Source organism: Rhinolophus sinicus, chromosome 5 (assembly GCF_057876585.1).
Source record: "Rhinolophus sinicus isolate RSI-liver-muscle chromosome 5, RSI-T2T, whole genome shotgun sequence".
NCBI lineage: Eukaryota > Metazoa > Chordata > Mammalia > Chiroptera > Rhinolophidae > Rhinolophus > Rhinolophus sinicus.
The window spans coordinates 94,789,246-94,932,107 of NC_142505.1; the positions used below are offsets into that span (position 1 = coordinate 94,789,246).

The 142,862-nt window shown below is 46.2% G+C and overlaps 4 protein-coding genes across 11 annotated transcripts in view; 2 read left to right on the top strand and 2 right to left on the bottom strand.

Annotated features, from left to right (window-relative positions):
• Window positions 1–2,477: 2,477 nt before the first annotated feature.
• Window positions 2,478–113,003, top strand: CYFIP2 (cytoplasmic FMR1 interacting protein 2). 6 transcript variants are annotated; one of them, XM_088798760.1, is made up of 32 exons: window positions 2,478–2,613; window positions 18,180–18,314; window positions 19,810–19,899; window positions 25,567–25,644; window positions 27,134–27,235; window positions 30,684–30,865; window positions 32,642–32,738; window positions 33,962–34,090; window positions 36,391–36,495; window positions 38,574–38,665; window positions 40,286–40,403; window positions 42,818–42,937; window positions 43,482–43,607; window positions 46,501–46,667; window positions 47,441–47,588; window positions 49,798–49,872; window positions 50,805–50,958; window positions 51,879–52,035; window positions 52,533–52,629; window positions 54,684–54,760; window positions 56,947–57,055; window positions 58,898–59,017; window positions 63,565–63,764; window positions 65,384–65,471; window positions 77,841–77,984; window positions 79,293–79,383; window positions 80,489–80,619; window positions 100,758–100,830; window positions 101,293–101,387; window positions 105,945–106,183; window positions 107,710–107,857; window positions 110,053–113,003. In XM_088798760.1, the coding sequence occupies exons 2-32, from the start codon at window positions 18,198–18,200 to the stop codon at window positions 110,218–110,220; spliced, it is 3,837 nt and encodes a 1,278-aa protein (XP_088654886.1). In that variant the 5' UTR covers window positions 2,478–2,613; window positions 18,180–18,197; the 3' UTR covers window positions 110,221–113,003. The 6 variants fall into 6 exon arrangements, with proteins under 6 accessions (XP_088654886.1, XP_019595854.3, XP_019595890.3 ...); XM_019740295.3 differs by having other exon boundaries at window positions 2,481–2,613; window positions 18,175–18,314; XM_088798757.1 differs by lacking the exon at window positions 2,478–2,613 and adding an exon at window positions 2,744–3,024 and having other exon boundaries at window positions 18,175–18,314.
• FNDC9 (fibronectin type III domain containing 9) lies at window positions 66,080–70,311 on the bottom strand. The gene is made up of 3 exons (XM_074313847.2): window positions 70,178–70,311; window positions 67,513–68,188; window positions 66,080–66,211 (listed from the first exon to the last, which is right to left on the bottom strand). The coding sequence occupies exon 2, from the start codon at window positions 68,179–68,181 to the stop codon at window positions 67,516–67,518; it is 666 nt and encodes a 221-aa protein (XP_074169948.1). The 5' UTR covers window positions 68,182–68,188; window positions 70,178–70,311; the 3' UTR covers window positions 66,080–66,211; window positions 67,513–67,515.
• A 13,445-nt stretch (window positions 113,004–126,448) lies between the features above and the next one.
• Window positions 126,449–140,959, top strand: NIPAL4 (NIPA like domain containing 4). The gene is made up of 6 exons (XM_019740353.3): window positions 126,449–126,798; window positions 129,808–130,047; window positions 132,514–132,570; window positions 133,548–133,638; window positions 135,982–136,142; window positions 136,852–140,959. The coding sequence occupies exons 1-6, from the start codon at window positions 126,762–126,764 to the stop codon at window positions 137,478–137,480; spliced, it is 1,215 nt and encodes a 404-aa protein (XP_019595912.3). The 5' UTR covers window positions 126,449–126,761; the 3' UTR covers window positions 137,481–140,959.
• A 56-nt stretch (window positions 140,960–141,015) lies between these two features.
• ADAM19 (ADAM metallopeptidase domain 19) overlaps window positions 141,016–142,862 on the bottom strand; it is a 77,131-nt gene continuing 75,284 nt past the window's right edge. For all 3 annotated transcript variants that reach the window (XM_019740367.3, XM_074313848.2, XM_074313849.2), the window contains one exon: window positions 141,016–142,862. This exon is cut by the window's right edge and continues 1,721 nt beyond it. The gene's annotated coding sequence lies outside the window, so the exon portion shown is untranslated.

The window sequence follows — 142,862 nt, forward strand, 5'->3', positions numbered from 1 at the left end:
TTGTGTGTCCAACATCTGACCTTCCAGGGAGACCAGTTCTCTAGAAGTTGTGGGAAATGAGCCAAGTGAGGGGAAGAATGCATTTCTAAATGGCCCAGGATGGAGCAGCTGTGTTTCAACAGCAAAACCGTCCTCAATATCTCATCTATAAAATAACAGGCTACTTGTACTCATGCTGTCATGGTGGGATGCAGGCAAAGATGTCACCAATGACACCATAGCATAACAAGTGGTACATAGAGGAAGCCCAGGGACCTTTAGACGGCTACCCCAAAGCTACCCTAGACATGGAGGGATCTTGGAGGAAGTGATATCTAAGCGGATACCAGAAGGATGGAGAGATGTTCGGCAGCAAACTGGGGAAAGTGTGGAAGGGGGAGGGAAAGGAGGTCAGATCATTCCAAGCCACAAAGTCCAGCTTGTGCAAAGGCCACATGCAACAGAGAACACAGCAAGTTTGGGAAACTATCAGATTCCTTTTAGCTGAGGCATAGCAAGCTTGTTCATAGGGGAGGGAGACACCAGGTCATGAAGGCCCTCGTAGGCTACGGTCAGAAGTTGGGGCTCCATCCTAGAGCCTGGGGAGCTAGTGAAGTGCTTTAAGCATGGCAAGGGCATGTCCTTTGTTTTAACTCTAGCGATTTTCTACATTCAAAATTACCTTGGAGTGCATCCAACCTACTTCACTGTATAGAAGGGGAAACAGGGAGGTGAAGTGACTTGCCTAAGAACATTTAATTGCAAAACTAGGACCAAAAGGCAAGCCTCTGGATTTCCAACACAGTGGTTTCAAAAAGATCACATTGCTTCCCCTTATAAGCAAATACAATTCAGGGGTTAGAGAATTATTTTTGCCTCAGATACAACCAAATACATAGGGTAATCATGTGTTTTGTTTCTAAGCAATTGTTCCTAAAAGGTGAAAAGACAGGGAAGGAACTTCAGGGAGGAATATATTTTCCAGAAATCTACAACATTCCAAACAATATTCCATTTAGAATGAAAATCCATTCTTTCATTGTTACATCTTTGTAATCACTGGCACTCAGAATCCCAAGGATCACAGTGGAAAATGAAAAAAAAAAAATTTAAAAGAAAGAAACCGCAGTTCTTTTTTAAATGCCGTCTTCCACAAACACCCCCACAGCTTTCTCACATGTCATCAGGGACAGAAATATATATATACATACATATATATATATATATATATATATATATATATATATATATATATATATATATGCTATCCTTTCTAAAACAGCAATTTAAATTAGATTTAAATTAGAATGAGTAATCTGAACAACAAACCACATAGGATCATGATTTCTGAGTACTTGGGAAATGGTGTGAGATCAGTGAGGGCAAAGACTGCCTCAGCTCTGTGGAGACACTTGAGTAATACAGCTCTTCTATAAATAGCCCCCGATAGGAAGAGCTGAGTGTTAAGGATACATTTATGGGCCCTCAGCAAACATTTACGAATAGTTCTCTTTGAACAGGACTTTATTGTTTCAATCTGTATACACCTAAACTGTCTCACGTGCTTTCAAATTATTTACCCTGTAAGGCAGGTATGGCTCCTGACAGCTATGGTGGCGTCTCAGGAACAGAGTGAAGGGAGTTGCTTCAAGGTTAGGATTTGGTGGTCTTACTTCAGCCTGGTCTGAAGATCCATCAGACTGCATGCACGTCGGTGAGAACCATTTGTTGGGAGAGTCCTAAATGGCAGATTACACCTTGAAGAAAGAGCCTGTTCTCTTACTTAGCTCCTCCCTGGGCTTTGCCAGCAATTACTTCCTGTCACCATATATTTTCCTTTTTGTCCATTAGGCACTTCTCCCTGAATGAAGTTGAAGTATGTCCCTGCTTATGATTCGGCTTTAAGGGACTGAACAGGAGTGCCAGAGGTTATTCTTGAGCTGAGGAGAGCAGACTCAGTTGTTAGAAAGACGGTCCCTCTCCCCAACCCCCAGGTTTACCTCGTTCCTTCCCTTCACAAGACTTCTCTCAGCTGTAACTGGACATTTGCTAGGTTAATTTATGCGTGCCCTGTGTCTCCTGGTAGGTGAAAAGCTCCAAAAGGGCAGGGACCCTGTCTTTTGTACACCAGTGCACACCCAGCTCCTGGCACGGTACTTGGAATAAAATAGGTGCTGGATAAACGTTAGGTAGATAAAAGAGCACTTGGAACTACTGTGCCATCAATGAGATCCGAATGGAGCCCAAAGCTGCGGCCCTCCCTTGCTGCAGGTGTGGTTCCCAGGCATGCGGGCCTAGGAACCAGTCCTCACTCCTTTCTCCATCCCCAGAGCAGGGCGGCTGGCAGGACTGGGGCGGGAGCCCGAGGGGCAGGTCTGGGATGCGCCGGCCGCGGTGAGGGGCGCACCCGGAGCCCCTCGCCGCAGCCATTTCCTGCTCTTTGTGTGACAGCCGCGACGGGGAAGAGGCCGGGCACCAGGGGCGGAGGCGGAGCTGCAGCGGGCGGAGGGGCGGGACCGAGGGCGGGGCCGAGCGCAGCGGCCGGTGGAGCGGAGCCGGGCAGAGCATCCTGTGCCCCGCCGCGGGGCCCCGCGGTATCCTCAGGCGGCTCCATCGGACCTGCCGCAGACCCAGGTAAGCGGCGGTCGCGGGCCTTGGGGCCCGCGCGGGGACTGGGATGCTGCTGGAGACGGTGATGGAGCCCTGAGGATGCGCGAGGTGCCGGCACCCCTTCTTCTAGCCTACGGGGGGCGCTCGGCGCAGCGCCACCGCTAGCGCGGCCTGAGGGCCCCCGGAAGCCCCGGTTGCTGGGCTCCAGGCCCCGCGCGGTCCCCTTTTCCCTCCCGCCTACCCTGGGCCCCGGGGCGCGGACCCCCTGCAGGGACGCGCCGACTCTAGGAGGGGCACCGGCACGACGGCCGCAGCGGCAGCAGGTGCGCGGCCTGGGCGGGAGCCGCCGGCCGGAGAGGGAGCGGCACTGATCCAGGGTACCGGAGACACCTGCAGCGGCCGCGAGCCTGGCGGTGGCGACATCCCGGCGCCCAGGTACAGCAGAGCGCCAGCCTCCGCCTCTGCCGCCGCGGCCACCATCACCTCCCCCAGGGCTAGCAAGAGCCGCCTGGGCCCGCCTGGCAGCCACCTTAGGCACCCAGCGCCCTGCGGTGAACCTGAGATGGGTGGGGCGAGGGGCGAAGCGGCGATGTTTGGGGGTGGAGGCCTTAATGAGAGAGAAGGCTCGTCTGACCCGCTTTGAAGCCTTCTGGCCTAAGCTTGCAGCGCTCTCCTCGGGGATGGCTGGGGGCGGGGAAGGACGAGGGGGAGGGGGATGAGTGGGCTTGCCTGCTGGGGAAAAGCTTGGCTTTTCTTGAGATCTGAAGAATCAGGACGATGCTTACCTGTCTGTGGTGGCTTCAGCTTTTCAGGACAGCCCTCCCCCTGGATGAGTGCACACCGCCTATGTGAAAAGCAAGAGAAGGGGGTGCTTTCTGTTTAGGAGTGGGGGCGGGAAGCATGGTCTGATTAAGAGAACCTATACAGAGAACCTCGTAGAGTAGGACACAGTCTGCCCAGGTGCCCTCCCCAGCCCAGGGATTCTGACTTTGACCTCTGCTCGCCTAGTTTCCCTGGCACAGCAGAAACACTCACCAAGGGCTGATGGCCATCAACTCCCCTTCCAGCCAGGCCAGGAAGGGGACAAGGATCTTTACCTGCCAGTTCCTGGGTGCTTGTGCTGGCATGGAATGGACAGGGAGATTGGGGCCGTCCTGCGGGCATGAGGGGCAAATCGGGACAGTGCTGGTTCCCACACTCCCCTTTCCAAAAACCTCCTGCCTGTGTCCCCTTAGGGTAGGTCTTACCTTCCTCTTGGGCACAGGCCTTATTGGAAGATTTTGGCAGATCACAGATGTTTGAGGGCAAAAATCCAGGTCCACATCCCTGGGCAGCTTGTTTTCTCCAGCATTAGCCTTTTCTGTTACCTTCCCTGAGGCCTCCTACCTCCACTTCCACACAGTGCCCTGTGCTTCCCATTCTCCTTGTTCTCCAGAAAGGAGCCAGTGACCATATTTATCCTCAGGAGCGAAATACAAAAGAATTTCCCATTCCACGCAGAGCAGGTGCTTTGATGTCCTTTGACCAGAAAGGAAACAGAAGCTGAGAGACATTTTAATGGGAAACAAAGCTTTAGGTCAAATACTTGATACCTCTAATGGTGGAATTTCAAGCAGTGAACTGGAAGTCGGAATGGGGAGCTGGGTAGCAATTTTGTGGAACAGCTCCCTGCAATGACAATATCTCGCAGCTGTCAGCTCTGTTTGTTGCAAAGGCAGCTTTGGCCCCGAGGGCAAAAATATCCTCCGAGTATGTATGTGTAACTGGTCATCGGTTACGGTCACTACAAAGCATTGTTGAGCACCCAATGTCCACATGGGGGAGGTGAAAGTTTCCTATAGAGAATTACTTGTTGGCACTGGCTGCCATCTGCCAGGATAGTTACTAGGCCACAAGAAGAGTGTGTTGTTACTTACAAAGCCAGGGCCTCTGGCTGCTTATGCACAATGAGCCTCTGGCTGCGGGCATTAGCTCTGGGTTCACTAAGCTTCTTTATTATATTTCCTGGCCAGTTCTGACTGGTTCTGTAAGCACCCAAGCCTGCCTTGTTCAGTCCCTGCTGGAAATGGAAAAGGAAAAACTTGTTTTAGGCATGAGGCCAAGAGTGGGGTATAAAATCCAATAGGATTGAAGAGTTTTCCTCAAGTCAGGCTGGCCCAGAGAAGGAAGTAGACATGAATTTCAAAACTGGGAAAGGTCCCAGAAGAACATCACATGTCCCTTCTGATAAACTGTGCCCTCTCTGGGCATGCTGTGGGCCTCCACTGCTGTCATTGACCAGAGAGTGGGATTAGGTGATGAATAAGCAGATTAACATTGGGAACAGCGCTCCTGGAAAACGTGCAGAGCTCTAGTCTCCACATTTGAGGGTTTCTTTTGGCCTCTGTCGGCCCCTGGGTTCCACCATGAGCTTCACAAAATGGCCTTGTATAGCCATTTGGCCTGCATGTGGCCACCATAACAATGAGACTGTTTCTTTACTGGCAAGTATTAATTATTCTCTTATAGTTGACGAAACCAGACCTCAGTCACCTCAGTGGAGCCTTTGTAAATGGCCTTTGGTCTCGTTGTTCTAAGGAGCAAAGCCATGTCTGAAGTCCAGAGGATGGGCCCCGCATTAGTGATAGAGGCCGGGCACGAGGGTGGAACATGCTGCTGCCTTCCCACGAGGGTGGGAAGGTGACAGGCCAGCAGCGGTGGGGAAGGAGCTGGTATTTCACTGGATGCTCTTATTAAATGAGGGATGCATGAAAGTGCTCAGTAGAGCATCTACTATTACACTTATATATTGTTAAATGTGTAAATGACATAATCATTTACAACGTGGCTCATGGGTGTAGTTAACCCACAGCTCTTACCAACCCCTCCACCTCCAGAGCCTTCCTGGGTTTTGCTTTTCCCAGGGGAGTTGGTCTCTGTTGGACCAGGAAACCCAGCCTCAGGTTTACCTGCAAAAGGTAGCCAAAGGAAAGAGTGATAAGACGGTGTCTGTAAGGGCTTCAGGTAGGAAGAGGTCTTGAGTAGCACGCTGAGGGTGGGTATAACGTGAGTAGGCAGAGACAAGGCAGAAAGAATACTCTGAGCAGAAGCGCAGAGCTGGTTCTCACATTTCAACACACAGAGGTCAGGAAGGACCTCTTTCTCTGCATGCATTCAGCCTTTTGCAACCAACCAAGAACATAAAGGGCATGTGTCGTTTCCCAGGCAGACAGAACAGTGCAGTGGACTTAGGACACAGGATGTATCCCTGACTTGCTGTGTTCCTTTAAATCAGCCACGATCTCTCTGCCTTTAAAAATTGGGCAATGGGAAGAGCCTGCCCAGTTTGTTACTTACCTGTCACCACAGGAGCCCGTGGATGAGATAATGTCTGCAAATTCCACTCTGAGAAGAAAAGGCCATAGAAAGAGAAAAGACAAGGAGGTTCCTGAATGTGTGGTTCTTTTGGATGGCTACCCTCCATTCCTAAAGGAACAATTTATTAATTATATATTGTGTGTCAATTTGAGAAGACAAATCTGTGGCCTCTCTGTTTCATTGCACCCATGGGAAACTGAAAGTCACCTTGTGATTCGCAGATTCTGTCAAAGTCCCTGGATGGCCTGGTCTGTAAAAAGGCACGTCAGATTTCAGTCAGTGGTGTGGACGCCTCCCAGGAGGCAAAGAGTTTGGATATTGGTTTCCTAGCCATGGCTGTTATGCCAAAGGCTGTGTGTGATGTGCTTCAAAGGAGACCCATTCAGGCCACACTGCTTGGACCCTGGCAACAGAATAGAAAACACATGGGGTGCAACTTCTTAAAATTATTTTTGAGCTTGAAATTATTTTGAGCTTGGGATTCAGGCAGAATTTCTTGCAGGGATCATTCTGGCTGAGTGTCGTTTTTATAGACTCACAGCAACTCAGAAGCAGTGCAAGAAAAGAGGAAAGTAAACATGGCCTCCTGGAAAGTAGCCTGAGAAAAACCCAATGATGACTTCATCAATAGGCCTTTTGATTTTGTGTTTGCGTCATCGTTAGGCCATGTAAGAGCAGTGGTTCTCAGACTTTAATCTCTTTGAGGAACGGAGCTGAGTTTAGTATATCCATGTTGTATGGTCCCTGCCTTCTAAACAAGGCAGGAGATGAGGTCCTCCGCAGAAATTAAAGGTAATGTGCTGGTTGGGAAAGTTCAAGAGACTTCCGGAGGTTTGGAGCAGCTGCCTCTGTGGGTGGAATGAGAAATCAACTGGGGATGAATGAAAGGATTGTCTTAACTTCACTGAAGGTCCAGCCGAGATCAAGGAGGATCTGCAGGACTGACCCTCATAGAAGACACTCAATAACTCAGTGTTAAGTGAAGGGATACCTGAGAACGATTTTCGATTTGTGCTTTTAAAATGTGATGCCTTAAGACCGATTTTGGCAAGTATCACTCATGAGCCAAGAATTCAAAACTAGGAGTCAGTCATCAGCCTCCAACTATGTGATGGGAAAGAGAAATGAGGCTCTGCTTTTTGAGGTTTGAGGTGGAAACTTGATGACAGAAGAATTTTCTAAAGCGATCTCTTCAGATTCTCATAGTAATAAGACTTACTTAGATATGGTGTCTTAGAGGACCGTGATATTTTAAATTTTGTATGATTATTTTTAACCAGAAGACATGAATTTTGGCCAGGGGCTCATGCATTCAACAAATCATTCATGAAGTGTTAAGCTAGGTATGTGCCCAGCTCTATGCTGGTTGCTATGGGTCAGACCACATTCCCCCCCTTCAAAAAAATGACTATCTCTGTCATTCTTGGTGATCCAAAGAATTAATAAAATATAAAGCAGTTTATAATGCAGTAGGAAATTATGGACTTTAGACAGTGAGTGCTATAGGAATCCAGAGAAATGAAGGTTGTGGTGGAGTTTGGCTGGTCACACCTTCATGGAGGAGGCCTACCTTGAATTAGGCCTTGATGATGGCCCAGGGTGGGATTTGAGAAGGGGAGAGAACAGCCCACTAGGGAGTGGAGAGACTTTGAGCAAAGGCACAAAGCAAGAATGTCCATGGGCAGGTTTTGGCACCCGAAACACCCTGGCCACAGTGGCTCGTCCATGGCAGGAAGTGAGGTCTTTGTGGAAGCCCTATGGCTGGAGGGTCCCATTATAGTCAGTCATTTGCTTTCAAGTTGGAAGGGCCTCGAGAGGCTCAAGTCTAGTGATTCCTACCTAGTTACTTTTGGTTTTGCTTTTTTAAAAAAAAAAATTTTAGTGCTTATGATGGACAGTGTTGACATGCTCCACCTATCACCCCCACACCCATCCCCTCCCCAATTCTACCCCATTTTTCTCCTTCTCAAGGAAAGAGGTGAACAGTGGTATCGTGGGAGGACTTTGAGCCCTCCCTCACACATAATAAAAAGCACCTTGTTTGCAAACCTCACTACTTACACCGTTTTTCGTACAAGTTGCCACAGCAACCTTCACCTTGGGAGTTTTGACATCATGGCTGAGAACCACTACCAGGCCGACCTCCATATTTTACAGACAGGGATATTGCCCTGCGTGAAAATGTGATTTCAGGACCCAAGTCAGTCTTCAGACTGAGCCCCATTCGAGTTGCAATTTCACATCGGTGAAGCTGAGATCTGTGTGCCCCGATCCGGTGGCCAAACCTGAAGCCTCACACTTTGTTGCCACAGCAGGTGCAGTGGTTTCCCTTTCTGAGTTTCAGCAGGTGCCTCTGAGAGGCAGCTCCTCTCCCCAGATACAAGTCATGTTGGTGTCCTTCATGTGATGGCCTGTCACATGCTCCAGCGGGAGCAAATCATCCAGCTGCCTTCGGTGGTATGACCTTCCCACCCAACAGGATGGTGTCTGCCTGGTCGGGTGGAGTGATCCACAGAAAGGCTGCCTCAACCCTGACAAGTCAGGAAGCAGCTGAGTAAAATGGCAAATGCAGTGGCAAGCCCTTTAGCCGCACCAGAATCTTTTTCTTTGCTGTAAACAAAGAGGAGGGTAGGCCTTCTCCAGAGGCCCAAGTCCAGGCTGATTTGGCCTTCTCTGCTCTGACCTCAGGTCCCCTGTGTGGAGAGAAGCTGCAGGTGACAGAGCCTTTGGTCCCAGAAGGCCCACAGTGAGGGACTTACATGGCAAAGATTGCCTAGAAACAGTGCTAGGGGCTGGCCAGATACCTGAACTGCAAGTAAGAAGGCCTTGGGTTGTCTTTTAGAGTAAATTTTAAATTTTTGATGAAAGCAATACATACACCTGCTTTAAAAAGACAAATAGTATTAAAAGACAATGAAAAACAACCAACAACCATCCAGTACCCACCTCCCCCAGAGGCTGCAGCTTTTAACTCTGTTTTTTCCAGTAGTTGCTTCCAGATCTCTAAATGATAAGCTTATGCAGCTGTTTCTTGATTTATCTATTCTCTGCATTGTCTATTTACTTCCTGCTGTGATGGATGAAGATTTCACTTTCTTACACCATCCCCCACCCTCCCCTGCCCCCATCGCCCAATATAGTAAGAGTTCTATTTTAACCAAAATCGTGTTTAAAGTGTCTACATTATTAAGATGTGTAAATGATCATGCGACAGCCAAGTAATGTCCTTTGATTATATTTCCTTTCTTACATGGCTTTTTGTTTTATCACAGGATTAGAATTCTCTCTCTCTCTCTCTCAATCTCTCTCTCTCATATTCCTCATTTTCTTTTGCAGCTCTGTCATATCTGTTATTGTATTGGGTCCTCTTGTCTTCCCAGGAAGTTGCAGTGTTAGCCCCAGCTCTGCCTGTAACTGGCCAGGTGACCATGTACAAGTCTTTCCCATCTTTCAGCCTCAATGTCCTCATAGTATAAAGAGAGCTCAGGTAGGAGGGGAGCCAGAGATCCATCTTGTTCTCATTCTCAACCTCAAAGCCCATCACCCTACCTCAGAGGGTTTAGCCTGAGGAGCCTCCTGGGTGGGGCAGCCCCAGGCCCTGACAGAGGGCAGCACAACAAAAGCAAGCAGGGGAGGGGCCTGGTTTGGGCCCTGCCCCCTGGTGGTCCCGCCCACCCTGCCGCCTAAGGGGACTGGCCCATGGAGTTAATATGAGTGTATATGTGGCTCTCTTTTTCTCTCCTGCTTTCCCCTGTTGATTTTTATTCAACAGTCTCTGCTTTTAGGGGCAGCATCAAACTCCCCAAGCTCCTCCTATTCCAGCTTCTAGCTCTCTTTGTACCACTTCTGCTTATGTTATACCCAAAGTTTACCAAAAGTCATCATACAAATACTAACGTGCTTTGGTAGTGGCTTTATTGAGATATAGTTCACTGTATTATACAATTCACCCGTTTAAAGCATACAGCTCAGTAATTTTCAGTATTCACAGAGTTGTACAACCATCCTCATGATCAGTTTTATAGCATTTTCATCACCCCAGAAAGAAACCTCGTGCCCGTCAGCAGCACCACCTATTTCCTCCCATCCCCACCCCGAGATTAGGCAACCACTCATCTACTTGATGTCTCTATAGATTTGCCTATTCTGGACATTTCCTAAAAAAGCATATTGCGCTTCTTTCATTTAGCATACGATTTTCAAAGTTCATCCATGCCATAGCATACGTGCATACTTCATTCCTTTTTGTGACTGAATAATATTCCATTGTATGGATAGACCATATTTTATTTATGGTAACTCTATGTTTAAAAATCTGAGAAACGGACACACTGTTTTCCAAAGTTATTGTACCATTTTATATTCCTACCAGCAGTGTATTGGGGGAGGGGGGTCTAATTTCACATCCTCACCAATACTTGTTATTATCTGTCTTATTTCTAATTATAGGGGGAAAGCATGCAGTCTTTCACCATGAAGTGTAATGCTGGCTGTGGGGTTTCTTTGTATCTGCCCTTTTTCAGGTTGAGGAAGTTCCCCTCCTATTTCTTGAATGTTGTTATCATGAAAGAGGGTGAGATTTTGTCCAGTGCTTTTTTTTTTTTTTTTTTTTTACATGTACTGAGATGCTCCTGGGGGGCTGGTCCTTTATTCCATGGATACGGCTTATCACATTCATTGATTTTTCACATGTTAATGTTACACCACTTTTACATTCCTGGGATGAATCTCACTTGGTCATGGTATATAATCCTTTTTATATGTTGTTGGATTTGGTTTTGTGGGGGAACTAATTTTTATTGATCACTTTCTACCTACCAAGCTGTTTACATGGATTAACTCATTTCGTTTTCAAAGTCTATGAGGTAGGAACTATTATGATTCCTCACATCAAAGATGAGGAAAATGAGGCGCTGAAACATTATGTCACCTTCCCAAGGTCACACAGCCAGGAAGTGGCAGAGCCAGGATTCGAATCCTAGTTTACCACCACACTAAACCACCGCTCATTAACATACTCGTATTAATGGTGGGTATGAGATGATTTTCAGATGGTACCCAGACCTATGTTTGTTTTCACTGTTTTTATTTTATTTTTTTTATAGTTTTCTTCTGTTTATGGCAACCAGTACTGGTTCTCTGTTAGTGATGGTGATCTAAAGCTTCCTTCTACCATATATGTACAAAGTAAAAGCAAAAAGTCTATTTAGAAAACCTATTAAGTAAATAATTGTACAGGAAGTTTATGGATGTGACTGCGTATTCCATGTTGATTTAGTTTGTATTATTAATAGTGACGGAGAAGGAATGAGAAAACTAGAAGTGAAGACACAGCCAACTTCAGGTCCTCTCGTTTCTCCTATGTCGTTAGGGGACTCGGGGGCATCGGGACATTCTTTCATCCACTACTTCCTCTGTGCCTAATCTGTCCTCGGCACTCTGCTAAGTTCTCTGACGTATTCAGTGATGGGTAAAGTGTGGTCCCTGACCTCACGGAGCTTATACACGTATGCATTATTCTACCGTAGGAAGGGCATCTGTGTTTTATCTCATGGGCAAACTCAGATTGATTGCTAGTGGCCTCCTGGAGTTCTGTATTTCACAAGAAGGATTTTGAGGCTGCCTGTGGACTCATTGAGAAATAAACACATTAACGATTAGCAACGTTTGCCCTGGCCTGGGAAGAGGAAGTAGCAGTACTTGCGACCCTTCTGAGGCAGAAAGTGTCAGAAGAGAGGTAGTGCTGAAATACCTAGGAGTGGAATTGCTGGGTCATATGGTAACTCTGTTTTATAACTTGAGGAACTACAAAACTGTTTTCTAAAGTGGCTGTGCTATTTTGCATTCCTAGCAGGAATGTATGAGAGTTCCAGTTTCACGTCCTCACCAACACTGCTAATAATCCCAGGGAGTTCCAAGGCAGGTGCAATCGTGTCACAGAGGGGAGGGACCTTGAAGGATGAGTGAAATCGGGACATACAGTGATAGAGGAAAGAGATTTTATGTCATAGATAACTGTTTATAGAATATGGAAGCTGTTTACATGCTCAAATGTTAAATATTTGAACCATTTTGATGAAGTTCTTTCTAAAATATGAGCAGTTTTCTTGCTATTTATATTCCTTCATCTCCTCTCCCATTTTTAAAAACATAGTATCTTGGACATAGCACCGCTTTTCTCGATGACTTGGGTTCATTGGTGATCCACTCATTGAACATAGAGTTCAGTTTAGCTGTAAATGTGTGCTTAGCACTGTGCTGGGAGCTGGGTGTGAATTAGGCACTGTGCCTGCACTCCAGGAGTTTATTGTTTAGGTCAGAAGAGAAAACATGGTAAATTGTATAATGAAGTTTTACAGATGCCATGAAAGAAGGAGCACACTGGGAGAAGGTAGAATCAGCTAAGGAAGAGGGAGTCAGAAAGCCTTCTTCAGGAGGTAAGCAGTCCCTTACGTCTCTCCCAGCTCTAGAATCATTCTGGCAACATATGAAGTATTTTGAGTTCTGTTGTGAACCGTGATACCGGTGAGATGTCTACAGGCTCTTGCATTGTGTAGAGCTATTGGTCGTACCCTCCATGGCTCAGACGCCTATGCCTGTATGGTTCCTCCCTCCACCTCGTATAGCTCTGTCTCTGTACGTGCCACCGTGAGGCTTGCTCCTGTCACCATCCAGGCTGCTTCTAACCTGTGGCCTTATTTTACAGATTGGCACAGGTGCTACTTGACAGGTGGCTTCAGGTGGCTCCTGTGGGGTTTGGAGCCACAGGGTCTGACCTTTGGATGAGTAGGGTGTTCCTGCAAAACGTTTCACTGGCAGCCTGTTTGGAATAAGCTACATGGTCCATTTGGATGCACTCTATGGAAGTCTTCTAAGATTCACACAAGTGACTATGTCCCTGCGTGGCCCCCGCACCTGTGAAGAAGTTCTGACGTGTAAAAGGGTCTCAGCTGCAGGGGACCACTATGACCTGTGGAGCCATCTTCTGTCATGGCAAATTCGAATCCCCACACAGTCTCCAGACACACCCCGCTTATACCCACGGTGGGAAAGCTGGTCACACTGTGAATTACTTCTTGGTATTTTTCCCTGCTCAAATGCTGCTTTAAAAAAAAATTTTAAGGGGGACTATCTAAGCCTCCCTTTTAAAATATTTATATTAATTGACATCTTTTATTGTATATGTAAATATACCTATATTTTAAATTTTATTCTTTTTACTTATTTTAGTTGCTTTCTAGCTGGAGAGATTTACCGACAGGGAACATATTTCCTGGCCTGTGGATGTGCATATTAGGTTGGTGCAAAAGTAATTGCAGTTGAAAAGATTAAAAATAATTGCAAAAACTGCAATTACTTTTGCACCACCCTAATAAAACCCAAAGGTGACAGTTACCTGATCTTTCTAGCTTGGCGTAGTCTTGTTCTTCTTGAGGAAGGAAAAAGCAGCCAAACTGGAGGGGGGAAAAAAGGAATGTGCTTCGTACCTTTCAAAATGATACAAAAGTAGGTGTGGTCTTGAAAAAAGGGAATAGAACTGGGAGTAAAGATATCCCCTTTCTGCTGGAGCTCAGCCACTAGCTGACCGTGTGACCTTGAATGGAAATTTTCACTTCTCAGTCACAGTGTGCCCTCCTTAGAAAGACAGCAAAAATAACACCTGACCTCTCAAACTTGCAGGGTAGTTGTGATTGAGGAAGTCAGTATGCAAGATCTATAAAGCTGAGCTATCAGAGTGATAATAGAAATGCTTCCTTTTGGGTAGAAGTATCATTACAATGTTTAATTCATCCATTCACTCTGTTAAAAAGAGGCCACCCGACTGGCTAACATTTCCTCGAGTGCTTACTCTGTGCCTGCTCCTGGGCTAAGCACTCCATATGCCACACTGTCATAAGTCTCAGAATAAATCACTGAGGGTAAGGGAGTATTATCATCCCTTTACAGCTAAGGAAACTGAGGCTCAGAGAGGTTCAGTACTATGTTTATTACAGTTGTATAACTAGTAAAGTGGCAGATGACGGATTTGAGCCCCATGGCTCAAGCTTAACCACTATCCTTAGCCTAGTGTTCCACCTCAGGAAAAATACCTTTCTTCATTTTACTTGCAGAATGTCAAACAGAAAACAATGCAGATCTCTTGCTTCCAGAGTAGCAGGGTTTAACCTGTGGGTAGTCAGAACCTGCATTCCCAAAGCCAGGTTCCTCCCATCCTGCATTTGTGCGGCCCACCTCCTTTTGCTCAGGATCTATCAGTCATCTCAGCCAAGGGCACTTCTCAGAAGCAAATTGCCTATAAGCTCAGTGTTATTCCTTGTCTCTGTGAAACCTGGCCACACCGAGTTTGAGTTTGTTGTGAAGACACTGAACTTAAATATGCCCTGAGTGCCCCACACTGAGAGGTTGCAGGTGTGTCTGGTAAATGATGCTCCCATAACACTGTTCATTTTTTAATGTTTTATTAATTTCTCTTCTAAAATGACCAAATGGCCATATGTTCATAGACTGAATTAAAGAATTCATTTGGAAGGTTGCATAAAAGACAGGACATTTAGGCCAGAAAATAACTGATTTTCATGTATACCTTTGTTAAAATTTCCCGTACGTTTTTTCTTTCCAATTGGTGGGGAGTTGGCAGTGACTTCCAGCACTTGAGTTAAAAATGTCTCATTTCTTCCTCCTTTAGGCAGTGAGTTATGTACAAACAAACATAGAAATCCATTAGAGAAGCTATATTTACAAGGAGAAAAGAAAGGTTGCATTGATAGAAATAAAGATTCCTAATTTACTGACTTTGTAGGCTGTTCAGTTATTGATACTCTTCAAGTGAAGTTCAGGGGTATTATTGTGTTAAAGGGGAAACCTTAAGGGTTATTCTAGTAAATTAGTATTTTGATGTCTGTAAAGCCCAGAAGAAACCCATGTTATAGGAGACAGGAGAAGGGAAAGGTCATGACAAGTGGGAGTCAGAGAAGATAAAGGGAAGATATATTAGAACTGGGAATGTATACACTAAGCTGGGGGTTTCCTGGAAAATTTCAAATATATATAAAATTATATAGAAAAAATATGATAAATCTCTGTGTAAGCATCTCACAGCATTAACAACTATAAACTCATGGCTGGCTTTGTTCCATTTCTCACTATTCACCCATCTAGTATCATTTGGAAGCAAACACCTATATCCTTTTATCCATATTTTAGTAGGTATTTCTAGAAGCTAAGGAATCTTTTAGAACAACACCAATATCATCACAATAAAAAATAATAACACTGTTTCCTTAATATTATCAAATATCCAATCAGTATTCTATTTTCCAATTTTCTTGTAAATGTTATAATTTTATTTTTATGGTGGTTTGTTTGGAATAGGATCTAAATAAGGTCTTATAAGCTTTCCTTTCCACCTCTTTTTTCTCCTTGCAATTTATTTGTTGAAAGCACTGAGTTGTTTGTCCAGCAGAGTTTCCCATAGATTGCATTTTACTGATGGCATCACTGTGGCATATTTTAAGTGTGTTCTTCTGTATTTCCTGTCAATTGGTATCAACGCTTGAGTAGATTGAAGTTTTTTTGTTTTGGGTCCATCTTTCTTCATAGAAAAGTGTGTTTTTCCATCAGGAGGCACATAATGTCTGATTGTCTTTCATTATTGATGTTAGCAGCAGTTGATCAGTACCTTCGTCCATTTGTTCATTGGGGGTTGGAAAAGAGGGATATTTTAATTCTGTCACTATTTCTGGGAGGTAAAAAAACGGGAGAGACAGAAACACCTCTCTTCTGCAATTTGGTTTTCCACTGTTGCAATTTGTATAGGAAAGACAGGTTAAGTGTTCTCTTGTTTCCTTTGTTTATTGTTTTTCAACATAAAAGTTGGTTCACAGGCATGCTCCAACAGTAACAAAGTAATAAAAACCAAGTTTCTATTAGGTATCTTTATGCTTTCATGGATTTAAACATATTTGATATTGTTTCAAGTCCTTTGAGTTACGCTAAGTGGTGTTCACTTTGCCCCATGTTTGGCCAATGGGAGTTGCCTCAAGTTGGCTCCTGGGTCCCTTTGATAAATAGCTGCTTCTAGGCCTTTTATGTAGGACAAACCTTGGTTCCAACCACAGCTCCATCACTTGCCAGCCCTTGACCTTGTGAAATTACTTAAATTCTAAGCTTCTTTTTGTGCATCTGTAAATGGGAATAATCATAGTAGTACCTACCTTTATAGAGTTGATACAAGATTACAATAGTCAAGTATTTGGCAGAGTGTCTCCCAAAGAGCAAGGGCTAAAACAAAGTTTAGGTTTATTATTGTTATTATTTGAATTAACGAGGAGAGTTATTAGGGCTTTGGAACTTGTACAGCATTATGTGCCATAAAAATCATTAACCCCTCCTGCACAAGGGACTTATTAGTGTAAGAAAGAGGGCAGTCTTGTCTGTGCTTTGGCAAATGGTTTTGCTGTAGAAGCGAATGGCACACTTAGAATTCAGGGGTGAGAAGAGAGAAGAGGAAGAAGCATAAGTGTGGGGAGGGCCTGAAACTACCCAGGGAGGCCAGGTGCCTGCAGAGGGCACAAGGGGAAGTCACTTCTGAGCTGCCTGTGTCCTCATTGGATGTGGCTTTGGCTGTTGCCATGGTGCATGACAGGGAGGTGTGTTAACCCAGTGAAGTGTGAATCACGATTAACTGTTCAGCTCCATCTGCCCTCTCAGCTGTAGGCCTCAGGGAGACACCAGGGTAGGGACTGCATGCCGTTAGCTACACTCCAGCTGTTTCAGCCCTTTTTAGCCCCTGGACCCAGTTCTCCTGTCCGGGGTCCTTCTCCCATGTGCCCTGACATATTTCCTAGTGGGCCAGGCACATTCTCCTCCAGCACTCAGTACTCTTAGTAGAACCCTCAAGTGTGTTTCACCTGCTATGACTGGGGGTGGGGAAGGAAGGGGTCTCCTGTAGCACCACCCTGGGCCTTCTCTTTGTTTCCTTATTAAAATATGCCAAAGGGTTAGCTTATTGCTAATCTTACAAAGCTCAGGTTTTAGATTTTTGTTCACCTAGTGTACTGTTTTGGTTTGCTTTGTTTTTGCTTCATTTCTGCTTTGGTAATTATCAATCCCTATATTCTCATCTCTTTGGGTTGATTTTTATTCTTTCTTTAGATTTTGAATGGAAAATTTGGTTCATTTAGTTCCACTTCCTTATTTCCTACTAAATGCCTCTAAGACATTTATTCATGTGCCCTTTCAGTTCTAAATATTGTATCATTTCTATTTGAATTCCTCTTTAGCTATGAATAACCTAGAAGTGTGTTTTTATACATTTTCATAGGTGTGAGGGTTGGGGGGGCGGCTATTATCTGCATCATTGAGTTATGATTTTATTGCACTGTAATCAGTGAATGTGACTTCTAGGTCATATTTGAGGGAAGTCGGTGGCCTCAGTCATGATCAGTTTTTACCAACATTTCATGTATGTTTGAAAAAAAATGAGTATCAGAAAAACTGTTTGCTAAGTTAGGTAACTGCTGTTCAGGGCCGCTTCAATTTCACGGCCTGGCAAGGTTCTCATCGAAGCCACTGCCTTCTGCCAGCTTCCCAGACACAAAAAAAATGTCCATTTGGGGCTGATTTGTTCATTGTGGCACACAAAACACAGCCAGGCCATGGAAGATGATGGCTCTTCCTTTTTGCAAATAAGATGACTTTTGCTGGAGTCCGAATTATCTTAGTCCCAGCTGAATCAGCTTGTAAAACCTAGGCTCTGCTTTCAAGTGGCTGTTGCAGTCATGGATATTTGTGCTATGCAGTAATTTAAGAATGGAACTGGTAAATGTTTTCATGAAGAACAAAAGTTGGGGGCTGACCATGGCCTGTGTCTTAGCATCAGGCATTACTTGAAGTCCTTTGCTCTTGGTCACTGCGGTTGTGTGGGCATTGCATCACTTCTTTGTGTCTTCATTAGCTATGTGGCTATGATACGTCTACCATACTGATCACAGAGGGTTGTGGTGAGGCTCAGCTGAGATAACAGACATAAAATGTACTTTATAAACTGGAAAGAGATCTTCAAATATCAGGGGCCGGTTGAAGGCACCTTGTGAAATAGTAGCAAGTATGGTCTAAATGCATGTTAACTCCCTTTATTCTCTGGAAGGAGCCTGAACAGGGTGAAACTGAGAGCAATGCTTGGAGGCCCCCGAAATTCTTCATTGTCCTTCCCTTCCTTTCCCGCAGAGTAGAATACAGAAACTGCAGCCATGACCACCCACGTGACCCTGGAAGATGCCCTGTCCAACGTGGACCTCTTGGAAGAGCTGCCCCTCCCTGACCAGCAGCCATGCATCGAGCCTCCACCTTCCTCTATCATGTACCAGGTAAATTCTCCCAGGGCACTGGGAGGCTTGGGAGCTCTGGAGATCCCCTAAGAGGGTTTGCCCTGAAGGCAGAGGAAAAAGGGAGGTCTGCCTGTAGAAGGTGAAAGGCCGTGCGCTGATGGAATCCCTGGTGCACTGGTGGAACAGAGTGTAAGGAATAGATTAGCTGGTAAATGTACACCCGAGCTATTTCTCCTCCCTGGGGAAGGCTTGTTGATCTGCTCTGACCCCAAATACCTTCCCGGCTGTTCTTGCTGCAGCACCAACCAAGGCTTTGGCAGCTTTGACCTCATGAATTAAATATTGCAATTTAGAAACCCCTAGAGCTTGTCTGGGTAATTACTTTTCCTTCATGTATGTGAGAAGAGCTCTTCAACTCCCCAGAGCAGCTAATGGCTCAGGGAAGCTGGTCACAGTTGTTTGCTTTTGCCTAAGAGAGGTGAGCTTGTGATAAACCATGATCAGATTGCTCAAAACCTCGATGCCACCAGGGCACACATGGGGACAGCATCGATGCAGCCGGAGTCTGCCTTGCAAACAGCCCATGGTCTGCAGACAAGTATGCCACGTTAAGAAAGAATAGTCTTAATTTGAAATCCTTGGCTATATCTGTCTGACCTTTTGAAAGTTCTTGGACTGCTAAATGAAACTAAATATAAATGCATAATATATTTTCAATTTTATTCAGTGGTCAGATTTATGAAGCACATGCCCAAAGGTTCAACTCAAACTTGGTTCATTCACATTTTGTAACACAGATTAAATTTTTAACTATATAATTTTTTTTTTATTATAAGCAATACAGAAAAGTATAGCAAATAAAAATTTCCCTGTAACTATGTCTATATGTAGACACACACACCCATTTTTTTATTTTACCACATATATGTATATATTTTTAATACACCCAAAGGGAATCATACTATATACATTGCTCTATGATTTGGCTTTTTTAACTTAAAATTCGTTACGGATATTTTCCCCTGAAAATGCTGCCACATTATTTTTAATCACCACGGAGTATATATAAGTCCAAGAGTATAGATATACTATTATTTATTTAGCCTTTCACTATGAATGGACATTTGTATGATCTCCAGTTTTTTCTATAACAAAAAAAATGCTGCATTTGTTATCCTTGTATGTATGTGTCTCCACCCTCACGTGAGTATTTTTGCAACTGCTGGATGAAAGCAATGCACACCTTAAGTTTAACAGGTACTTAGGCTTGTATAGTGTAAGCATTTACTTCTGGGGGTCGGCTGGGTACATCTGGGAACTACCAATGAGCAGGGGGTACGGGCCATGTCTGTAGACGGCTCCTGCCCGGTGTGGTCCAGCGTGAGATTCTTGGAAGTAGATGAGAGGGCACTGTGTACATAGCTTTCCACAGAGAACTTGTGGCATTTGTAGGCAGCAATTTGCTTCCTGGGCACCCAGCCACCTGGGACCTGTTTTCTAACAACCAAATGTTCCTGTCCTCTGATTCCCACAGGCTAACTTTGACACAAACTTCGAGGACAGGAATGCATTTGTCACAGGCATTGCAAGGTACATTGAGCAGGCGACGGTCCACTCCAGCATGGTAAGTCTCTGTGACCCTACCTGGGCAGGAGGGGCTGTGGGCAACTTCTCACACCAGGGGCCTGTGCTCAGCTATTCCAAGAAGACCTGCCTCAAGTCAGATCTGTCCCCCTTAAGCCCATTCTCAAGCCTGCCACAGCCCCTCTCAGTGCCTAGGGCCATACTGTCCCCATGTCTTCCAGCTTTGCAAATCCTACTCACCTTTAGGGCCCAACACCATCCCCACTGTTCACTTCCCTGAGCTTCTATAGCCTTCTGAGTTAACACGTCATTAGATCCTGCCTTGTCTTGTACTTTATAGATGACTGGCTTTGTGGAATTTTATCTCTTGTAAAGCAAAAGATTTCTCAGGAAAGGGGTGGTAGCTTTGGAATAGTATGCTGACTCGAGGAAGCGGGTGGCATAAATCATTCACAAGCGGGACCAGCTGTTTTATGGATCAGGTGTCTGACCGCTCTGTGAGGGATCACCCCTTCCCTCCTGGGCTTTCTTTGATTTTATTCTCATGCAGCCCTGAAATTTGAAGAATTCCAGATTCCTCTTTCACAGGCTCTGTGGACCTTTCTCACTGTATCGGTTATATTCTAAAACCTTGTCTTACCATACCGTGCCCATTCAGTAAATAGTGTGTACCTAGTACCTACAGAGACTGCTAAATGCTGGGGAGGGCTATGCAAGGACAAGTAGGGGCCAGTCTTGATTCTCAACAAGTCAAGTGGGAAACAGACAAGCTTCCCTTTTATTGAACACTTTCTGTGAAGATATTTTAAATGCATTGTCTCAATTAATCCTCACCTCAACCCTGTGAGGTAGGTTCTATTACAATACCCATTTCACAGATGGGGAAAACTGAAGCCCAGAAAAGTTAAGTAAATTACTCAGGATCCTGCAGCTGACAAGTGACAGAGCTAAACCCTGGTCTGTCTGACTACAAAACCTGTGCTCCAGACAACTCTTTGCAGACAAAAATGCATGAAATGCAAGGCAAATGATATGGTAAAAGTTTCAAGTTCTGTGTTTTTGAAGGGGCCTTGAGAGGGGTTAGAGAAAGCTTAATGAAGGAAATGGCTTTTGAGTAGGGCCTTGTATACTATATATAATGTTACAGTGTGTGTGTGCGTGTGTGTGTGTACACACACACACATTATAACCGTATATATGGCACTTTAAAATGTATAAGGTATTCTCATATACGATATCATTGGAGCCTTATAACAGTCCTACGACTTGCAAAGAGGTCATTATGCCCGTTTTTAGGGATGAGAAAACTGAAACCTAGAGAAGTTAATAAGCCAGTTGCTCGTGATCACACTGCTGGTAAGTCACAGGGTTGAACATGGAATCCAGGACTTGTGCTTCCCAGGCCTGGCCTCTCTCCACTGCACTCTTCCATCCCACACAGTTAGAACTGCATCTGTCAGGGATGAGATGGCACATGCTTACCCCTGGTGGAACCAGCATGAGCAAAGGCACAGAGGCAAAACTTTGCAGAGACTGCCTGGGTTTGGACTGTGAGGTACATACAAGGAAATTCCTGTGGTACTTATGGAAAATCAGATAACAGTCAGTGCATAGAGGGTCTATTCACTTGATAGCAAAATGCCCCAGACGGGGTAGCTTAAATAACAGACATGTATTTTCTCACAGTTCTGGAGACTAGAAGTCCCATATCAAGCCGAGCTGGTTTCTCCTGAGTCCTCTCCCCTCGCCTTGCTGCCAGCCACCTTCTCACTGTGTCCTCACGTCACCTTTCCTCTGTGTGCCCACACATGTAGAGCATCTCTTTTTGTGTCCGAATTTCCTCTTCTTAAAAGGAGACCAGTCCGATTGGATGAGGGCCCATCGTACTGTCCTCATTTTAACTTCACCACCTCTTTAAAGGCTCTGTCTCCCCATGTAGGTGCTAGGGGTTAGGCTTGAACATGACTTTGGGGGGGCTGGACACAATTCAGCCCATAACAGAGGGCTTTAGTTCATTTAATCAAGAATCAAAAGCAACGGAAAATGTTCATCCGTGAGAGAAATGTGAACACAACCCTGCTTGGGGAATACGGTTCATTTGTTAGTTACGTGCGGAATGAATTGGGAGGCAAATGAGTCAGTTGAGATAAAGTTATCAACATTGGCGGCATTAAGGGCCAAATAAGGGCAATGGCATGAGGGATGGCTGAGGATACGGAGAGGAGAGACAGTGGGGGTTAAGGTTACCTGGCTTGACAATCAGCTGGGCGCTGAAGCGGAGAGAATGGCGCTACGCTGATGGCAGTTGCCTAGAAGTACCAAGTCAGGGGCCCCAAAAGGCAGGTCAGGAGGAGGGTCCAGTTTAGAGGGGGATTGTATGAGTTTTCTATTGTTGCTGTAACAGGTTACCACAAACTTAGTGGCCTCAAACAACACAGATATGTTTGCTTACAGTTCTTTTTGCCAGAAGTCCGACATGGGTCTTACGGGGTTAAAATCAAGGTGTTGGCCGAGCTGTGTTCCTTTTGGGAAGACTCTAGAGGAGAATGTGTTTCCTGGCTTTTCCAAGCTTCTAGAGGCTGTCCACACTCCTTGGCTCAGCCCCCTTCCAGCCAGCAATCACAGCACTCCAATCTCTGCTTCCGTCCTCACGTCTCTTCTCTGGCTCTCCTGTCTCCTTCTGTCAGTTTTTAGGACCTTTGTCATTACCTTGGGTCCACCAGCTAATTGAGGATAACCTCTCCGTCACAAGGTTCCTAACTTAATTACATCTGCAAAGTCCCTTTTGCCATGTAAGGTATTATGTTCACAGGTTCTGCAGACTAGGGTACGGATATCTTTGTGGAGCCATTGTTCTGCCCAAACAGGGATGGTGATGATAGGGTTTTAGACGGGTCAAAGAATAGGGTATCCTGTTGACATTCATGGATAATGCCAGAACCTCACTTCACTCAGCAACTCCCACCTTGTATCTTGCTAAATCTTTCTCTAGAGTAGTTTATGAGCAGCAAAGTATCTTCATTAGATGTTCACCTTCTTGTGTTTCTCCTGCCCACACTTGGGCAGGACAGCCAGAGAAAAGAGGAGGAGGAGAAAGTGTAGACAACGTCCTTGACCAGCTATGGGGCACAGTTGAGGATTCTTTGCTCGGGGTGAGATGGGGGCAGAGTGTCCAGAGGAAGTGCTAAGAGATCTGGTCTGTCACTACCCGCCCTGAAATTTGAGCTGAACTCACATTGGGTTTAAGTCACGGACTCACAGAATCTTACAAACGTAAAGGACCTGAGGGACCCTTAGTCCTGCTGCGGTCAACCTGGGCTGTATTTTGGAGTCACCTGGAGGGCATTAAAAAATACTGATGCCTGGGTCCCCTCCCAGGGATAATGATTTAGTTCTAGAGGGACGTGGCCTGGGCATGGCCAGTTTTCAAAGTTCTCCACGTGATGCAGTCAGGGTTGAGAACCAGTGATTTCGGCCAATTCTTTACCCCCATATGTGAAAATCATGACATTTTCAAGGTGAAAAGTCTCCTGTGGTCCCACCAATGGCTCTTTCCCCCACACCATCCTGACCGCTATATTCCAGGAATAATTATACAACAAATCTGGCTGATGGTCAACGTAATTGTCCATAGGGGAGAATCCATGTCATTGTTGTTTGCTGCCCTGTTCTGAGTAGCGCAGAGCCTGAGACCCATGAGTGGCCAGTAACACATTCATTGCATGAATGAGTTGGAATATTCACACCTCCCGGTGGGCAGTTCGGGTGTCATCAAGTACACACGTTCCCTATGTTAATGTCACTTCCCTTTTTTGGCATGTGTTCTGAAGCAATGGCAGCAGGAGACCCACAAGCTTGGTCCTGGTTCTCTGCTGTCTCAAGGACAACTTGTTACTGATTTTAAAAATACTGACTGAAAGTGTGACTCGTCAGTGATAGTTGCTGTTGCAAGCAAAGCTATAAAAAGTCATAAACTCCAAATTAAATCTGTTCTTGTACTAGGAAGATATTATGAAATAGATATGTTATGTGGGATAAAAAAATAAATCAGTGAAGGTTCATTTTTGTAGCAATACAAATATTGACAATAGAGGTGGTCTTGCTATATTCTTTTTTTATTGTTCTTTTTGAGAGATCCTTCATAGGACATAAAATTTACCATTTAAGGTGTACAATTTAGTGGGTGTTTGTTTTTTTTAAAACATATTTGCGATGTTAGACCGCCATCACCACTGTCTAATTTCCATCACCACAAAAAGAGACCCGAAACCCATTAGTGGTCACTTCCAATTCCTCCCTCTTCCCATCCCCAGGAAAACACTAATCTATTATACTGTCTCTCTCTATGGATTCGTTGACACTGAACATTTCATCTAAATGAATCCTACAAAATGTGGGCTTTTGTATCTGGCTCCTTTCACTCAGCATCATGTTTTCAAAGTTCATCCATGTGGTAGCGTGTGTCAGCACTTCCTTTTATAGAGGATTACTATTCCATTGTATGGCTGCACCACATTTTATTTATCCATTCCTCAGTTGATGGACATTTGGGTTGTTTCCACTTTTTGGCTATTAGAACAGTAACTGCTATGAACAAGTGTGTAAGTTTCTTTGTGGACCCATGTTTTCATTTCTCTTGGGCATATACCTAGGAGTGGAATTTCTGGGTCATTCGGTAACTCTGTGTTTAATTTTTTGAGACACTGCCAGACTATCTTTTCCTAGTAATAGTCTTAACTCCCTTTATACAGATGACCTAGTCTGTGGGAGTGTGCACTTGTGCGTGCATGTGTGTGTGCTAGGTTGTGTGTGTGTGTGTGTGTTTGTATTCGTATTCCATTTAATTCTCAAAATTATCTGAGGTTGTTATTGTCATTGTCACTAAATGGAGAATCTTAGGTTCAGTTATTTCCTGAAGGCCAAAGGGCCAAGGAAGTGATGAAGCTGAGATTTGAGCCCAGATATTTGGACCCTGAATTTAGGGCTCTTTCCATAGTCACTCTTACTAGGTGAGGTGAGTGAGTCATCATCGTATTTTTCAGATTTATTTTTCATGCTGTTGTTGGTTTTGCCACCTACTCTGTATTATTTTTTAAAAATTGATCTTAATCATTTGCCTACTTATAAAATAGTAACATGGGCGTTTATAGAAAGTGCAAACGTTATAATACCGTATAATAGGAGAAGTGACAGTTCCTGTTTATCCAGCCCCACAGAGAGCTTGCTCGTCAGCGTTTGGTGCGTATTCCACCAAAACATTTTTCAATACAGAGTAATAGACTGTCATAATTATTACTCTTTGTTTGTTTTTTTAAAATCTATCTGCTGTACATACTGTTTTACTACTTGCTTACTTTCTTGCTAACTGTATATCTGGGACAGCTTTTGCTGTTGGAACAAATAGATCTGCCCCCTTTCTAAGGTGGCCATCTAGCTTTGAAAAACGGTGGCCTGCTCACCCAGAGCGCTCCTGGGTGTCTGATGGGTAATATCGGCCAGTGCTTCTCAAACTGAGTCACCGGGAATGTTATGGAAACGCAGGTTTTGATCCCCTGTGCCCGGGAAGGGGCCCGAGACTGTATTTCTTATAAGCCCCCCAGGTGATGTGGTCCACCCACCACACGGAGTGGTGAGGATTTGGGGGGCTGTTGAGAAGCTCTGTAGCACTGCCTCAGTTTCTCCCTGATGAGCGCGTTTTGCTTTTCAGAATGAAATGCTGGAGGAAGGGCACGAGTATGCAGTCATGCTGTACACCTGGCGCAGCTGTTCCCGGGCCATCCCCCAGGTGAGACCGTCCTGCCGCGATGGGGGCGCTACCACCCTCCACTTCACCCCCATCCTTAAAGCTGAGTTCCACGTGGCAGGGGCGTGCTGAAGACATTCCGAGAGCTTCTCGTAAAACTGAACCCTACTTAAAAACTATTTGTTCAATGTATTTTATTTTGAAAGCGATATATGCTGACTATATAACACCCACACCATTGCCAAAAGGTACAAAGTAAAAATTAAGAGGTCTCCACCTCCTCACCCACCACCCACACCCACCTCCCAACAGAGCGTGATCACTACAGAGGCTTTGGACGTTTTGCTGCCTTTTAGTCTGGATCTTTCTCCTTGACGATCATGAACATCCCTGATTATTATTCCGTAAATTATTCTCATTTACAGAAGCCTGTTGTTTGCTTACATTACTCTGCCACTTGCTTTTTTACCCTTTGTGCTTTATTCCTGACGTTTGTTCGTGTTGACACGTACAGATATCGTATTACCATCATTATCATCATCATCTAATTTGTGAATCCCACTTTAACAAAATCAAAAAGGCACAGACGTGTAAAGAGAGAAACCGTTCCTCTCCCTTACTCTAGTCCTAGCCCCCAGAAGTAACAAATTATGAACAGTCTGGTTTGCACTGTTTTCAGATTTTCTATGCCTGCTTTATATATGGACACAAGAACATACACATTGTTTTGTTTAACAAAAATGGGGTTAAATTGCACTTACTGTCCTGCAACTGTTTTCATCTGTTCATTTACGGTAGCAATCTCTCCATGTCAGTTTGCATATATCTATCTCATTCCCTCTAACAATGATGTAACGGTATTGAATGAATGCGTCCTAGTGTATCCATTTAATCTGTGACTGGTGGGTATAGCTTGTTGCTATTATTTTAAGAATTGCTAAAAACAGTGTGAAGAATGTTTTTATGCTTACCCTTCGCTCACCTGTTAGTTTTGGTTGCCCTGTTAGTAGTCTTGGATATGCATACTGTGAAAACATCTGCCACTCAATTCTGGTGCTTTGAAAACCACTGGGCAGAGAAAATGGGTTTCTTGATGGGCCCAAGTATGGCCAAAGGGCTTTGCCCCCAAGTGCATCCAGAACCATGGACAGAACATTGTTCTCTGCTTAGAATCTGACAGGGCCCCTCTGGAATCGGAGTGGGGCAAAGGCTGAAGGAGGGAGACATTGCAGATCAGCACAGATGTGTATACAGCTCCTGGTCAGAGCACAGAGCAGATTGAAGGGGAGGAGGGTTCTGTTCTTGGGCCCAACTGGTTTCTTTCCTGCTGCCGATGTGTAGGAAGCAGTTCTGCCCCCAGACAGACTTGTCAGACCGGGCTGCCCAGCCTCCTCTCATTCGGGTACCACATCATTCATCATCCTAGATGAGGTGCATTCGAGAGTGAAAAGGGACCCTATGAATAAGGCAGCAGATGTGATCCAGCACTGCCGAGGCAAATCGGGATGTCTGAAACCCCTTCTCTCCACAGGTGAAATGCAATGAGCAGCCTAACCGAGTGGAGATCTATGAGAAGACAGTGGAGGTGCTGGAGCCAGAGGTTACCAAGCTCATGAAGTTCATGTACTTTCAGGTGAGGGGGTCAGGGCAGGGCAGGAACCAGAGACCTGAGAAGGCCCCCATTCTTCTAGACACCGAGGTCTGGATTTCTGCACCATGTTTATTCATTTGGCAAATACTTTGTGAGTGCCCCTGACACACCCCTGAGTGAGCAAGACAGACCATCCCCCCTCTGTCCCTGCAATTTCCATCCTAGTGAGCATTTGAGTATGTTCTGGGTAGGAGGAGAGACTGACAATAAACCAAATACAATCATTTTCAGGGCATAATGTGTGCTGAGAGTAAAATAAAATTTTAAAAATCTCTCAGATTGGAGGGTGTCTGCCACCTGGGTGCAGCTTTAGGGACGGCCTCTCAGGAGGTGGCATTTGAACTGAGGTCTGTGTGATGAGAAAGGCTGACATGTGATGACCAGGCAGAAAAGGGTTTCAGGCAGAAGGAACTGCAAAGGTAAAATCCGTGAAGGCTGAAGGAGGATGACATGTTTAAGAAACAGAACTGAGCCAAGGAGGCCACAGGGCGGGAAGAGGGGGTGAAAAAAGGTGACTCTGGAGAGATAGCCACGGACCCCCTCATAAAAGACACTCACTGCAGGCTATGAAGTAGGACGTGAAAAATGAAAAGAATTACGTGGATTTTATTCAAGCACCATAGAAGCCGCTGGAGGTTTAGTGACACGATCTGATTTGAGGTTTTATAACATCTGGCTGCTGTGTGGGAAATGGACGGGAGACAGGGGCAGTACAGATGGGGGGGCGGGCCGGGAGAGGGGTCATGACAGCAGGGAGACCAGTTGGGATGCCAGGAAGAGTGATCGTTTAAAGGAGGAAAAGAGAAAAGACAGCGAAGGGCTTCCATGAATGGATGATAAGTGGGCAAGCTGGTTACACAGAAATGACAAAGGAAAAGCAATGCAAACAGGTTGATCATTATGCTTGTGTTGGAAGCTTGTTCAGGAATGCAGTCTGACCACTTTAGGACCAGAGTGTGCCCCAGGGTGGGAGTCGTGCCACACATTCTGCCCTCCATATGCTCCACTGGAACTTCCTAAATAGACTGCCAGGCCCTGGCCAAATGTCCACCCCGCGCCCAGCTCTGCGCTGGCCCCTGGGAGCGGGAGATGGAATGTCTGGAGAAAGTGCCAATGCGTGCCACCCAGGGCAGGCACACCGGCTTCAGAGGCAGAAACACCCATGGTTCTGTTGTAACGAAGTACCTGCAAGTTATGTAACATCTGTGACACCTTCAGTTTTCTCTCCTTGGAAATGATGTCCATTTCACAGGTTTGTGGTGAGGATAACTGAGGTCTATTTGTAAAGAGCCAGGTAGAGCCCTAGTTACAGAGTAGGCTTAACACATCAAAGCTGCCGTGATTAGTGTCATGGACCTGCCTACCAGGAGCCTAAAATCTCTTTGGGAAGGCAGGTCCAAGCGAGAAAAACTATCCAGAAGCCAATCAAGTGCTAAGCTGAGGGCCTCCTGGAGAGGAGGGAGGATGTGGACTAATACAGAACTCCGCTGTCCAGCACGGGCCATTAGCCCCATGTGGCTATTTACATTGATTAAAATGAAATGAAATTTAAAATTCAGTTCCTGCGTGCACTAGCCGTTGTCTGTGCTCAGTAGCCCCATGTGATCAGTAGCTCTCATATTGAACGGTGCAAATATTGGACATTTCCATCATCGCAGAAAGCTTTACTGGACTTAGACTCTGGAAGGAGAAAGTGTGGCCTGGTCTGGTCTTTGAAGGAGAGCAATGACTGGTGGGTCGCGTGTCCCAGGCCGGTGGATTGGTGCTCACGGATAAGGCGTAGTTTCTCCCTCCTCCTCACCTCCTCATCCTCTGTCTGTCTCTCTCTGGGTTACTGCGTTAGCCTCCTTTTTGTTGTTGTGGTTCAACTGCTTTTTTTGGTAACAGAGTTATGAGTTATAATTCACACACCATACAATTCATCCATTTGAAGGGGACAATTCAGTGGTTTTTAGGATATTCACAGTTTTGCATTCATACAACAGTCAATTTTAGAGCATTGTCATCACCCCATAAAGAAACTCCATGCACTTTAGCTGCCCCCCCACTTTGTACTACCCATCTGTTCCCCCAGCAGCTCCAACCACTAATTTACTTCTTATCTTTACGGATTTGCCTGTGCTGGGCATTTTATAGAAATAAAGTCACACATATTATGTGGCCTTTTGTGACTGGCTCATTTCACTTAACACAAGTGTTTTCAAGGTTTATCCATGTTGTAGCACGTATCTGAATTTCATTCTTTTTGTGACTGAATACTAATCCATTCTGTGGCTATACCACATTGTATTTATTAGTTGATGGACATTTAGGTTGTATCCACCTTTGGTCTGTTATGAACAATGCTGCTATGGATATTCATGGAGAAATTTTTATGTGGACATGTTTTCATTCCCCTTAACTCTTCTCCCTACTTCTACCTTCGGCCCCTGCAGTCTGTTTTCACCACAGCAGCCACCATGACCCTTTTAAAAATATAATTCAGACTATGTTATCCTGTTTCAAACCACCCCACCCCACCCTTCTCCTGAACTCTCTCAGTGGGGAGGCCTGAGCCCTGACAAAGGCCTGAAAGAGCCAGGAGCCATGAGCCCTCTCTGCCCCTGTCTCCAGCCCCTTCGCTGTACTCACTGCTCGTCAGCCACTGGCTTCTTTCCCATCCCTTGAACATGCAGGCACACTCCTGCCTCAGGGCCTTTGCACTGGCAGTTCACACTGTCCAGAATGTACTTCCCTCAATTATCCTGTCTTTCTCTTTCTCTTCCTTCAAACTCTTTTCCTAAACGTCACCACTTCTTGATGATTTCTTCTCTGATCTTACTAAAAATATACAGGTCTTCCTGCCCTCCCTGGCCCCTTCCCCTGCTTTCTTTTTCTCCATAGCACACATCACATTCTAATATAGAGAATTTATTTTGTTTTCTGTTTTCCCTCACTAGAATATAAGTAGCTTAGGACAGAGATTTTTTGTTTGTTTGTTTGTTTGTTTGTTTCATTCCCTGCTTTTACTCCAGTGCCTAGAATGGTACCTGGCACATAGTAGATACTCAATAAATACTATTTATTGGATGAATGAACCTCTTTCTCTGAATGTCTCTCTCTTGGTCTCTACCCTCTTGCTGTGTGGTGCCTGACACTACACTAGGTGCTGGAACATAAGAAATGAGTAACATACAATGTTTCTCAGCAGAGGCTTGGTAAGTGAATTTGTTGGTTTGACTCACTTGGGGGAAGTTCCAGGCTTCCCCTCTAGAAATCGGCTTTGGATTTAGGGACTCCTCTGACAAAGACCTGACAGATTGGCCTTTCTCTAAATGCCCAGGCTCCGACCAGGGCCCCAGGGGAGCCTTGACCTTGCTCCCCACCTGAGAGTGCAGGGAGCTACCCCACTGGGCTGCCGCACGCTTACTCACTGCCCCTCTGCCTGCAGCGTAAGGCCATTGAACGGTTCTGCAATGAGGTGAAGCGGCTGTGCCACGCCGAGCGGAGGAAGGACTTTGTCTCGGAGGCCTACCTGCTGACCCTGGGCAAGTTCATCAACATGTTCGCCGTCCTGGACGAACTGAAGAACATGAAGTGCAGCGTCAAGAACGACCACTCCGCCTACAAGAGGTCAGGCACCCTCCCCCACGCCCCTCTTCCTCGGGAGCCAGCCGAGGGGAGAAAGAGGATGGGGACCTTCTAACAGGTTCCTTCTCCAAAACCCAGTTAGCCACTCCCAAAGCACGCAGGGGTTGGGCCTCTGTCTGTCTTTGCGGTTGGAGGAGTAAGATGCAGAGCTGGGTCTTTGGAAAATGGTCTGGGCAGGGTTTTCTGTCTCGAGACAGAATTAAATCCCTGTTTCCCGGACCCGTGGAGCAGCAGCATTTTCTGTTGTCCTGTGCAGTGTGGGACTAGTGAGACAATCATAAAATGGTCCCATTAGTCATTTCTGCAAGAATCACAAAGCCAATTCCAGAAAGCAGGCACTGGATTGGCTCCCAGAACTGGGAAGTCCCAGTGTACCTGGATCCAGCGACTGAGATGATACTGGTCTGGTTCCCTTTACCTCTCAGCTCACCTTTCCTCAGTATCAGCTCATTCTCAGGCAGGCTCATGCCCTGCGGTGGCCTCCAGCAGCTTTCACCCTCCCTTCAGTGTAGCCACTCCAGGTTCAGAGGAAGGAAAGGACACTTCTTCTTGCAAATGCTTTTGCCAAAGTCCCAGGAAGGGTTGTCGTTGCTCCAGCCTTGTCATGTGCTAACCCCTCCATTAGTCACTGTGGTGGGTGGAAACTCGACTGAACACGTCTTACTTGTGAGTTTAGTTGGAGGTCAGTATCAGCTCATAAGAAAGAAAGACTGAGAGTGGGGCCAGAGGTCGTTCCTCTCCAGAAATTAGGGTATAGCCACTCCTAAGTGGAGCCTCAGGGGAGGGCAGTCAAAAGCAACAGATTTCCTGTGTTGTCTGGACACATCTCTGGGGAAGGATTTTCTGTGTCACTGATAAAAGGGCCCCTCCTTGAACCACAGCAGAGTATCTGGAAGGCTCCAAAATAACTGGAAGAAGCAAACAACAGACTGATTCTCAAAATTGTATCCCCCTGAGTAAAGTATGAAGCCTGGGGGTGCCCAGCAGGCAGAGCCCCATCTCAAGCCTGACTCAGAAATGGCACCTTTCACAAAGATTTCATAGACAGCTCATCATGTCAGATCTTTCCCAATTTCTCCCCAGTTTACCCAACTCTTTCCATTGTGGTCACAACCGACATGCTTTGTGGACCGGCTAAGGGTCATGAACAAGGCAGGTGTCTGATCGGTTGTCATAGTCATGACACAGGCTGCACCACCACCAGATTAGGCTGGAAAGGTCTGGGCTGCCGCAGTTTTCTCCCTTCAAGTCCTGCTTGTGTCCCCACGCCCACTGTGCCTTTACCTGTAATCCTGTTAGCGTAAATAGACTCGTTTTCCGTGCAATGCTTTGCTTTAGAAACACTGAGGTTTTCCAGTAAAGAACAAAATACACAACAACAAAAAAAGCATTCTGTCTGGGGTGTTTTCTCCATGTGCAGTTTCACCGGAGGTCACTGTGAGAGAGGCCCAAGGATGCTCATTTCACTTTGTCTTAACCACCTGTGTCTGGTTGATAGGATGCTAGCTGCCCTTGAACTTGCAGTTTGAGCTTCAGTACATGGTTGCCTCTTCATTTCAGGCACCCTTATCACAAGGGTCTGAACAGCTCCAAATGCAATGAACATCCTCTCCTTTGATGTTTGGGTCACCCGTGTCAGTCAGAGCTCATGAACCTTGGGGACAGTGTAATTCTGGGTTAGGTGGGAGCGGCAGCCCATGAGGCCTGGTTTAGGCTGGTTGTGCTTGAGCAATGCTCTCAGCAACACCTGTATTTCAGGGCAGCACAGTTCCTGAGGAAGATGGCAGACCCCCAGTCTATCCAGGAGTCGCAGAACCTTTCCATGTTTCTGGCCAACCACAACAGGATCACCCAGGTGATGGGAAACTCTCTGTCAGTCTGGCCTGGTGTCGCGGGACACAGGCAGGTGGACCAAGAGAAGAGGAGCTCAATCTAGATCTAACGTCCCCGCTGTCCTACTCAAGAATTAAGCTGCAGACTTAAGTCACCCCTCCCAACTACAGACGACCCTTTCACCCTCTCCACATTTTGTTCCCTGAAAGCCTTCTCAGCCAGTATTCTGCCCCAGCATTAGCATAGGTTGAGAGCATGGGTTCTGGAGTCAGATGGCCTTGTTTTCTAATCCTGAACCCTCCACTGACCCTTTGAGACCTTGGGCAAGGTCTAGGCCTCAGTTTCCTCGTCTGTAAAATGGGGCTGTTATTTTGAGAATATTATGAGACTCCATCTCATAGGAAATAAATGAGATACTATATAAAAAGCCCTAAGTACACAGAGCCTGACAAATGGCAAGCGCATAAGAAGATGTAGTTACTACTGCCCCTTAGTTGTGGCTCTCACGCTCTGTCTGACTTAACGTAACCTGTCTTGCTCATTTGTCAGTTGAACCTAAACAGGCACCAGCAAGAAGGTCAGCAGGACCCAGGCTGAGAGGGGCCCTCCATCTTCGAAGGGTTTTCAGGCTCAGATCGCTCTCAAAGATGCTGCTGGTTTCCTGCGTCCTTCCTGCTCTTTGTTAAATACAAAAGGCTGCCAGCTTTGAGGCTCTGGGTTTCTTTCCTGTGACGCAGCCCTAGGTTGTCAGTGAAATGTACCAGCAGTGCCCTGGATACCCATCAGGGGCCTAGTTTATCCCTTTGGAGTGAAAGGGACTGAGGTGGAGACCTCAGACTCTTCTCTTATGGGAAGCGTTCTGTACCGTTGTTTCCTGCCAGGAGGGAGATGCTTGCTGGCCCAACTCCCTTCCACTGGGCTGGGTCTTCCCACCATCTTCTGAGGAGACATAATGGCTAAGTCCACACCCTCAGAACTAAGCTGAGATTACTGTAAACCTGTTGCTATAAAGCTTGAAAACACTTTCTAACCATCAGAACTGCCAGGAAATCAAGTGCAGGGCCCCAAGGGGAGGGAGTTCCCTGCCATGGGCAAGTGCAGGAGTTCACACTGGCTAGCGTGGGATCACTGAGAAGATGCAGGCTCCCTGCCCCCTGGTGGTCAGAGTCTGCGTCTGTCTCGCTGCCCAGCTGTGGGCCTTCCCTGGTGGTGAGGCTAACCAGAGTGGGGGGCGCTGCTCTTTAGTGTCTTCATCAGCAACTGGAAGTGATCCCAGGCTACGAGGAGCTGCTGGCTGACATTGTCAACATCTGCGTGGATTACTATGAGAACAAGATGTATCTGACCCCCAGTGAGAAGCACATGCTCCTCAAGGTACAACGCCCACGGTCACACAGCCCGGGGCCTGGGCTGGCCCTCTCACCTCCTTATTTAACATCATTTTTAAAAAACAATGTTTATTTTTCTTACTTAAACACTGATACAGATTTTACTGCACGTAATGTGTTGTAGCCTGTTTTGTTTTGTTTCTTCCCCTTTCATATGTCATAGACATCTCTCCAGATGTTGTTCAGGATATTTCTGCAGTGTAATTTTTAATGGCTGCCAAGTATTCCATTGTATGGGGACATTGTTATTTAACAAATGTCCTATCGTTGGAGATTTGTTTGCTAAACTGCATCGAACACTTCTGCAGCACAGCCTTTGTATACATACTCTTGTCAAGTCAAACTTCCTGGGAGAGAAGTTGCCAACTCGAAAGCAAGGCAAAATCTTTAAGCTTTTGTTCTGTTTTGCCAAAATGGTCACATTTGTTTCATTAGTTTACAAGTTTCATTTTTAACTTATCAAGTAATGTTAATTATTGTAGAAAATCTGTAATATACAGGAAAGCACAAAAATTTTAATCTTTCAGAATCTTTCCATCCTGATACAATACGATTAGCATTTTGATGTATTTCCTTCTCATATTTTCTATGCTTATATATTTTTCAACATACGCAGTATACATAAATTGTGTGTGTGTGTGACTTTTATCCCATTTCATTAAATGTATTGGAATATTATGCAGCTGTTAAATAATGTCATATGGGTAAGCTTTCAGTGTTTAAGCCGTTATTCTATTGTTAGCTGCTTAGGATGTTTCTAATTTCTCTCTGACAGCCGTAGCACTGAAATGAACGACCTTCTCCATATTCTTTATACACACTGCATAGCCCCTTTTGATTCTTTCTTCCCCAGAACCTCACCTTTCAAAGTTCTCCTGGTGGTTTTACTTTTTTCTCCTCTCTTCCACGTCACTCTTGCTATTCTGAACCCAGCCCTGTTGGTGTTCCCTTCCTTACATTTCCATATCACCTCAATGGAGTTTACAGGGCATTGTGGTTTTGTGACTTGTTCGCAGTGGCTTCCTCTGCACAATCAGAAATCCAGAGAAGTCACCCAAAGTCCAGCAGCCTCTCCCCCACAGTGATATGCCTGGACTCTCCAGAATTGCTGCTTCCACAACAAGGTTTCCAATTTCCAGTCCACCAAACATTCTTAGATGCTGCCATCAAGTTCTCAGGCCCTCCTTTTCTGTCACCTGTTTTTAATCCTTAGATCCCTCAGCTTCTCAACCCTCTTCCCTCTCAATGCTCTACCACTTCAATCTGGCCCCAGCACTATTTTGCTGTTGCTTCTCCACAGTTGTGTTCATTGAACACAGTTGCCACCAGAGGGAGCCGTTGACCCTTAACAGAAAAGTCTGGCGCACCCACTGCAGAATCACAAAATGCAACTAATGGAGAAATGACCTTAACAGGCCTCTAGTCCATTCCCTTATGTGTCAGATGTGACTTACCCATGGTCACATAGCAACTGTGAGCCAAGAGAGGCTGCTTTCAATCTAGTTGTTGAGGCCCCCTTTAGGCTCCTTGTATGTTTGACAAAAGGAGCAAAGCAAGCCAGCGTTCAGGAGACTGTTAAATGGACTGGAATATCCAGAATTAGCCTGTCGACCTGCTTATTAGGGATTGTCAGGCAAGAAATGAATTCTTTTTATAAAGGAAAGCCTCCAATGGCTCTTCCCAAATCATTACATTATTATTGTTTCCTTGGGGAAAGAGGTGAATAGATTTACATTCATTCAACATTCAGCAAGTATTCATCAAGCGCCTGTGATGTACTGGACCTCAGGGATACACCACTCAGTCCTTTTTCTCAAAAAGGATCTAAATGCGTAAATGACGCTGTTGTCAGGTCCAGGTTCAAATCCTGTCTCTGCAGCTTACTAGCTGTGTGACATTGGCACACTGGCTAACCTCTCTGCGTCTTCAATTCCTCATCTATAGAATAAGGTTATTGTGTAGAACTGGACTTATGAGGCTGTTGTGAGAATTAAGGATAATTCCTGTTAAAGCCCTAAGCCCTAGTAAGGACTCAGGAAGGGGCTGCCACAATATACTAAAGGGCCGTCTGTATTTCTTGATAGAAATCAAATTTCTGGTTGCAGTTAGACCTCTGTGTCCTTTCTTTATGTGAAGACACATGGGTTTTTATGTTAGAATGTATGGCTACTGGCTGTGTGTTTGTGTCACATGTACAGACCTACTTTTTTTTTTTTTTTTTTTGGTGTTTTGAAATTTTTTCAACGGATGTGACCAGCTTCTGTGCTCTGCCCTTTCTCACTTCAGGTAATGGGTTTTGGTCTCTACCTGATGGATGGCAATGTCAGTAACATTTACAAACTGGATGCCAAGAAGAGAATCAACCTCAGCAAAATCGATAAATTCTTTAAGGTCAGCACCTAGGGTTGGGGCTGGGCCAAGGCTGAGGGCTGGCTGGTCTCTCGGGAAAGGAATGAAACCAGCCAGCAAGCAATGGGTCTTGCTGATTGAGCTGAAGCGCTAAAGACTCAGGAGAAGGAGAATAGACTGGCAGGGCCTCCAGCGACCCTTGGTATTGGAATGTACACTGGAGAAGGCAGCCCCATGAAAGGCAGGCGTGCTCTTGAGTCTCAAGATTCAGCTGGGATTTGGCTGGGAGGCCTTACGATTCTTTTGGCATACTTTTCCTGAAACCCCTTGCCCTCTAAAGAAAGATAGGCAACCCAGAAGACAGCACCGACTTCAATTTTCAGTATAAATCAGAGCTCACAGAAGCAGAAGGATTAAAGACTGGATTTTAAATTGATTGACATTTACAAAATCACCTCCTTTCACCTGGCCCATCAGAAGCCACCTCGCCTGGCCCCCGCCTCTGAGCAGAATGCCTCCATCGTACACTCAGTCCGTTCCAGTGCCCCAGAGATGTCATCTTCTGGCCCCAAATCTTGAAAACTAAAATGGTGCAGTTAAGTTAAGCCTTTGAGGTTTTTGCCAAGGGATTTCCTACTTTGGATTTGAATTCCATGTTAGTTGATTCTAACATTGGGCACTGCAGGCATGGAGTAGAACCTAGGAAGTCAGACATGGAAAAGCCAAGTTTAACATTTAAAGCAGACACCCTCGAAGGTATGAGTTGGGAGACAGCAGACTGGGCCTGAGTCTCACTGACTCTTCAAGGTTAAGGGGAAATAAGTCACCAAAAGGCATCCTGTGGCGTGGCTTCTTTCTGAGGCTGGAACTTTCACTTTTCTTTGGAGCTGCCCCAAGTGAAAACAGGGCTCATCTCAGAAGACCCTTGCAAAATCTACTTCTGCCTTCATCAGCATGATGAGATGGGGTGGTTTTAGTCTGGCCCTGCCACTTAATAGCTAGATGACCTTGGGAAAGTCACGAAACCTCTCTGAAACTGAGTTTCCCCAGTTCATAGGAATGCTAAGGGTATCTACTTTATAGGTTCCCTCGAGGGTTCAGTGGGATCACACAGGTAAGTCAGACCCCTGGGTTATAATTCTGGCTTCTTCCTTGACTTCTAGCTAGTTTGACTTAGTGACTTACGCTGTCTAAACTTCAGTTCTTCATCTGTGAAATGGGGATGGTAATAGTATTGACCTTCCAGGGTTATTGTATGGATTGAGATACTATTTTTTGTTTGTTTGTTTGAAAGACTTTTTAAGGGAAGTTGTAGGTTCACAGCAAAATTGAGCAGGAAGTACAAAGATTTCCTGTATAACCCCCGGCCCCTGCCCCCAGGCACAGCCTCCCCCGTTATCAACATCCCCCAGCGGAGAGGTGCACTTGTTATAACTGATGAACCCACACTGATACGTCATTGTCACCCAAAGTCCATAGTCTACATTACATGAGGGACCACTTCTGGTGGTGTACATTCTGTGGGGTTGGAAAATGGAGAATGACATGTGTCCACCACTATGGTATCATACAGAGGAGTTTCACTGCCCTAAACATCCTCTGGTTTTGAGGTGCTTCACACAGTGCCCAGTGCCTCAGAGGCGGACAGTCAGTGCCAGCCTCCCCTCCATTGGTCCTGGTTTTCAGATGGGCCTTGTCTGCCCTCTGGTGTTGGGTGTTATGATTTTAGTTACTTCACACTGTGGAGTTGTTTTAGGAACGCCATACTCAGCTAGCAGCGTCCAGGCCCCCACTCCTAGTCCAGACTTCCAAGCAGCAAGGCTCCTCTAATCCGACAAAGGGTCCTTCCCTGGGAGGCCAGCCACCTGCTCCTCATCTTTTATCCGTTCTGCCTTCTGGAGGACGTTGGACATGTCACTTTGCCTCTTGGGGCTCAGTTATTAGAACATAGGGTTGGCTGGAGGCAGGGGACTGGAATGCTGGTTGGGGCTCTTTTGGGTTCCAGGGTCACCCAGAAGCATGATCGGAAGCAGGGACGAAGCGTCAGCCCGGAGGCCCGCGGAGGCTGCCTCCCAGCTTCCGCCTCTGTGTCTCACGCGCGGTGTTTGCTTCCTTTGCAGCAGCTGCAGGTGGTACCCCTTTTCGGCGACATGCAGATAGAGCTGGCCAGATACATTAAGACCAGTGCTCACTATGAAGAGAACAAGTCCAAGTGAGTGCCTGCCGTAATGTCTCTCGGCTCCCGCGAGCAGGCCCAGCCCGGGCAGGGTGCTGAGGGGCCACTTCAGCCCCTCCGCCCTCCCCAGAGCCCTGGGCAGGTGGATTCCAGAGCGGAGCAGCGGAGCGTGCTCTGAGCCCTTTTGTATCTTCCCTTTGCTGCCAGGGTTCAAAAGTGCTCAGAGCATAGCGTCGCCCCCTCTCTGTCCCAGCCGTGAGCCACGCTGCACAGAGTGGGACAGCAGGAGTCCTCCATCCTTGAGAAGGGGGAAGAATGGCTGGCCCTCAGTGGTCAGGTGGAGTGAGATGGCATCATTCTTTCTCACCCTGATTCTCTCCTCAGGTTTTCTGTCCGTGCAATAAGTATATCATGGAGTATATGGTTTGGACAGTTCCAACCGCGAAGTGGGTTGGCAGCGTCACCTTAGGTCATTTTGTAAGCCACCATCCTAGGGAATCCATGATAAGATCTGGGGTGTCAGTGCCTCATGGGAGTTGGGGGACATCTGGCTACAGCCTTTATGTCTGGAGTTGTTAGGAGGTTTCTTCTGGCTGCATCTCTCCTAAAGCTGAGTGACTTTGACCTTACCATATGGGGAGGGGCCACCCATCCTCTAGTCAGAGATGAAGCCTTAAAAACGTGTAAACAATGTCCTTGAACTCCACCATCCTTGAGCCCCTGTGACTGAATCTCACCAAGGAAGGCTGGTTTAGTCGCTAAGTAACCCAGGGGCTGCCAGTCGATGGAGAGGTTTTCCAAGAAAACCATGGAGTCGAGCTCATTTCCTCACGTTTTCTGCATGAATTCTCAACCACCTGGTGTGGGCAGGGTGGGGTATTAGGTTTGAGTGATCGTGACCCCGTCCCTACACAGATAACTCCAAATCAAACCAGTGCCAAAGGACGAACATGGGGAAGGCTTTCTGAGTATTCTCATGAGGGCCACGTCCAGGCTCCTTTTGAAATAGTCAGTTCTTGCCAAAACATTTACGTGCCTTGTTTGGTGGCCATACTTTTAGTCTGTCTCAGGTCATGATATGTTTCAAATGATATACTTCAAAAAACGTTGAGGAAGGAGGAAGGGGTAAGAAGAGGGATGGAAAGAAAGTGAGCCGGTAATGCCCCTTAGAATGACCATGGCGTCCCTCACCAAGGATGGCTTCCGTGCTGCCAGATCACTTGTAAAAGAGGTACAGTCCCTTTAGGTTTCCCCAGTCCCTCCCGAAAGGCCCCTCCAAAGCCAGCTTCAACCACAGAATGTCAGTGAGCTCAGTCAGTAGACAGCTTTGCTTTGCTCAGATTCCAGCCCTTTGTAGCCCTCGTGAGGCTGCTGATCCCTCCTCACTCATATAACTGGTAAGTACCATGGACACTGGGCATCTGGAAAAGCCTGTGAGTGGGTCTTAGAGGAGGAGGAAGGGCTGTTCCATCAGCCTGCGGTCCCCACAGCATGGGATGAGCAGACTGTCTTGCTGGTGGTTGGGTTACCTCTTGGTTCTACCCAGGGGAGCAGCCACCTTGGCTGGGCACCAGGAGCAACAAGTGAGTGGAAGGAGCCTGTCCCAGCAGGTGCCCAAGACCAGGACCCGCTCCAACCCTGTGATTTTCTGCCCAGGTGGACGTGCACCCAGAGCAGCATCAGCCCCCAGTACAACATCTGCGAGCAGATGGTGCAGATCCGGGATGACCACATCCGCTTCATCTCTGAACTTGCTCGCTACAGCAACAGTGAGGTGAGCACGCTCCGGCTGCTGGGATGGAGGCCCGTGTGGGCCCAGAGTGAGAAGGGGTAAGGACCAGCCAGGAAAGAAACCACCACGGGGATAGCAGAGAGCAACAGTGAGGTGGGGGAGGACTATACATGGCAGAATGGCCAGGAGCAGAACTGGGTTTGATTCTGGTTCTGCTGCTGACCACCACAAATTATTCAGCAGCTCTGTGCCTCATTTTCCTCCTCTGCAAAAGGAGGGGTAAACGTATCTGGAAAGGTTCATTGAGAGGATGGATTAAGCAATGTGATGCATATTGGTGCCTAGCAGGTAATAATAGACTAGTGGTAGTAATTGGTAGAATGCACACGATCCGAACCATCTCCACCCTTGATAGCAAGAGAAACAGACTTCTGAACACATATGCCCATAAGACCATCAAATTATTTAAAATTGCACAGTAATGAATGATCATTGAACAAGTCAGAAAATACAATTAGAGACAGAATAAGTGCGCACACCTCAGAAAAAATACGGATATGCAAAAGGAAGGAAAATCAGTCACATAAAATCCTACCACCCAGAACCAACTGTGATTAATATTTGGGTGTATATGTCTTTCTGGATCTCTTCTCATATAAAGCCTTTGAATAAACACATGCGTTGGTTTACTAACACAGGTCTTCTGATTTGCATTCCTTTGTTACCTGGCACTCCTGGATGACTGCACTATCCCATGTGTGCTCACTGGTTCCACCATGTGGCTGGCGGCCGTAGTGCACATGCTTTTCAAACCCAAACTCAGAAAATGCCTTTGATCAAAGGGCAGCATATTTGAAATGAGGACAGTCAGACACATGCAGGAGGTGTGGTCTTTAGACCCGTGGACAAGGACCAGAGTCCAGCCCAAACCTTTGGCTTTCTTAACCAGATGTGCCAATTGACTGAACTACAGCTATGGGAATCATTTAAGGCCTCCTTCATTCCTTGTCAAGTTTTGGTGAGGTTTAAGAACAAGTCTGGCACACGGTTATTTTTTAAATTATACACGTTATACATGTGTATTTACAGACAGGTCTTGTTAGTCACAGTAGTTATGTTCTACAAAGTGGCCATGAACACTGAATTAGCGAATAGCAAACCATTGCTCCTGGGGGCAATACATAGTTAGGTTCCTATGACCTCTGGTCACAACACTTTCTTCATCTCATCAATGCAGAACCTTGTTTTATGTGCTTTTCTGGCCAAAGACACCTTATGTAATACACCAGGGGTGCCAAAAAAATGTGTACACATTTTAAGAAAGGAAAAAAACTATAAAAATTTGTAATACTCAATATGCACTGATGAAAGAAATACAAGCCACGTTTGACATCTGCAATGACAAGAGGTGCTCAAAGAGGTTACCATCAATGTCCAGACACTTCTGATTATGGCCAACTACTGCTGGAGCAACGTTGACCAAAGTGTCCACTTGTATACATTTTTTTGGCACCCCTGGTATATATTGTTGATTCAGTAACATGGAATGCAACAGCCAACAACACTCTAACTCCTGCCTGAACAAAGCTTACCTAAAACATGTGTGTTCTCCTTAAGGCCCATTGTGGCCTTCTTGCACTTAGGAACCCTGCATAGCACTTCAGTGCCAGGCTTGGGGCCATATTAAATAGTGAAATCACCAGTAAAAAGTACAAAAATGTGAAAAATGTGGCACTAAATAAGCCACAAAGAGGGCCCTTGTTTACAGTATGAAAGCTGAAGCGAGAAGGCAGAGCACCGGCTGACTTAATCTCAGCTGGGAACATGACCTAAATTTTTCGTCGCTCTGCCTGTGTCTACAAATGACCACGAAGGTGCTGCGACTATTGATTTTGAGTAGGCGAATTCACAAATGAGGAAGAGTCGCTCTGTGTGTATGTGTGTGTGTGCACATATGTATATATACACATGTATTATGTCTGTGCATGTGCATATGCATACATAAATATTATATTTCATTGTGGACTATCACACATTCAAATACATGTTTGTCTTCACCATGTCTAATGAATGAGTTGTGAAATCAAGGTATTCAGAGTCAAGTTGCTTTGTGACACACATTGGTTCATGTATATAGTTGATATCTCTAGGTAGGTAAGTGTTCCTGAGTCTATAATACGCATTTCCTCTTGTAAATGGCACTCAAAAAGTTGGAAGTCGCTGCTCTGAGATATACCAGGATGGTTGTAAATCGGGCGCTGGTGTCACACTGCCTGAGTTTGAACCCTCAGCTGTTTTACAAGCCATGCAGACTTCAGTGAGGCCCTTACTTGTCCAAGCCTTGGTTTCTCTGTCGAGGGGGGTGAATAATAGCAGCTCTCTTGTAGTGTTTTTTGAGGGAATCAGTGAAATAAAGTATAAAAGTGACAGTGAGGGTGACGGCCGATGCTCCCCAGGTGGTGACAGGCTCCGGGCTAGATAGCCAGAAGTCGGATGAGGAATACCGCGAGCTCTTTGACCTGGCGCTGCGGGGCCTGCAGCTTTTATCCAAGTGGAGCGCCCACGTCATGGAGGTGGTAGGTGTCCCGGGGCAGAGGCCTGCCCCTCCCCCACCTCCTTCGCACCCACTTTCGTTCACTTGGAATCTGTCTACCTCTGCCTCTCCTGGGACTCTTTAAAACAGCTTTATGGAGATATAATTCACATACAAGACCATTCATCCATTTTTTAAAAATGTAGATTCATCGGTTTTCAATATTTTTATAGAGTTGTACAACCACAGTCAAATTTAGAACGTTTTTATCACCTCAGAAAGAATCCACATGATCACCTCCCATTATCTGTCTCCTGCCTTCCTCTTGCTTCCCCTCCCCCCTTCCCTAAGCATTCTACTTCCTGGCTCTATACGTTTCCCAATTCTGGATGTTTCCTCTCAGGAGAATCCTATCACATGTGGTCTTTGGTGGAGGGCTTCTTTTACTCTGTATGTTTTCAAGGTCTGTCCACATTGTAGCACGAATCAGTACTTCATTCCCTTTCGTGGCTAGTCTTCCATTGCGTGGACACGCCTGCTTTTGTCTATGCATTCCTCCTCTGAGGGACTGTTCCCACTCTCCCCAGTACTCCTGGAAGCTGGTTCACCCCACCGACAAGTTCTGCAACAAAGACTGCCCTGGCACGGCTGAGGAGTACGAGAGGGCCACGCGCTACAACTACACCAGCGAGGAGAAGTTTGCCTTCGTCGAGGTGGGTGCTGGCCCCCGAGGCTGCTGCTCAGGGTCCCTCGAGGTGGTTCCGAGCAAGACGGCAGCCTGGGTCTGCCTCGTGGGCATCTGCTTCCCTGTCCCCTCTCCTCCCTGTCAAGGTACTTAGGACCGATTAGAAACCCGTTCTGTTCTCACAAATTCAAAGGAAAGTGTTCACTCCACTAGAAACATGGGGAAAAGGAAACCAACAGAAGAAACAGAGAACAACAAGTGGCAAAAGAGATAAGAAAAATACCCCAAGTGATGAGTGCTCAGAGAGAACTACAGATTGAACCTAAGATGAGATAGAGTGTTGACCAGGCAGGGTGGTGAGGACTTAGAAGATTAGCAATGCCTGTTACTGGCTGAAGTGTGGGAGATAGACCTTCTCAGATCCTGTGAGTGGCCCATTTCCATTTTATCAGGGCAATCTTATCATGTGTTTTAAAGTTTTTAATGTGCGTAAACTTTGACCCAGAAGTTCATCTGGGAATATATCCCAGGGAAATAAGCCAACTGTGCAGAGGCATTTACATGGACATTTATCACAGTACTGTTTATAGTCCCAAAATATGTGAAACAACTGAAATGTCCTTTCATGTGGGACCGTGTGAAATAAATGAAGGCACAGCTTATATTACTGAATACTATGCAGCCAGTAAAATGGAGGTACTGACGGGGAAAGATACGCACTGTATGCTGTTAAGTTAAAAAACAGGTTAAAGAACAACATGTAAAATGATCCCATTTATACCCAAATTAATATACTTTTGCATATTTGCTCAAAAATGAAGAACGTAAATATTTATATTTATATATTGACAACCATTAACAGTGGGAATTTCTGGAGGGGAGACTCTTCCTGCTTTATAAACTTCAGATTTGTTTTTTGTTATTGTGGTTGGTTAGTTTGATTAGAAAAAGATATTTCAATTTTGGGGGGGAAGGAACTCCTTCATACTAAGTTTTGAGTGACAGCTACCTCTTTCATGACCATCTGAAGCCTAGAAGTCAGAGACCTGGATTCTAGCCCTGAGCCCAACGTCACTTCTTTTCTGTAAGTCTCAGCTTCCTGCTCTGTAAAACGGAGCTGATAATCTCTACCCACTTCCATCCCAGGGTTGCTGAGAATCAGCCACAGTCAAAGGAGATTAGTGACGTCCAGGAGCTGTGAAAACTGTAAAGGGTCAGACACATATAAGGGGTTCGAGTGGTTCTTTAGCAGATCTCCAGGCTGCACTTTGAAGGACTGAGGCTCGGGTGTAGTTTCAGGCGGGAGACCAGTTGTAATCACACTTGGCACTGTGCTGAGTGCTGCCCTGACCTCCTGGCACTTTCCCTGCTAACAGTCAGCCCGGAAGACCGTCTCCCCATCCTCATCACGTGGAAGAGGACGTCCTCTGCAAGCGTAATTAACATGAGACTTACAGTCAGAGGGGACAGGCAACTTTGTAAGACTGTTCACTCCCTCTTTCCTTAACAGAAGGAGGACACGCGCACTGTAGGTAATTTAGAAAATGCACCTCCCAACTGACTCCTACCCTCACCTCATGAAATCATCCAAAGACAACCACCAGTAACATGTCGCTCTATTTCCGTCTAGTCCTTTACGTGGAGAGGTTTAATATTTGTTATTTTATTAGTAAGACACTTAAAATTTTTTTAGAGAAAAATAGTTCCATACAGCATTTAACAATAAAACACGGCAAAAGCAGTAACCTGCGCCATCACGCTCCTCCACACTCTGTGTTCTTATAACCAAGTAACTATTGGTCATTGGTGAGTCACATGGCCCAATGTGAACACGTTTCTCTCCTTGTACAACTTTTGTTTTTCCTAGAGCTACCAATTGTGAGAATTCCATATGTAGCCTAGATACCAGTACATACAGGCTAGTACAGGGGGAGGGAGTTGAACACGTCATGATGGGTGTGATAAATGTGGTGGCTGTCAGGAGGCTGATGGGGCACATGATTTCCCCTCTGAATTCTGAACCAATCTAGGAATTAGCACTTGAGGCTGATGGGGGTCGGGGGGTGGGGGGGTGTCAAAAGATCAGGTTTATTGCTGGTAAAGCTGGACCAGAGAATGTGGCTTCCACCCAAGGCCACACCAGACTTCCTATTTCTCCCCCATCCCGTTAAACCTGTCCCCTGGGAAAAAGGCAAAGCAGCTGCAGAAATGCTTGCCTCCCTTCCTCGGGAGGAGGAGGGGATGCTGAAGAGAAGACAGGAACCCAGAGGAGAGGGCACACACCCTGTAGAGAGACAGATCCCAAGAGAGAGTGCCAAGGTCAGACTGTCCTCCTCACCGACACTTGTCTCTTCACCTCTGCAGACAGACAAGTGAGTTAAGCGCTAGGGAGGACGCAACGAGAGGGGCAGAGGCTTTCCCCCCAAGACTCCTACAGGAACCTGATTTTATGGACTCAAGCAGCAACTGGCCAAATGATTTCAAAAGCAAAGATGGTGTAACTTCTTTTAAAATGTTTATGGTAAAATGTTGTGTTTGGTTTGGTCTGTGGGTGCATGCTCTGTGGAGAGGCCTGCAGAAGTCAGAATGGTACTCAAAATGTGGTCCATGGACCAGCTGCCATCTGTCACCAGTCAGCAGTAAGACAGGGAGCTGGTACCAGAATGAAAAATAAGCTGCATCATGAAGCTCGCTCGCTGTCCCATTTAGCTGCCATCTTCGCTTTGTAGCAGACTTTCTTGATGTAGGAGGCAGAGTGGTGATTTCCATCCTGGCACACGGATCTTACCTCGCTCTGAACGGGCACTTTGAGTAGCACTGCCTGGCCTCGTGCTTTTGGACGTCTCACACAGCACACTCCCTGTGACGTGGTGAAGGGTGCTGAGGCACGGTGAGCCTGACCTTGATCTGTGCCTGGCCAGGTGATCGCCATGATCAAAGGCCTGCAGGTGCTCATGGGCAGGATGGAGAGCGTCTTCAACCAAGCCATCAGGAACACCATCTACGCGGCCCTGCAGGACTTTGCCCAGGTGACACTGCGGGAGCCCCTGAGGCAGGCGGTGAGGAAAAAGAAGAATGTCCTTATCAGGTGGGTGTTTGGATGGCCCTGTTCAGGGGCACATCAAAAATGAGGGATGTGAGGTGCCGGCCACAGAGGAAGTTTCCTGCTCAGTCAGCTTCCAGGGCAGCCTCTGAACACACACAGACCCTTCCAGCAAGTTCCAGCAAGTTTTAGGAGGCCTTCTTAGGAGATTGGGCATTTGAGATGAATGCCTCCTCAGTCTCTGGGTTTGAGGCCCATTTCCATCACTGTCTAGCTGTATGAACTCAGTCAAGTTGCTTCCCTTCTCTGCACCTTACTCTACCTCACTTGTATAATATGGAGGATAATGGTCCCTACTTCATAGGCTGTTATAATGATGAAATGAGATGATGCGTGTGTATACCTAAGCACACAGCAGCATGGAGTACGTTTGCAAGAAATATAAGCTATTATTAAAACTTTAAATATACAGAGATCTAATTGGACTAATGAGACTCTCCTATAACCAAAAAAGAAAGAAAAATAGCCGTCCTGCCTCACTCAGCTTCTCTCCCACTGCGCAGGCTCAGAGCTGAGTTCTCGTAGCCAGTGGGCATCACAATCACCTGGGGTACTTGAAAAGTGCACACTTCGAGACTGCACCTCAAATCTCTTAAACCAGCATCTCTGGGGGTGGGGTCCAGGGTGAACATATTTCACAGGTACCTCAGGAATTCTAAGGCAAGCAGTCCTGGGATACCACAGACTCCACAAGTAGGCTTGCAGTGTTTGCCTCCTTCTAGTAAAACCTGGTCTGAGCCTCCGTTCTTCCTTCCCAGTGTCCTGCAGGCAATTCGGAAAACTATCTGTGACTGGGAGGGGGGCCGAGAGCCCCCCAATGACCCGTGCTTGAGAGGGGAGAAAGATCCCAAAGGTGGATTTGACATCAAGGTGCCCCGGCGTGCCGTGGGGCCCTCCAGCACGCAGGTAAGCGGCTCCAGGCACAGGCCAGCTCTGCTGACTCAGAGGCCAGCCAGGCCATGGTAGGTCGTCCTGGCTGGGCCATGGGGCAGTGGGTTTGGGGTCCTCAGGCAGGAGGGACAAGGTCCAGCAGCTGCTCTAGTCTTATTCCGCCATCTTGTTTTGATATAGGGGGGAGGACCACTGGCTTAAGATTCAGGAGACCTGGATTCTAGTCCTACATACCTGTGTGGCCTCGGGTATATTACATAATCTCTTTGTGCCTCAGTTGTCTAATCTGGCAAATGGGGGTAATACCAGGACTGGAAGGAGGACTTTAAAGTGGAATCTATATGCATCTATCCTGTCCCTCTTTAATGAACCTTGGCCCCTTCCCCTGCAGTGACATCCTAGCTTGGGAATTCACAAGTTCTATATCTAACTTGCTGTGTGATCTTGGGAAAGTACCTTAACCTCTCTGAGCACTGATTATCTTCTCCATTCAATGATAACTTTGGATGAGATTATGTTACTGACCAAATACCCCTTTTATTATTCCACACATCCCCTGAAAAGCACACATATTGAAAGCCCTTGACCCCTTAGAGAAAGTCTAGTAATCAGAGATATTCAGAGTTGTCAACCAGAGCTTCTGAACAACAGAGTTGCCTGTGGCTAATCCAAAGCAATTGTAAAATTACAGGGGAAAAGTAAAAGTAAAGAATGTAGGCATTTTAGTTGAATCTTTGCCATCTACTTATGGATAGTCCCTGGTGGGCTTTTGAGGTAGTGGGAAAAAACATATGGATCCACTGCAGCTTTTAAAGGTCTGCCAGGCCTCGGACGCCCCAGGCTGGGAACTCCTACTTCACATGACCTTTAAGCCTCTCTCCGCTCTGAAATCCTGAGTCCATGAGTCATCTGAGATGAACCATCTGAGGCCTACCCCTGACCCTTCCCACTGTGTGTGTGTGTGTCTGTGTCTGGGCAGGGGTGCAGGGAGGGGACAGGGGTGAGAAGTGTTCTCAGCACTGTCATCGTCACTTCCCTAGGCTTTACAGCCCGCAGGCCAGTTTGCACTAATCTTGCCTGCTGGTTGTGGAACATCCCCAGGAAGCCTCTACAAACAGTTCTGTGTAATGTTAAGGGCCAGAGACCTTTCCAGCCCCAGAGGGGCTGAGCAGGGCTTTCGGGTATTTCTGTGAATCCTGAGACATGAGTGAGGGAGAGCCAGACAAGGCAAAAGGGAAACTGGAAAGCAGGAGGATAAGAAAGGATGACCAGCATGCAGAGAGAGAGAGAGAGAAGGGTGGGGAGAGGAGAGGAAGAAGTATTTATACAGACAACTGAGAGAGAAATGTCACCAACAGTGAGGCCCCATCACCACCAGTGAGTCACGTTAGGTGGCACAGATGCATTTAAGAGGCTCCTAGACAGAGCTGGGAAAGCCCTTAGAGACAAACTAGTCCCAGTCCCCTCCCCCTATTTTACAGATGGGGAAACTGAGGTCCAGAGAGGGGAAGTGACTTGTCCAAGCCACAAGGTGAGTCACAGGTTGAGGTGGAACAAGAACCAGGTCTCCTGACTCCCACCCCAGGGCTCTATTAAGGTCTTCAGAGCACAGTAGACATGGGTGTCTAGCATAGCTCGGGTGTTGACTGTTCTGTGAATCAAATGCTCTGTTCAATAAAAGTAGGTGGGAAAAGAGTTCCCCCTCTTGTGAATGAATTGGATTTTCACATAGTTAGAATTTGATGGAATCAGTCATCACCCACATGGATAGGTCTCGAAGAAGTCTTTCTTTGAGGACTCCAAAGGCCATCATTTGAACAGTGCTTCTCGATTCTTAGGGCTGATAGACATGCCCCCTGACAGGGTTGCAGAGGGCGGACTGTCTGATAAACCGGCAACCACGGTAGTTCCTTTATCAGGAAGGGAAGTGCTATGGTAGGGACAGCATGCCACTCCTTCTGTGGCCATGCTGCCCCGCCCAGTGCCAGGCACATGATGGGTGAGGTCCTAGAGAAGGCCCAGGAGCAGCGAGGACGGACATGGTGGCAGAGGGAGGTTGGCTCATCTCAGAGGTGGTCGGCAAGTGGCCCCTAGCAGTCGTGGCGGCTTTCCCACCGTATACAATACCTCTTGCTTTTCTCTCTCTCTCTCTTTTCTCTCTCTCCCTCTTCCCTGTCTCTCCTGCCCTCCCGTTCCCTCCTCCTCTCTCCTATCTATGTCTTAGGCCTGCCAGTGGTCCCCGCGGGCTTTGTTTCACCCCACTGGTGGCACACAGGGCCGAAGAGGCTGCCGACCCCTGGTATCACACCGCCTGGCTGGGCTGGTTTGGGTGCACTTCTCCAGGAGGCAGCAGGAATGGACTAGCCTGGCTCCTCAAGGCCCCTTCCAGCCCTAAGATTCAAAGACAAATGATGTGGAAAGATCTAGATTAGCACTTGTACCCTTTGCACTTAAGGCCCTCTGTAAGTGGGAGTTAATTGTCTAGTAGGCCTCCTGTGTAAGTACCAATCTACACCCACATTCCCCCCAGCATTTGGGCAGGCTGTACAATGCAGCTGGTGCCAACAGAGGGTGAAATGCCTCAGCAATGGATTCGAAATGCTGAGAATCATACACTTGAGATGGTGGGGGACTTTTCCGGATCATATCCTATTTCAGAGTTTCTCAGAATGTTAGAGCTGAAAGGGACTGGTTTGAGAAAGCATCTGGTGGAACCCCCTCGTGTTAGCAGATAAGAAAACTGAGGCCCAGAGTGGGACTTTGTTGCCCAAGGTCACACAGCAAGTCAACGGCAGTGCCTGGCCTTGAAAACCCAGTCTTTTGACTCTCAGTCCTGTGCTCCACCCATGGTGCCATCATGATCGTCCAGGAAAGCAGAGAGTGACTCCAGGGTGACGTGGAATGAGGTTCTCCTCTGATGCCCACACCCTTGGCTGAGCAGAGCAGGCAGGAACCTGGGCTTTGAACCACCTGGTATTACCAGGTCCACCTACCCAGGGATGCCACAGGCCCCGGGCAGTACTGCTTTCCCGGGCTGGCTAGACTCCCTCTTGAAAGTTGACACGTTCCAAATTCATTTCTCCAACCCGAAACTGGTGCTTCCTTAAGACAAAACTTTTTAAGGGCAGGCATCTGCAGAAAAAAAGAAAAATATAATTGCAGCACGAAGCATCCTTTCCCCCGGGATGGAGTGCCAGCCCCTGACTGTCCCACTTTATTTTCTTTTTCAAGCTGTACATGGTACGGACCATGCTCGAATCGCTCATCGCAGACAAGAGCGGCTCCAAGAAGACCCTGCGGAGCAGCCTCGATGGCCCCATCGTCCTCGCCATCGAGGACTTCCACAAGCAGTCCTTCTTCTTCACACACCTGCTCAACATCAGCGGTGAGCCGCAGGGCCTGGGCAGAGAATGGGGCCCGAGCCAGTAAGGCTGTCAGGCCAGAAGCTGCAAAGAGACATGATTGTTGGTCCAAAGGGCCACATTTTGTCACCAAGGGAAAAAAAACGCACACTTTCTGGTGGACTCTGGGAGCTAGGAAAGGCCAGGCTCAATCCAGCTCTTCTGACGTAGCTGGAAATATCTGTCTGGTGGACATCTGTGGCTAATTTGTCATGGAGTCCTTAGTAGAGGGGGTCAAAAACAGTAGTACACACGCAGACATAGCTGGGTCCTAGCTCTGCCTTTGGATTCTCAGCAGCAGCGGATCAGTGCTCGTTGCTCCTAGCAAAGGAGGCTCCTGGGCTGCACCCCGACCCTGTGTCCCCCACTCCTCTCCTGGTATGATGCAGGCCCAGGTACAGCAGGGCAGAGAGGAGGCAGAGCAGCGCCCCAGGGTCATGAGAGTGGTTGAAGAGCCATCTTAACCAATGCTCCAAAGTTCTCCGTAGAGAGCAGCCTAGGAAGGGCCCTCGAGGTCTCTGAGCAGTCAGGGGCCCAGAATGACCACGTATAAGCAGCCACAGAGCTGCCGTCCAGTTAAAAGCAGGCACCTGGAGACCTGCCTTGACACTATTTGTATAGCAAGCACACTTTGACGCTTAGATTGCTTGTTTTTGGGATGGCTTTGTGGGGGGGTTCACTGTCTCTGAAGCTTAATGAACACTGTCTTCTAACTAGATGTTAGCCTGGCCTGTAAGTCCAAGAGAGTAGGCTCTACTGAACGATCGAGTCCTACTTGTGAGGACCTGTTGTGGACCTAGCACAGTCCTAAGCATGACAATAAAAATGAGTAACAACTGTAAGATCTAAGATCTTTCCGTGCTCCCTCTGTGTAACCCAAGGCTCTTTCCCTCATGCTTTTCAGAAGCCCTGCAGCAGTGCTGCGACCTCTCCCAGCTCTGGTTCCGAGAATTCTTCCTGGAGTTAACCATGGGCCGGAGAATCCAGTTCCCTATTGAGATGTCCATGCCCTGGATTCTAACGGACCACATCCTGGAAACCAAAGAACCTTCCATGATGGAGTAAGAGACAGGATTGGGTGCAGGTGGAGGGTAGTTTGCCAGGGAGCTCCGTTCTTCTAGAACTTTCCAGATGACGCATTGTGCCTGGCCAAGGATCAGGTCACACCGATTTGACTCCGCCTTGCAGATTGGTTTAGAAGCTCACCAGCCCATCTCCCCTTCCTATGCTTTGTCCGTCTCCTAACAGCCATGCCGGGACAATGACCATCTCTGGGGATCAAGGATCTAATATCTTTAACTACCACCGATTTCTTTTAGTCCCAGATGACTTTTTTCAGCTTTGGGTTTATTAGCATCACAGACTTTTGATTTCCATGGGCAGACTGTAAAATAAGTCATTCCCAGGTGGAGGCTGGGAGGCTGAAAGGTTCTCCTTTCCTGTGTATGAACTTGCTTGTCTTATCACCCACCACACCCTATGTCCCAAGCAGGTATAAATCGGCCTGCGCTCAGAGAGATGATTAGTAAGCTGCTGGCCGTTGTCTTTCCCTCCTCAGGTACGTCCTCTACCCGTTGGATCTGTACAATGACAGCGCCTACTATGCTCTGACCAAGTTTAAAAAGCAGTTCCTGTACGATGAGATCGAAGCCGAGGCAAGTGACGTGCTTCTCCTTTTGTTCCCGTAATCGTGTTCCGAGAGGCTGGGCTTCGCACAGCATTAGCTGTCGGCACAAAGTGGGGTGTCTTAGTCCATTCAAGCTGCAAAAGCAAAATACCAGAGACTTATAAACACCAGATATTTATTTCTCACTGTTCTAGAGGCTGGAAGTGCAGCGTGGTCAGTGAGAGCCCTCTTCTGGGTCACACACTTCTCAGGGGGTCCTCACATGGTGGAAGGGGCGAGGGAGCTCTCAGGGGTCTCTTCTAAGGGTCTCTCTGGGGTCACTAACCCCATTCATGAGGTCCACCTCCATGACCTCATCACCGCCAAAGACCCCACTTCCTAATACCATCAACGTTTGGGGGTTCGGATCTCAACATATGAATGTGGGGAGACCATCGCATGGGGGATCCAAGACGTGTTCTGGAGAGTGACCTTTATAAACCTCACGATCATCAAAAAGGACCAAGAGCAGGGGGATGGTCTTTCTTAATTTTCTAATGGGTCTTTTATGGTTCGATGACTAGGCTACTAGTAACAACAGTAATACCACCCATCAATTATTATATATTCACCATTTGCCAGGCACAGTGCTAAGTCCTATATAAACATTTTAAACACTCTTTACAACAATTTTAAGGATGGCTACTATCTATTTTACTTTAAAATCTGAGTGGTCAAGTGTCATTACCCCAATGTCACACAGCTTACAGAGTTTCTGTCTAGTCCTGGTAGGACTGAAATAGCCATCCTCTCTACTATTAAGCTGCTTAATAAACAGTCACTCAGTGGCTTTATTTCTGTAATGGTCAGGATATGCTAGGTTATGCTGCAATAACAAACAACCCTAAATTCTTAGTAGCTTAAAACCGAAGGTTTATTTCTCCATTATGGGTTGGCTGGGGGCTCTGTTCCATGGAGTTCCTGGGACCCATGCGGAGCATTCACTAGTTGCCATGGCAGGGGGAAAGGTTAGGGTAAATCACACTCTGATACTTAAAGCGTCCACCTGAAACTACCTACAGGGTAGTTCACCCTCAGAGATGAACCCCGGGAAAGAGCACGGAGGGCCTGGAAAGGGCTGTGTTCTTTGGGCAAAGATACTCAAAGCTGGTTCTAGAAGACGAGCATGGGGTATGAGTGGGCACCCCCACCTGAACCCTGCAGCCTCTTTGCCTGGAGGAGGCCCAGTGTCCTTGAAGTTCAAAGTCCAGGGCAGAGGTTACCTGCATACGAGGATAGCACTTATATGCCACTGTGTTTTTGTGCTCAGAATAATATCTGGGGTGTAAAATAAAAGACATGAAAGCTCTTCGCATAAAGAGTAATTCTTGGTGGAGCTGAGAATTTGGTGAGAAAGGCATCCAAGATCAACCACCTAAATACAATGTGTTTCCTTTGAAGTTAAACAGCAAACCTGCTTCTACCGCAGCTCCATCTCTTCACAGCCCCACCCTTGGTCATTTCCTGCTCTTGCCATGTTGGAGGATTGGGGTTTGATTGTCTGTGTCTGATGTGAACTTTCTTTTCACCCAAGTGTCACAGTCTGTCACCAGTGTGATGAAACACTGAAATGGCAAGACAGTTCTTTAAAAGCCAGAGATTTTTAAGCAAAATATTTTTAAAAGTTTTAAAATTTCTAATGACTGTCACTTCTTTATTTGCAAAGCAAGGCAAAGGAACATGAAAGGAAAAGACAAGAAAGTTTAGCATGAGAGGTGGTTGGGGGAAGCTGATATGGGTAATTTCAGGACCTGGAGACCTATCTGTTGCGTTCCCCCTGGGCAGGTCCCTTGTAACAGCGAGAAGGGGACCAGTGGACCAGTGGTTTTTGCCTTCTCTGTGCCTCACTGAGAACCTTGAGAGCAAGGGACCAGACTTCCCAAACGTTCTTGGCCGTAGAATCTTCTTTTTTTTCTTCTTTGAAGCGTCTTCCCCACAACACACTTTGGGCAGTCCTACCCGACTGCCCTTTTTGAGTTGCCTAAGTTTCTGTGATAAAGCTGGACAGACCATTGGTGACATTTCCTGCTTCCTCTTCACCAGGTGAACCTGTGTTTTGATCAGTTTGTCTACAAGCTGGCAGACCAGATCTTTGCTTACTACAAAGCCATGGCCGGCAGGTATGAGAGCACAAGTTTTCTGTTACAAAGCCTTCCTTCTTTAGCACCTAAGGAAGTTTGGTGATTCCATGAGCCTGGACTTAATGTTAGAATGTAGGAGAAAGGAAAATAGACAGGTACGATGCTGGACCTCCTGGGGCTTAGAGTCCAGGGGGGAAGACAGACATTAATAAAAACTGATGAATGCACCATGACAAGGGAGGTTACGTACTACCTATAAAGGAAAAGTGCATGGGAATATGGGAATATATGACAGTTAAACCTGAACTAGTCTTTGGAGTGGGGAACTGGAAAGGCTATCCTGAGAAAGTAACATTTGAGTTCGTCTCTGAAGTTGATAGGAGTTAAGTAAAACTAGGTGAAAGATGGGACAGGAAATTATAGGCAAAAGGCACGACTTTTGCCAAGTCCCTGTGGCAAAAGTATAATAATAATAGCGTGCCAAATACCCTATGATGTCATTTATATGTGGATCTGAGAAACAAAACACGAAGAAACAGAACAGAAACAGATTCATAGACACAGAGGAAAAAACCTGATAGTTGCTAGCGGGGAGGGGGTGGGGGTTGGAAAGGGTTTAAGTTTTAATAAGAGGTATAAACTTCCAGTTATAAAATAAGTCAGCCAGAGATATAGTGCACAGCATAGGGAATATAGTCAATAATATCATAATAACTTGGTACAATGATAGGTAATTACTAGACTTACCATGATGATCATTTCATTAGGGACATAAATATCAAATAACTATGATGGACACCTGAAACTAATATATTGTATGTATTAGTTGAAAAGTTCAATAATGATACTAATAATAACAGGCCTACCTCTTAGGACTGCTGAGAGGATGAACGTGATTAGTACATATAAATGTCTCATTCGTAGATGGTAAGAGGCGGTAGGCTTCCTGACAAAGCTAGAGAGAAGCTGGAAGAATTAGAGAAAGCACAGGAGGGAAAGAACGATCTATATCTGTGGTGTCCATTAGAAATATAATGCAATTATAAATGTAAGCCGTAAATGTACTTCTTAAAATTGTAGTCATATTTTAAAAAGGAAAAATAAGCAGGTAAAATTAATTTTCATAGGATATTTTAAGGTAATCCAGTATATCTAAAAATACTATAACGTCAACATGTAAGAATTGAAAATTATTAAAGAGATGGTCTTCATTTTTTTCTAAGTCTCCCAAATCGAGAATGTATTTCATACTCACAGTACATCTCAGCTTGGACCCACCATGTTTCAGTTGGTGCTCCGTCGACTTGTGTGGCTGGTGGCTGCTATCTATTACTGGAGAATGTAGATTTTTAGATCACGTCACTTTCCTGCTGAAAAACTTTTAATGACTTCCAATTACGTCTAGAAATCATCTCAGCTCTTTACTGTGGCTTATGTAGCCCTACATAATCTGGCCCCAGGCTCACTTTATAAACTCATTTTTGCATCATGATCTCCAGCATGCCCTGCCCTGTATCCATATTGGGTAAACATGCCAAGCTAATTGTGCCTGAGAGAGTTCTTCCCCCAGGTCTTTCCATTTTTAGCATTTAGGTCTCTGTCCAAAACCTCTCTAGAGCACTAACACCAAATGGTCCTCTTTGATTATTTTTGGAGCACTTTTACTCTGCAATCTGTGCCTCAGTGTGAAAGATAATGATGGTACACCTAATTCATAGGGTGGTTTTGAGATTAAAAATGATGACGCATTTTGTGTGCATGTGTGTTGTGTGTGTGGGTACACCTGATAATAAATACTCTGCAGATATTTACTATTTGATGTTATTTTATTTCTCTGCTTATTTCTTTAGTATTAGTCTCCCTTCACTAGAATAGAGGCTCCATGAGGACAGGAACTTTGTATCCCTACTAGTTAAAATGTTTCCTATTGGAAACTTTTGCGGTTTTTTTGTAAATGAATAAAAGAGGAGAGCAGATCAACTTCTCTATTGCCTGTCTTTAACTTAGAAATTTTGTTTCACATGGTGAGCTCTTGTTGAAAAGAAATTTGAAGAACTTTGCTCTCAAACATAAAAGAAAAATTGTATATATATATATTCAAAATACATAAGACAGTGTTTCATGGGTAGATCCTGTGGTCTCTTTTCGACCATGGGTGTGGCTGGGCAATTGCAAACCATTCACTGTCGTGTTTGCTGGTCTTATTTAACCTTTATCCCTTCCAGTGTCTTGTTGGATAAACGTTTTAGAGCCGAATGTAAGAACTATGGAGTCATCATTCCGTACCCGCCGTCCAACCGCTATGAAACGCTGCTGAAACAGAGACATGTCCAGGTAATGGTGAAAGAATGCCACAGTGGAACGGGCGGGCGAGACTAACTCTGAAGTTAGCAGAGAAATCAGAAACCAGGACTGCATACTGTCTGCCCTGCCTATTGCCCCATGTGGACTTCTGAGTGTGGGTGTAAAAGCCTCAGAATCTTACAACAATAAAAAGGCATCAGGCTTCTCACCCCACCTGCAGCTCACGTCTGGCAAGCAGTGGCCACCAGCGCCTTTGTCTTCCCATCATAAACTGCAGCCCGCTTCCTCCAGAGGGGACTGCCACTCAGAAATGGGTCAATGTGTCCCTGAGCAGGGCTCGAATGCTGACCTAAGTGAAGGAGAGCTGTGGGCCTTTCAAATGGAGCATGTCAGCCTACCCCCAGCATAGGAATTATGATTTGTTTCTGTGGAGGTGGTTTCTGTTAACCTTTTACCCCAGATGTAGAGGAAATGCTGCCAGGAGCTCAGAAACATCCCTGCTTAAAAATGTTAACGTGAGCTAGGCAGACAGAGTGAGAGACGCTCCAGCAGCCTTTGCACCCGACTCCTAAGCTCTGTTGTCAGCCATGCGGTGGTGAAATGGCTTCTATGCGGTGACCTCTGCGTGCTTATGATGTGGTCCATGGTGTTGGTGGAGACAATGCGGGTGAAGAAGGGCAGAGCCTCCACTGAGGAGAGGAAAGGGGTTACCTCGGAAACCCTGGACGTTCCCATTGCTATGAGAAATCCAAGGGAAATGGAGACTCGTAAGAACATTTTCATCTCGACCAACAGCAGGAGCTCAGTGCTTTTCTTTCGGCCTCTCAGAAAATTCTGTCTATCAGTTACCAATGCAGCCGGAATTAGCCACAGGATATTAAATGCTGAGGACTTTATATGTGCACGAGATAGCTATAAGGGGCCTTAGTCAGTGGTAGAAAATTTACCCAAAAAGGCAAGTAGAAAAAAATGAAACAGTTAAGAATAATCGTTGGGCATCTAGCAAAGTGCAGTGCACACAGTAGGTGCTCAATAAATGTTTGTTGCTTGTTGCTGCCTATGTAGCGTCCATGATAATGCACATGTGTACCCCAGTGGAAATTATTGTAAGCTGTGTTTTCCATCCTGTAACCAGTGCTTCATCCTCCTGCCTTTAAATGCATCCCCATAAAGGCACACAGTAGGACCTTGCTGGGGGGGGGGGGCTGCGGTTTCCATGGGACTTGACTTGGGGCACAGGACAGAGGCAGGAAGAACTTCAGGACTAAATTTAGGATGTCAGCATTGCCCGGGATGCCAGAGCCTGTCCTGAGCCTCTTCCTATAGTCTGAATGAATCGTTTTTTCCCCTCAAAGTTTTACATTCCAAAACCACAGGAAAGTAGAAAGAATAATACAGTGAACACATGTGTACTCTACAAATTCATGATTATGAATTTTACCACATTTGCTGTACTTTCCCTTTTTTATGCATATCTTTTTTCTCTTACAAATACAATAAATATAATATAAATGTATTTTAGTATACATAAATAATATATAAACATATAAATAATATATTAAAATGTATATTTTTAAAATACATACTTTTTTTCTTAGCCTTTTGAGAGTAAGTTGCAGGCATCATGACACTTCCCCCCCGAATACTTCCGCATGTATCTCCCAAGAACAGGGACATTCTCTCATAATCAAAATAGAATTGTCCTACTTAGGAAATTTAACAATATTGTTTTCTACAGAGAGTCCCCATTTGTCCCAGTAATGGCCTTTTCTACTTTTAATCCAATTTCTTATAAGTGCATTACATTTAGTTGTCATGTGTCTCTGCAAACCTTAAGTAACTCTCCTCTCTCTCTCTCTCTGTTCCATGCAGCTCTTGGGTAGGTCAATTGACTTGAACAGACTCATTACCCAGCGCATCTCTGCTGCCATGTATAAATCCTTGGACCAGGCTATCAGCCGCTTTGAGAGTGAGGACCTGACCTCCATTGTGGTAAGAGACTGGGGGCCTGTGGGAGTTCCAATCTGGGATTCCTCTGATAGGAGCCTCGCTGGGGGTTGTTGTGAGACTAGTACTGTGCCAGTTAAAGAGAAGCAGTGAGTCTCTTTCCTATTGGAATGGAACAGGACAATAAGGATCTTGAAATCTCTAGAGATGGCCAACCTTGGGGCACAGCTGCCTGTCCTTTAGGAGTCTACAGATCCGAGCTAGAGGTGAATGGTTCTGTGAAGCTAGGGAAGCATGAGTGTGCAGTTGTACAGGCCCAGAAGGGCTGCGTGCTTGGTTTAATGCTCGGCAGTCGCCATCTTGACATTCTTAATAATTCTTTAGCAAGGTGCCCTGCATTTTCAGTTTGCACCGGGACCTGCCAATTGTAGAGTTGACCCTAATGCACAATCACAGAACAGGTGTGCTCCCTTCTCCTATTAAACAGCAACTTGAACTTTTCTCTGATAATTCTCTCTCTCTAAGAATTAGAATCAACTTGATTGATCAGTCTTTAAGTAAATCAAAGGAAGACTTTAATACTTTCAAAAGCAGATGAGTAGAAGGAATAAGGGAAATAGAAAATTGCCGTTAGATCACCACAGTAATAATTGTTGCTGGCAAGATCCAGCAGTGGGTGCTACAATTAATTAGTGGGCAGAACTTTGAGAAGAATATATTATGATCCCTCTTATTAGGAGATTCTTCGAGTAGCTGAATTCGTAGAGACAGAAAGTGGAGTGGTGATTGCGGAGGAATTGAGAGTTAGTATTTAATGGATACAGAGTTTCTCCTGAGGAAGATTAAATTCTGGAGATAGAATGTAGTGATAGTTGCACAACTAAATGAAAGTATTTAATGCCACAGAACTGTGCATTTTAAAATGGTAAATTTTATGTTATGTATATTTTCCCGCAATGAAAAATTACTAAAAAAATACTTTGAGGAGAAGCAAGATAGTTGCATAGTCTCAAACAATCTTCTTCAAGATATTTATTAACTCCAAAGGGAAGAATACCGTGTTTCCCTGAAAATAAGACCTAGCCGGACAATCAGCTCTACTACGTCTATTGGAGCAAAAATTAACATAAGACCCGGTATTATGTTATATTATGTTATATTATATTATATTATATTATATTATATTATATTATATTATATTACATTATACCCGGTCTTGTATCTCCTGATATGTATTCTTCTGTGGCATTCTTGCCGAAATACATAATCTCAATCTAATTATGAGAAAATAGCATATAAACCCAAATCAAATGACATTAAAAACAACAACAACAACAAAAAAGTGAACAATACTTTTCAGAAAGCATCCAGATCATGAAAGACAAAGAAAGACTAAGAACTGTTAGAGATTGGAAAAGACTAGCAGACATGACAACTAAATGCAATGGGGGATCCTGGATTGAAAGTGAGGACAGAAAAAAGGACTTTTGTGGAAAAACTGGTGAAATTCTAATAAGGTCTGCCATTTAGTTAATAATATTGTACCACTGTTAATTTCCTACTTTTGATAATTGTTCTGTGGTTATGTAAGATGCTTACATTGGTTAAAGTGCGTCAACGATGTGCAGGAACTCTGCTGTTTTCACTTTTTTGTAAGTCTAAAATTATTTCAAAATAAAAAAGTTTTAAGTAGACAAAGTATTAAAAAAAAAAAAAAAGTCATGAAGAACTAGGTCTTTAGAGTCAGAAATACCTGAAAGGCCCAGTCCTGGCCCTGCCACTTACTAGCAAATTATCTTCTATAAGCCTATTTTCCCATCTACACAATGAAGGAAATATTAGAATTCACCACAGAGTGTTGTTGTAAAGATGAAATGAGATTACTGTCTGGAAAGAGCTTTGCATAGTTCCTTGCACTTAATAAATAATAGCTTATGGAAAAAAAAAGATGAGAGGAACATGGAAATTGGGGGCTGCAATGAAACCTTCCCAGGGTGAATTTTCAGCAATATTTAGTAAGAAGACTTGAATCAACTGCCCCCCCTGAAACCTGGGTCACTTACTTTAAGAGACTGTAATATAACAAATGTTCTTCTGGGAGATCTAATTTTGTAAAAAAAATTTCTCTGTTTATGCCAAAATGTGAGCAGTGACGATTGTCTAAGTGGTGGGATTTTTGTTTTCATCTTTTTTGTTTGTTTGTTTATCTGTATCTTCTAGTTTTCCAATAATGAATGAACATATCTTACAGAATAAACAGTTTTGAGGCGTGCATGGGTGTCCATGACCCCTCCCCACCCACCCCTTGAAAGGCACTGAATGTTCTCTTAGCTGAGAACAAAATCAAAACAAGCAGTGAAAGCCCTTCTCAGGTGAGGACAAGAGCCCTCCAGGAGAGTAACCACTTCCTGTGGAGCCTGTTGGAGAGGGCTCACTCCTGTGGGGTCAGGAGGCTCCCACTGACCTTGGCTGAGAAGCAAACCAAGGAATGTGCTCCCCTCAGCCCTTCCCTCCACCTTAGCAATGCCATTCTGAGATGAGATGGGGAGGCCGCTTGATGCTGAGTGGGGAGGGTTGCAGAGATTTCTTGTCAGTCAGCCTCCTCTGGCCCAGCTGAGCAAATGCTCGTAGATTCTCTGAGAGATGTGGTGCTCAGATTGGGAGCTGGCAGCCTGCAGGCTGTGTTTTGTGTAGGCTGAAGAGTGTATTTGAAATTTTGAGCCAACATTTAACATGTGGAAGAATTTGAGTAAAACGACAGAAGCTCTGGCAGCAGCAGACCAGCCTTCCCAAATGGCAACAGTTGCCTAGAAATGGCAAGACGTCCCCATCAGCTGAGCTGTGCTCTCTTTGGTTTGCTGCAAGCCCCACTGGCACCTCATTCACTGTCTGACCTCCCAGGCCTCTCTGTACCTGAGTGTGAGAGCCTGATCTTCTCGCCTACCTGAGGCCACAGAGCTGGGTAACAGTCGCGTGTGGCTGACACTCCGGTTTTCTGGTTGCCTTTGAAGAGCTCTTTGCACTGCTTCACAGAAGTTGCCCACGTGGGTTTTTTATTTCCCCAGTAAACCCACTTTACTGTAGAATGCTGATATGCTTTCAGAAGGCACCTGAACCCCTCACAGGGCCTTTCAAACCCTCTGCACCTGGATGCACTGAGCCCTGCCTCCCACAGGCAAGAGCCCTCCTGATGGGAAGGCCAGAAGAACACAGCTGATGGGAAAGCACAGTGTGGGTTACGTAACAAAGAAACACCCCTGTCCTGGTGTTTCTTTGGCAGGAGACATGGACCTGCATTTCCAGCAGCCCCTAGATCAGCAGAATTGAGAACACTGTCCTTCCGTCTCCGTTATGAGCACTCACATGCGTTCGGGAGACTGCTAAAAGCGCACAGAACAGAAATTGTTCCCTGCTTTCTCGTCTGCAGTTATCTTCCCGGTAACAGGGCGACTCGGTGATCTTATAAATAAACTCATTAGCGTGTATTCCTTTTATTACTATTATTTTTCTTTTTTTTTTTTTTTTTTACCGATCCTAAGTGAATGGGAACAAAGATAGGGTCCAACTCTCTCGCCTCCCAGAGACCAAAGCAGAGAGCTGATTCTGTATTTCTGTCCTTCATTTACTTTATGGTGCGCGATGACTGGAAGATTATTCTTCCAGCTGCCATTCCAGAACGGAAATCCAGATTTTGACCTTCTTTTGACAACTGGCAGGATCTGCCATCACTAAGCCCCCTCCCAAAGTGGCAACAATCAGATGGAGTTAATAGCAGCCCTGCCTCCTTTCTCTGGGTAAGGGCTCTCCAGTGTGCCACAGACTACCCAGCCCCAGGACGCCCTCCTGCCCAGCATGGCTCACTTACCTAACCCAGCTGGCCCCTGCAGCCACTTAAGTCTGCAAGCTTCGACCCAGTTCTATGCATACCCCCAATGTAAAGCCTTAGAATCTGAATTTCAGAGCAGCAAAGCTCCAAGATTGGAAGCATGACCTGGGGCCTCTACCGAACCACACTCTGGACCCCAACCAGGGTTAGGGGACCTGTGGCTGATGAGAACAAAATTGAATTCCTGTTGTGGGGCTGCTTCCTATGACTGTGGACAGCTGAGCTGCTTGGCACATATTAGGTTGAACCACACAAAGTTACTAATATTCGATGGCGTTTAACCTAAAATATTAGTAGTCTCATGTGGTCTTATGGTCGCTTTCTGCAGGGCAGAGATACAGCCCCTGGTGATAGCCAGTCAGAACTTTGTTTTGCTTAATTGTGGCACTGAGGGACAAGCTTTTTCTCACAATGTGGAAACTGGAAAGCAAGGAGGCTTTCTACCCAAAGGGGTGCAGACAGGACATGTGCGCATGGTCAGTGGTCCCCTTCCTGGGGCAGGCATGCCACATGTCACCTTTCCCTCCTCAGAAGAAGGGAACATTGTCACCTGCCACTGTGGGGGTCCCAGTCCCCATGTCGGCGGTTAGTTAGGAGGTGGTCTGCGGGGCTCCCTCCTGCATGACAGGCATCGGTCAGATGAAGCGGCACACACCTGCGAGGTATGTGTGAGTCCCCAGCAGCCGTGGGTTCTCTGTCTGACCAGGAGCTGGAGTGGCTGCTCGAGATCAACCGGCTCACGCACCGGCTGCTGTGTAAGCACATGACCCTGGACAGCTTCGACGCCATGTTCCGGGAAGCCAACCACAATGTGTCGGCCCCTTATGGCCGCATCACCCTGCACGTCTTCTGGGAGCTGAACTTTGACTTCCTCCCCAACTACTGCTATAATGGGTCCACCAACCGGTAAGGGAGTCCCTGTGCAGAAGGGGCTGGGGCGGGTGGCGCAGGGAGCAGCCAGCTGCCTCCTCCAAACTAGGACCAGCATGGGTGTCAGTTTGTTCCTGCAACAGGCATCTCACAGAGCCCCACCTGGGTGCAGGCTCTGCACTGGAGGTGGGGATGCCAAGGGGAGTCCGCAGACACCTTCCTGCCTCTTGGAACCTTCAGGCTAGAGGAGGACGCAGGTGATCAAACAGCTGCACAATAAATGTCCTGTTATGAGCAGTGAACTTGGAGATGGGAAGAAAGCCTACAGAGCCGTGAGAGAGAGCACAGCACCACTTGATCCAGTCCGGGAAGTGATTCAAACCTCAAGAGAGGCGTCGTCCTCTGAGGAAGAATGCTTGAAGGATGAGTAGGAATAAATAGAGCAAAAAGGCAGGAGAAGAGTATTCTAGGCACAGTTTCAAAGGAGCTAAGAGTCTGGTGAGGGTGGAGCAGATGGGATGGGGAATGGTGCCACGAAAGATAGGACAGGACGCAGGAGGAAGTGGAACCTGCTCCACAGGCCTGTTAGGATCGAGCATTTATGAACCTTGGAAGAGTTCAAGGAAGGGAAGTGACATGAGCAGATGGTACTTTTATGAGGACATCCACGTGTGGGAGCACATGCATGCAAACAGGCACACATGTGCAGAGTATATACATGCATGACAAAGTGGAACATGTCTCCTGCAAGGTGCACACAGCTCTGGGCCAGGCACCAAGTTAGAAACAAGATCTAATTCCTTACCCCCACAGAGGTTTAAAACCTGATGGAAGAGGTGAGATATATTCACATGCAAAACAAATGCATAAAGATGAACAAAAACATATGTGTTTGCAGGTCCTTCAGTATCCTCAGAGCTGTTATTAAATAAGTGTGTATTGAATGAATGGAAGGGCCTGGGAAGAATTTACAAATGCACCTGAATCCACACACTTAGCAAGATGTACCTCCCATTCTCTATAGAGATTTGGGAATTTGAATCCTCTTGCACACAAGTTCACAAAACCCTGGCCCACAAGCCACATCTTATCCCCAACTGTTTTTGTATGGCCTGTGAGCTAAGAATCGTATTGATATTTTTTAGGTTGAGGGGGAAATCCAAAGAAGAATTATAATTTGGTGACAACTGGAAATTATTCGAAATTCATAAAGTTTTATTGGAACTCAGCCACGCTCATTTGTCTACTATTGCTTATGGGTGCTTTCATGCTACCAGCAGAAGCTGAGTAATTGTGACAGAGACCATCTGGCTGGCAAGGATGAAAATATTTGCTATGTGGGCCTTTGCAGAAAGAGTTTACTGAAATCTGCTCTTGAGAAAGCAAACGGGTTGGGGAGAGACGTGGAGCCCTGGAGAAGGCCCTTTTCAGAGCCAGTCTACTCTTACTTTCTTGCCTACTGACCTTCTGAGTAGCCACAAACCCTGAGTCAGGCTTGTGGATCTGGATTACAGTTGTGTGTCAGAGGAGTTTATAGGCAACCGCTTAAGAAACAGTGTTGTGCACCTGGTCAGGAAGGGTTCTCACTATATTGTGTCTCCTGAAGAAGAATATTAGGACCCAGTTAACTCCTGTCCCATCTCTTCTTTTACTAGTTTTGTCCGAACTGCCATTCCTTTCACTCAAGAACCGCAAAGAGATAAACCCGCCAACGTCCAGCCTTATTACCTCTATGGGTCCAAGGTAAGTAGTCTTGCCTATGTCCTATTTCTAAGAGGGCTAGTGAGCAAAAGCAAATAGAAAAATGTTCCCTGAATCAGAAAAGCAGGAAGGTGTGGAGATAACAAGGCAGCAGAGAGATGCAGGCAGAAATGACTGTGAGTATATTCATCTTTATTTGTTCACAACTAGCTAGGATGGGGGTGAACTCGGACCAGGGGTTGGATCCGGCGCAAGAACGGTTTGGGGGGAGGTAAGCGAGGAAATAGGTGCATGGGGCTTCTCGTCGTGGCATTCCATCTCGTGCTTCTCAGTTGATTCATTGCACTATCGTCCTGTCATCCTGGGATTCGTGCTTCATAAATATAAGGGCTTTGCAGGCAGGAAGCAGTTGGGAAGGTGAAGCTTTGAAGGAAATCCAGTGGACTGAAGCTAGAGCTGAGCAACAGGGCTTCTCCTGCTTCTTTGTTGCTCTGGTCACACGTACACCTCCTGACACTAACTAAACATTCCAAACAGTGCCCTGTTCTAGACCGTCAGTCCTCGGCCATTCACTAAACAGACATTTATTAAGCATCCACTATAGGCCAGACACTGGGCTAGATTTTACATGCTGGGGATATATTAGAGATAAAAATAGACATCATCTCTGCCTCCATTTCCATACCCACGTGGTGATGGGCAACAATGTTCACAAAAGTCTCAGCAACACGTGACATATGTAGGTGATTCACTATTTTCCCTAGGGTTTTTTAATGGGCGGACTGAAAAAAAAAAAAAAAAAAAAAAGGCACTGTGAGGGTGAAATGTATCAAACAATAACCCCCCAAAAGCCAACGTTTTTGTTTGTGATGGAATAAGAATGTCTGCTTTTGACTCCATTTTCAAAAGTAATCAGACGGGCTTAGAAGAGGAACTGACCAGATAAATATGGCATTGTAAGTCAGAGAGCCCTAGATTGAGATGTGTGATGAGCTGAGATGAGCCCCACCAGTTGGTCCTGAAGGTGGGGCTTAGCAGGTCTTAGGATGATGCTGGGACAGTGCAGGTATCTTCTCCAGGGCGGCCCGTCTGGTCCAGGCAACGTTCTCAAATCAGGGGACGCTTACAGACAACATGTTAGATCGTTCACAGACATGGCATTAAATACGAGTGACTCAACAAAGTAAAAGTACCTCTTTTTATAATTCTCTTTCAAACTTTGTGGAATATATCCAGAAGAAAGACTTATTATGTTGGTGCTAATGTGTCTTTAATACCTCTCCAACTCTTGCTAATCTCTCTTTTTATCAAAGATAAGAAAGTAGGCCTTAAGCTCCGAGTCTTTAGTAGGCAGTAGTATCTAAGTCAAATTTAATATAACTTTGTTTTCATTCTTATTATTCTTATGTCTCTTCCCTTCTACTTAGTAGCAGGAGGGTGCTGGTTTTCATTTTTGGAGTAATATAAGGCTACCTATTAAAATAAGTTTAAGGTTAAAAAAAGAGTCAATTAAAAGAAAATATACTGTTAATAATAGTAAAGATAGTCTATGGTTTAAAAAAAAAAAAAAAAACGAAGAAGGGGTACGAGGTGGTATGTGATTGCCTGAAAGTCGGGGAACACTCTAGAGCAAGCCTTCTCACACCTTTCCAAAATAGCTCCCCCACCTACCAAGGAGATGACATCTGCCCCAGCTGACTGAAAGCATAACTCAAAGAGCCCTGCTGCAACTCAAAAATGTCCTTGAAGCATTGTATTTTATTTAAGTCATGCAAATTTCACTTTCTACATCATAATATATTCATGTTTGTTTTAATAGTAAGATGATGTTTTTAATTCCTAACGTCCCCGACCACCTTCGATGGACACTTCTAAGAGGTGATATTTCTCCCTTGGCACGCCACGGGGGTATATGTCTTCCAGCTTGAGAAGCTTTGTCACAGGGCATTGGTCAAACCCGGGTGACCCACAAGAACACTGACACTTGAGGGGGCACAAATGGGTAGTCTACAGATACATTTTTACGAAAGACCTACTGTGTGGAGGGCTTTAAGCTACATGATGCGGGCTGCCCCCTCCCTACCTCTCACTCCCCAGAACGAGGCAGAATGGCTTGTTGGTCGCCACCCTCCCTCTGGAGGGCATCCTGGTCATCTTCCGCTTCAGCTTCTGGTTCTGCGCCTGCTCCAGAATCCTTGCGTGGCATCTCCACCAGGGGGAGCCCCTGCAGGTCTTCCTCTCTCTGCCCAAGACCCGGGGCCTCCTCTGGCCATCTCACCAACCCGTTGGCTTCCTCCGTGTTGCCAGCTCTGTAAGACCAGCGCGGCTCATGGCAGCGGACGCACCAGAACTGGAGGCAGATGAAAGCTAAGACAGCTGTGAAGCAGGCCAGCAGAATAGCCATCAGCACCCACAGGGAGATTTGTGGGTCTACCAGGGAACTTCCCGCAGCCAGCGGACTCTTATCCAGAGTGTGGAACATGGTGCAGTAGTGCCTGTAAGGGAAGGCAATCTTCTTGCAGCTGATGCACAGAAAGTAGAGCGTGGAAGGGGCGAGGTGCTCTAGCACCACCGAGCTGATTGTTCGAGGCACTTTCTCCTCGTGGTGGAAGCTGTAGCGAAGATAGCCAGAGAAGATGCTGTTCCAGTTGGGCCTGTACATAATATGGTAATAGTCCTCCAGGCAGGGCTCCGAGGACGACCAGGAGATGATGGCTCCCGTGTAAGAAACGTTCCCAACCTCGATGTTCATCCTGATTCTGGAACCAGAATCAAAGTGAAAAGTGATTTCCCCTTATTGAAGTATTTATTTATGATGGTCATAGCTACCGTTTAGTGAGCATTCAAGATGGAGACTAACATTGCCCCCATTTTACAGACAAAGAAATGGAGGCCGAGAGGTAATGGTTCTCATCTAGGCATAACTAAACAGTGGCAGAAGTTCAAATCGGGGCTGTCTCATGTCAAAATTGGTTGTGGCCTTCAGACCTAAAAAAGGATGCATCCACATCCTCCAGCTTCATCCTTCCCTGGCTCAGAACTTTTAAATATAACATTGTTCCTAACCCTTAAAAAAAGAATAATAAGAAGAAAGGCAGGTAAAGGAAAAATCAGGACAACCTCAGAGTCCCTGCATTAGTCACCACAGGTCTATGACCTCCAAGTCAAACAAGTGTTTTACCTAAATTTCCCTTCTGGACCTCCTGTGTCTGCTCAGCCATCTAGAACATTCTGCCCACTGCTTTTTTAACTTCCCAGTTCTATTGCCCATGGCAAAAGGAGATTTGCTTTGTCACTCATTGGTAACTGATTTTCCCTTAAAGTCTCTGTTGTTTTGCTTGTTTATTTTTTCAAAGCCAGGGCACCCAGGAAATTAGTTTCATAGGTCAAGAAATCAGAAATACCAGCATAATCGCTACTACTTAATACTACTGCAATTATGAATGTTAATAACAGTAATAACCACCAACAGTTAGCCAGCGGTTGCTGTGTCACAAGTCATGCTAGGTATTCAACATACAATAATAAATTTCCTATATTCTCCCTCACTCCCTCTGAGCTAGACCCCCATTTTACAGGTGAGCAGTCTGAGGTGACTCAGATAATAAGTTCGAGACTCAAAGCCACTTAACCCCTGGATTTTCAAACGGAAGGCTGCTGGGTTTAGTAATTATAAAACATTACTACAAAATGAGGTGCTGGTATTAAGACCCGTTGCTGTTTTTCCAGGCAAATCAAATGAGCCCTCTTCAGATTGCCAGCCCTTTCGCTTTGGTAAGAAAGCGCCATCTTCAAGCTTTTTCATTTCTTATTAATTAGATTACCCCTTTACTGAATTTCCCCTGATCTAAAATTCGGGGGCAGCCATATTCAATCCATGTACGTTCACGTATAGGTCTCACCCAGCTCTGTTTTCTGCCTTTCCTCTCACATGAAGTACAGAAGGTTTTGTTTTAGATTGAAACGACATAGTAAAATAAAAATCAGTCAATCAGATTTAACCAGAATTGGATATTAAACCAAACTGATTTCTATTATGAGCTGCTGTCCTTCCTGCCTCCCTCCGACCTTCTGTTTTCATGCTTGTATTCCTAGAGGAAGTGAGCTGCAGAAAGACACACAGTGTTGAATGATTTATTAATCTTTGTTTTTCTTCTCTAAGGATGACAGTTAACTAAAATGCTCAGGAAGGGGAATAGTCCTTTTCTATTTGGCTGGAAATTTCCTCCCAGAAAAATGGGAAGTGAAAGGGGCACAGCAGGTGTGCTCAGATCCCCCCAGGGGAGGTCATTGCGAAGGAGATTGAAATTTGGGCTCCCTCCGTTGGTCTCCTCGTACACACCCATCCATCCTACCCTAATACCCCACACATCCCTGTACATACATTTTGGACCACTGTGAAAAGAGCTGAATTCCTTACTATTGATATAGGCAATGACCTTTGTAAAACCCTTCCATCAGGAATTCTGTTTTTTGTCATAGATCTTTTCTCTTGTTTGCCTCACCACTGCTGCTGGCTGTCTTTGCCGGCTCAGTTCCCACCAGCAGACATTTTTAAGAGCTTTCTGTCAAGACACTAGTAGCATCCTCGGCTTTTAGGACAAAATTAGTCTTTCTTCCTCTGCTGCTGTTTTGAAATTCCCCCTATTTGTATCTATTCAGATTACCATTGCCTGGCCCTCCTCCAAGCGGAGTGTGAAAGGAAAAGCCATTTCCAAATGCCTCCAAGAGGCATTTATGTCCCTTACCTGATGCTTGCCGAGGAGGATCCGGTTAAAGCGTAGCCTTCGGAGGCAGAGTGGACCCAAGCTGAGGGAATGGTGCCTTCTCCCCTCCTCTGCTCTGGGCGCTCCTTGATGTCTCTCTCGCCACCGTCTGAGTAATCCCACTGTCGCCCCCAACGCTCACATTATTCATTTCTTCAGATCAGCATCATTTACCATGGCAACCAGCAGGCATCTGTACGCACGATGCTTTCCGGGACCTGTCTGGAAAGGCTTTTGCCCAGTAAGAGGAGCTCTTGTTTATTTGGGGGGGAAAGGCTGGCAAGCTGCTGCAAATTGATCCTTTGAGTGGTACTAATTCTACCAAGCCTCCTACATTTTCTCTCTAATTGGCTCATTATCATTTTTTTTTTTTTGTTTTCGCCCTTTGGACAATCGTTTCAAATGCAAAGATGCCCTTCTCAGTAATCCCACAACTAAAACAGTAATTTCATCTCCATCCCCTTCCACCTACCCCACCCCCACACTCACCTCTTACCCCACCTCTATATTCTCTTCTTTTTTTAATTCTGGTTTCCTGTGGCATTACCTCGGTATATGGCACTGGTCAAGACTCTTATTCTCTGTGCCTCCATTCCATCATCTGTAAAGCTGTGGGCTTGGGTTAGATGGAGTGGCAGATAGACGACATAGCACTGGCCCTGTCCAGTCCTGAACCTGGGGCGGGTTTGCTAAACCATCATGGTACTTGTGCCAGGTTAGTTTGTGTGTCCACCCCCTGCCCCAAATTCAGGTCCACCCAGAACCTCAGAATGTGATCTTATTTGGAAATAAGGTCATTATTAAAATTAATTAATTGAGGACCTCAGAATGATCTTCTGCTAGAGTTAGAGGGAAACCTAAATCCGATGACTTGTATCTTTATAAGAAAAAAGGAGAGGGAAATATACCCACAGAGAGACACAGGGAAAAAGCCATGTGAAGACAGAGATTGGAGAGATGCTGCCACAAACCAAGGAACGCTAGCGGTCTTTAGGAACTGGAAGAGGCAAAGGAGGGTTCTCCCCTAGAGCCTTCAGAGGGAGCGTGGCCCTGCCAGCACCTCGATTTCAGGCTTCTGGCCATCAGAACTGTGAGAGATTAAGTTTCTATTGTTTTAAGCCACCACGTTTGTGGTAGTTTGTTACAGCAGCCACCGGAAACTAATACACCACTCCTTCCAGTTGGGCTCAGAAACACAGCCTCAGAGTTCTTCTCAACACAAGCATCCCAAAAAACTGCTTATCAGTCAATCAATTGGAGGAGACACCAGAAATAGAAACTGTTCACTTTTCCTGGGCTGGATGACACCCAAAGTTCCTTTTCTTCCAAGAATCCTGACCTTGCTTCCTTGCCCGTTTCCATTTCCCACAAAGGTATGATCTACCTCTGAGATCCCACCTCTTCCTGTTCCCCTCAACCTTAAAAGACTACATTGCCACCATTCTCTTGGGGAGCCCACAGGACATGTCTGAAATAGATAGTAAAGTCCTGTCATCTTCAGCCACCAAGTTTGAGATAATCTGTTATAGTAGCCCTAGCTCAGGTAGATTCAGGCCTGAGTTATTTTACACAAATTGTGTGTTTTTAAAAGTCAGCTTTTTTTCTTCTTGGTTCTTGGCCAGAGTATCCAAGTGAACCCCTGAAGGTCCCCTTGTGAGTCACGTTAGTGATAATCAAAAAGTCACAAAGAGCTGCCTCCTGAGCCACAGACCCTCCCCTGGCCAAGGGTCTGTATGAGACGTGGAGACGGAATATCCAGTGTCCCTTGATTAGACGTGCTCTGTGGCTTTCCCGTAGCATTCCGTCTTCCCAGGGGCTGTCTAAAGCCTGCTGTAATGTGTGCTAATCGTGACTTTCTGCAGAACACAAAAGCGTCCTCTCCACAGGAAAGCCAGTGTGGTAGTTTGCAGGTGCCTTTTGAAAAGGTTATTTTGAGGAGAATGAAAATACCAGAGTTGGGGAGCCTGTGGAGTGATGAGATAAAAGTCAGCTTTTGCCACAGAAAATGGGAATTTATTTTTAATGTTCCTGGATGCCATTTTGAGCACCGGGCTTTTTATTTGAGAAGTTGAGACACTCAGAGAATGTGAGGCCTAGAAGTTCTCTGGCTTCACAGATCCCCAGGGAGGGGATGGCATCACTCAGGCCGTGCCCCTGACTAGTGGCACTGACCTAGGGCTCGTCCTACTCCTTTGGGCCGTCGCCCTTTAGCAGCAGCGCCCAGAGGAGCCAGTGCAGCCCTCGGCGAGTGAGATAAATCGTCTGAGGATACTTGCCTCAGGAGATCACACCCCAGCCCAGCTCACTCTTTTTGCACCTTCAGGGAGGCCCCTCTGCAGTGTATCCACGTTGTAGCTGTGGGGCCAGGTGGTCCCTGGTTGGTTTACACTAGGGATGAGTTACTGCCAGAGGAAATCAGCCAAGAGCGGGGTCTCTGTGCCCTTCCTGAAAGCGGCAGAAAAGGGACAGTGTGAGGGCTTGCCTCAGTCGCAAAGCTGATTGACACCCAGGGTTCAGAATGCAGACCCTGAGATCCCCAGGCTGGGTTCACATCCTGTCTGTGACCTTGGACAAATTCCCTCCCTTTTCTATGCCTTGCTTAACTCTTCTGTAAAGGGCAAACCTCAGTAACACCTGCCTTCTAGTGTTGTTATAGCAGTGAGATGAACCGTGTTTGCATAGTGCTGACTGAGAAATAGTAGCCATGATTATTAACAAGAAAAGGGCAGTGGGTCAGAGCCATTTCCTGAGTTTATCAGAGCTTCGTCAAGAGGCTGTAATGAGCAAGGTTTGCTCCCTTGTATGATGCTCCCTCCCCTTTTGTTTTAAACAGCTGTTTTAAACAGTGTATATGCTTATTACACGTAAATTAAAGAATATAGAGAAGTTCAAAGGCAGCCGTCAAACTCATACAACTCAGAAATAACCATTGAGAACATTTTGGTGCATTTTACCTGTGTTTTCTCAGTGTACCCATGCAACAATTCTCTGAGAAAGGCCCTCTTATCACCACTGCCCAAAGGGGGAACCTGAGGCTCAGAGAGGTTAATTAACTTGAGCATTATCACACAGTGAGGCTGTGGCAGAGCAGTGCGCCAAGCCTAGGTCTGTGGGTCCCCAGAGCCAGAGCTCCTGGCTGGCCTCTGATGCGCTGCTATTTATCTTGTCCCGTTCTGCAGTCAATAGTGAACACTAGCTCTTTGCCTTGTGGTTTGCTTCTCCTGAGAGGTCAAGACCAGACTTCACAGCGCAGTGGATTCCAGAATGATGGGAACAGGCAAGGACCTAAAAGAGGAGAGAGAGAGCCCAACCACCTGAACGTGGCTGACAGAAGCAGGGAAAGCAGCAAACACATTTGGACAAATACAGTCAACATGTGTTTCATCTTCTGGAGTCAGGAGTCTCGGGTCCAAGTACACCTGCATAAGAGCTCTGTCACTTCTAGTTAGGGGTGATGTTAAATGTAAAAAAACCTTTAACAATTGGTTCAGTAATCAAAAATCGTATGAGAGTCTAAACTTTAAAAATGTATTCTCTAAAGGAATTTATATGGAGGCTATCGTACAAACTGCCTTCCAGGTGATATAGATGGTGGCACAAACCTTTCTTTCAATTATACCACTAATTTCCCCAATAAATTTTCAGTCTCTAGAAGCTGTTGGTGTGGTCGTCGCTAGCTAATCGATGACCCTGCGTGAGCCATGATTTGGCCTCAGGGACATTCATCAAACTCCTGCAACACCTTTGCCACTAGGGCATAGTCCTCAGGTGCTCTGCTGCAGCACGCCGGTACCTCCCAGCTGGGTCCATACCTGGGCGCCAGCTCTTCCCATGTGGCCTGACCAGGGGGGTGTCTGCCTCGGCCCCACTGACAACACCAATAGCAGTGTCCCCCTCTTTGCTGTTGCCACCTTCCACTCACAGGCTCCACAGCGTTATCTACCCACCATCCAGAAGAATTCTGTTACTTTGGCAATTGGTACACGTGGCAGGGTATCATCTTGTATTTCATCTCAGGCAAGTCACTTCACGTAAATGCCCCACTTCTAAATGGGGATGATTGAAGCTGCCTTACCTGGTATAGTAAGCTGATAATGTCCTCCCTCCCCCACCCCCCAAAAAAAATCAGATCCTTATCCTGGAACCTGGAAATGTTACTTGATTTGGAAAAAGGGCTTTGCAGAGGGGATTAAGTGAATGATCTTAAGATAAGATTATCCTGGATTTTCAGGATGCATTCTAAATGCCATCACAAGTATATTTAGAAGCGGAGGCAAAGGGAGGTTGCACACATACAGAGGAGAAGAAATCTCAGCAGAGACATTTGAAGATGGGAGTGAGGCAGCCACAACCCAAGGAATGCTGGCTGCCACCAGAAGCGGGAAGATGCAAGGGACGAATTCTCGCCTAGAGCCTCCGGAAGAAGGGTGGCCCTGTTGACCTGAGTTTGGCCCAGTGATACTGATTTGGACTATGGCTTCCAGAATTATGAGAGAACAAATTTCTGTTGTTGCAAACCACCAGGTTTGTGGTCATTTATTACAGCAGCCACAGAAAACGAATGCGCCTGGGCAGTTATGAAGGAATTATGATGTGAAAACATTAAAAAACCGAGAAGCATCGTACCCTTGTGTATCATCCTATTCGGTTATTTACAAAGTCATGACACTGGTTTCCTCCAAAAATTTTGGCATCCCTGAGTATTATAGTATTGATATGGTATCTCTGGACAGGAAAGCTCGCTTCCTGCTCTCCCTCTTGCCTTCTCCAAAGGATGCAATTCACAAGACAAGAAAGGAGGCACATCATCTCCTGAGGTTTCTACAGCGACTGCCTCGAGTCTTTCAGCCTCTGAGCTGAGAAACCTAGAAGGAATCCAGATTTTGGAGCCCAACCCTCTACCTCACCGGACATCAAGAAGGGATGGATGGACACGTCAGCAGTTTTCCCTGTGCCCTAGCAATGGATTTGAACCTGTAACTCAGGATCTATCAGTCCTTTATCCCGTGTTACCCTGAGGCCTTTCTTGATGTTGCTGTTTTTATGTTTTTCTTCATTCACCTGTGGTGACTTCAGAGCTTTGAGCTGCAGCTCTCTCTCTGACCTGAATTACAGAGCTGCATTTGTGTTGATGGGCTGATGATATTCAAATTGCTAAAGGAAATTAGAGAAATTGTAACTAAAACAGGAAATTAGAAACCGTTTTAATTCCTCTTGGGATCTCTGAAAACAGTAATTGTGATTCCAGAAAGCAGAGATGCAAATTGCTTGCAAATTCAGTTTGCCAACTAAATAAGTCTCATTGTTTGTAGTAGCTGTCCTGTGTTTACAATCTGGGGAGAGACAGAAGCCTTATGACTGAAAGCCCATATACCACACTTAGAAATGGTTTAAATGGTAACTTCTATGTTATATATATTTTATTATCACAACTCTTTTTAAAGTCCATATGCAAATAATATTGTAGTGCCCAGGATCTGCCAGATCAAACTCACCATATTTTTTCTCTCATTAGAATACTGTTCTGCTTTATTTAAAAAAATGTGTCTCTATGTCACACATTAATAATATGGGTCTGATTCCTGAAACAGGATTGTTTATTTCTTGAGATCTCATAAAATTGTGTATTTTTTGTGCGTTGCAGATTGTGCAAGCTGGTTCAGCTTGACTTTAAGTGAGCCATCTTAAACATAATTAGTTTCTAAGGCGGGCCTCTGGGGTTGTACCTCAGTCAGTTAGCAGGATTGGTTCAGCGTGAAGAGATTTGTAGCAAGTTCCCCATGTCTCAAGTCATGACGCATTCCTGTTTTTCTTTGCCCAACCTCAGAAAATGCCCAGGCTCCCATATTCCCACATTTTCTCAATAGGGCCCAGCCTCCTATTGAGCCAGCAGGTCAGATGGGTGCCCTCCGGGGGTGTGTGTGCATGCACTTTTCAGCATGTGTGTGTTTTCTCTTGCATGGGTTTGGTGTATTCTTTTTGGGCGGGCGGGTGAGGGGTGCTTGTTTACTTCAAAGGATTTGAATTCCGCTCTATTCATGCTGGTCCCTCCTGAGCTTGGGCCATCAACTGAGGCCTAAACTTCTAGTCTAGACCGGAATCCAAGACAGATGTAGGATCGTCAAGATGCAGACTGTGCATTGAGTGGGTCTATCGGGGGGATTTTTTAGACCCCTGTGTGCGGTAAAACAATTCCAAAATTACTCTCTTCTGCCTACAACTGGGGTGGGATGTTGAACCCTATGTGTAATTTTATTTGTGCTTGCGGGAAGTCCTAAGGGAAACTTGGTACTGGAAGCTCCGTGGGTGGGTGTGAGGGTTAGGAAGACTGGTAATTCTGATGACCCTACCGGAGCTTGTACCTCTGAAGCGAGCATTAGTCACATCTATTCCAACCCTCGGCCCCAGGCAGGTTCCCTACTAACAATCCTGTGCTGTATTTCCCAGGCTTCACTCAGACGCTTGCAGGAGTGAGAGCCTTTGCCCAGCGGAGTCTGTTGTTGGACAGCTCCCATATTTATAATGTAAATATTGGGCAAAGTCTGCATTTTGGGTGCATTTCCCAGCTATGTCTTCGGTCACATCCCCATGTGGGATAGCCACTGTGTTGTGTAGAATGGTACCCTGCCTATCCACTCCCCTCTTCACATTCAGAGAATCATGACTGCTAGGGGAAACTGGACCAGGAGTGGGTGTTCTGATGCCTCACAAATCCTTGCTTTGAGTGGGTCCTCCAATTGTGTTCTTCATGTATCCTTGCCATCAGTGGGAACTACACGTGTGATGCTTGTTTTGTAAAGTTTAGAATAATCCATCTGTACTAAAACATGCTTAACGCAAAACCTAGACTGAACCTCATTAAATCTTCCCTCGGTGGCTCCAGAGCGAGTTGAGAATCTTGCAGCCCTCCAAAAGCATCATTACAGTTCCTATTTAATTCATGTTGGTTTCTAATTAGCCAACTAATAGAGAATTTTAGCTAATAGACTATCAGATGTGGTCTTCCCATATTTGCAGGGTTTGTGTTCAAGATTTTTACAGTTCCGGGTAGGAAAACTACGCATACATTCAGAACTAAGCTTTGAAGTGAAGGCTTATCTAAAAAACCAGGTACAGTTTATAATAGAATTCAACTCCCAAAGTCCACCATCATAAGTAGACAACATGGGCTTTGGAATCTGACTTACCTGGGTGTGGATCAGGGCTCGGTTACCTGTGAACTGTGTGGCCTTAAGCAAGCTACTTAGCATCCTGAGCCTCAGTTCCCTCATCTGTGAAATGGGGCTGAGAATTGTTATCCATGTGTTTGTTATGTGGATTAAATGAGAGCGCCTATGGAGGGCTTCGGGAAGCCTGGCATGAGGTGCTCTGTGAGTGGCAGCATTTCAAAACAAAGTCAGTCCTTTCTCCTCTTCCACCAGGGAACTGCGGCTCCATCTAATGACTTTGTTCCATCCAGGGGCCACTGACCGCACCTCTTTCCATGGCCAGCATCTTGCAAACATATTCACGGGGTGCCCAGTGAGAGTATGCAGATGACATCAGGTTTCCATCCCTTCTATCAGCAGAATATCACCCACTAGGATGCAGGCTGGCATCCATTTAGTGCTCAGCTGCTTACTTTATCCCATCCTCTGTTTTCCAGCCTCTCAACATTGCCTACAGCCACATCTACAGCTCCTACAGGAACTTTGTGGGGCCCCCTCACTTCAAGACCATCTGCAGACTCCTGGGTTACCAGGGCATCGCCGTGGTCATGGAGGAACTGCTGAAGATCGTCAAGAGCTTGGTAAGGGAGGGCCTCACTGAGGCCTGGGACATGCCCAAGTGGGGTGGACAGGAGCAAGATCTGCTGTCACTTTTTAGCTGGCCTGTAAAATCAAGTCGCAGGCTCTGTGTGCAGGAAGCATCAGGGAATCCTTTGCTCTCATCCCTTGGTTCCTCTTACCTGTCACTCTTAGATTTCTGTGCTCCTTCTGACGTGTGCCATGCCTCTCATTTTCTGACCCTGAGCTCACTCCTTGTACTTGATACTGAACTCAGCGATTCCGATGGTGACCTTTAGGGCTTACCACTGACTGCTGGTTCTCCTCTCCTGTGCTGCGTTGTCTAATTTCAGTGTGGCAAACCCATGACACATGCTACCATTTTCCCCTCCTGTGCCCACTGCAGACATCTCCAATCAATCACCAACTTCTCCCCCTTGGGATTTCTGGCTAAACACTACTGCCAATGTTGCACTGGCCTCATGGGAATTCTGTATCCCCACTGTATCCCTTTACCACCATCCAGGGTTAAACAGGAAAGTATGGTAATTGATTAACGATGTCTGCCTTGGACACAGAAAGAATAAATGTGCTGTGTATTTTCCATGCTTAAATTAGATAACTGTGTGTCAGTCTACACAGTTCCCTGGCCCCATTTCATTTTAGCTCTTAGTCTGGATCTCACATAAGCACCTCAACCCCCAGGCAGTACACATGCCTAGAAACGTCCCTTCTGAAAGTTCGTAAGCCCAAGGGAGTAATGAAAGAGCTCCCTTTTCTATCTTATACAGGCCCATTTTCCCTTATAAAGAGCACCGGGGCTGTCCCCCACCTTCCGGGAGAACGTGCTCCATTCTCTCAGGGAGCAGTGCCTTATTCTTAGCTCAGGCTGTTATAACAAATATACATGGACTGGGTGGCTTAAACAACAAGTAACTATTTCTCACAGCTCTGGAGGCTGGAAGTCCAAGACAGGATGCAGGCATGGGTTCTGGTGAGGTCCCCCTCCTAGTTCATAGATGGCTGCCTTCTCGCTGTGTCCTCGCATGGCAGAGAGAGCTCGTCTCTCTTGTATCTCATGAAGGCACTAATCCCATTCATGGGGCTCCACCCTCGTGACTAATGACCTCCCAAAGGCCCCACCTCCTAATACCATCACATTGGGGATTAGGGGTTCCACATATAAATTCATGAGGGGCACATTTAGTCCATAGCACTTACCCAAAGGTCTCGGCAGAACCCCCATACACCCCAGTAGCCTAGCATTCAGCCCCAAGATACACATACGCAGCAACAGTGGGTTATTTCATCTTGTACTCTTCTCTTACCAGCTCCAAGGGACCATTCTCCAGTACGTGAAAACACTGATTGAAGTGATGCCCAAGATTTGCCGCTTGCCCCGGCATGAGTATGGCTCCCCAGGTTGGTGATGGGGAACCAGGAACAGGGGGTGGAGGTAGGAAAATAACCCAAACCCATCCCATGGTGGGGAGGGGGCTCCGGCCGTCTACCTTGGAGTGTTTGCTTCTCTAACATGCCGACAAGCTGGCAGAGCTCTGGGGTTGCATCCTCCCTCTGCCACTAGCTAGACAGCCTGGAACCATTTTTAATCCCTCTGAGCATCGGAGCAATAGTATCGTCTTCCATCAGCAAAGGTAAATGAAGCCTGCAGGGCTTGCCTCACAGGGCTGCTGGCAAGCTGAAAGAGGACTACAAATGGGAGCACGTTTAAATAATGAACAGCAAGTTTTATTTGTAAAGGTCTTTGTTAGCTCAGCACCTCTAGGATTCCTTCTTCCATTTGCCCAGTTGGAGGAGGCTGGTACCCCAGGTGGCATTTCTAGAGTGAGGAAGCAGGAGTTTTTGGCACTCAATCTGTGAGCAGAAAAATGATTCTTTCATTCACTTACAGTGAATGAAGCGGGGACTGAATCTGGGGCTTGGGGAATGCAGACAGATGGAGACTAAGAATTTGACACCTGGTGTTTTTTTTCTAAAAATAAAGATGACAGGTGCTGGGTCGGTGTGATTCAGAATAACAAAGGGCTTGGGCCCAAAGCTCTGGTTTTCAGTGTCAACTGCCCCTCTTGCTAGCTGTGTGACTTAGGACATGCCACTTACCCTCTCTGAGCTTCATGTGAAAATAAGAGCAATAGTGCATAAATCATGGTGTTCTTATGAGCATTAAATGAGATATTGCAGAGAAAGTACTTAGCACAATATCTAACACTATAAATAAATGTTAATTTCTGTCATTATTTGGAATTCAGGTAACTATTTAGAGGGACTGGGAAAGACCCCCGGCTGCTCATTGTGCATATGTGTTTTGTCTTTTCCCAAGAAGATTTGAGCCAGCCTCCTGAGCTTTCTCCCATACTGAGCCCTGAAAGAAATCTCACCCTGGGCTCGCAGGTTTGGCTTTTTGCTGTCCCAGAGTCACATGTGGGGCTGCTGCTCAGTTGACACTTGCCATAAACCCGGCTGAGCCATGTCACCTTCCCACTGACCGTTCCCCTTCATCCCCCAGGGATCCTGGAGTTCTTTCACCACCAGCTGAAGGACATCATCGAGTATGCAGAGCTCAAAACAGACGTGTTCCAGAGTCTGAGGGAAGTAGGCAATGCCATCCTGTTCTGCCTGCTCATAGAGCAAGCTCTGGTGAGTCCTAGACCCAAAGGGATTGGAGCACCCCAGGCTGGGAGGGACCCCCTACCCCAACCAGATACCTGAGGCCCCTCACTGCGCCTGCCCAGGGCTCCCTGCAGCATAGATTCGTGCTCTTCCAGTACGGGCTTGCACTACTTCTCCGTTCCATCTCAGACAGCCCTGGCCATTCGACTTCCCCAGCTCTGCCTCCACTAGCTGCCAGACCATGGCCATCCGTGGGAGTTTTAGTTTTCCACTCACTCATTAAACAAATAATGACTTTGTGGCTGCCATAGGGCAGGCTCTGTGCCGCGGGGTGTAGCAGTAGCCAGTCCCTGCCTTGTGTCCTGCACCGTGGTGGGGAGAACCGTGTAGAACAAGTATTTACACAGAAATGATGTGTATACAAGTACAATGAGTGCCGTGAGGAGCGAGGGCAGGGTCCAATGGAAACCTAAAACCGAGAACCTGGTGTGGTCTTGCGGGTGAGGGAGGACTTCCCTGAGAAGGTGACCTGCAGAATGACCAGGAATTCGCCTGGTGGAGAGCCGGGGACAAGTGTCCCAGGCTGAGGGAAAGAGCATGTAGTGTTATCTTGAGTTTGCTGTGATGGGAGACAGAGATTCTGCCCTGCCGGGGAGTGTAAAGGCTGAAAGGCGAGACGCATGTACAGCACATACTCGCACAGTAAGAACTAAATAGTTGGTCGCGGTCTCATGACGAGGAAAAGCATGCCGCCCGGTTCGCCCACCTCTCGGGACCACACAGAACCAGTGCGCTCTTTTCCCCACCTGACCGTCGGTCTACACTCGCCAGCCCTGGGGCTCACCACAGAGCCTCATTCTCCACGCTCTTCCCAGCACAAGCCATGTATCTCTGCTCTCCTCCGTGCGTGGTGTGCACAGGTGGGCCCAGCCCTACCTGTGTGGGGTCACTGGTACCGCTGGAGCCGTGGACGTGACATTGCTCTGGGGAGACATAATCCTCAGGAGGCAGCGGGAGTATGACGTCCATTCCTGTATTCATCTGTCCGTCCATGCGTTCAGTGAAAGGGGATTGACAACTCGCTCGTTGCCAGGTGCAGTTCGAGGTGGTGGGTAAATGGCCAGTGAACAAGAGAGACAGATTGTTACTATTTTTATCCTGGAGAGGGAGGTGGTTGAAGAGGTAAACAACCAAAGGTTGAGAATACAGATGGTGGTACGTGCTGTGAAGGAATAAATAGGGAAATGGGATAGAGAGTGCAGGGTGTTGGGAGAGGTGTGCTGTTTTTGGAGAGGATGGAGCTTGATGCCTTTCTGTAAGAAACAGATAGAACCCCGGAGTGAGTTAGAGTGAAGAGGCAAAGGGGACAAGGTAGGAGCTGAGGTGGGAGAGGCAGGTGGCCACAGTTCCAGGGCCTGGGGGCCACTGTAGGAAGCCCTTAGAGCACTGTGAGATGGAGAGAGAGGGGGTCTGATTTATGCTTTTAAAGACCCTTTTGGCTGTTGGGAGAAGAACCAGCTGGAAGGTGAAAGACGAGGCTCTTTGGAGTTGTCCACTCCAGGGGTCGTCTTGGAGGCAGGAGGCACATGGAGAGGGCAGGGAAAAGGAAGGAATTCAGAAGGAGGTGGAACAAAGGTGGAGAAGTGAGAAGAAAGCCATAATAGCAGGAGCTCAGAATAAGAGCCCAAGAGGATTCTTGCCTCCCGTCGTCTATGTGACCTGGAGTGAAGCAGCTTACTCCAGGCCTCAGCGTCCCCCAAGGAGGGACATGTGCCAGCTGCTATTTCAGACCCTTCCCACCGGAGAATCTCGGAAATGTGCAGTTTTGCCCTTCCTCCATAAGGAGTAATTGCCTCTCTGTTCCCCTTTAAATGGATTCTCAAGACAGCTAAGTGTTCCTCTTTATGGTAACAGGTTTTTAACACGGTTCAGTGGGCCTGGGTTGCTATGGCAACTTAGCCTTCAGAAGTCACAGGGATGAAATGAGTAGGAAACACTGCTCTGCTCAAGGCCTCAAGAGCATGAGCTGCTCCAGGGGCACCAGGAGGAGTGGAGGTGGGGGAGGGTGGGCCACCGAAGCCTTACTTCCTCCCTGTTTCCTGTTTGCACCTCCTTTCTTGAGGAACTGTGATCTGAGAGCATCAATTAAGCTTCTCCCGTAACAGACCCTGAGAGGCAGATTTTCAGTGGGGCTACAAGGAAAGGGAAATGTTTCTTAGGTATACCTGCCCGAGTGGCTACTTACATATATCACTGAGGACAACAGACACTCAGGATCAAAGACCTTCAGAGCTGAGAGAGACCCCAACAGTATATATGTTTCAACCCCCTCAATTCATAAGTGAGGAAATGGTGAACCAGAGAGGGGAGCAACTCACACAATACATCAGCAGCAGAGGTGGAAGAACGAAATAAATCATAGGTTTCCAGTACTGTTCCCAGTCCTGGGGGATGTGAGGTGGACACAAAGCAAAGATCAGAGCTCCCCAAAACTAAGTACTCTGCTTTCTACCTAGACAACTAGGGAAATCCCCATGCTAAGACAACGCTTTCTGAGATTAAAATGAGGCATGAGCTTCCTGGAGCCTTTTACTTTCTGAAGCTAAAATTACATAAATATTGAAATGACATCAATTGTTCTTATTAAAAAGGGGAACTAATAGCAAAAAAGAAATAAAAAATGAAAGGAAGGCGCGAGACTTAATGGCCATCCATAGGGGAAGGACTCGGAAGCAGTTAAAAAGAGTAAGATACTAAAGTAGCTTTGTGCATACCAAATAGAAAATGGTGAAAGACATCACATTGAGTTGTGGGGGGGAGCAAGTCCCAGGACAAGACACACATTACGATGTCATACATGTAAAATCAACAAAAAAATAAAAATAAAACCCACAAAAGATACTGCATTGAAAAAAAAAAAAAAGCTAAGAAAAAGCAAACCAAATAGTTTAGTCATTTTCTCTAGGTATGAGGGAGGGAACCAGGATTAGAGGTCAACCGAGACTTTAGCTGTTATCTGGAATGTCTGATACTTTACAAGGAAAGTATATTCACGGACAGTATATTTGAACTAAAAGTACATTTAAAAAACAGAAGTAGTATTTGCATATAATAGTTTTAGGCAACCTGGAAGGAAACTGAAAAGTACAGAGTGAAAAGTCTTGTGCCCATTTTTCTTTTGTATCGCCTGTCTTTTGCTAATAGATTGGCCGAGTTCTTTCTGGTTGTGGGTCCCATATTGGTATATATTCTGCAGATACCTTCTCTCATTCTGTGGCTTGCCTTTTTTTGTTTTTGACAGATTATTAATGTATCATTAATTTGTAGATGGAGGGAATATAAATTGAAATGGTGATTACTTAAACAGAGGTGTACTTCCTTCTTTAAGTTAGGTACTTATAAATGTTTCTCAAAATTCAGGGTGCAATATTAGTAACAGAAACACGATACCTGTGGAGTGAGGTGTTTGTTTGCTTGGTGCTTTTAATTAAGGTCTAACGTATATATAGTAATATATGGAGCATGCAGTATTCTCACTGCATAGGCTAATTAAATCATCCTTTTCACTGTGGATGGACATTTGAATTATTTACAGTTTGAGACTAGTCTGAATGAAGATGTCATGAATATCTTGTACGTTTCTTTTGGTGGATGTATGCTCTTTCTTTTATTGGCTAAATACCTAGCGGTGCAATGACTGAGTCAGTGTATAGACAGATGTTTAGCTTCAGTAGATACTGCCAGTTTCATAAAGTGATTGTACCAATTTGTTCTCCCATTCAGCAAGGTATGAGAGTTTTAATTTCTTCACATCCTCACAAACACTTGGATCTGTCCGTCTTTTCAATGGTAGCCATTCTGGTGGATGTGTCATGATATCTCATTGTGGTTTGTATTTCCCTGATGACTGATGACGCTGAGCCTTCTTTCATATGTTAATGCCGTTAGGACAGACTGTTGTGAAATGCTGTTCAATATTTTTGCCTATTTTTGAATTGAGTTATCTTTCTCTTATTGATGTGTGGATGTTATTTATATATTGTGGATACATGTATTACAAATATATTCCTTGTCTTGATGAACAGACGTTGTTAAGGGTTAGTGTACTGATCAATTTGTTTCCTGTATGGTCGGTGCTCTTGTGACTTACATGAAACCTTCACTACTCTAAAGTCATGAAGATACTTTTTCTTCATGTTTTCTTCTCAAAGTTTTAGAGGTTAGCTTTTCAAGGCGTAACAGACCTTTAAGTCTTACATCTATCTGGAATCAACATTTGTGTTTAGTGGGAAGTAGAAATCTAATTTCATTTCTTGCCAAGTTGTCCCGTTACCACTGACTGCAAACCTTCTTCTCCCCTCTCTGCAGGGGTTAATGCTGTGTCTGTCGTTTACCAAGAGTCCACAGAGGGTCTGGTCATGGCGGGCTCTTAAATATTTGTTGAGTCTAATCTGAAATGAATCAGCATTTCTTAAGTATCTGTTTATCAGTCTGTTATGTATTTAAAGGACATACTGTCATCAATGACAAGTATTTCCTGTAGTATCTCGTCTCCTGAGAAATCCTAAGGTGGTCATTAGGGAAATATTATTCCACAGTCACGAAATTTTTGTTCAAATTCGGTGAGTTTTTCGAGCCATCAGCCCATTGTTTGTTATGCCAGCAGGCACCAGGAAAGGGCCCTATTCATTCACGCAAGCGAGGGAGGGCCTGAGTCCCTGGGAAGGAGACTGCCCTTCTGTCTGCCTTTTACTGCGGGGCATCCCACCGAGGCCTTCAGACTGTCCCCTGCCTGTGACCCTGTTGTTTATTTCTTGCCTCCTCCTCGTCATTGAGTGGGCCACAGTCACACACTGGTCAGTCATGAGAGCATTACTTCTCCTACAAGAGGAGAGGAGCGTCTAGGCTCAAACTCACAGAATCGAATATTGCCCAGATCTGGGAAAGCCCAGAGACCATCCAGGGCGGGTGTCTCAACCTCCGCACTACGGACATTTGGTTGTGGGGGCTGCCCTGTGCTGTGTAGGATCTTGGGCAGTATCTCTGGCACCTACCCACTAGATGCCAACAGCACCCTCCCCAGCTGTGACAACCAGCGAGGTCTCCAGGGACTGCCACCGGATATTCCTTTGGAGGACAAAAGCTCCCCCTGCTGAGAACCACTGATCTAGTGCAATCCCCCATTTTGCAGATAGGAAACTGAGGCCCCGAGAGGAGACAACCTTTCCAGGGTTACAGCTAGTGCAGGAGTCGGGGCAAGAACGCGGGGTCCTTACGGTTGGCATACTTAAGAGCACAGAGCTGCCTTACTGAGCTCTGCAGGCGGCTGTGTTGGGTTTTGTTTTTTATTTTTGTTTCAGTTCCAGCTCCACATCTGGCCCCTTTACCTCCTGCTTTCACTTTATAGTCCCTCTTCTTTAATTTTGTTTTTCTTATTGTATAACCGAGAGAAATTCATCGCTAGGAAACCCAGAGAAGCAGAAAGAAGAAAACAAAAACCATATTGCCACACTAAGATAACTGTTGTTCACGTTCCAAAGGATGTCCTACTAGATGTTTTTATGTTCCGGCATATTAATATTAATTTTTCTCATATATATGTTTTCACTTTGTTTGGTTATGAAAGTAATATTTACCAAGCTAAGAAGAGTGGTTACCTCTATGGGTTGTGATGGGGGTGGGGGCAGGGGATATAAGGGCCTTTTGCTTTTTACTTTGCCCTCTAAATTATTGATTGAATTTATTGCAGTAAATGTGTGTTGCTTTTGTCCGTTAAGAAGAAATACTCTTACACTTAACAAATGTACACAATCCTGATGCACAGGAAGTGAAAAAGTAAAAGCCCAACCGCCATCTCAGACCCTCCTCTGTATTCCCACCTGTATGTGACCCGGGATTATTCAGCCCATCACCCTGAGAAAAGAGTCCCCACCTACACAGGTGACGCATTCTGTCTGTATGCCAGGCACCGTCAAGGAGTGCTCCTTGCTTTTTGTGTCTGAGTGTTTGCTCCAGCCCAGGCCCAGAGCCCAATGGTGCCCTTGGTTGAAAATGAGCCAGGCTTTGTGGAAAGGAAGCAGCCTGACTCTCAGTAGTACCTTTCCTTTCCATGACTTTATAGTTTTTGCGTATATGAAAACGTGTCCTCATCTGGAAAGCAAACCTGCTAGACTCCTCAGCATATCAGGTAGCTGGCAAAATCTGACTGGCAGGAGTCATTGGTTCTGCAGACATGGCCGAGAGCCCCCAGCGGGCCAGGCCGTGCATGAGACTCCAGGGCGCAGAGATGGCTGGACACAGTCCTGTCCCTGAAGGTAGTGTTCACCGTCTACACCCTCAGTCTTCAGCATGGAGGGCTAGCGCTCCATGGGGGGGGGGGGGGGGGCAGGGTGATCTCAGAGCCTCGAAGTCCTTACTAATAAAAGAAGAAAGAAAGTAAACCCTCCTGTTTATTAACACACTGTTCGACAACGACAGCTCTCTAGAGTTGATAAAATAAATAAGTGGCAGTTGAGGTGTTTGCTTAAAATTTTATGATGAAAGAACGTGGTCAAAAAAGTCTGGAAACCACCAGCCCAGATCTACCACAACAGTGAAAAGTGGCATCAAGCAAGAGCTGATCTTTAGAAACAGAGGGGAAGAGGTGATAGAAAGATTTCCCAGGGGAGGGGCATGTGTGTGGGCTCAGCGTCTAACACAGGGCTCATTAACTGTGGCCTAAATAATGAGGGGAGAGACATTTCAGCTCCCAGATGATGAATAGGGGCGTGCCTGTTTATCCTCTAAAATCTGGAAGATACCACCATTTAGTTTGAGACCAACGTGGTCAGTCACCTCTACCCAAATCCCCCTCAGTCTTTGAAACATGCCACGCTTATTTCATTGGCCTTGCTAGTAATCACCAAGAAATCAGAGCCTTGGTTATTCAGTTCTGTATTGATGACTTTCCTATGAGGATAGAATGCATAGAAGCTGAGGGTTTGGGGGTCGTAAAGCAGTTTGTTCTACTCAGTGTTATTATGCGGTGGGCATCTTCAAACACCCAGGCAGTATTGTAATGGTTTCAACTGTAGTTGCTCATTAAAATTGCTCAAAAAGCTCCTAAAATACCGTACGCTGATGGCCGAGCCCCATCTCTCTCCAAGGAAAACAAAAGCTTTGCAAGAGGGACCCAGGTATTTTAAAAGCTCCACACTTGATTCTAATGTGCAGAGGAACGGAGAACCCCGATCTATGAGTCTTCTTCAAATAGTGTTTCCAGAGCTAGTCACTGAGGTGTGGTTGTCACAATTCTAGCTGTATCTGTAGAGCACTGGGCCTATTACTTACATAACATTTTTATTTAAATTCACTTCCTTTTTAACTTAAAACTTATTTAAAGGAAATGTTATATCTCTTCCATGAAAAAAAGTCATTACTCTTGCCACCATTAGAAAGCAACCAGAATAATAAGTTGAATCAAAATAAGGTAAGGTCGTATGATTCCAGCTGATACCTGCTGCCTCTCTTTCTATTAAAAATGAAGATTAGCAAATGTTAGATGTGCTCGTTCCAAAATGGAAACTTTCTCATTAAAGTTGTCAGAAAGAGTGATAAGAAATGGTAAAGGAAGTAAGTAGCTCACTGTGTGACTCACAATTATGAAATGCCATTTCCCTGCACCCCCAATTTGTACCCTTTGGGAAATGCCAGCCTTGGAAGACACGGACATGCACCTGGGGGGAGAAGGGGAAAGCTACTTTCTAGGCAGTCTCTTGGCTGTATACCTTTCCTAGCTGACCAGACGTGATTCTGATCCAGAATAATAATTCTTTTTCCGCCTTGATAATTCAGGGGGTGGGAGAAAGGGTGAAGGTAAGCCATAGTGATATATATATATATATATATATATATATGGCGTTATTAGAGTGAAGCACAGATTGGTGGGGAAAGACCACACACACACACACACACACACACACACACACACACACACACACAGAATCGAATAAGATAAATTACAGATTTATTTAACCAGGGCTACCGAGAGCTCCTGGAAGTGAGGGGCCCACAGAGCAGGAGAGCAGATGGAGCATATTTCAAATGAACTTCCCACTGCACCTGGACCCCCAGCTGAGGGGCTAGCTAGAACCTGCAGCTCATACTTTCTGTACAAGGGAGGATCATGGTGGATGTGGGAAGACTAATTTCTTGCCTGTCCACAGGCCCTGTATCCTTGGGGCTTCAATCAGTATGCAGGAAACACATACACCAGACATCTATGTGCTTCCATATAAGGGAATGTTTAGAACAGTCTGCTGGGCTATCTGGTTAGGCCCCATCCCCCCATGCCTTTTCCACCAGAAAACCAGAGTGGGGATTCCTGTGGGATGGATGCTCGACCTCCCGTTTTTCAGCTCCTTTCTCCACACCCACTTGACAAAGACAAAAGCATATGACATTAACAATTAGTGTTATTTATTTTCTTGTTGCCTAAACACGCAGAGCAAAATGTTACTTAAGAAAATATTGAAAAAAATATATATATATTGTTCTGAGATTGGCTTGATGATTTCCTTTAGGAAATCAGCTAAAAATGGTACATAACTTTTCACCCAGAAACAGACCCTAAAGGTAGAGTCTTTTGTTTTTCTACATGAATCTGACACGTAGGGTCACATCGACCCTGTTTTTTAAAATATGTATTAATATCTTGAATCTTGATGGCATCCTTTAGCCAAGAGAAATCAGCTTCCAGTGAGCCTCACAGACTAAATGAGTTGGGAATACTTACGTTTGTAGTGTTTGCTGGAGATCTCTCCTGGTCCATCAGTTTTAAATTAAGTATGAAACCAAAGGAACATTTTAAGACTGCAAGCCATGCCAAAATAAAATAGTCATCCCTTGAAGAATTTTGATGTGGGTTACAATAAAATAGTTTTGCATCCTGACTAAAAAGCTCTTCACTTTTACCTGCTCTGTTGACAACGGGCAACTTTACATTAGGTCTTAGTTCTCATTAGTCATCTAATGATTACTTCTCTCATTACCATAATACATTAGTAGCTGTCCTAAGGAATAGGAATAAGAAGCATTAGTGTGACACTTGGTAAATCCAAAAGTTACTGAATAGCAATTGTCACTCAAACAGGAGCACAGCAGTTCCCAAACCAGAGACTCGGGAATCATTAAAGTCTTTTTTTTGTAGAACAATTGCTTTTTCTTCACTCTTTAGAAAACTCATCATGGTTGGGTCCCGGTTCCAAAAGAAGCTGTAAAAGAAACACGTTAGGGACGGAGCAAATGTTAGTATTGACTGCATATTATGTGATATTAAGAATGTTTTTTACTGGGGGTGATCATAATTCTGAGGTTACATCGGAGGACATGCTTGTTTTTAGGAGTTGCCTGCCGAAGTATTTAAGGCTGAATAATGCAACCGCTTCAGCTTACTTTCAAGTGATTTCAGTAAAACATACAGCGTCAAAGCAGTTATGGCAGAATGTTCGCTGGGGCTCTACATCAAGGGTAGAAGGATATTCAGTGGTCTTTCAAATGGTTTATATGTTTAACAGTTTTCATATCACAAACCTGAGGGTGGGGAAAGAGAAACCACATCATGGAATCTGAAAAGCTCCGAAGCAAAAGGGTCACTGTGCAGACAAGGTCACAAGAAGGAAGAAATGTGATGAGCATTTGCTTTTTTTCTGGCTAGTTGGTGGGATTTATTCTTGGTTACATGTGCCCTAGGTCCTTCTGACCTCATTTTGGAAATTTATAGAGGCCTCTGCTAGTGCCGAACTCAGTCACGACTGTCGTGCTGCCCAAATGTTTGATTGACTCGCAGGAAATAACAGTCCAGGATCATGGAAAGGCACGTGAAGCTGGCCAGTCCAAATGAGAAAGAGGCCACATGGGCTGTGTGAGTGGCTGCACAGCTCACCCAGCACATCACACTGTCAGCTTTCCCACCCCATGGACATTCACTTTAAGAGGAATGTTTCAAACCCAGCTTCTTTGAGGGTCCCTGCCTTTCCATTCTTGCTAAGGGTGGAATTTACTAGGAGGTAAAGCATTGGCGGGGGGTGGAAATGGCAGAGCTGATTTTCCATGCAGCAGCAAAAGGACCTTTATACAGCTATAAATCACATCATGTTACTCTCCTGCTTAAAAACTGAGAGGTGGTTTCTCATTGTATTCCTGACTCCCACCTTTGACACGTGAGGCCCGAGGCCCGGAGAATCCAGCCATGCCTACCCTTCCATGACTGACGGATACCCTGGGTGATACTATTTTGTCATCTCTGCTGGAGCTCAATCCCCTCCCCCCAAAAAAACACAAACCCTGAAAAGATGGCCTCCTTATCTCCAGTGAAAACAGAGTGCGCTGAGACTCCTGGACACTCCCCACGTGTCCTGACATTCTGGCAGTGGAGCTTGTCCTGCTTTGGTCTTCGCGAGGCAGCTGAAATGCCCACTGCCTCTGGGTCGGATGCACAGTCCTACACAGCCAGGCAGTAGAGGGAGACACAGGACAGTAACTGGGTGTTATTAACCATACATCGGTTTCAGCTTCAAGGCGGCATGATGGAAGGAAGACCGTGGGCCTTTGTTTCAAGGAAAACTCAGACTGGATTCCATTTTCTTTCCAGTCCGTGAATTTGCTGATGTCACATTGCAGTGATTTGCAATGAACATAGTTCCCTGGGGCCTTTGCTATTGCACTGGCCACATTGCAGGCCCAGCCTCTCCCTCCCAACACCCAACATTTGGATGTGCAGGCCAGTGGTTCTGCAGGAGCTGTGTTCTGGGGGACAGGGTCCACTGGGCCTAATGACAGGGAAGGGAAACTCAGCAGGTGAGGACCTTTACCACCCAGCAGGTTCTAACTGGCCCCTTAGAAGTTTAAAATCAGCATTCCCAGCTTGAGACTTGCTACAGGCACAGGGGGACTCATGTCTTTGTCCCTCTCAAGAAAGACCTATGTCCCACCCAGTGCTACAAAACTTGGCAATGTTGCAGAATGAAAGAGGAGGAGAAGGTCGAGGTTAGGAAAGATGATTGTCCTTGGGCCCCATGGCCACTTACAGATCAGGCCAGGTCTAGGTAGCAAGAGAATCCTGTAGGTCTCAGCTCCAGCTTATCACCTGTTTCTTCATTTAGTAAGAAGTATGACTGTATTTACTTAGGTTCTGCCTATATCCGAAAGAATACACAGAACTTTACAATTAAAGAAATGGTGTCACTAAGTCTAGAGACCATTACACAGAAGAAGACCAAAAACAGGTATCAAGAGGCAAAGGAGATGGGCAGGGTAAGTTACATCGGGGCTGTCTCAACCAGAACTCAAGTTGATTCCCAGGTGCTCTACGGGAATAGGCATATCGCTGAGTTCAGAAATCCTGTGAGACTCTGGGAACGTGATAAAATCCTCTGAGCCTTCGTTTCCCACCCCACAAATGCTGGGGCTGAGTAGCTTCTTCATAGAGTCTTTGTATTAAATGGGGTGATGAATGTGACGTCACCAGAGATTAATACACTGGTCCTCGGTTACCAGGCGTCCCCTTCCAGCCTCTTTCCACCACAAGTCACCTGAGACCCCAGAACCTGGCCCCTGACTGCCTGCAGCTCTGCCACAAGCGGCAGCAAATGATTTCCTGCTCTCTACGTCAGCGATCTTATCTTTGATCTTATCTCTCCTCTGTCTGCTTTGCACCTTTCCTGCCAGTTCAGAACCCTGTGCATCCTCTCCTGCCTGTCTCAAACCCATCATAACCTCATTCCCCCAGGTCTGTGTTCAGCACACACGTCACCAAATGCCTGTTCTCTGCAAGGGATTTGCTATCATGTCTCCGAACTCCAGATTGTCGATGCCCTGGGAGAAGTTGCTGGCAACTTCTGTCACACCTAAAACCCACCCTGTTTTATTTCCCAGGCACAGGTGTCCTTGGGTTCTTTTTCCCCCACTAGATTGTAAATTTTATTAAAATCTAGTTTTTCCAGTCTTGCCTGTCACCCATCATGTTTCTTGCAGCGTCCAGGGCCCTTTCATGCCCGTGGAGCACACCTAGCCTTGCACTTGTGTATTTGCTGCCCCTGGTCAGTTTCCATCCTCATGCTGATGATTGCCAAGTTCAGATTCCACCCACCCACCAACTCTGCGGGGTCCCAGACTTTATAGCTAATTGCCTTTTAGACATCTTCTCTTAGAAGTCCAGACATCAGAAATTCACATTGCCCAGATTTGATCTCAGCTTCTTCCTGCCTGCAAACCTGCTATGTCTTCCGACCCTGTGAATGGCACGCCACCGGTGTCATTTGCCTCTCTGCTCTCACAATTCATCTGCTGAATCTTGGACATCTGCTCCCTCCTCTCCATGTCCTTTGCTACTACTCCAGGCCCTACTGTCTCTTTCTTGGACTATTCCAACACCCCTTTTGCCTTCTTCCAATCCTTTCTTTCCAACTTGCAGCCAGAAGGTGAAACGGCAGATCTGAACATGCCATTTCCCTGATGAAAACAGTCAAGATAGCATCCAAACACTGAAGCGAGGCTCGCAAGACCCTTCCTGAGCTGCCGCCTGCTCACCCCTCCTTCCTTGTCTCATGTCACCTTCCCCCAGTACTGAAAGCTGCTGTCAGTCCCCCACCCATCATGGCCCCTCTTTCTTTTGGGCCTTTGCAAGTGCTGTTCCCCCTCACCTGTCCAACACTTACCCTGGTTCAGGTCTCAGCTTAGCATTTCCTTCTACAGAAAGCCTGCCCTGTCATCCTCCTGGAAATCGGGATTGGTTGCCCTTCTTATGTATTCACACGCCCCCCGTACACACTCCAATTTTAGAGCTTACCAGAATTGCCCGTTTACTTGTTTTCCTCATCATCTTGGTAAGGAGCATGCATTAGATCTGCTTCACTTACTATTGTATCTCCAGCACCTTGTGGGGAGACTTGTGTGTAATAGATGCCTACTATTTGTTGAATGAGTGGATGGATGGATGGATGGATGGATGGATGGATGGATGAATGACTTAATTTCTGCTCAGACTATATCCTAGTCAGAATTTGGCATTTCTTTGTTTGATCTCTAGATAGTATTATATCCATGTTCTCTATATTCCTCTTGTTAGTTTCTCATATCAGATAAAATGCAGGTTCCGAGTATGGCTGGTCCCTCCGAGAAGTCTCTCTCTCAGTCGGTGTTTGCATGGGATACAAAATACTGCTCTGATTCTCCATCAGAAGTGCAGGCTTCAGGACTCTGGGCTGGGACTAGATTAGACAGCTTAACCTGCAGACATCTTGGTGGAGGAACTGAGTGAATAAGGGCTCTGGTCAGTGTTTAAAGAAAACCACTGTATGCTGGAGGGGCTTGGAAGACGTCTAGAGAGTGAAATTTGAATGAGTCTTTGAGGAATTGATAAGACTAAGTGTAAAATTTTGGTTTTGGAGGAATTTATAGGTATAAGTTGACCACAAGTGGCCCAGTTATTTACCTTGGAATCACACCAGCAGATCTTCAAAAATGTGTTGCCTGCAAAGAAATTATTTACACAAATTCAGGCTAGAGGTTACCTCTGGGGGTTGGGGAACAGAGGTATCACTAATTTCCTGTTTCTTTGGCCAGAAGATGGCTCAGGACTCTTCAATCTTTCACGTATTCAAACTGTATATATATATATATATATATATATATATATATATATATATATATATATATATGTCACAATTTTTTAAGCTTAAAGAATGTTAGTAGCTATGACCAAAAACCCAGCAAATAAAGCAACAAAGGATGTAATCCTATCAGATATGAATGAAGCTAAAAAAAGTCTGGTGAGATTTTAAGTAATTTTCTCCTGTTTCCATTTTTGATAATTTTACATTTTCTTCATGACATGTACGTAAAATGGGAGGGAAATGGTTCAAGCGTCCTAGGGCTTTGGCTGCATGGACTGCTGTGGAAAAGCAGTAGGTGTCGGAGTGAGGTGGCCCTGGGTCTCGGTGTCAGCCCCACTGCACCTGTCGCTGTGTGGACCTGGTTCTGGAACTTCCCCTCCCTGAGAGCCTCCATGGCCTCGCCCATAGGTTAGGAATCGTAAGAGCTACCTGACAGAAGGTTCTCAGGTATAAAGTATACAGTGGGTACAAAGCACCTAGCAAAGGAAACACTTAGGAAACACTCATTGCCTCCCCTTCCCTGAAGAACAAGGTGATTATGTTGCTACAGTTCTCAGTTCTAACGAAGGACCTGAGAGACCGTGTAATCTGACCTCTTCATTTTGTTCCATTTACATTGTTCTTAATTGCCCGTGGTGACAAAGCAAATAATATAGATGAGCTTATGATTAAAAAAAAAAATCCTTCTTGGCTCCACTGCACCTCTTCCCACCTGCATCCCAGTTCCCAAGACAAGCTATTCTAATCATTTCCATTTCAAATTCTCCTAGTTACCTGCATAATGCTTAGTAATACCAGGCGGACCCCTATTTCTTAATTAGCAACTTTAGACAATACTTTATCGACGCCCTAGTTGGAAAGATGAGATTTTAGCTCATTTACGTCTCTCCTCACTCTTCCTCTCAATATTTGGTTGTATTACTTATTGCTTATTCTGTTGTTTTCCTTTGTAATCAGAGATCATATACTTACACCTCTATTGCTTCTTTTGGTAACATTATTTAGTATCCTGATTCCTTTCCAGAAGATGGGGAAATTAACACTCCTGACACTTTCACTCCTACCTCTTGTTAGCTACACTTTTACTTTATATCATCATAGCTGTAGTTTTTGTAGCACTTGTCTTTTGTCCTGTACCTGTGATTTATCAAATGTAGCCTTAAAAAAAAAGAAAACAAAACAAAAACATACATTATTTACATGATTAAACCTATACGAATAGCGTTCCTTGCTGGGCCAAGTGGCACGCTAGGATTTCATTTCCTTCGCTCTGATTCCAGCATCAAGACCCCAAAAGCTCCTCATTTTGAAGCTAAGAATTAATTACTTCCAGAGGTTTTTGGGTTTTTGTTTTTTTTTTATTAATTTTTAAAGTAATACATGTTCAGTGTAGAAAGTATAGTAAATACATACAATTCGGAGAAAAACAGGGAGGAAGGGAAAGAGCGACAGAAAATAAGAAACACATGAAAATCCCATGACATAGAGCCTTTCTTAACGTTTCACATAGTTCATCCATAGTAATCAGTAACACCAAAGAAGAAACACGTCCCTTAGTGATAAGGGGAAACATCTAGGCCTCTGTAAGAAAACCCAAAATAGGAGATTCTGTTCTAAGTCTCAGTTCCTTTACATATCACAGACATTCAACTTTTATTAATACTCTACATACTTATGAGCATTTACTGTCTATTAGGCACTGTGCTCGCTATTGGGAATGAAATATGGTCAAAAATGGACATTGTGCCTACCTTCATGAATGTTCCATTCCAGTAGGGGAGGTAGACGTCAAGTAGTGACATTTGGCGTGAATAATACAGATGGAGTTCACATGCTGGAAAGGAAAAGAACTGGGTTCTTTGAGGACACAAAACAAAGGAACCTGCATGGTCAGGGAGGTATTGAGGGGGTCCTGGAAGTCTTCCACGTAGGAATGACGTTTGAATTGAGATTTGAAAGAAGAGTGGGAATTTACTAAGCAAAGGGAGTAGGGGAAAGAGATAGGTTAGGGAGCCCTCCAGAAAGAGCAGGAAAGTCTGTGATGGGTGCACAGATGGTGCATTCAAATAACAAAAAGCTGCCCTGGCTGGAGCAGAAAGAGCCAGGAGGGCAAGGGGAGAAGAAACCCACTCTCTGCATGTCACAGGCCAGTGGCTGGATGAGTCGCTGGCAGACTGAAGTGTGGCTCCGTTAGGATAGGGATTAAACCAGAGGGAGGTGGGCCCACCATGGAAGCGCCCACCATGGAAGCTTGTTTAGACCCCTGACACAGGCCTTGGTGTGCTTCGAACTGAACTGGCCATGTGTATCAGTCGCAATGGCCTCAGCTAATGAATGCCTTCCACCAAAGGTGTGGCCTTGTGTGTACCCACCTCATTACGCAAATCCTCTAGGGAGCTCCCAGGCAAATGCTTTCCCACCTCTGTCAGGAAACTACAACCCTCTCTCTTTCTTCACCTTCATTAACAAATAGCATCATTGCAAAGTACAGAACACACAGGAAGCATGCCAGAAGGAAGCATCCCCAAAGAACCGATGGGACCTTCCCATTTGCAAACTTGGGGCGGGGGCGGAGTGCTGAGGGGGGTACATGGAACACTGCTGTCTCCCCCCAAGAAATCTGAAGTGGAAGCTCATCAGGTAAAATGAATAAAGCAGGAGCGTCGCCCTTGTTGTAGAGGACTCACAACCTTCTTCCCTTCCTCCGTCCCCTAGGTGGCTCCCCACGTCAATTTTACTCATGTTAACAAAATAGGAAGCTGGTAGTTCATGCAATGGGCAGCTTCTGTAGTAACAAGGCACGTCCAGGAGCAACTGAAACTTTTCAAAGAAAACAAGAAAGATAAGAAAACCTGGCAGTGAGTTTAGGTGTACCAGTTCTCTGCTTGGAATACTTCAGTAGTTTCTCATTGCACTTCAAATAAAATCCAGACTTCATACCATGCCTACGAGGCCCCACATTATCTGGTCCCTCCCTACCATTAAGGTGATTCCTTGTATCACTGTACTCCAGTTTACTCTCTGCCCCAGGGCCTTTGCACTAGAATGCTCTTACCTCATACCTCCCTCACTTCATTCTGGTCTCTATTCAAACATAGAGAAAAAAGATTTTTTCTAACCACCCTCTCTCAAGTAGTCACTTCCTCATTCCCAGTCACTTTCTAGCTTATTACCTTATGGTGTTTTATCACTCTTTGAAATTGTCTGATTTACTGGATTTTATCTGTCTCTGTGAACTCGAATATAAATTCCATGAGTGCAGAGATCCAGTCCAACTTGTTCAACATCATATCTAGAAAGCCTAGAACAGTGCCTGGTGCTCAATACGTGTTTGTTGGACGAATGGATGTAGTAGTATTCTCGTACTTGGAGGATAGTCATGTGGATAAATCCATTCATTTATTCATCTAAGAAATATATGGTATAAGCAATATTCATTCGTTTAATAAATAACTATTGAGAAACTGTTATGTCCTAGGCACTGGGAATAAGAGGCAAAAATAGAGATAGCATCCCTGCCCTTAAGGAGATCATGGCATTGTGGTCAATGTGGAGAGAATCAAGAGACATGAGGACCAATTGGTCATGGGAAGTGAAGAAGAGAGAGAGAGAGAGAGAATGAGCCCCAGGTTTTAGGATTGGGCACATGAGGAGATGATGGTGCCATTCTCAGAGCAAAGGAACCCCAGGTGACTAGGGGAGAAGAAAATCAGCTTTAAAAATGTTGAGCTGTGACATATCCAAGTGGAGATACCCAGCAAGGAGTTAGACGTCCGAGTCTGGAGCTTGACAGAGAAATCTGGCTGGGAATGCAGAGTTGATGAATCAAAGGCAATGCTTGTAGTCCTAGGATTTGGTGAGACAAACCAGCTAGACTAAAGTAAGGAGGAAAAAGAAACAAAGTGGGATCTTGGACAAAACCAACATTTAAGGAATGGTTAGAACTCAAACCTGCAAAAGAGTCCAAAAAAAGAGAAACCAAAGTGATGGAAAACAGCAGAACTCATTGTCATAGTAGCTGAGGGAGGACAGAGCCTAATACCTTAGACATTCCGTGACATGAGGACTGAAAGGTATGCATTGAACGTGGTGACAGAGCAGTCCTTGGTAGTCAGAGCCTTTGCCATGGTGCAATATAGCTGCACATATTTCTGTTTGCGGGGGGAGGGGGGGTGTCTGCAGAGTAAAGACTGGGAAATGGAGAGAGGTGGAGAAAACTTGTAAGAGACTCGGTCCTGAAAGGAGGAGAGGGATAGAAGGGTGGCTGAAGATACTGGCTAGAAAAACACATTCAGTGATACTGTAAAGAGCAGAGCAAGGATCTTGATTGGAAACTACTGGAGGGCAGCTGTGGCTTAATACAAAATCACAATTTCTCACCATTAGAGTTGTTCAAAAATGGAACAGAAGTACCGCCTCCAGAAGCACTGAGCTCTTGGTTACTGGAGGCATCCAAGAATAGCCTGAATGTTATATTAAAAAAAAGAATAAGGTGTTCAATCAGTAATCTAGGCTTCTACCACAAGAAACTAGAAAAACAAAAGCAAATTAAACCAAAAGCAATCAGAGGGAAGGACATAATAAAGAAAAAAACAGAAATAGGTAACGTCGAAAACGGAAAAACTATAGAGAAAGATGAGTGAAACTAAAAACCATTTATTTGGGGGGAAAGAATCAATAAAACTCATAAACCTCTAGCCAGACTGACCAAGAGAAAACATAAATGACCAATATCAGGAATGAAACGAGGACATCTCTATCGATCCCACAGACGTCAAAAGGATAATAAAGGTATACTGTTATACAAACAACTCTATGTCCATAAATTAAACTTAGAAAAAACCCCAGAACTCACTCAAGAAAAAAACTGATAACTTGTATAGGCCTATATCTACTAAAGAAATTTTATACCTAGTTAAAAAAAAAATAAGAAAACCTTCCAACAAAGAAAATTCCAGATGCAGATGGTTTCACTTGTAAATTCAAACATGTAGGGAAGAAGTGATACCAATTCTGCACCATCTCTTCCAGAAAATAGAAAAGAGAGGACCTCTTGCCAACTTATCTTATGAGGTCGACCTCATTCTAATACTAAAACCAAAGACATTTGAAAAGAAAAATGCAAATCCCTGTCCCTAATAAATATAGAGTAAAACCCTCAACAAAATATTAGCAAATAAAATCCAGCATTAGTTAAAAGGATAATGCATCGCAGTAAAGTGAAGGTTATCCCGAGAATGCAAGGCTGGGTTCATCATTCTAAAAGCAATCAATATGACTCACTATGTTAAATTAAAGAATGATCTGAATGATCAATAAACTAAGTTTTCAGATTATATGATGAATCAAAGAATCTAAGCTTAGACATAGCAATGATCTAGCAAAGATCTAAGTGAATAAGACCAAGTTATCTGATCCATTGGTTAGGGACAAATAGCTGAATTAGGAAAGGGGGGACATTTTCCCTCTGGCTAAGAAACAGAATTGCGTTCAGATCTGGCAGGTCCCTAGACGAGGTCACTTGTCTTCCCTCGAGGATGGATCTGGAGGAACAAAGGAGTTTGGGGCTTCCCTTCCTGGGCAGGTAGCCTACTAGGTTTCCAGGACGGCCATGCTCCACCCAGGCCTGAGTAAAGAAAGCCAACGACACTCGCAACTCTGATTTTCTCAGATGCTTCGGATCCAAGAGTGTCAGAGTTGAATGAAGTCTGGCTCTTACCTAATACAAATCCCCACCATTTAAAGAGAAACCGAAACCAGTGGAGGGTGGCTTTTTTAGGTCCCCCTCTTCAACCCTCTGTTCTGAAATCCGGTCATCATGAGCTGGTCCTGGGACAGCAGGCTCATTAGACCCCTATCTTTTGGGCCTGTCCTTCCCCCCCCCCCAAAATAAAAACACGTTTCCCTCCAATTTCTGTAGTATATGTTTGCTTGTAAACTTTTATGTATAACAAGTCACCCTCAAAACCTATCTGTCCTGGGTCCTTGTCACTCTTCCCCCACTAGTTGGTACCTGGTGTGGAGAAAACAAACCAGACACAGGCCTTTACACAGAATCTTCCCGGATTAGTGGCTTGGAGGTTCAGCCCAGCCCAGGCTTTGAACCCACAGGCCTCACAACCCACCAGACAAACACAGCCTGGAGCCCGTCATCTCTGCTTCATTTCGTTGTCATTCGAATTCTTCAACAAATGCCTTATAAGATTATAATGACAGTGTATTGCACACTCCTTATGTGCCAGGGACTTCTCTGTGAGGTTATACATTCTCTCACTTAATCCTCACAGCAGCACATTTAAAATAGGTACTGTTCTCATCCTCACTTTGCAGATAAATAATTAGGCTCAGAGAGATTAAGCAACTTGCCTAAGATGCCACAGCTTGTAAGTAGACAAGTCAGGATTTGAACCCAGGTCTGGCTGACTCCAGTGCTCAAGTTTTTAGGAATGAAAATTCTTCCTGGTTTAAAATGAAAATATTTTTTTCTTTCTTCCCCTCCATCTCTGTTTGCAGTCTCAGGAGGAAGTCTGTGATTTGCTCCATGCTGCACCCTTCCAAAATATCTTGCCACGAGTCTACATCAAAGGTGAGAAACCACAAAGAGCAGCTTAATAGCCAACTTGAATTTGAACTTCTTGCTCACTTAATCCCAATAAACTCATATCAGCAGTCAGAAACGGAGGTTAAAGCTTTGGGAAGCTATTGAAAAGTCACAGAGTATAGAATTGGAACTGGTACTCCAGGCCTTATTCCATGGTCCTGCTAGAACATCCCTAGTATTTTGCTGTCTAGCCTTGAATCCTTCAAGTGATGGGGAACTCATCACATGCCGAGGCCAATGATTCCATTGTTGGACAGAGATGATAGAACATTTTTCCTTATAGTGAGTCCCGATCACACTTGCCAGAACCAAGGAGAACAGTTAGTTCGACGTACTCCATCCAAGTTTTGGAATACAAATATGTCACCAGGTCCTCTGAGAGTTGTTTCTTCCCCAGTTGCCCGGTGTGTCCTGAATCTCAATCTCTGCCTGCTGCTCCTTTTACAGAGGGGGAGCGTCTGGAAGTCCGGATGAAACGCCTGGAAGCCAAGTATGCCCCACTTCACCTGGTCCCCCTGATAGAGCGGCTGGGGACTCCTCAGGTATGAGCCTTCTATCGTGGACACTGAGTACTAAAAGGAGCTTTAGAGGGAGAGCGTGTGGTCCAACCCCTTCGTTTTACGGGTGGAGAAACTGAGGCCCAGAGAGAGGAAGAGAATGTCTAACCCCACGGGGCCTGCCCGTGGACCTGAATTTCTAAGGTCCTCTCTCCTATGATCATAAAAGGCACGCTCTGCAGAAGGCAGCCTCTTCTCTCAGAAAACAAGGCAAGTATTTGGAGCACACTGAAGAGTCCGCTCTGCCCAGGGGTGTCACACTGCAGGGGTGTCACACTGATGAGCAGCCGTAGAAGGCCCCCTAGCATGCCACCCACCTTGCTCTGAAAACATGACTAAACATTTGGGTTCTTTGAGTCATCCCAGAGAGAATTCAGATACTGTGGAGGGCACACGTTCTGTTTTGGTCTTCAGAGCTGAACAGAGGAGATCCTCTGAAGATTTCCTTTTAGGGAGAAATCCCCCAAGCCAGCAGCATATAAATGTGTCTGCCCCGCTGTTGGTGTCATTGTACAAGAATCTGGCCCCTCGCACCCAGGGTTTGGCATGTGTTTCCACTTCAGAAGACTGTGAATTCCTTCCCTGTTCTGGTGAACACCATTTCCTTGGGACCGATAGAAATCTCAATTTGTCAAATGTTGAGTATATAACAAACAAAAGCCTAGACAGTCTCCGGGAGGAGAAATGCCAGTTTTATAATTCTCCCAGCCCCCAAGGAATACGTCCCGAAGACCAAAAAAAAGTTAACAGTATTAACTTCCAATCTAGATGGGGTTCAGGGGCTCTGTAATGCAGGGAGACCCTGCTTGCTGCGCCATTTGTTGTGCCGGGCGACCTGCGGGGTCTCTGCTCCCGCTCCCCACACAAGAACGCAGGATATGGTGAGGCCAAAAAGGAACACCCACGGAGCCATAGATGGGGGAGTCATACCACTATATTCTCGCTGGCAGCATCCGCCTTTCTGCAATCCGCTCTTGCTAGCCCAGCCACCATCTTCTTGCTAGCCCCCATTTTTTTTTCTCTTTCTGCTAGCACAGCCACAGCAGTTATATTAGTGGCCAATGGCTCACTGGTTACAGCTGACGGCCAACTAGCCACAGCTGATGGCCATGCAATCACAGTTGATGGCCATTTACTACCTGAGCCAGCACCTGTCTATGTGAGGCCGAGAGCCTGGAAACTCCTTTTTGGGGTTCTGTCCCCACAGACTCACATAAGATCTAGGTCAGTGACAGAGAAATTCTGCTACATCTTTAAAGTCAGGAGGTTTTAACAGTCCTGCATTGTTTGCATTTGTTTCTGGGACAAGTCGAAATGACCTGATTTGTTGCCCAGTGCTATCGTGGAAAGAATATTGTGGCAGGGGATCCAAAGACAGGGATCTTTGTCCTAGCCTCACTCCTCAATTGTGATAAAACCTAGTGCTAGACATTTAATATCTTAGTCTTTGTTTTCCCATCTTTAAAATGGACTAATAGTTGTTTTACCTCCTTAGTTGAGCTGCCTTACATGGTCATTTCTATGGACAAATAAGTAAAAGTCTTCCAAAAACACAAAGAATTATATAAAGGAGTACTGAGATACTATTTCTCCTGCAAAGGACACTAGATATAATCAAAGTACTCCATGCAGAAATTTATTTCACATACTCATATGCTTTTTCTATTCCTTTGTTCACTCAGAAAAGAATGGCAGATAGAGAAGAGAAAAATCCCCCACTGGCTGGAATAGAAAAGAAATGGATAAAATTTATGTTAAATCACACACACACACTCACACACACACCACCACCACCACCACCACCACCAGAAATCGGGGGTATTTGCAGCCAATAATTTATAATATACTTTTTCAGAGCAAAAAGAAAATGACAGAGACACCAAAAGAAAAAAGGACAGGAAGGAAAACTGACAACATAAAAAAATATAAATGGCAATAAACATAAGAAAAAGTGTTCAGCCTTACCAGTAATCAATGACATATAAACGAAAAGAACAGGGTACAACTTTTCATCTCTCGAGTTGGCAAAGAACTTCTCTTAGTGATAATAGAGTATTGGTGAGGGTACAGGGAACAGACTTCACACAGATAGATACACAGTGTTCAGCTTTTCTTGAGAGTAGTTTGCCCCTTCATAGCAAATGCCTTTTAAAATACTAATCCTCTTCTAGTGAGGAGTTCTATTTGTAGGATTTTATCCTAAGAAAAGAACCAGAGATAAGCTCAAAAAGTGTTATGTTTAAGGCTGGTTTTTTAAGAGTTGGCTGTAATAGTAAAAATTTTTAAACAATGTAAAATAACCAACAAGAATAGAGGACTAAAATGATGTCTGTCAGTGACCATTTTATGTAGCCATTAAAAAATCATGTTACTGAAAATATTAAAGGAAATGGTTTTTTAGATTTCTGATATCTTAAGAGAAAAAAAGCAATACAGATACTATGGTCCAAATTTTATTAAATACAGATGTATATATACCCTCACATACATAAAAATAAATGAACAAATTATTCCTCAGTATTTTGAGAAAGCTCATCTCTAGTGAGGTTTATGGGAGATTTTTATTTTTTTATAACATTAAAAAAATTTTTTCCAGATTTTACCCAGTGACTATATTACTTTCATAATTCATAGGAAAAACTGTAAGGGTGAGCACTTTTTCAAGGAAAGGACAAAGCTTCTAACCGTTTCAACCAAGGCCCCTTTGTCTGGCTATACTGCGGGGGGGGGGGGGGGGTCGTCAGCAGAAGTCCAACTCTGTCTGCAGATTTATAAACCCCCTTGCTAATGTTTTAATCCCCCCACAATTGTCAGGCCCTGAGGATTGATTCCGAATAAATGCACAGGAGACTAATTAATAACCCGGAACTCTGTATTTATTAATGTATGAAGGAGACTATTCATGACTCAAGAACAAATACAGATCCCGTATTTATTTCCTGAGCATCTTCGCTGCTCCAGGCAATCTGAAACAGAGAACCACAAACTCGCCTAGTAGAGAGCTGCCCGATGAGAACAGAATCGAGCAGTGGGTTCAGGATTTTGTAAGACATGTTTCTAGCGAACTGGGGCAAATTGAGTGGTCCCTTCTCTGCTCAAGCGCTGTCTTTCTCTGCCCATGGAATCAAGATGAGTCACTGCAAATCAGGGTGCCCTCTCCTTTCTGTTTGAAACACATGGTGTCAAATTCTTCTTCCCCAATCCACGCCTTTTTTCCTAGACTTCTTTCAGTTTATAGTTGTCATGACAACTGCACTCCTGGCCACATTCCTAACAGGCTCCAGCAGTGGTGTTTCCTGATTTATTTCCCTCTGTGGATTAACTCAGAGGCTGTCCTCTTTTGGGGGCTCCAGGGCAGAAACTTGCAGCCAGAAGTCAGGCAGGCTCCCCCCCAGGCACCCTGTAAAATGAGCTCTCTAGGGAGACCACCCACTGGGGACCCAATCCCATGAGTGCCCTATGGACCTCTGTGTCTGAGAAGCCAGCCCTCTTTTGCTTTGTCTCTAGCTTTGGAGACCTTTCTTTGACCTTAGATTTTAGTATCTATCTATCTTACTTTGCACATGGCTTTTGAGATCTCTATTCCTAGATATTTTTACTCTTAACGCAGACGGTAATATATTTTGATGTATTTGTCTAGCCAGCTGATTATTGAGATGCAATAACCAGAAGGCAGATGAGGAGCCAGTTTAAATTATTAATAAAGATCATTTACAGTGGTCAGAGGACTTCTAATTGGAGGACATAATTCTGTAAAATAAGTGCCAAATTTTAAAAGAGTAACATATGCTCGTTGTAACACCATTCAACTGTATAGAAGTATTTAAAGTAAAAAGTGAAAATCTCACCCACTTCTCCAAGCTCATCTGCTCCCACAACCGATTTAATCCTTCTAAAGTGTTTTACACACACCCCCACATCTATTGTGTGTGCCTAGCTGTGGGATTGTGTGTTGTTGGTGTCTTTTAATAGGACTGTAGTATACATCCTTTTCTGCAACTTGCTCTTTTCACTGAACAATTAAAAAACCACTGATCCGACTACCAGGATTTAGGTCCCTGCTTTACCACTCACGGGCTGCCTCTCTGGACGTCAGTTTCTTTATCTGTAAAATGGGGATAATAATGTCACCTCCTTCGTGGGATTGCTGTGAGGAATAAATACTTATCAAGTGCTTAGACTAGGACCTGGTGTGTTACACACACTCAGTGAGTATGAGCCAGTAGAAGTAATAGAGTATACTAGCAATAGTATCATCTCAGTTTTTTCCATGGCTACAAAGCATTTCATTCATTATATGGGTAAGTCAAAAAAATTTTTTAACTATTCCTCTATCAATGGCTTCTTAGATTTTACCTACCATAAGACTTTCCCGCTTTTGCACTCAGGTTTGTAAAGTTAGTACCCTACTCTAGGCAAGATATCCGTTCTGGCGAATGACTTCCAGGTGCAGCCAGCTCCAAGGTTTAGGAATCTCTGGTGAGAAGTGGAAGAGGAGGTCAGAGATGTAGATAGAAGGTTTATATACCCTTCCGTTTCCAGCAAATCGCCATCGCTCGGGAGGGTGACCTGCTGACCAAGGAGCGGCTGTGCTGCGGCCTGTCCATGTTTGAGGTCATTCTGACCCGCATTCGAAGCTACCTGCAGGACCCCATCTGGAGGGGCCCGCCACCCACCAACGGCGTCATGCACGTTGACGAGTGTGTGGAATTCCACCGGCTGTGGAGTGCCATGCAGTTCGTCTACTGCATTCCCGTGGGGACCAACGAGTTCACAGCTGAGTGAGTACCCCTAGGGAAGACACCCCCAACCTGCTTGTTTCCTCCGAGAGGCATCAGCCTACCAGAACCAACCAGAAAGATGGACAGGGGTGGGGTGGTCTGACAACTGTTTATTGAGCACATACTATGTGCCAGTTGCTGTGTTAGGTGCTGGACATACACTAATGCTGAACAAAACGTGATGGTTCCTGGGCTCATGGGGATTACAGGGCCTATGGAGAGACGTCAGGCACACCGAATGAGGCAGCGTTGCAGCAAGGGCAGCACAGGGGACGGATGCCTCAGAAGAGAGAGGAACGGTGTATCGGAATTGGATGTACACACCAGAACTGAGCCTTGAACACTGCTGGGATTCAAATCTTAGAGGGGAGAAGGGACCGTCCCAGGAAAGGCAGCAAGTGGTTGGAGGCAGAGATGAAGCGTATGTGTGTGAGTGTGCGCCCTGGGGACTTGGGACGTCTTGGGGCCTTTGAATGGGCAGCAGGGAGCCCTGGTGAAGGGTTGGCATGAAGAACCTCACTGCCAACCTCATGTCCCCACAAAAGTGCAGGGTTCGTAGAACAGAGAAAGCCTTCCTGGCAGAGGTCAGGCCCTAACTCGTGCATGGTAGCCTGCCTCAGGAGGCCCCTGCTCCTGAAAAATGGGGGGGCTTTCAGAGTAACCCAAGCCTGTCCCCAGAGGAGACAAAGGCAGAGCCCAGGTCTCTCTCCACTCACCCAGCTACACATCCAGAGCAGAGTAGTGAGGGAGGCAGACAAGGCCTGTCCTCAAGGAGCCAGAGCTCTAGAGACAAAGCCCGTGAGGGCCACAGAAGGCTTCCCGAGGAAGTGGTGTTAGCGCTGGGCTGGGAAGGCTGTTTCCAGCCACTGCTGGGCCTGGGCTTTGCAATGGGGAAGCAGGGAACCTGCCCAGTTTGAGCTGCGACTGCTACTTGAGGACAAGGAAGTGAGCAGAGATGACCCTACGGCCACCCAGACTTCCCCAGTTGCTGTTGAGAATTGGGGGTGGGAGGGGGTACGCAGGCTGAGCTTTACCAGCCCCAAGAGTTCTCAGCCCCTGCCCCACACCGGCAGCCTCTGTTTATGTGCCCACTGTGCCCCACCCCTGCCTGCTCAGCCTCCTCTGGCCAGCTGGTCTCCTGGTTTGAATGGGCCCTTCTCACAGGTGTTCCCTGACTCCTTTATGGAGCCAGAACAGATTCTTCTTTGACTTGCCTGAAACAATCAGCTATGTAAATCGCAAGGACTGGGTGAATGTCTTCTTTCAAATTTGTCTTCTTCAGAGGTGATTTTTTCTTACCTCAGTGGGGCAGCAGGTTAACACCTTTTTGTGGGTAGAAAGGCTTGTAATATAACCACAGTCCCTGGAACAAACAAATCCATGCTCGCAGCTTTCCTTGTACCCATTTTACAGATTGGTCCAGAGATGGGCCTGCTCACTCACTAGCTGTAGTCCTGGTCCAAGATGAGGACCCCACCCGCTTCCCTCCCCTGCCTCACTCCACTGCCACCTCTCCCTGCTTCCAGGCAATGTTTTGGTGATGGCCTGAACTGGGCTGGCTGCTCCATCATCGTCCTGCTGGGCCAACAGCGTCGCTTCGACCTGTTCGACTTCTGTTACCACCTGCTGAAAGTACAGAGGCAGGACGGGAAGGATGAAATCATTAAGAATGTGGTAAGCAGCTCATGGCTGGGGCTTGGGTGATGGGGCCAGGCCTGACAAGCAGGCTTTCATCTGAAAAGGCAGGTGAGCTGCTTCAGGAGCCAACTCCCCACACTGCAGGAAGGTACAAAGACACTCAGCAGCTAGGGACCTCCTCGTAGGAAACCATGAGTCACTTGCTCAGAATGCACTGGGATGAATCAGGTCACCCCGCAGGGCAGGGCCAGGCTCCAGACCTGAAATACACCTTCCCTGTGCCAGGCAGACTCTGCTGAGGCTGGGTCCTCATCTCACAAACTTTTTCATTGAACACGAGAGTTGTGCAGGCTCGGGCGTGGGGTAAGCAGGGCTGCTGTGGGGGCACCGAGAAGGGCTGTCTCAGCCAGGCTGAGGGACAGGGAAGGGTTGGCCCGAGGGGGCTTCCCATACAGGTGCGGCTTGGGCTAAGTCCAACGACCAGCAGCAAATAGCCAGGCAGAAAGTGGGTGCAGGGTGGGGAGGATATCACAGATAGAGGGGACAGCTGGAGCAAAGACTCAGGGACATGGAGATGTACGGCTGGAACAAGGTGTGGGTCTCCGGGACCAGCTGAGAGAAGGGGGCAAGAGCCACCTCATCAAGGCGTTTTTTGCCATTGGGGTAGAATATACGTAACATAAAATATACCGTTCTGACCATTTTTCAGTGTATAGTGGAGTGTATTAGGTGCACTCACATTGTTGTGCAACCATCCATCTCCAGAACTTTTTCAGCTTCTCAAACTGAAGCTCTATGTCCTTTTAACACTAACTCCCTATTTTCCCCTCCCTCGAGCCTCTGGTAACCACCTTTCCACTTTCTGTCTTTGTGAATTGGACTTCTCTAGGTGCGTCATACAGATGAAATCCTCACTTAGCACGATGTGTTCAAGGTTTACCATGTTTTAGTGTATGTCAGAATTTCCTTCCTTTTTAAGGCTGAATAATATTCCATAGTATGTGTGTACCACATTTTGTTTATCCATTCATCCATCGATAAACACTTGAGTTGCTTCCACCTTTTGGCTACTGTGAATAATTCTGCTATGATCATGAGTGTACAAATATCTGTTCAAGTCCTTGCTTCCGTTTCTTTTGGCTATATACTTAGAAGTGGCATTGCTGGATTATATGGTAATTCTACTTTTAATTTTTGAGGAATCGCCATACTGTTTTCCATAGTGGCTACCATTTTATATTTCCACTAGCAATGCATGAGAGTTCCAATTTCTCCACATCCTACCCGACACTTGTTATTTTCTGGGGGTTTTTGGTAATAGCCACCCTAGTGGATACAAAGTGGTATCTCATTGTGGTTTTAATTCCCATTTCCCTAATGATTAGTGATGTTGAGCATGTTTTCATGTGCTTGTTGGCTATTTGTTTATCTTCTTTGGAGAACTGTTTGTTCAAATCCTTTGCTCACTTTTTAATTGGGTTGTTTGTTTTTTATTGTTGTTGAATTGTAAGAGTTCTTTATATTTTCTGGATATTAATCCCTTATCAGATACATGATTTGTAAATATTTTCTCCCGTTTCATGGGTTGCCCTCTCATGCTGTTAACAGTGTCCTTAGATGCACACAAGTTTTTAATTTTGATATAGTTCAGGTTATTTTTTCCAGTTTATTACCTGTGCTTTTGGTGTCTCATCCAAGAAATCACTGCTAAATTCAACGTCATGAAGCTTTTTCTCTCAGATTTTTTCTAAGTGTTTTATAGTTTTCTCTCTTATGTGTAGGTCTTTAATCCATTGCGAGCTAATTTTTTATATAGGGTATAAGGTAAGGATCCAACTTTTGCATGTGCATATCCAGTTTTCCCAGCACCGTCTTTTCTCCATTGAATGGTCTTAGCACCCTTGTCAGAAATCATTTGACCATATATGAAAGAGTTTATTTCTGGGATGTCTATTCCATTGGTCTATATGTCCATCTTCATGCCAGTACCACACTATTTTGATGACTGTAGTTTTGTAGTAAGTTTTGAAACTCACAAAGGATTTTACAGCCAAGTAACGTTTGATTTCCAAACTGTTGGAACCCACAGAAGGCCTTTAAACAAGAGAGTCACATGATCATTAAAGCATTGGGACCCTGCACCCCAACCTCTCTAAATTCCTCCCTTGCTCTCCCTTTATTTCCATATCCTCTCTTCCCACCCGTAACCTACATGGCCCTGTCCTTTGCAGCCCCTGAAGAAAATGGCAGACAGAATCAGGAAGTACCAGATCTTGAACAATGAGGTTTTTGCCATCCTGAACAAGTACATGAAGTCCGTAGAGACAGACAGTTCCACCGTGGAGCATGTGCGCTGCTTCCAGCCACCCATCCACCAGTCCCTGGCCACCACCTGCTAGGCCGACGGTCCTGCAAACCCTCAACCTGGAGGAGGAGAAGCAGCAGGAGAGAGAAAGCCACAGCCACAGCCCTGCAACAGGGTCCAACTGGACAGTGTATGGGATGGACCTGGAAGCGAACAAGCACCTCCCCAAACACATGTACACCTCCCGAGGGCTGGGCCTGTGCATGCTTTCCCATGACATCTCCATGGTTGTTTTTCTGTAGTGTAAATGAAAACAAAAACAAAAACAAAAAACAGGGCAGTATGTGCTTTTTTTCTTTTTTCCCTCAGCTGTGTTAAGAGCCCTAGTTACACCCTTTCTCCATCTCACGACCCCAACCCACATCCGTGGTTGCTTCCCAAAACCTCCTCCCAAGACACCTCCTGCCTAGCACCCACGTCGGACCTCAGAACTGAAGATCAGAGATCAGAAAAAGAGTGTAGCCATGCCCCAACATGTCAGCCTGGCCTGACGGGCATGCCTCCACTTACCGGCTTCTTCGCCTCCTCGGGCTCCCTTCCCCCATTCTTCCAGGTGACATCTGCTGCTCTGGATGCCAGGGATTCTACCACCAAGAGGACTCCTGGACCAGGTGCTGAAAGCCATGGGGAATGGAGGACAGTTTCCTGGTACTGGCATCATGATAGATGGTGTTGGCTCTGTGCTTTCATAGGCTCCCCAAACCACACCTAGACGCCCCTCTCACAGCTCTCCTAGAGAGAACTCAGAAATGCATTCCCATCGGTATTCCACTGAGCAGAATGAGAGTAGGAAGACAGTCAGGCCCAATGTGCAAAGAGGTACTTATGAACACAGCCAGGAGTCCCATAGCCCAAATCGGAAAGCTGTTAGACCACCTCCTCAGCTTGATTGTGAGATGGTCCTGTATTCATTAAACACATACCTAGTGAACACCAAGCTACACAGGGCGACGGACGCTGGGAACGCAGCACTGAACAAGTCAGGCGTGCCCAGCCCCCAGCCCAAAATAGGGACCATGCCTTTGTACAGACTCTCTCATCAAGGAAAACTCCCATGCAAAAGAAAATATGAAGAGGTTATTTTAACAGAAGCCAGAAACATAGTGGGGTCAGGGAGATAAAGAGTATAAACACCTGTCAAGGAGCTTTAGTGCCAAGATATACCTCCCAAAAGGCATCCTGTTTTAGTGAATCAAGACTTCCATTGTCCTAGAAACAGAAAGATTCTTGGGACATTTTATCTTTTGCTCTTAACTTCTCAATGTTCCTTCACTTAGATTTTGAGGCATGGGACAGATTTTGAGGTATGAGATAGGCATAGCTCCTTCTAGTTCCCAGACTGGACCAAAATTCCTTGCAGAGTCTCCCCCCAAGCATGGGGAGACAGGTTAGAAGGACAGTGAATGTCCTTTAGAAATGAATGTCTCATTACAGAGCACCTCATCCTCAAAGGAAGTCTGTAACCATGAGCTTGTAATAAAATATAAAGCGAGACATTTATTTCTCTATCCCTCCGCCCCAGTCCAGGAAGGAAAGGAAAAGAGAGAAAATAGAACAGTAATGATCCCCTCCCTCAGGGCGGATGGATGGAAATGGTTACCATTAATCAGATGGACCATTTTACCCCCATGGAGAGAGCGCAGACGTGTACATAGCAAGAGGTGTGTGTCATACACTCATGCTCACCAGGGAGGAGAGAAGTGGGGCTCACCACATGTGGTCCAAAGGCCTCGTACATCAGGGCTTCCTGAGATTAGCACATTGGATGCTGATTCCTGCCCCGACCCCCTGAGACCCTCCAATTCTGCCCCTGTGGGCGTAAGGTCTAGAGACCTGCGCTCTCCACAAGCTCTCTGAGTTGTTCCCTTGCAAATGGAAGTCTGAGGACCGCTGCTGGAGAGATCCACTCCACTGCTAACCTTGGGCTTTGAACCCCTTCTGAGCCATAAAAGAAAATATTTGTAGGAAAGTGGTTCAAGGTGGAAGGTGGGAGATCCTCCTGTCTGGAGGTGCCACTTGATATTCTGATTTCTTCATTTTTCCTCTTGGCCATAGATATATCCCACAGGCAAACGGAAAGGGTTCACCACATGGTAGAAATACACAATAGAACACGCATTCAAATCTGACCTAGAGTCTCTAAGTTCCAGAGCCTTCCGAATCTTCAGTTCTGTCCAGGAACAGTAGCTCTTGCAGACAGATGACCAGCCCTTAGGTCCTAGAGAGCTTTCCAGATCCTTGATCGTTGCTTTTATGGAGATTTGAATCATCCATTGGACGAGATCACTGTTTCAACAACCTGTCCCTCCCACCCTGCATTCCTAACCTTGAATTTGACCCTCTGGGTGGAATCCCATTGTCCTCAAGAGATTCGATCCTGGTAAATTGAGGTCTTCACCTTTAGGAGAGACATTTCATTTCCCCAGCTTGCCAGCAAGATCTATTTAATAAACACCGAACAGGTTTAATATTCTTTCCTCCCTGGTATTACTGCCCCCGTTTTGATTTTTTTGTGTGTCTAAGAACCAGGAAAAAAAAAAATCTTAGGTTTTAAAAAGTTTTAACAAAAATCTGTTTCAGAAACTGTCAAATGTACCATATTTGTATTAAGAGTTGTTGGGGATTTTTGTACAATGAATTTACATTTATTTATGGTGACTTCTATTTACGCTTGTGATCAAATAATGATGTTACATTCTTAAATCCTATTTGCTATGCAGCTGAAGATGATATTTTGCTTTGTATTTTGGGGTACCTACCTGTGGTGAGTTGATAAACATTCCCATCTTCATTAAAACTGCTCCCAAACCTGTGAAACCAGCCTCTTGGTCATGATTCAGGGGCGTATTCCTGCACTCGTGGATCTGCCGAAGGCCACGTTAAAACAGGACTAGGAAACCAACCCACATGGAACGGAAGAAGATAAAGAGCCAGTAGGTCAGTGCACCTGTGATGATTTGGTTTGCTTTCTCGCTGAGGGAACTATCTCTTTACAAATTGACTTGTACTGGACAAGATAAAGGAGATAGTTCCTGCCCTTAGGGATTTCATAGTCTCACCGAGTGTAACTCTATACCCTAGATCCCTAGTTTGAAGAAGAAGGGGAAGTAATACTTACTGGGTCCTGATGTGTGCGGGCATGATGCTGAATCCTTTTTATCTGTCCCTGTGACTCAACCCCACAGTCACGTTATGAGTTACATCCCACCTTTGACAGAGAGGCTGACAGTGTGTTTATTTTCACGTAGTTCTGGGTCGTAGCTGGAATTTGGACCCAGTTGCAAAGCCTGGGCTTTTGCTGTTGGCACTACAATGAACAGACCCCACAACTAGACTTGGGGATTTGGTCACTGGAATTGTCAGGGCTTGGGGTCAGATTGAATGGAGCCTGGTATCAGGAAAGCACCCAGCATGGTGGCTGGGGTACCTTCAGCCTGGGAACCTCTCACGCTCATCAGAAAGGATGACATTAGAGGAACACTGGAAGGATGTGTTTCCAACCAACACCAGTGTTTGGAGCCTCACAGTTTACACAGCACCAGCTTCCTTAAAGACCATCCACAAAGATGAGTCCTAGGGCACTGGTGAATCTCCCACTGCGGTGGCCTTGGTCAGCCCTCTAATCTCTCACAGCCTCTGTTTCCTCCTCTTCAAATTGAACAGAATAATCCAAGATCCTTCCAGCTCTGATGCCTGGGTCTAGGTCATTTCTCACTGGTATACTCTGAGGGGCCTGACTACTTCACAAACTCAAAATCTTCCTTAGCCATGTATCACCACCTCCAGGGATTCTTATCGTTAGGGCTTATCTAGTTGCACTTGTGTGGAGGATTATCAGGCCTGAGAGATAGGTGCTCAGTGCAAAGAGATTCCACAGTCAAGTCAATCTGGGGAACACCTCGTGCTCTTTTCCCTCTTGAAGATCTGAGTCCTACAGAACCTAATGAGCCTGGATTAACACCACGTCGCCTAGGGCTATGAACTTGGAGATCCATTTTTCTGCAACATTAGCGACCCTCTCATGGAACACACTTCAAAAAGTATTAAGATGTAAAAAACAATAACCCCCACAGGAAAAGGATCACTTACACGCAGACAGTCATGATACCTGGGCACAAGTAGGGAAGCAGGGACTGGCAAGGATTGAAGGATTTCAGATGGAAGGGGAATCATTCGTGATGAGAGAGCACACGGTAGTGGGGTCTACTCGTTTGCTAGGGTGGCCATAACAATATACCACAGACTGGGCAGTTTAAACAACAAACATTTATTTTCTCACAATTCTGGAGTCTGGAAGTCCAAGAGCAGGGTGCCAGCAGGGTTGGTTTCTTCTGAGGCCTCTCCTTGACTCAAAGGTGACCATCTCCCTGTGTCTTTAATGGTCTTCCCTCTTGTGTGTCCAAATCTCCTCTTCTTATAAGGACACCAGTCATATTGGATTAGGACCTACTCGTATGAGCTCTTTTTACCCTAATTACCTGTTAAAGGCCCTGTCTCTACATACAGTCCCATTCTGAGGTCCTGGGGGTTAGGGCTGCACTATATCAATGTGGGGAGGGGTCACAGGTCATTCCATAGCACTGGGAAAGAGGAAGGATAGCTCTGGGGAAGATGCTGAGGGCCCTAGATTGTGAGACGGCTGCGATGCCACTGCTTTGAGACTCAGTTCTTGAACACTATTTTCAAGACTCTGTAATAGATTAAAAATCTATCATGGCCATGGACCCAAAGGAACTCATGGGGTTGTAGGAGGGCGGGATGAGGCATGTGTACAGTGCACTAGAGTGTGGAGTAGAATGGGGTGAGGCCAGTCGTCACTCTCATTGACTGAGCTTTCTTCATGCCAGACCAGGAAAAGTGCTTTAAATGCTTTATTCAGTTAAACCTCACAACTTGGAGGACATAGGTACTATTACTTACCCCCATTTTACAGATGAAGATACCGAGGCACTGGTCTCAGAAGGTAAGGGATAGAGGTAGGAGTCCATTAGGTCTGGATCCAGGTCCCACCTCTTAACCACTAAACATGTGACAGCCCTCTGTGCCAGTGCCTCTATCCTAAGGGATCCCAAGAGACAGAAACACCGAGTGATATTTTTGAGATCAGAAGGAGAGTGTTTTTCCTGCTGGGGTAAGATGGAAAGGATGAGGGGAGTATCAGGGAGGACTTCATGGAAGAGGTTACTACAATTTAAGGGATTTTTATATAATGCAATTTATATAATAAATTATATATATAATATATGTGTTTATATATTACATATACATTTACGTATAAAATGAAAATATTTTATAATATTTTCTGTAATAATAATACATGATCCCATTAGCGCAGTTGAATGTAATATATAAGTGCATGGTTCATTGCTGAATCTAAGCATCGCTTTTAAAATCTTATTGACAAATTCAATGCTTCCCCTTATCAGAGCAGAATTTCAAGTTGAAATTAACTTTCAAAGCTAAGAATTAAAATGACTCAAGGAAGTTTGTCTAATTAGGCATGACTGACAATAGAACACAAATGATATAAAAATCTTGATCATAGAGAGTGCTTAAGTGTTCTTAGCACATCAAAAAAAAAGAAAAAAGGTAACTATGAGGTGATGGATGTGTTAATTAACTTGATTGTGGTGACCGTGTATATGCATATGTTGTACACCTTAAATATATACAATTTTTATGTGTCAATTATACCCCAAGAAAGCTGGTGGGGTGGAATCTTGATTCTAGGAACATAGTAATACTGCCAAATGAAGGCAAGAAAAATTAAATGTATAGAATAAGTGCATATTAATTTATGAATTAAATATGTCTTCAGTTTATCCAAGCATTGCTGGCCCAACAACAAGACACCCAGAAAGATGCAATGATAATTACCTTCAGTCAGCTTTGGTATTTTTGCTAACTTGTAGTCATAAAACCTATGACTTTACATATACCTTATTTTGTGTTATAAAGGTATATTTTGTCATCAGGAAGACAGAACGTATTTTATAACAGTTTACTAGCTTGATTTAAAACTTTTAATTATTTAGAGACATATGGTATGTGGCACTTTTGCCCCAGACCCTGCAGATGGTGGGAGGGGGCTGGCTCTGATCACGCCTTCAGTTCCCCTAAAGAGAATAAAGCCGGAGGTGGGAAAGGAACAAAGAAGTTTGCTCCCCTCTGAGTGAGGAGGAGAGTAACCAGCCCCCAAAGCCAGTCCCCACTTCCCCATCTGGTTTGATTTACTCTGATTTCCTCAGTCTGCACTCCCTTCTCAGCCTGTTCCCAGCCGTTCCCAGATGCTGCACTGTCTGGCTGGCCCAGAGCTTCCGGCAAAAGGGGGAAAGTGGAGGGTTTCCCTGGGAAAATATGCTGTGAGATGCTATCAGAGCTAAAAATATGTGGCCCCTAAGCTCCACCTTCATTAGTCAGAATAAAACCCAGGGATTTCTGCCTTCTGGAGTTTCAGACCAACAGGAAAAGAGGGAATCAAAGAGCCCCTGGTTGGGGTTTAAACAGTTTCTGGCAAAGAGCCCAGCCCTGAGCTGAAGAAGGCTCACTGGATTCATTGGCGACTGCAGTGGGCAAGGGGCTGACTCAACAGAATAGCCTAGGGTCAGCCCATCTACGGTTACCACATCTTCTCAGCTAATTTACTTCTCCCATCATCAGCATCCCCATTTCATACTTAAAGACCCAGACTCAGAAAACAATAGAGGTTAAACAGCCACACCACTGGCTTTTTTCAGTTCATCCTGAGGCCCAGGGTCCCGGTGACCCCCAGACACTCACACCTGCCCGGAATGCCCCTCCCCTACCACACCTCACCTCCCTGTCTTCACAGACTAAGGCCTCCCATCAACCTTCAAATCTCACTTAACACACTTCTTCCTCCTAAAGCCTAGGTCCCAGTAGCTCTGTTAAATACTCTCCACTCATTCTGTACTTGACCTTCTTGCCATCTATGAAAATTATAATGCAACACTGTGTGACCATTTCATGAACACGGGCCGTGAGTACGGGGCCTGCATCTGTCTCGCTCATCATCACAGTACCAGTGCCTTTCACAGGAGGTAACACGTCAACAGTGTTCCATCCATATCCTCTGAATAAACCAGTGCCCCTGCTCCCTCAACAAAGCTTGCCATGTAATTGGTATCATCAACAAGTTAGCCTGCCTTAAAACAGCAGCTGTCATAGAAGAGAATGAAGGACCACTTGTCTGGTGTCAACTGTGAGCGATATGGTTGTATATGGCCTATTCTCCACCCCAGCCCCTCCGTGGCAGGCTCCTTAGCTCCCACGAGGAACCCAGGGAGGACGGGAAGTGGGATAGAGGCAGGAGGGACAGGGACCTCCCTCTGCCGAGAATGGGGGCAAAAGAGAGTAAGTGGTTAGAAGTTGGTTGTCGAACGCCGAGCTCTGCCAGGAACTAGGAAGTTCTTAATGTCTGCTCATCAGAACGCTTATTGATAAGAATAGTTAACAGTGATAATACCTATTTCTCAGTTGCTGCAAGAATCAAATGCTAGCATGCACAGACACCAGAGCACAGCGCCTGGCGCAGGGTCAGTGCTCAATAGCTGGGACTGACTCAGAGAAGACGGTTCAGCCAGCCAGTCACTCAAATTTTCCCTCTGTAGCCAGGTGCCCAGTTCCCTTCTATCCAACCTGGGTTCCACTCATGGCTCCCCAGGAAAAGTCCAAAGTGTATCTCAGAAGATCTCGGTGGGGTCGGAGTCCCAGAGAGCAGTTTCCAGGCTCTCGACCTCACATGGAAAGCTACTGGCTCGGGTAGTAGATGGCCATCAGCTGTGATGAGTTGCCCATCAGCTGTAGCCAGTCAGCCATTGGCCTCCATAGCTACGCTAGTGAGGGTGGATTGTGGTTAGCAAGTGTGGTTAGCAAGCGGATTGTGGATGGTGTGGATCGTGAGGATCCTACTTCCTGTGTCTCGCCTGGCCGTCAGCGAGACTGGGGTGCAGGAAGACCCTTTGTTGGGGTACTGGCAGATGTTTGCTTTGTGTCTCGACCAGCTGCCATCGAGAACATAGTGGTATGATTCCCCTACCTATGGCTCCATTGTTGTTCCTTTTTGGCCTCACCATATCCTGCATTTTTGTGCGGGGAGTGGGAGCTGAGTCCCTGCATGACAATCTCACTCACCCCCACTGCGCATCCAAACCAAAGCCATTTCCCAGCAGATTCAAGAACCAAAAGCCTAGATGAGGAAGAAGAAACCAATGGAGGGAACTGTCACAGAACCCAGGCAGGCAGCCAGGAGGTCAGATTGGGTTGTTCCTCAAAACCAGAGAGGAGAAGTCAAGGCCTATTCCCCACCCCAGCCCCTCCGTGGCAGGCTCCTTAGCTCCCACGAGGAACCCAGAATTGATTCCTGGACCTGGGGCAGGCCAGTACATGGCCTTTACGGCCTGGGGTCAATTGATTAAGAAAACTGGCCTCCCCTGTGACTTGAGGTGTTTCCAAAACCCCAGTCAGGCCCAGGAATGTTTTCCCATCCTTCCTCCTCCCCTGTGGACAAAGAGTACCCAGGCCTGGGAGTCGTGAGCCCTGGGTCTAGTGCTAGCTTTTCTACCTCAGGCCTCATTTTCTCCATCTTTAAAATGAGCATCATACCCAGATGACCTCTAAGGACTATTCCTGCCCTGACAGTCTAAGATTTTCAACACTGACACCACGGACATGAGTTTCAGCATGCCTCGGCGGACCTGGCAAGGTAAGGGGAACCTGGAGTCCTGAAAGCACAGCTCACAACCTTGCAAGGTGCCAGGGATAAGGTCCAGAGGGGGGCCGTGGCCTCTCTGAAATAGGAGACACTTTTCAGAGTATGTGCACTTTTTCTTCTTTAGAGGGAGTGGTTCATAGATAGCCCCAGATCCTCAAAGGGATCCAAACAGATTAACAGCTCTACCTTAAACTGGCTAAGTTTAAAGTATGTTTCCAGTGTTCCAGTCAAGCCCCCTCTTGCTCTCTTGGTGCAAGTGAGAGGGGATGCAGCCCTGGGCTAGTCTCCTACGGCTGCTTTCACAGATGGCCACTGACTTAGTGCCCTAAATCGACGCAAATTTATTATCTTGCAGTTATGGACATGGGAAGACCAAAGTCTTATGACTTAGTGACCAGGCTAAAATCAAAGCGTCAGCAGGGCTGGTTCCTTCTGGAGACTGCAGGGCTGCAGCTCGTGGCTGCCTGACTTCAGTCTGCTTCCATCCTCGCATGGCCTTCTCTTCTGACTCCGAGCCTCCTTACCCCTTGTAAGGACCCTCATGCCCTTATAAGGACCCTTGCAGTTACATTGGTCCCACCCATATATTCCAGGATAATCTCCCCATCTCAACATTCTTAATCAATCACATCTACAAAGTCCTATACTTTACAATGTAAGGTAACATAGTCACAGGTTCCAGAAATTAGAATGTGGATTTTTTTTTTTTTTTTGTAGGGAGTTGGGGGTAGCTAATATTCAGCCTACCACAGCCCTTTGGGAGGGATCATTATTGTAAAGAATCATACCCTATAACCCAGAATCTCTCCTACAGGTATAACTGTAGGAGAACATACAAAGATGTATGTTCAGGAAGATCCATGAGAACAGAGTTTATAATACCAAAACAAAAAAACAATCTCTCCTATTGGTAAATTGGTAGAAATATAATTAAACTGTGGAATAGTTTAATTCCACTGTGGAACTGTTGTACGTTAGAATATTCTTAAAAGTATAGTATTCTAAAAATAATTAAGTATATTCATATGTACTAATATGAAAAAGTCTGCAGGGTACCTCATAAAGTGGAAAGAGCAGAATGAAATACAATCTGTATAATGTGATCCTCTTTTTTAAAAGAACGTACATTTTTGTGGGTATGTGTGTGTCATTTCTGGGTAGATGCCAAAGAATCTGTTAGTAGTGACCGCCTCTTCGGGTAGCCAGGGGACTTTTATTCTGCATTTATATCCTCTGAACTGCAATTTATTATTATTTTTTTACTGAAAGTGTGTATGACTTTTACAATTTAAAAACTGTATGTTGTAACTGAAATTCGGCACTTCGACCAAAAAAGAGGTGAGAGGAAGGTCATAGCTCTGAGGTCATCTTTAGGAAGCTAGGATCAGGATGCGTGAAAGAGAGGACCAGTGTCCTCTTCCTGTAACTTCAGTCCCACCTGCCTCCTGCTCCTGTCCCCCTCCTGCCCTCATCCCTCTCCTGTCCCCATCCCCCTCCTGCAAAAGAAGCTAAGAAAAGAGCATGGTGAGTATCCAGTTGCAGAGCTCCGTTGTCACACAGACCTGAGAGTGCCTCTGAGCGCTTCCACTGGCCAGCTTTGTGGTCCTGGGCCAGACTTTTGACCTCAGGAAACCTCAGTGTGAAATGCTGGTAACGCCACTTACCCTCCTAGCGTCAATGTGAGGACTAAAGTTGGATATGTTAAGTCCAGGTCAGGGCTTAGCCCTCAATGACTTGTGGTGGTTATTATGAATGAGTAAGACCCACTTAGAGAAGGTGGTGAGGTCCAGAGAAGGGACTTTGGTTCAGAGCAGTGCACACATCTTGAGTGTCTTGGTGCCTCCTGCCATCAGCATCGGAGGTACCACGATTAATATGGCAAGACTGGGCTCCCCAGTGTGGTGGGAGAGATAGTCACCCCAATAAATAACTCTCATACAAAGTGGTAAGTATAACAAGCTTGTGTGTGTGGCACGGTGGCCATGTTGAGAGCAATTATCTCTATCTCAGTTAGGAGTAAGTGTCAAAATTAATGTTCTATATTTTTAACAGGATGGCAGTTACCAAGGTATACATAGGTAAAAATCTGTTGTTCTTCACATATCATTTCAATATTTGTGCACTACTCTTTATGAGTGCTGCCTCAATGCCTTCAAAATTTTAGGATTTTTTTTCCTTTGGCCAGAAGCCAAGAGTTATTCATCTGAGTTCCCCCTGAAATTCAGTGGGAAGTGGTAATGTGTAGGTAGGGTGTGTGCATCTTTCCTGGGGCAAGTGTTCACAATTTTTGTCAGATTTTTAAAGGGATGTGGGACTCTCAAAAAGTTAGAAATGACCAGCGAGACTCTTCCTAAAATGAGGACTGCTCACTAGTGGTTCTGCGGGGATTTGACTAAAGGTCACACCGCACTGGGCAGACCAGGCTTTCCGGGAATGCAGGACGCCAAGATGGAGAGGCACAGACATATTTATTGGACCGGTTGCGAAGCAAACAACGACATTTTTCTTTGGGGAGCAAAATGTAGATAATTATCACTTGTTGATCTTTGGCACAACTCAGAAAGAGGCGTGGCTTCCCATTGGCCCAGCACCTTGGTCCACAGCCAATCCTGAGGCACGCCTCTGCCCACACCCCCTTTCCCTTGAATTCCCATCCCCACCCTGCCCGAGGTCCTCCAGGGTGGAGAGGTGGTTTAGCTCCCTGCCCCAGCTGACAAACCAGGAAGAAACCTTAACCCACGTTCAGATTTCTTTTGGGGCTCCTCATCCAGGCCCCGCTGGCAAACCAGAATTTCCAGTGTGACTGTGTTGGCAGAAAGTTAATGAGCAGCTGAAGAAGCTTGGGCGCCCACTCCGTGGATTTACCCAGAGCGGGCAAAGCAAGGCGCCCAGGGTCTGGTCTCTGTCCTTGGAACGAGGCAGATGGGAGGGATGGACCTCAGAGGAGGGTCCTAGCACATAGAGTAAGCAACAGGCCCAGGGCCACACAGCTACAAGGTGACTGAGCTGGGATTCACACCTAGACCGTCTGGGTCAGAGCTCATTCCCTTATTTAAAGATTTTGTATAGCACAGGGCCTGGCATACATCCAACAAGCACTGAAGACGCACCAGCGACAAATATATTTTGGGGTTGGGTTTTAGTTTCTGGATTCCTACTCCATGGGGCTTTCACTCTGATTGCTGGCATGCCACTCAGGAGTGTGTGGAGATTTCCCTCCCTGGGACTCAGACCATCTAACCCACTCAGGAGTATTCAGACCCACTTGGCAACAATGCGCCTGTGTCCTGAGTGCCTGGGCATCCCTGCAAAAGCCTCCCCATGCAGTGAAGTCTCTGGCCATTCTCCTGAAGCCTCAGCCAGCTCTGTGGGGACATCCCATAGGACGAATAGCCAGTGCAGATGTTGTGTGCCCAGGAGGCCACACAGACCCCCACTGTCAACCTGGGATCTTCCATGTCCTAGCAGGGGTGGGGGATGTCTCAGCACTGCTGCAGGAGACGGGACAGCAAGGTCACAGCATGGAAGTCGAGGGGACAAAGTTCAGGGTCCTGCCCTGAATCAATGAAAGAAGCTCTCGTTAAGGAGGTTCGTCTGTTGTCCTGCCATGTAACTTTCTGCTTGGAATAAAGGCTTTCCTGCTTGCCCCCATCTCACACAGAAATATTAAAAACCACTCATCTAGTCTTTCCTTTTCATTGCACATATTGGGGAAACTGAGACCTAGATGGGAAGGACCTGCCTCAGGGCCCAGCGTGTTAGTAGCAGAATAGGGACTAGATCTCACATCCCTTGACTATTTCATAACAATGTCTCAGACATCACAGTCCAAGACAGGTCAACTTTTTTTAATCCCAAAGGGAAAATAGAGCCTAAGTATGTCCATTTTCAAGTTGATTCTTCCCACATTAAAATCAGAGTCTTCCCTCTGACCACAAAGTTCACTGTGCCTCTTCCCTTTCTGTTCCCACGTACCAGATGCTACAGGTCCAAACAGATGCAGGGGACGAGCCTCACCACAGTCCCCCAGATCCACCACCTGCTGGCCTGAGCAGTGAGTCTGAGCAGCGGGACGCGAGGAACGAGGCAGAGACCACAGTAGGAACTTTGAGCTCCTGCTCAAATCCCTGCTTAGCCACTTACTATCTGCCTGACCTTGAACAAGTCCCCAGACCTCCCAGCGTCATCACTGTCATCAGCTGTCAAACTACGGTAACTGCATGTGCCTTGTGGGACTGCCGTGAGGCTTCGAGGTTAATACATGGGAAGAACCTGCAATATAGAAGTTATGCGACAAGTAGCAGTTCATCTCAGTATTATTATTTTAACTACAGCTGGTTTTCGATAAAATCTGAAGTTCTTTTCCATATATTAAGTGCATTGGGCTCTCTGCGCACCCACACCATGGCCAAGCAATGCTGTGCTTCCATACAAAGTCCCCACAGTGAGCTCTGCCCTCTGTAGGAATTTGAAACCTTCCACCTGTAGGCAGATATTCTGATGAGGAAAACCCACAAACAAAGTGTGACCAGCCTTCTGGGTTTCGGCTCAGCTTCCCTATTTAATGGCACACAAGTTACTTAACCTTTCTGAGGGTCAGTTTTCTCAGTTCTGAAATAAGAATCATCGCTGTACCTAACTGTTAGGCGTATTGTGAGGAGTAAATGGGACAATGTGTGTGAAATCCTTAGTGTATTGGCTCATCCGTAAAAAGTGGCCAGAAAAATAATAACCCTTCTTATTTGCCCTAAAGTCAGCCCTTTCTGCCCAGAAAGCAAGCAGAGTGGGAGAGAAAGGTACTGGACCAGGATTCAAGTGCCTGAGTAAGTACTGATTCTGCCACAAATTAGCAGAGTGATGTGGGCATGACCTTGCCCCTCTCTGTGCCTCAGTTTCCCCATCTGCAAACCAAGGAGGTTGTATTAGTTGAGCCCTTCCAGCTCTGACTTGGAAGGAGGGCTAATGAGAAGGTTGTATGGCTGCCCTGTGTGATTTCGGGATGGCCCCAGTTTTCCCAGCCTCACCATACAGAGAAGGATGAGGTCTGGGAAGAAAGAAGGCTCTGGCCTCCTCAAAGCAGCGCCTTGATTAAGAGCGCTGCTCTGGGGACATACAATCCCAGTTTGAAGTTCTGTCTTACCACACTGTGTGTGACCTTGGGAAAGTCACTTCACCTCTCTGAACCTCAGTTCTCTCATCTATAAAATGGGACCGAAAATGGTACCCAGAATAAGGTATTATAATGACCTCATGTGCCAATACCCACAAAGTGCTTAGCACACAGAGGATGAAGTCAGTGATAGAGTGTTTTAATAATGGTTGTTGGTGCCAGTTAGTGTGGACCCCATCACCGGGCATTGTGCTTTTCTTAGAGCCAGTCTGAGTGTACCTGTGTCCATTCTAAGCATTATTTCTGATGATAGTAAAGCTCTTTATGATGACAGCGGGCACTCTGGGGACCCGCCTGGAGAAGGATAGGCTGGCCCCTACATGTTGACGGTCCAGATTCCCATGATTCCAGGTCAGCCTGAAGATGGTGACAACCATCTGTCCTCCCCCACGCTACCCAGAAGACCAGTTCTGCAAGGCTAGAAAGGACTGCAAGCTACATCTTGCCCAGCCCTTTTACCTGGGGTAGGAATGCCGGGAGGCAAGTGACCTACCCAAGTCTCGTGGCCTGTTATTAGACCTACGACCACAAGGCAGTCTGTGTAGCCTCAAAAACAGTGTCTGTATTAGATTCTCGGCTTCTCAACTTACAGGCTGAGTGTCTTCACTGGACTTCAATTCCCTCATCTGAAAAATGGGGATACTAATAGAACCTGCTTCCCAGAGTTGTTGCAAAGATTAAATGAGCACCCATGTAACATATAGCAAGCTCTCTATAAATAGCATTCATATTACTCACATCTTTATTCTCTATTCCTCCTCCAGCCCTCTTGGGCCATACCACACTGGAAACACACAGTACATTGATTTGGGGGATTTCTTTGCAGCTGTGAAGCTTTGAGGATTGATACAGTTGGTCTGGGGTGCCAGTCTGGAAACCTGACTGGGATATTTTTGTTTGTCACAAGGGGGAGGCGGACATGGGGATGCAGGTGTGTGTGTGTGTGCTACTGGCATCTAGTGGGTAGAACCCAGGCGTGTTGCTAGACAGCCCCCCACAACAAAGAATTATCTGGCCCGAAAGGTTAATAATGCTTATTTTATACGTACATTATAGCACAGTTCAGATTAGCCAAGTTCTCAATAGCTGCATGGAACAGTGGCTATCACATTGGACACTATGGCTCTCTAACATAAAACATTTAGATGTGCACTTAGAAAAGCCAAGTTTTTAGGAATTTGGCTTTTGGTAAACTTGTTTTCCTGCTCATCCCAGAATAACTGGCCAAATAAGATGTGGCTGGTTCACCAGTGCCTGGCTGGTTAAGGACAGAGCCATCAGTCCCTGATTGGTCAGACTCTTCGGAAGCTACCCGCCCTCCCCGGGATAGACAGTGAACCCTGTTGTTCTTCTCTGGGGAGACAATGCTGCCAGCCCTGCTACCTACCTGACAGGGCTATTGTGGCTCAGATAGAAAAGGGCTTTGTCAGGACAGCAGTGAGGAGCCTGCAGTTCAATGGAGCCCTTTATGTCTGCACTCCCAGGATGCTCTGGATGGCAACTTGGGAGGCCCCGCCCCCTTCTAGAACAAATGGGAAGTCTGGGGCCCAGAGAGGGTGTGGAAGGCCCTCCAGTAGATCCCAGCCGCCCTCCCCCACCCCCACACCTCAGCCTACTCCCTTAAAACATGAAATTCCTCTAACTCTGAAAAGCCCTGTCTCAGAGTACTTACTGCCTTTAACTCTGGGCAAGGGGGGCAGGCCCTGTACCCTCAAATATAGTGGCTCCCCAAGTCACAAACATAAACAAAACTGAATGTGTTAACACATGTGTGCGTCTGTCTCTCAGAATCTGGGCTCGGCTCTGGCACAATGCCCTGCAACGCCAATATGCCCTCTCATGATTTAAAAGGTCAGGTCAGAGGGATACACTCCACCACTGCTTTTACTATTACACAACAATAGCACATACTTTGCCATCACCCTATTTTTTAATGGTGATGTGGAAAACACCAGTCTAGATAGTTGATCCCATTTGGTTTTCCCAATTAATATATAAGGTTCTTGGGGGGGGGGGGCAGGGACTGTGTCTGACTCATTTTGGTCGCCAATCGCTTCATTTCCTTCTTTCATTCAACTTACCAAGCTTCTATCATCCATTCATTCCACTTAGAATACCAACCATTTATTGGGCACCTACTATGGGCTTGCTGTGTTCTAATGCCCAGAACAAATCAGATCTATGTTGAATGAATGAATAAGGCAGGGAGTCAGACAGGAAGGAAAAACCTGCACCTCCCTGCCGCCTCTCCAACCATCCTGGGAACCATCAAGTCTGTCACTGGGGAGGGAACTGGGTGCCAGTCCCAACATCGCGGGAGGGGTGGTGCCGGGACCCGCCCCCTCTCATCTTCGGCCTGGGGTGTGGGGCGGTGACTCCCTTGCAGGGAGCCAGGCACCCTCCGCGCCCTGAGAGGGCATGCGCCCCTCTGCCGGCAGCTGGAGCGCTGGGCACCCTCGGCCCTTGGAGTTGCCCAAGACGCCGGGTGACTCCTCCCCGGGGACCCTCCCCCTCTGGGGCGCGTCATTCTCCCTACCCCTGGGTCTCGACCCCAACGGCTTCTCGCACGCGGGCCACGCTGGGGACAAGTCTCAGCCACCTGCTCTGGAGAGGAGGAGCCGGGGGCGCCGTCAGCGCCCGCGCCCGTGTCGGTGCGTGAGCCCAGGGCCCAATGGAGCCGTCAGCCAACAATGTCAGCTGCGAGAACGGTGCGTGGGGACCGAACGGGGACCCAGGGGACCGCGCGCGTTCCCTTCCCCCACCACTCCGTGTCCTCTCCTGCCAGGGGCTTGGGGGTGCGGGGGTCAGCACGAGCGAGCTGTCCTCCACCTAGTTCTCAGGGCGGTGTTGGAAAGGAGCAGGGTTCTGGCTGACTTTCCCCATCTTGGGAGCTGGGTAGCTGAGGGAGCAATGGGAGAAAGGGGGGCAAACGGGAAGGGAGAGGATGGAGGCAGGAGTTACTGGCTGCAGCAGGTCGACCTAGAGGTTGGGGAATCCCGGGTTTCCTTTAATGTACAGTTGCTTCAGATTTTTAGTACCTGCCCAGTTCTGGCTGTCTCCCTGGGTCCCACCAAAGACAGGGACACCCCTAAACCACACATATCTTTTAGAAAAAGGTGACAAAGAACAACCCAGGAAATGATAAGGAAAGACCCTTGGCTTTACTGTAACTTCTTACCATGAACGGGATAGTGGACTAGGCTCTTTACTTGCATGATCTCATTTAATCCTTACCACAACGCGAGAAGACAGGTAGATATTATTACCTTACTGTCTCCATTCTGGAGATAGAGAAACTGAGGCTCTGAAAAGTCTGCTAACTTGCTCAAGATAATACAGAGGGGAAATGGGATATGGAACTAGGATTCTAACACCTGTACTCATACCACTATGCACAACTCCTTTCTGGGTCTATCTCTATTCTCCTACCTCATCTTGGAATTGTGGCTGTGGGATATCCCTGTTGCTCTAACTTCTCGTCACCAGTGACGCTTTCAAAGCTGGCCGGTTGGATGTTGGTGGGCTTTGGTTTCCTGACCACCAAGGTCATTTATTTTCAGCCTCACCTTCTCCTGGGGACGAATATGTTCCCCAGTCCTGGAAGAGAAGCAGGAATCATCTGGCCCAACACCCATTTGTCAGATGACATCCTCCTCAGAACTGGGTTTCCTGTGGCCATCAGCCCTCTCTCTCTCTTCTTTTTATCCCTTGGGGAGAACTGGACTCAGGGGAGGGTGCTGTGCCGTGGGTGTTTCAGGTCTCCCCAAAACATCCAAACCTACAGTGCACCCTTAGGCTCCATCTGCTAGAGATGCACCTTCAGGAGGGCAAGGGACAGACGTGGGAATGGGCTTGACCTTCCCCTTGGGAGTCGCCACCCTTGGCCGACATCCTCCCAGGCTCTGGCTCATTTCCTGGGCTCAGGGAAATCCCCAGACTTGACTCTTGTCCCAGATGAGGAACAGGAATGAGTAGTCAGAGCAAGTGTGATTAGGAACTGAGCATGGCTTCTTGTCTCATCTCCTGATTGTGACACAGGTGTTGGAAAGAGAGATCTCCCAATGCAAAAAACACATAGGTGTCCCCTGGTGGGTTCCAGACCCAGCTGCCATTGGGGTTTTGTATAGCACAAGCTAGTCCTTCTCCTTCTCAGGGCCTCAGTTTCCCCAATTGAAAGTAAGGGTTAGATGGGCTGTCTTCTAAGGGCTGTCCCACCCACTTCTGCTGTTCCGTGCTTCTCTGGAAGAAAGGTCAACATTCCACCAAGATGCCACTCTGTGCTCTAGGTATGCCAACACCGGAGCTGCCTGACCTTGGATTTGGGCTCCTGTCTAGTTCAGGCCTGGAGCCCTAGCCTGGTCCAAGGAGAAGTGCCTGGCCCAGGCTTCCATCCCTGGCACAGGAGCTGGATCTTTGTGACACACAATTAGAAAAAGACCTTCTACCACCAGAGGTCACAGATGCAAATGCTGCACAGGGACCAAGCACATAATAAAAATGACTGAAGGGAGCTGGGTATGGACTCTGGGACATTGCAAAGAGCATGCTCTGTCGGGGGCGGGGGTGGGGAGGGAGGGAGGCAACACTATTCAGTGGCAGCCAATTGTTTCAATGGGGTGGTATGCCCAGTAAGTTAACCAGAAACTGAATTTTCATGGGAAATCTGATTTTTAAATGTTGGTAACAAATCCCTATTTTAAAATAATCCTCAATAAGCCAAATGAAACACCACAGTCATTGCTGCCTGTTTTGTGGGGTGCGTGTGATGGTTAAGAGCATGGGCATTGGTATCAGATAGGCTTGGGGTCCAACTCTGGCTTCACCACTTACCACCCATGTAGCCTCAGGCAGGTTATGGAAGTTACCGGGGTCCCTGGACATGATAAGAAAGCTCATGAAGAGCCCCAGAGCAGAGGGCCACAAAGTACACACTGAAGGAATGTTACCTATGCTTTGTACTTTTTTTATTGAACTCAGGCAGCTTCGTTCTTCTGATTAAAGGTCTGCCCCTCATGCCCAAGTGTGTCCCATTGTCCTTGGTGTCTGTGCCAGAAGGTCAAGCAAGGGTGGGCTGACTCTGAGGCATGAGAGCTGATTTGGACTCTCATGGACTCTAGGACTTGGAAAGCAAAGTAAAGACAGATTCCATATGGGGTGGCAGGGACACATATCCCTTCTGAGGCCTGAAGACAGACCCCAGCCACTGAGCATAAGCACCAGAGGTCTTAGAAGTAAGGCCTGGGAATGGTCGGTTCTAACAAACTGGACCCTCATATTTAATCATCCTCAGACCTAGAAAGGGCTGTGGACTCTCTAACCTCACTGCCTCATGTTACCTGTCAGAGGTCTCCATTGTGGCTGGAGTTAGGGGGGGAAGAGGACTCCGGGAGGGAGAATCCCTGTGTGATCCTGAGCTGTTGGACGCCACCTGCCCTGTGGAGGGCAGGAAGTTGGATTCAATGCTAGGAAATGGGATTTAAAGATAGCATTTATCTGACAAGTCGTTATAAGGATTTGATGAGTTCACGCAAATAAAGCCCCTAGCCTGGAGTAAGCCCTCAGTGAATGTTAGCTGTTATTTTTAGGTAGATGCCCACTGTATGGATGGAGCCCGCCAGTAGCTGAAGCACGGGGTCTGAAACAGTGGTCAATTTCAATCTTTTTAAAGTGTGCAACTATCACCAGCGTGACTCTCTCACTATGGTCTTCCCATCTAGGTTCCCTGCTCACCCTGTACTGCTCCTCCCAACAAGTCCTGTGTCAGATTGTTGGTAACCTCAGCCCCCAGGTACTCAGCAATGTCACCTCCACCAGCTGGCAGGAGAGGTTCAGAAAGAACTACAGCTTCTACATCGGCCTGGGTCTGGCCTTCCTGTCCAGCTTCCTCATCGGCAGCAGCGTCATACTCAAGAAGAAAGGCCTCCTGCGACTGGTGGCCTCGGGGGCCACACGAGCTGGTAGGCTCCTGGGGGGTGGGTGGGGATGAGGTGCTGGGCAGCTGAGCCCTCAGCCAGCCCTGTGAACCTCCCTTCACAGGGGCCACTGCAGCAGTTTGCGAGCCTAGCCTAGGTGGGCACACAGGCTCGTTGTCAGCCCCACTGGGAATCCAATCCACCCACAGGAGACCTTTCTTTATAATCCAGTATATCCTGAGAACTGCATGATTAGCTCATTGGGATGAAAACAGGGAAGGGTCTGAGGGTCAAGAATCAGAAACCCCAGGTATAGTCCTGGTTTTGTTTCTTACCAGTTGTGTCATCGTAGGCCATAGGCAACTGGTAAGGCACAACTTCCCCACAAAATAGGAATATAAATACTTCTTCCCAGAACAATGTCAGACTTCAGTGTGCCCTCACTTACTATGGCATTGAGCTCCCTTATGGGCTACAAAAGAATTGCTGAGTCTCTGTCCACAGGGATTTGCTTGTTTGGAAAATAAGATGTGCATCCATGAAACAATTCTTAAGGAGTGGAGTCATGAGTAAAAGAATTCATTCATTTCATTACCATTCATTGCGTACCTGATGTGTGCCAGGTGCCATGGTAGACATGAGAACACAGTGACCTTGTGGGGCATTGAGTCCAGGGGGAGAGACAGGCAAGTCAATAGGCAATGGTCCCATAGAGTGTTAAGGTCTATCACATAGAAAACAGAATGCAATGGCAATATTGTGGAGGGGCAAGTAAAGCCCAGGCTTGGGGGTATGGCTAGGGGAGGTTTTCCGTAGAGGTGATCTGGAAACTGAGACCTAAATAATAAGATAACAAGATGAAGGGGGAAAGAGGAGGACATAGTGTACTAGGCAGAAGGAACAGCATGTGCAAAGGCTCAGGGGTGAGAGAGCATGCGTGATATATTAGAAACTGAACACAGTTCAGGATGGCTGAAGTGTGGAGGGGTAAGCGATGGGGTTGGGGCCAGATCATGACAGGTCTTGTAAACTGGGCTCCTGAGTCTGAGGGCAATTATAAGTGACTGAAAGGCTTTAGGCAGGCGAGTGACATAGTCCAATTTACGATGTGAGAAGATCCCTGGTGACTGGGTGTAGAATGGATTAGGGGATACGACGGAGGCTGGGAGACCAGTTAGGGGAGAGAGACGACAGAACTCTGTCTGGGCCTGGGAAATAGTAGTGGGAAGGGGACAAGTGGTAGAGTCCAAAGATGGCTTTTGAAGGTAGAACTTACTGGGTTTGGTGTTGACTGTCTCCAAGGGATGGTAAAAACACGAGTCAAGGATGACGCAGCTTTCTGACTTGAGCAACTGGGGAGATGAGGGTAGTATTTTCTGAGATGAATAACGCAGGACGAGCAGGTTTATGGGAAGATGATGTGTTCAAGCTCAGACGTGTTCAATTTAATTTTCTGCCATTTCAGTATCTTCTGAGATTTCAACCCTTAGAGAAAAATACTTTCAGAGCTTTTGACTTTTACGGGAGATTTTAATTCCTTTAGACCTAAAGACCTTCTTAGAAAAATGGGAATTCACAAAAAGTGACATACAATTTTTGGATTTTCACAGAAGTGTCTGCTGCCATTGAGTTTTGACTAAGCACCATGCCCTGAGTCCATCATGTCAACAAACCAGACACAATCCTTGGCTTCATGGAGCTTCCATTTTAGTGGGAGAAATGCCAGAAAACAAATAGATCAAGTCATATTATAAAAGACAAGTGTCACGAAAGAGAAGAGCTGGGTGTGACAGGAAAAAAAAACCCAAGGGGGAAATAATCAAGACAAGGGGTCATCGAGGCAGGTTTCAGGGACGGCAACATTCAAGCAGAGGCCTGGAGAGTGAATGTAGATTCAAGCAAGTATCATTAAGGAGACTATTCCAGACACGGCAAAGCACGTGCAATGGCCTTAGGGCCAAAAAGACTTCATTATTTTTGAAGAAGTAAAAGAAAGCCTGAGTGGCTAGGTTGTAGTAAGAAGAGAGGCAGGACATGCCTTTGGAGAGGTGAGCAAGGTCAAGCTATGAACAGGCTTATGAAGGATTCTGGTCTTTATCCTGAGTATTAGGAAGGCATTAGCCAGCTGTAAACTGAGGGGTGACATAATCAGATTTACATTCTTAAAAGACCCCTGGCTGCTATGAAAGGAATGGATTATAAAGGGAGGAGAGATGAACCAGAGGAACAAGGGAAGGCCGCTGCTTCAACCCAGGCCCGAGGTGACTGGATATACATCTGGGCTCAGAAGAAAGGATCGGGGTACATATATGACATAGGGACACCAGCACATACATAGATGGGATTTAAAACCTGGGGAGCAGATGGACTCACCCAGGAAAGGGCCGAGAAGCAAGCCCAGAGGACTCACATATGTTGAACCCTTAGAGACTGTGGAGCGAAGGTAGAGACAGGAAAGGTGCCTGTGAACGTGTGGCCAAGCTCTAACTTTGTGTCCCTTTCCTTCTACAGTGGACGGAGGCTATGGCTACCTGAAAGATACAATGTGGTGGGCTGGATTTCTCACCAGTAAGTGGGGTCTTTGCTCCCGATGAAAATGACCTATTGATGGCAGAGGCAGAGATGGAAGGAGGGGTGGATGGGGCATTTCTATCTCTTGCACAAAGTGTGACTCTGAGGCCCAGATTCCTAGGGGGGAAACCTTGACAGTCTTTGTTGGTAGAACATCTTACGTGGATCTCAGATCATTTCTCAACCCAAAGTCAGTCTTTCATCCATGAAGCATCTATTTTCAGAGATACATGTACGGAGCTGGTGATGATAAAGGTGTAACCCGGCCCCTCCCCTCCCCCGTGTTCGACCTACCCTCTCTGGCTTTCAAACGCTAATTCTTTTAGATGGAAAATTAGCGAGTTTTCCATTTATAACCCCCAGTCTTAGCCAGAGTTATCACATTCATCATCTGCTTTCATGCTGCTTTCTCTACCAGCAGAGAGACAGAAAAAGCACTTGCAGGAGTCTGCAAACTAGAAACCGAAATGGGGAGAATTAGGCCCTTTGAGACTGACCTGTTTGTCAGTCTAGACTACCCACAGTTCCTCTGGGAAAGATGCTCTATGGACCATTTGGTCCCTGGAGAATCAACAACTGTAACCGTTTCTTTATTTGATAATTAACACTTTCTAGAAAGTGTTACAGACCTAACACTGGCAGTGCCTGAGACACACCTAACCGTGCGTGGACTAGAAGCCAGGAGACCTCAAGAGAAGATGGTGTCTACCCATGACCCAGTCATGTGACTGTGAACTCTGGGCCGAGTGTCTCCATCTTTCAAACTGTAGGATGTGATCAGGATGGGCTGGGCCTGACCTTCTGATCAGATTCTGCAGGGAGAGAGCGTGAAGATCAGGATTTTAAGGAATGCTGCTCTGGGATTCTATGACCGGTGGAACACTGAATGACGCCATCTCTACCCAGATTCATTTGGGCTGTAGATGGAGAATTGGACCCACACTAGCCTTTTTTCTTCTCTCTTAATTTCCTAGTGGCTGCTGGAGAAGTTGCCAACTTTGGGGCCTACGCATTTGCTCCTGCGACAGTCATCACACCTCTGGGAGCGCTGAGTGTCCTCATAAGGTTATTGTCACCTCTCTTGCTGTCTCTGGCTCCTTCCTATTTGCAGTTTGTTGAGGTCTGAAACTGCCAAGTGGGGCCAGCTGCCACTAGTAATGGGACTTGGGTTTGTCGCCGCTCCCGGAAAGAGGCAGTGTGCTGTTCAGAGCTCTGGCTCCCTGGGTTGTTTGCTGCCAGTTGCTCTAGTATCCCCTCGACTGACTGGGCAATGGAGGGGCAGGCCACGCCCAGGCCAGTGGGAAGGGCTTCCACTGCCACAGACTGCATGTCTCACGTCCGTGTTTTGGTGCCTCAAATTAGAGAAGTGTACAAGTTCAAAACTTGAGCCAGAAATTACCACTCCCTGAGTCCTCACCTTAGCTCTACCACTTAATAGTTACGTTACTGTGTGCAAGTCACTTAAACACCCTAAGCCTCAGTTTCCCCATCTGCTGAATGGGGATGCTAATGACACCTATCTGAAGGCATCGTTGTAAGGACTAAATGAGATAATGCACAGAAAGTGCATAGTCAGAACTGGAACTGCAGAATAACCATGGTTAACATATATGAAAGGCTTACTATGTGCTAAATGTTCTAAATGTATTCCGTGTATTTAATCCTGCCAGCATCCCAACTAACTAGAAAGTAGGGGAGACCTGAGGCCGAGAGAAGTTAAGCAACTTGGCCAAAGTCACCGGGTCCCAAGAGGCTAGGCCAGGACCCCCACACAGACAGTATAGTGTTAGAGTTCAGCTGGTTAACCACACACCACGTTGCCTTGCAAATATTTGATAGTTTTAAACATAACTGATACTAATTTGTGTGTTTCCATTGCCCCATTCCTCCTGAGCTACAAATAGCTCTTCTGTGGGGGTCCTGAAGCCCCATTTGAAGCTGGCTCTAATTGACTTAACCTCCGAGCCCTGGTAATCCCAGCCAACTACACTCAGTACCCATAATTTTCTGTTTCGTTTTACCATCTTGATGACAACTTTGCAACATTTATGCAGCAAACAAATAAACAAACAAACAAAGCCATGACTCACACTGCACAGCTGGCTAATGTCATCCTGACACCACTATTACCTATCTGATTACAAATTCCCATCCATGGGAAGTTGGGAGAGGTGGGAATCCAATCCTGCAGTGTATGACCTCTGTCTAAGCTAATGCCACCAGACTCTCTTGAAAGGGCATTGTGTGTAAAATGTTTTGGGTAGTTTTAGAGGAAAGAAGGGAGACATCCAGAGGAGCTTGGCTGTCAGTCCCCTCTCTCCTAACACCTCTAACAGGGACTTTTGAGGCTCTTGGGTCCTAGGTCAGCCAGCAGACTTTTACCCCAAACTAATGCCACTGTTGTAGAGAAACAGAAGCGTGCCTTGCCAATTACATCTGCCTTGCCCAATTTCCCTCCTTCCTTCCTTCACCTTTGCTGGCTCATCTAGAAGATGTGAGGGGAATGAAAATCACATCACCAAGGAACAGCAAGGGACTAGAGGTATTTTGCCCAGAAAAGAGGAGACTCGGGAAAGTCACAAGAATTTTCTTCATTTAGGTGTAGAGGAAAAACCATAAGCTTTATAAATGAGACTGAACTGGAACTCAAATCCTGGCTCTGCTGCTAACCAGTCGTATGACCTTGCCAAATTATTTTAACTTCTATGAGACTCAGTTTTCTCATCTATAAAATGAGGATAGTATATTTTACTTCTCAACTCTTTGAGAAGTAAAATATGCTGGTGAGGCAACAAATGGAAAGTTCCTAGCCCAATACCTAGTATGTAATATGTGCCCAAGACGCTGTGCCTATAATTGTCATTGTGGTTGTTGATATTGGCATATACAAATGGCAATAGGAATAGATTTGTTCTGTATGGCTCAAGGAACAGAAATGGGACAGTGAGTAGAAATTCCCATACTTTTGGTGAATAATTAGAATGTACCTACAATGTATTCATTTGCCTTGTGAAGGGGTGAGCTACTTGCCACTAGAGGTAAACAACCCAAGGCTGAAAGCCATCTGTTTGCAACATTAAGAGAAAATGTGCTCATCAGGTAGGAGGTTAGACAAGAGTGCTTTGAAGGGCTCTTCCAACTTTTATGTTTTGGGATACCTTCAGTCTCTAAAAAGAAAGCAACTCACAGGTACATATGCCGTCAATCCCTCCATCACACACTGTAACGTTCCCGTACATAAGTTTCTATTTCAGATGGCTTTGGGGGGTGGGGTGGGGGAGTAACTAGAAAATCTTCCATATGAGAGAGTAATGAGTTCTCCGTGAGCGGTTGCTCAGCCCCCATTTCTCTTCAGGACGCTGGGACAGACATGGCCACCTAATCCCTTTCTCCCATTTCCACGTTCAGTGCCATCCTTTCCTCGTATTTTCTGGGAGAGAGTCTGAATCTGCTGGGAAAGCTGGGCTGTGTGATCTGTGTGGCTGGCAGCACAGTGATGGTGATACATGCCCCTGAGGAGGAGAAGGTCACCACTGTCGTTGAGATGGCTGCCAAGATGAAAGACACAGGTAGGTTCCAAGCCACCAGCGAGTGGGAAAGCGCTGGAGGATGAACCATGCGGAAGGGCTGCTTGGGTTCAGAGCATCTCAGGTGCTGCCACCTGGAGGAGAAGGCAAGCTAAAGAAAAGGTGGGCTGGGGCTAAAGCCAGTTTACAGGCTTCCCAGCCTGATATCTATAGAGTGATACCATTTATTGTTTCTTATGTGCCAGGCACCGTTCTAAATGCTGTATATGCATTGTGCTAGTCAGTCCGGGCTGCTATCACAGAGTACCAGAGACTGGGTGGCTTATAAACAACAGAAATCGATTTCTCACAGTTCTGGAGGCTGGGAAGTCCATGATCAAGGTGCCGGCAGATTCCGTGGCTGGCAAGGGCCTGCTTCCTTCTTCATACATAGCCATCTTCTCACTGTGTCCCACATGGTAGAGGGGGCGAGCTCTCTGGGGTCCCTCATAGAAGGGTACTAACCCCAGTGGTAAGGGCTCCACCCTCATGACCTTAGCACCTCCCAAAGGCCTCTCCTCCACACCATCACATTGGGGATTAAGTTTCAATGTATGCATTTCGGGGGGTGGGACATATTCAGTCTTACAACGTACATTATTTCAGTTAATCCCACAAAAAAAGCTCTCTGAGGAAGCTATTATTATTAACGCTATTTTACAAACGAGGGAATGTGGCCCTTGGGGTGATCGATCTCCCTCCTCTGCTGAAGGGTACATCGTGTTTGCTGTGCTTCTGCTGGTGTTCTGCCTCATCCTCATCTTCGTCATCGCCCCGCGTTACGGCCAAAGGAATATCCTCGTTTACATCGTCATCTGCTCTGTGATCGGCGCCTTCTCTGTGTCTGCCGTCAAGGGTCTGGGCATCACCATTAAGAACTTCTTCCAGGGGTTGCCGGTGGTGCGCCATCCCCTGCCCTACATCCTGTCCCTCATCCTGGCACTTTCGCTCAGCACGCAGGTCAACTTCCTCAACAGAGCACTGGACATTTTTAATACCTCCCTGGTGTTCCCCATCTACTACGTGTTCTTCACCACGATCGTGGTCACCTCTTCCATCATCCTCTTCAAGGAGTGGCGCAGCATGTCTGCCGTGGACATCGTGGGCACCCTCTCTGGCTTTGTCACTGTCATCCTGGGTGTGTTCATGCTTCATGCTTTCATAGACCTGGATATCAGCCGGACCAACTTGCCCCACATGCACAAAAAACCGCCCCCCACTCCTGCCCCGGAGCCCTCTGTCATTAGACTAGAAGACAAGAATGACCTTGTGAACAACATAGAACTCTCCAGTACCCCATCGCCAGAAGTGAAGCCCAAAGTATTTATAGTCCATTCTTAAAGCTTGGAATACATGAGCAAGAAGACGGGGCCCTATGGGACAGCCTGACGTCCCCGTTTCAGAGCCACCTGGTTATTTTCAGCACAACTGTTACCAATGGGCTCTCTTTTCTGAGCTGTTCATTTATACCTCATCACTGTCTCCAGGAGAAAAATCCCTACCCAGGGAGTGGTGGTGGCAGAACTTCCTGGAAACAACCTCTGTGACCAAAATCCCCTACTTCCATCATTGCCAGCAGGTCCCTTGGACCTCCCTTCTCACTTGTTTCCTCGGTGCCATCTCTGTTGTTGGGAACAAGATAGAATTTGACCCGTTGAATGTAGCATGATCTAAGAACTTCCTGAGATGTTGGTCATCAGGAAATCCTTAGCACTAGTTCTCCTGAGATTGACTCGCCATTCCTTAGCCCAAGGATGAAATGAAGCTGGCTCCCTAAGGTGCAGAAAGCAATTTGCCATGCCTCTCCATCCAGAGCTGACAGACACAGCTAGTGAAAAATGTCTGGCTGCTTTTGCCACTTCCTCTTCAGAGACAGAAGCAAGACCTGAGCTGACCTTCTTACTGTGAATGCTACCTGATGTCTCAGGGAACCATTTCCACCACTGTCCCCACTCCCCAGGCACTCCAGCCCTGAGGTCAGCATCTTTGTTCCCATCACTCCACCCCCATGCCCACCCCTTCCCTTTCTATGTTCATATAAGGAGTCAGTCGCTGAGACATCCAGGCAATTATCTCAGAACTCAAAGCGAGAGCAACCACCACAAAAAATGCTTCGCAGCCAAGCTCTGCTGGCCAAACCCAGTATTTCATTTTGCCTAACTCTGGAAAGAGAACAGCAGTTGCACTGCTCTAAAAAGTACCCTGTCTGTCAAGCTAGAATTTGGCAGAACGCACTTTCTTTTTCCTCAAGGAGTAAAGCAAAATATGATTTGGAGAGGTGGGCAGAGGGAAGAACAAAGTCAGGATTTGGCAGGAAGTAGCCAGATGTAGCTAACTTTTGTGTTTACTCTGGTGCCCAACCAAGACTCCAGGTGGAGAGGGTTCTGGGTAATTGCTGGGTTCCAGCCTTAGAGGCTCCGCCAGTGGGACCACTTTTGGATTTCAGCGACCACCAAGTAGAGTGTCGGCTTGGCACAGATGCCTTCCGGCTGTTGACCAGATGGCCCCCAAATCCCCAGCTGATGTGCTGCCCACCTTGGGAAGCAGTGTGTCATGATGCTCCAGCACCACCTGCTTTGGGGACTGCCTTTGGTCCCTTCACATTTGGCCAGAGGCATTCAAAAAACAAGAGCAGCTGGAGAGAAAGATAAGTGATACCTTTCCCTTCCTGTCTTCTTTCTAGCTGCAGGAGTGTGGGAGTTGGTGCAAGCACCATTGAAAGGGAAATAAGGAAGCCAGTCTCTCTGTAAAAAGGGAAGGCTTGATCCTCAGCCCCCAGGTTGGTGCCATGCTTCCCCTGTCTAACGCCATACCTGCCCCTGTGTTTACTTCCCATGTTCTAAGCGCAGCCAAACCCAGGCCAAACTTGCTGGCCTTGGAGCTCCAAAGGCTCAGCTGACCAACAGGCTGGCTTCCTGCACCTCCAGCCTCAAATCCCCAGTATCTAATGAACGTGGATTTGTCTGTAACTAAAATGAACGCAGCACTTTGGGTCTTGAGAATGGCAGTAATCTGAGGGGCCTGAGAGTGTGGTCTGCAAGGTCGAGAATAAAGACCTTCGAGTGTGTTTACGTTATACTTGTGTCTTAGCCTCCCTGGCACGTGGAGCAATGAAACTGGTTCCTTTAGTGCTGAGAAGCCAGTCCCCAGTCTCTGGAGGGTTGTGGCTTCCAAGGAGGTCTCTACAGTGGTTTTTCAGTCCTTGAAGGAGTAGGAAAGTCTGTTTTGGGAATAGTCAGAAGACGCTCATCCCTTGTTAACATCTGAGCCCTTAACTAGAAGCCTGGCACAGTGCTTAGAGCTTTAGGTGAATTCTCTCTTTAAGTCCTCAAAACCCCCCAAGGCAGCTATACGTTGATCCCCATTTTATATATGAGGAAAGGGTCTCAGGGAGGTTAAGTAATTGCCCAAAGTCACACAGCCAGGAAGTATCAAGGTAGCTTCTGGCTCCGAGCCCGCAGTCTTAACTACCAGGGAGTGTGTGTCTCTCCGAAGACTAAAGCTGTCCCCGAGTGCATAGTCTGAAGGTGTGGACTCTGTTCCTTTCTTCTTGTGACCTGTGCTGTCTCCCCATGAGAGGTGGCTGTAGTCCCACTCCTCAGAGTACAGGGCACCCATGCAGGCCCCAATGGACGTCCTCAGCACGGAGCTGGCACTCATGAAACATTTACTGCACGAATGAAAAATATCGTTCCAAAGAGTTCTTCTTTTCCCAAACTCTCGGGCACCGGGGCTCAACCCAGAACAGATCCTAACAGAACCTCAAATGCTAAGCACAGCAACTCTAAAACGGACATAGCCAGCAGTTTCCGATCGCTTAGCCTGTGTTAGGCACAGCTGGGTGCTTTCACGTAGGGCATCTCACTAATGATCATGACACTTTAGAGGTAGGTATTCTCACTTGTGTAGTAAGAGGAGACTCCCAGTTCTGGAACTTACCTGCTCTCACTCGTGTAGTAAGCAGCAGAGCTGGGATTTGAACCCAGGTCTGTCCAGTCAGGCTCTGTGTCTTATGCTGCCGACCAATGTGTGACTATCAACCCAGAGACTGGCCAACAGATGGACACAGTAGCTAGTTTGGATGACAGTGTTAGGTGGGCATGGGTATTTGGGTGGGGGTAACTTTATGAGCAAGCCTTTTAGTCGTCAGGACATCTGTGCTTGATGCTTTTGAGGTTCCTTTGAGGCAAACTCATCACTACTATGAAAAGTTAGAAAAGTATAATCTGATATCAAGGATCCTTCCCAGGGCTTTTGTGAGGATGAAATGAGATCAAGTAGCACTCAGTGCCTAGTATGTGTTAAATACTCGGTAAACGTTAGCTGCCGTCACGGTTTTTATGGTTGTGTCTCTTAGAGAACCTCAGAATTTAACTGGGGATCAGATGAATGAGGGTGGGGTCCTTCTTCGGACTGGGAAGCACTAGTGGAGGTGAGCTGTTATCACCCAGGGCTCTGGAGTCAGAAAGCACGCCCAGCCCTAGCCGAGCTCTGTGCCCGCCCACCCAGCCCCGCAGACCTTGGGCTCCAAGTCCTCCCCTCTTTGAAGTGCATGGTCCCCAGCAATCAGATGAGAGCAGAGGGTCTCAGCTGTCTCTAAACACAGATCAGGGAATCCCCAGACTCATTCATGCCTTTAGAAACCCAAGAACTAATTAAACTAGACCCGCCTATGTCCCAGTGCAAAGACAAACAGCCCCTCCGACTGGTCCTGGGGAAACCCAAGGCTTCTGTCCAGCTCAGGGTCTTCCTTCCATTACAGCCTGAGAGACTGGACTGACAGTCTTTGGGGGCACACTTCTTCTGAGTCCTCATGTGACAGGTCCTTTCCAGGCTGAGCAGGACATTGAAATAAACAAGAGTTGCCAAACCAGACAACATTTCAAGTGACAATTTATTTTAATTAAATATAAACAAGGAAAAAAGGCACCATGGCCCATTCAAGTATTTTGCATAGATGTACACATTTTGTAAACAATTAATAGGTGAACGAGAGAGAAGAGCATCTGTTTCCCACGAATAATCTCCCAAATAAAAGAAAATTCACATTGCCCTGGATCCCAGACACATACATACACATAGTGGATGGTGTGAGAGGATGCGGGGAAGGGTAATTTAGGGGGCGCTTGGCTTGGATTCTGCAGAACCCCTCTTAGCACCTTCCAGTTGGTATTTCCTTGGCTTTCTTATTAGGTGTCCAGCAGAGCTGTTATACACACAGTTAATACAACCACTGACTTTAGAACTGGTCCTTAATTTAAATATGCAAGTCTTCCATCCTCTCTCCCAAATAACAAATTTGGACATAGCTAAGGGGGGCGGGGCCTTTGGATTATTGCAAGGAATGGTAAGGGATTACTGCAATAGGGGGAAGGGGCTATTGCAACACCATGAGGTCTGCAAGTGTCTCGGAACTGGGGCAGGAAGGGACTTAGCTTTTATAGGAAGAAGTAAACAAGTCTAAAAGAGAACCCAGGGCAAGCAGGTAGTTACGCCTGGGAGCCAGGTGCCTGCGTCAAAGCTCCCACTGAGACAGGGAGCCAGGCGCTATCTCCCTTGGGTCCCCTGAGGTTTACATTTCAGAGATGGCTCCCAGGCTCTTAAGAAAAACATTTCCAGGATTGTAAAACTGGCAGAAGGCTAAATCAGCTTTTAAAAAGATTTATATGCATCTCCATCTGAACAAAGGGCTGGTCAACTCACTCCACCAAGGCTTAGTTAAGCCCTTTCCTCCACCACCACCCCCACCCCCCAGACTCTGAACCTGGACCCACTCTCAGCCTGAGCCAATACACAGCCCCTCCCCAAAAGGCTGAGCACGGAGACAGTGCTTGACGGTGCTTCTTTCTAGCCAAGTTCACTCCTTCCTACAAAGGAAAGTTCTCTTCCTCTGAGCTTTGGGATGCTGGCAGACCTCGCAGCAGCGTGCTCCCTATTGCAATAGCCCCCTACCCTAACTGCAATATTCCCTTCCCCAGGCTTGCAGTAATGCTTTCAAATCAAGTCCCCACCTTCCTGAAATCCGTATTTAGTTTTGTCACCTCAAAGCAGCACACGAGCCCAGGAGAGAAATGGGGGTGCACCATGGCAGGTCTTGCTCCTGGGCCTCGGCCTACAAGAATGACAATGCCCGGCACCCCAGACAGAACCAGGAGGAAAACAGTCAGTAGAATCGGCTGCCAAAGTCTCTATCAGATTTTAACATGTGACTGCCTTCCAGTTCACAGTAGAATTTTATGGGATGGAGGGAAGGTGGTATTCTGGAAAACAAATGGAAAACAAAAACAGCAAGAAAGCAACAACCCAGGTCTCTTTCTGGTGTGGTTCCAGGGAGGGTGGATTTCGGGTTCAAAAGGCTCATGTAGCCACAATGGCTGTGGCATTTCCCTTCCAAGCCTTCTACCTCCTGGTGTTGGGGGAAAGCTGGACAAGCCTCCGACTGCCTGTGAGCCATGGGTTTGGCTTTAAGGGTGATTTGGGGTTTGTTTGTTTGCTTTTTTGTGGGGTTGTTTTCCCCTTTCCTTTTCTGGGTCCCAGCCTTGAGACCTGGGACCTTTGGAGTAGCACACTAAATGGCAGGGTGTCCCCTGGCTTAATCCGGCAGCAAGGAGGGCAGACCATTGGCTATGGGACAACCAGGGCCCGTGTCAGGGAGCCAGGGGCATGAACACCGTGACTACCTGAGGGAAGAGAACCTCATTTTCCTGAGATCTTTCTAATCCA

Excerpts from the sequence above, each read along its gene's own strand:
- CYFIP2 (XM_088798760.1), top strand. The coding sequence starts at position 18,198 with ATGACCACCCACGTGACCCTGGAAGATGCCCTGTCCAACGTGGACCTC. Across the intron at positions 30,866-32,641 it reads GACCACTCCGCCTACAAGAG|GGCAGCACAGTTCCTGAGGA; the intron begins GTCAGGCACCCT and ends CCTGTATTTCAG. Across the intron at positions 106,184-107,709 it reads ACCAACGAGTTCACAGCTGA|GCAATGTTTTGGTGATGGCC; the intron begins GTGAGTACCCCT and ends CCCTGCTTCCAG.
- FNDC9 (XM_074313847.2), bottom strand. The coding sequence starts at position 68,181 with ATGAACATCGAGGTTGGGAACGTTTCTTACACGGGAGCCATCATCTCC.
- NIPAL4 (XM_019740353.3), top strand. The coding sequence starts at position 126,762 with ATGGAGCCGTCAGCCAACAATGTCAGCTGCGAGAACG. Across the intron at positions 126,799-129,807 it reads CAATGTCAGCTGCGAGAACG|GTTCCCTGCTCACCCTGTAC; the intron begins GTGCGTGGGGAC and ends CTTCCCATCTAG. Across the intron at positions 130,048-132,513 it reads CTCGGGGGCCACACGAGCTG|TGGACGGAGGCTATGGCTAC; the intron begins GTAGGCTCCTGG and ends TTCCTTCTACAG.